The sequence below is a fragment of the Salmo salar genome, chromosome ssa08 (assembly GCF_905237065.1).
Source record: "Salmo salar chromosome ssa08, Ssal_v3.1, whole genome shotgun sequence".
Classification (NCBI taxonomy): Eukaryota; Metazoa; Chordata; class Actinopteri; order Salmoniformes; family Salmonidae; genus Salmo; species Salmo salar.
In genome coordinates, this window is record NC_059449.1 from 14068948 (window position 1) to 14213126 (window position 144179).

General features: G+C 44.4%; 4 protein-coding genes and 1 pseudogene across 13 annotated transcripts in view; 1 reads left to right on the plus strand and 4 right to left on the minus strand.

Annotated features, from left to right (window-relative positions):
• znf827 (zinc finger protein 827) overlaps positions 1 to 16917 on the plus strand; it is a 112726-nt gene extending 95809 nt beyond the window's left edge. For 3 of the 7 annotated variants that reach the window (XM_045722760.1, XM_045722758.1, XM_045722759.1), the window contains exons 9-14: positions 508 to 651; positions 2558 to 2732; positions 3893 to 4059; positions 8694 to 8903; positions 9782 to 9959; positions 12478 to 16917. In XM_045722760.1, coding sequence (XP_045578716.1) covers positions 508 to 651; positions 2558 to 2732; positions 3893 to 4059; positions 8694 to 8903; positions 9782 to 9959; positions 12478 to 13444 — 1841 coding nt within the window. In that variant the 3' untranslated portion in view covers positions 13445 to 16917. Of the gene's footprint in view, positions 1 to 507; positions 652 to 2557; positions 2733 to 3892; positions 4060 to 8693; positions 8904 to 9781; positions 9969 to 12000; positions 12052 to 12477 lie in introns of all 7 variants that reach the window. The other 4 variants (XR_006770779.1, XM_014209404.2, XM_045722761.1 and 1 more) reach the window with 4 other exon arrangements.
• A 16093-nt stretch (positions 16918 to 33010) lies between these two features.
• On the minus strand, positions 33011 to 41325 carry LOC106610197 (methylmalonic aciduria type A homolog, mitochondrial-like; annotated as a pseudogene).
• Positions 41274 to 42697, minus strand: LOC106610198 (methylmalonic aciduria type A protein, mitochondrial). Of its 2 annotated transcripts, none has more exons than XM_045722763.1 (2): positions 42170 to 42697; positions 41274 to 42052 (listed from the first exon to the last, which is right to left on the minus strand). In XM_045722763.1, exon 2 carries the CDS (start codon positions 42012 to 42014, stop codon positions 41598 to 41600), a length of 417 nt encoding a protein of 138 aa, XP_045578719.1. In that variant the 5' UTR covers positions 42015 to 42052; positions 42170 to 42697; the 3' UTR covers positions 41274 to 41597. The 2 variants fall into 2 exon arrangements, with proteins under 2 accessions (XP_045578719.1, XP_045578720.1); XM_045722764.1 differs by having other exon boundaries at positions 42325 to 42696.
• A 2726-nt stretch (positions 42698 to 45423) lies between these two features.
• Positions 45424 to 74820, minus strand: LOC106610220 (mothers against decapentaplegic homolog 1). 3 transcript variants are annotated; one of them, XM_014209431.2, is made up of 7 exons: positions 74718 to 74820; positions 55857 to 56473; positions 52886 to 53167; positions 51644 to 51760; positions 49331 to 49552; positions 48158 to 48414; positions 45424 to 47973 (listed from the first exon to the last, which is right to left on the minus strand). In XM_014209431.2, the coding sequence occupies exons 2-7, from the start codon at positions 56254 to 56256 to the stop codon at positions 47830 to 47832; spliced, it is 1422 nt and encodes a 473-aa protein (XP_014064906.1). In that variant the 5' UTR covers positions 56257 to 56473; positions 74718 to 74820; the 3' UTR covers positions 45424 to 47829. The 3 variants fall into 3 exon arrangements, with proteins under 3 accessions (XP_014064906.1, XP_014064905.1, XP_014064904.1); XM_014209430.2 differs by having other exon boundaries at positions 52874 to 53167; XM_014209429.2 differs by having other exon boundaries at positions 52862 to 53167.
• An 11899-nt stretch (positions 74821 to 86719) lies between these two features.
• On the minus strand, positions 86720 to 97664 carry LOC106610219 (ATP-binding cassette sub-family E member 1). Its single transcript, XM_014209428.2, has 19 exons — positions 97497 to 97664; positions 96469 to 96622; positions 96161 to 96246; positions 95936 to 96033; positions 95696 to 95813; positions 95302 to 95439; positions 95097 to 95166; positions 93120 to 93216; positions 92943 to 93032; positions 92521 to 92642; positions 91880 to 91953; positions 91456 to 91603; positions 91313 to 91372; positions 90850 to 90908; positions 90199 to 90309; positions 88376 to 88518; positions 88043 to 88165; positions 87589 to 87700; positions 86720 to 87400 (listed from the first exon to the last, which is right to left on the minus strand). The coding sequence occupies exons 2-19, from the start codon at positions 96569 to 96571 to the stop codon at positions 87353 to 87355; spliced, it is 1800 nt and encodes a 599-aa protein (XP_014064903.1). The 5' UTR covers positions 96572 to 96622; positions 97497 to 97664; the 3' UTR covers positions 86720 to 87352.
• Between the last annotated feature and the right edge of the window lie 46515 nt (positions 97665 to 144179).

Genomic DNA, 144179 nt, shown 5'->3' on the forward strand with positions numbered 1-144179 from the left:
TTGGAACAAGGTTGAGGGTTGGAGTAACATGAAACAAGGTTGAGGGTTGGAGTAACTTGGAACAAGGTTGAGGGTTGGAGTAATTTGGAACAAGGTTGAGGGTTGGAGTAACATGAAACAAGGCTGAGGAGTAATTTGGAACAAGGTTGAGGGTTGGAGTAACATGAAACAAGGCTGATGAGTAATATGGAACAAGGCTGAGGAGTAATATGGAACAAGGTTGAGGGTTGGAGTAACATGGAACAAGGCTGAGGGTTGGAGTAACATGAAACAAGGCTGAGGGTTGGAGTAACATGAAACAAGGCTGAGGGTTGGAGTAACATGAAACAAGGCTGAGGGTTGGAGTGAAGTTGGAGTAATATGAAACAAAGCTGGACTCCATTCCATTTCAGTTGCTGAATGCTTTCCTACAATATGGACTTTCAGGTTGCCTCCCAGTGCAAATGTTGTGGGGAGGTTATGAGAAAGTTGTGAGTAAAATATGGTAAACTGTCTGTGTGTTTTCAGACCCAGAGAAGGACACTGGAGAGTCGGGGGGGAACGGGATGTCCCAGGGGATACTGAGCAGTCAGCAGCTCTACCCCTGTCCTGTCTGTGGCAAGGTGTTTGGCAGACAGCAGACCCTCTCCAGACACCTGTCTCTACACACAGGTGAGTCCACTAACACACACACACTACACTCCCTTTCCATCTCTACGTACAGTTCCCTGTGTGTTGTGACATGTCTTGTCAACGTTTCCTTGGCGTGTGTGTGACTGTGTGTGTAATACCCTGTAAAAAGTCAATAAGGTTTACTAGACTGGATTACTCTCTCCTTTAAAGAAATTACCACCATTATTAGTCTCAGTGGGAAAACTGCCCGCCTAATTACCAAGCCAGAAGGCTGCTCTGCATCCCAGTACACACACTGGACACAATGGACACACAAACACGGACGGACGCAATCGCGGATGCGCACACACATACATAAATATATGTGTGTGTGTATATAAAAATGTTATATATTTATATTATATATATATATATATTTATTTATTTACATGTATATGTAAATATATAAATACATTTAAAAATATATATATATATTACACACACACACCAAGTGGATGGGTTCATACACACACACACATTTACATAGATGTACATACAGAGTGTAACAGCATTGGGGCCATACCATATCTGATGCAAAACCACATACTACTGTGTCTGTACATGCTTTTATGCATATTAATACATATACATACATATACATATACATACATATAAATGCATATTAATACACATAAATACATACACTGAGTGTACAGAACATTAAGGACACCTTCTTAATATTGAGTTCCACCCCCCCTATTTCCCTCAGAATAGCTACAATTCATCAGGGTATGGACTCTACAAGGTGTTGAAAGAGTTCCACAGGGGTGCTGGCCCATGTTGACTCCAATGCTTCTCACAGTTGTGTCAAGTTGGCTGGATGTCCTTTGGTGGTGGACCTTTCTTTATACAGACGAGAAACTGTTGAGTGTGAAAAACCCAGCAGCGTTGCAGTTCTTGACGAAAACCAGTGCGCCTGGCACCTACTACCATACCCCATTCAAAGGCACTTCAATATTTTGTCTTGCCCATTCACCCTCTGAATGGCACACATACACAATCCATGTCTCAATTGTCTCAAGGCTGAAACATCCCTTATTAACCGGTCTCCTCCCCTTCATCTACACTGATTTGAAGTGGATTTAACAAGTGACATCAATAAGGGATCATAGATTTCACCTGGATTGACCTGGTCAGTCTGTCATGGAAACAGCAGGTGTCCTTAATGTTTTGTACACTCAGTGTATAAATACATGTAAATACATGTGAACACAGCACACACTACCGTCTAAGCGATCCTTTGGATGAGAGATCCAAACAGAGGTCCTGACTCTCAGTGGTTCAGATCAGAGATCTCCACTCCCCTGGCATTACCACAAGTATAAGGGTCATTGCTGGTAAAGATAATGCGTTCTCAATTTACATTTTATTTAAATTAGTCTTTTTAATGCACCCACATTTATGTAAAAACCTACATATTCTTATGCATGAAAGCGCATGGTCCACACACACTAATACAAAACACGCACGCGAGCACACACTCAGACACACACACACACACACTCCCCCTGTGAGTGGGTTGTTTGGCTGAGAACAGCTTGGGCACACCACAGAGAGCAGAAACGGGGGCATATGTCATCATGATGGTTGTTTTTGGTTTACCCGGGCCACAAAGGTTCCCTGGCTTCATGTCCTCGGGCAAAATGTGTGTGTGCGTTAGTTAGTAGCTGACGTAATAGGATTTGCGTGTGTGTTTTGTTTGTGTAGTCCACTAAGCAGACATTCTCATGCAGGGGACGTACTCATTGTATTTGTGTATACGTGATGTGTACGCATGTTGTGTGCCTGCATGCGTTTTGTATATGGTGTGTGTGTTACGCGTAAGTGTGTGTACGAACGTGTGTGTCCCCGTGTGTGTCTGTAGACCCACCTCTCTCTCTGACATTGTGTCCGTCTGTCCTTCCAGAGGAGCGGAAGTATACGTGTCACCTGTGTCCTTATGCAGCCAAGTGCAGAGCCAACCTCAACCAGCACCTGACCATCCACTCTGTCAAGCTGGTCAGCACCGACGCAGAGCAGATGGTCAGCGCCGTCACCACCGCTGAGGGACGAGACGGGAAGACCTTCCCCTATTACTACAGGTGCTGCTACGCTGAATGAATGAAATAGTCCAAAGAAACATTGAACGGGCCAGATGCACCATTTTGGATTTCTACTAGAGTCTGGTCGACGCACATGTTCTCAGAGCAGTAGTCACAAGAACTTTCCCTGTACTAATGTACACAGACCCATAATAAAGGTCTGTCCCTATAGTTCATCCATAGCAGGCGTCAAAGATCTAACGTCTCCCGTCAAACAGCCTAGTTTCTGTGGTTACTGTGTGTACAGAAGATCTAACGTCTCCCGTCAAACAGCCTAGTTTCTGTGGTTACTGTGTACAGAAGATCTAACGTCTCCCGTCAAACAGCCTAGTTTCTGTGGTTACTGTGTGTACAGAAGATCTAACGTCTCCCGTCAAACAGCCTAGTTTCTGTGGTTACTGTGTACAAAGTCTACTCGTCAATATGTACAGAAGATCTAACTCTAGTTTCTGTGGTTATATCCGTCTCCCGCAAACAGCTTTTATGTACAGAAGATCTAACGTCTCCCGTCAAACAGCCTAGTTTCTGTGGTTACTGTGTACAGAAGTCTAACGTCTCCCGTCAAACAGCCTAGTTTCTGTGGTTACTGTGTACAGAAGATCTAACGTCTCCCGTCAAACAGCCTAGTTTCTGTGGTTACTGTGTACAGAAGATCTAACGTCTCCCGTCAAACAGCCTAGTTTCTGTGGTTACTGTGTGTACAGAAGATCTAACGTCTCCCGTCAAACAGCCTAGTTTCTGTGGTTACTGTGTACAGAAGATCTAACGTCTCCCGTCAAACAGCCTAGTTTCTGTGGTTACTGTGTGTACAGAAGATCTAGCTGTATAAACACTGACACATGCAATTTACTGATCCCATAAATTGGGGTCAGTATCAGTAATGTAAACAATGGACTGTACATGACTGACCTATTTCTTTACTGGTCTGAGGTCAGGCTTTGGGGTTTGATTGGGAATTAATGATGTCCTCTCCCCTCTATAACCTGGTCTGAGGTCAGCCTTTAGGGTTTGATTAGGAATTAATTATGTCTTCTCGCCTCTATAACCTGGTCTGAGATCAGCATTTGGTCTATGTTCAATACCTCTCTCCTTTCCCCTCTAGCTGTGACCTGTTCTGAGATCAGTGTTTAACCCATCCCTCCCTCTTCCTGTCCATCCAGCTGCCATGCGTGTGGTTTCCAGACGGGGCTGAACGCCCAGTTCGTCAGCCACATGTCTCTCCACGTGGACAAGGAGCAGTGGATGTTCTCTCTGTGCTGCAGCGCCTGTGACTACGTCTGTGTGGAGGAGAGTGACATGAAGTCCCACGTCAGTCACGGACACACAGGTAGATCATCTGTCGTCTGCTCAGGCATGTATTGTATAGAGAGATGGCTTTGGTCCACCTCTTGTCCCTGGGGGCAGCAATAGGACGAAGTCAGCTTGTACAACCAACTTGATGGCATCTCTTTCCCAGCTGAGCTTGGTTTTGCTGCCGTCGATTTGTTCCAAAGTATATTGATTCCCTTCCTGAAGCGTGTATCCATCTGCTCGCTCGGGCTCATGTGTTTTAAAGCGTTGTTTTGGCGTAAGGGATAGGCTAGAAAGAGGGGGTCTATACCATTTCTTACACCCAGTCTATAACTTTTAATGAGGGGGACTGGAAAAGTCTGCACCTCGGATCGTAGCCAAACAATCCAAACAATGTATTAAAGCTTTCTGAAGAGACGGTACCAACCTTTCAGAATGATTCTCAGATCAGCTGTAAACATGTTGTTGGTAGGGAGCTGTTGGGGGAGTGTTGCAGATTGAGGTGCTACTGCTCAGAGTAGATACAGCTAGTTTAGTTTACAGCCATTTATAGTAGAGGGAACCAACATGTTCAGTCTCAACACACTGAACTGAAGTGACAGTAAAGTAAAGCTTCATAAAACCAGTCCCTTCCCGGGAGAGAGAGGAGACGAACTCTGTAAACTCTCCAAACAGAAACAACTTCCGCTTTGAATAACAAAACAGGTAGATTCTTTTCCCTCCCTCGACCTTCCCTGGACTTTTTAAAGCCACTGGTCCAAAACCCATCAATATATTTTTTTCGGTCCGTAGCGGGTTTGTCCGGTTTATCGTCCGACGCGGTTGCCAGTCTTGCCCTTCCGTGGCAGTGTGTGTGGGATTGTCCGGTAGTGTTGCAGACAGCTGAGGGGTCCTCACGGAGGCCGGGGAGCGACCTTGTTTATCTACGATGGCTGCCCCTTATCGTGCCTGAGGGGAAAAAATCAATAGGCCCTCTGGTCCTTCAGAGGCAGGCCAGGGTTCACACACACACACACACACACACACACACACACACACACACACACACATTCTTACCCTCTCTCACACAGACACAGAGTGGTGAGTCCATATCGAAGCTTGGCATTTAGGCTAGCCTCAACCCACTAGCAAACATGGCTGCTGAAACCACACCACATTGGGGCTGTAGAAAAGACTGCTGGGTGTTATTTGTCAGCTGATAGTGTTTGGACACCACATCTCCCCCAGCCAGGCTCCAGACAGACATGGAAACGGCTGAACTCAGCAGGTGTTACGCCTGAAGCTGGCCCCCGCTAAGATGTGTGTCAGCCACATGGGCAAGGGGTCAGACTGGTGGCCCCACAGCAGGGAGCCTGGCTGCTGCTACGGCTAGGAACAGGACAGAGATACTGTGTGTGGTGGTACAGTAGGAACGGGACAGAGATACTGTGTGTGGTGGTACAGTAGGAACGGGACAGAGATACTGTGTGTGGCGGTACAGTAGGAACGGGACAGAGATACTGTGTGTGGCGGTACAGTAGGAACAGGACAGAGATACTGTGTGTGGTGGTACAGTAGGAACGGGACAGAGATACTGTGTGTGGTGGTACAGTAGGAACGGGACAGAGATACTGTGTGTGGTGGTACAGTAGGAACGGGACAGAGATACTGTGTGGTGGTACAGTAGGAACGGGACAGAGATACTGTGTGTGGTGGTACAGTAGGAACGGGACAGAGATACTGTGTGGTGGTACAGTAGGAACGGGACAGAGATACTGTGTGTGGCGGTACAGTAGGAACGGGACGGAGATACTGTGTGTGGCGGTACAGTAGGAACGGGACAGAGATACTGTGTGGTGGTACAGTAGGAACGGGACAGAGATACTGTGTGTGGTGGTACAGTAGGAACGGGACAGAGATACTGTGTGTGGCGGTACAGTAGGAACGGGACAGAGATACTGTGTGTGGTGGTACAGTAGGAACGGGACAGAGATACTGTGTGTGGTGGTACAGTAGGAACGGGACAGAGATACTGTGTGGTGGTACAGTAGGAACGGGACAGAGATACTGTGTGTGGTGGTACAGTAGGAACGGGACAGAGATACTGTGTGGTGGTACAGTAGGAACGGGACAGAGATACTGTGTGTGGTGGTACAGTAGGAACGGGACAGAGATACTGTGTGTGGTGGTACAGTAGGAACGGGACAGATACTGTGTGTGTGGTACAGTAGGAACGGGACAGAGATACTGTGTGTGGTGGTACAGTAGGAACGGGACAGATACTGTGTGGTGGTACAGTAGGAACGGGACAGAGATACTGTGTGGTGGTACAGTAGGAACGGGACAGAGATACTGTGTGTGGTGGTACAGTAGGAACGGGACAGAGATACTGTGTGGTGGTACAGTAGGAACGGGACAGAGATACTGTGTGTGGTGGTACAGTAGGAACGGGACAGAGATACTGTGTGTGGTGGTACAGTAGGAACGGGACAGATACTGTGTGGTGGTACAGTAGGAACGGGACAGAGATACTGTGTGTGGTGGTACAGTAGGAACGGGACAGATACTGTGTGGTGGTACAGTAGGAACGGGACAGAGATACTGTGTGTGGTGGTACAGTAGGAACGGGACAGAGATACTGTGTGTGGCGGTACAGTAGGAACGGGACGGAGATACTGTGTGTGGCGGTACAGTAGGAACGGGACGGAGATACTGTGTGGTGGTACAGTAGGAACGGGACAGAGATACTGTGTGTGGCGGTACAGTAGGAACGGGACAGAGATACTGTGTGTGGCGGTACAGTAGGAACGGGACAGAGATACTGTGTGTGGCGGTACAGTAGGAACGGGACGGAGATACTGTGTGTGGCGGTACAGTAGGAACGGGACGGAGATACTGTGTGTGGCGGTACAGTAGGAACGGGACGGAGATACTGTGTGTGGCGGTACAGTAGGAACGGGACGGAGATACATTCAATGTCCCATATTCTGGCCCATTAGCAGATATTTATGCATCTGTAACTTTTGTCACTCATTATTATTCATTATTCATTCATGATTATCCGTAATTGTAGCATCCACATTAATGTAGAAGTGTTCAGAAACATATTATTTTCTTATTTACAATAAATCTGACTCTAATGACACAATACATTATTTACCATTCATTTCTATTGGGCAAAACAATTTGAAACACAACCAAAACAACCTGCAAATACATCCAACAGGTTAGTAGAGTCACATGCTTGATGTAGTCATTGCATGCTAGGAATATGGGACCAATTACTACACTTTTAACTACTTTAATACACATAAGTGAATTTGTCCGAATACTTATGACCGCTTCAAATGGGGGGACTAGATACATGAGTTGCTTTCATTTCTGAACGGTGAAACATGTATGGAAATACCCTCAAATAAAAGGTGATGTGCTGTACTGTCTCATCATATAAAACGCTTGAACTCAAATCCAAAATGGTGGAGTATAGAGCCACCTTTAAAGTTTTCGCTTCACTGTCCAATCCGTAGGGGAGTGTAACACTAGTTTACAACGTTGTCCACCCTCATAAAAAGTGAAGTGCGTTTGACTATATACATGCTTCAATAGCATCTTGGACCTTGGAAAAAGAGCTAACAAGGAATATGCCAACCGGGATGATAAATGATGTGGTTTCCCACAAGGGACAAGTACTTTGAATGTTCAGAGCATAATGCACTCTATAGCTCCCTTATATAGTGGAGTGGTGAGTCTCGTTTTGTCTTTAATCTACCTCTAGAGGTCTTCGGCGTTGAGAGAGATGGATACAATGGTATTTCACGCTCTGCTTTCTGCGTTTCTATACCTGCATTCTCTCATTCTCAAGGATGAAAGTGTGTAGGCTATGTACAATATGTGTCTTTGAATGCGTCTGTGTGAATGCCACAGTGTGATTTCTGTGTATGTGCCTGTGTCGTGTGTGCGCACACATACAAATGTGTGTGAGGTAGCTGGCGTCGGCCATTTCACAATCCATGGCAGCCAGCAGCCCTATACTCCTTCACCTCCCCACCTCCCTCTCCTTCTCCCTGACTGAATGCCCTTTGTTGAGCTGTGCCCTGAGTTGCACCCGCCATCTTAGCTCCCTTAGCCGTGACCCTCCTCCCCTCTTCTCTCTCTCTCTCTCCCTCTCTCTCTCTCTCTCTCTCTATCCCAGAGAAGTGCGGTCAAACAGAGAGAGAGAGAGGGAGAGAGAAAAGAGAGAGATCAATAAAAGCATACTGGCTGTTGATTGGACTGGCAGCAGGGCTCCAGTCAGAGGACATGGCCCTGAAGCTGAGCCTGCCTGCCTGCAGTGTGTGTGATTTTCATTTTGTATTCAACATTGTGTGTGTGTGTGTGTGTGTGTGTGTGTGTGTGTGTGTGTGTGTGTGTGTGTGTGTGTGTGTGTGTGTGTGTGTGTGTGGTTTTGACTGTAGTTTAGTGCTTTTCCTCCTTTTATTGGGTTGAGGTACCCTGTCTAATGTTGAGAAAGCAGTTATGATGACTGACGGTGGCAGTGCTGGTAGTGACAGAATTGGGGTATATTACTTAATCATTCAGGAAGTGAAATGTAATTACAATGGTACATTTTCTGAATTCGATGATGATGATTGTCACGATGACAACAATGCTGATGATGATTGACCCTTGACCCTTGACCCCTCTTCTTCCTAGGTCTGAACTCGCGGAGCCCTCTCAGTGAGACTAAGAGCACCTCCTCCTCCCTGTCGGCCCTCAGCGATTCGCTAAACAGCTCAGAGGGTGGAGAACTTACCCATGCCAATGAGGAGCTCAAGAACCTGCTGGCCCCTCCCTCCTCTGCAGGCAGCCAATCCAGCTCCAGCAGCCACTCGGGATCAGGAACTGAAGAGAAGTCTGAGAAAGGCAAGGAGTTCTGGGATGTATAGGCTGGAACATTATGTAGAACTACAGTTAATTTAATCTACTTACAATTCTATATCCTTAAAGGCCCAATGCAGCTGTTTTTTTCTCAATATCAAATCATTTCTGGGTAACAATAAGTACCTTACTGTAATAGATTCCATAAAAAAATAGCAAAAAACTACTTCTCAAGCAAGATTTTTGCTAGGACTGTCTGGGAGGGGTCTGAGTGGAGAGGGGAAAACTGAAAACTAGCTGTTATTGGCAGAGTGGTTTGGAACTCTCTTTGTTATTGGTCTATTAACTCATTTACCGCCTGGTGATGTCACCATGGAAATCTGAAACTCCCGCTCATGCAAACCTGCTGATTAGAAGGTCCTGTGTAGGTTGTATTTTCAACCAGCAGCTATCAGGAAATAACACTGATCACATTTTTTCACACTTTTACAGTGTTAGTTTCATCAGCGGTACAATATAATATTAAACACAGAAAACAGAATTTTGACTGCACTGGGCCTTTAAAGAGATAGTGTGAGCCCACCCCTTTATCTACTTCCCCAGAGTCAGATGAACTCATGGATACCATGTTTACGTCTCTGCGTCCAGTATGCAGGAAGTTAGATGTAGTTTTGCACGCTATTGCTAACTAGCGTTAGAGCAATGACTGAAAGTCTCCTCGAACAGCTAGCATGCAAAAGCACAGACATTTTGCACGTAAATTATGCAGTGATGTAAAGGTGTGTGTGTGTGATGTGTCCAGAATATGTGAGGTAAAATACGAGCAATCATTTGAGCCACACACAAGGATATCACGGGAGTGATGTTTATTAAGAGGACGAGGAGCACTGCAGTCATGCTAACTCCCCCCCCTCCCCCCCCAGGCTTCGAGTGCGTCTTCTGCAACTTTGTGTGCAAGACGCGGACCATGTACGAGCGCCACCTCCAGATCCACCTGATCACGCGCATGTTCGAGTGCGACGTGTGCCACAAGTTCCTGAAAACGCCCGAGCAGCTGCTGGAGCACAAGAAGTGCCACACCGTCCCCACCGGAGGGCTCAAGTAAGGAAAGCAAGTACAGACAGAGGTTCCTACTCCACCACCCTCCCACCCTACCCTACCCCGACTCCTCCCTCACACATGTACAGACGCACAGCCAGACGGTAACCCACTGACCGGCTGACTATAGTATACACGTTAAGTATGCACATTAAGTCGAAAACATGCGTGTAAGACCACATGCATAAACATAATACACACGCAGTCTGAACTGTAAATGTAAAACACACAGACACTGTCCAACATACACATTTACGTGCATAGGACATCTAGCTCACTGAAGCTATTAAGACCTTCACACAGTATATATAAACCCCTATTAGACTCACAGCCCTAGATAGCAAACACTGTCCCCCTCTGACCCAATACTCCTATACCCCTATAGGAGCCTCTGTTGTACTGTGTGATGTACACACACACACACACAAACAGTAAACCATACATAGCCGTTCAGCCAATCTGTTCATGTTAAACCAACGCTGCCAGTACATGAGGCTCCTCCAACACACACGCAACAACATGCTAATGACATTAGCCTAGCCATGACTCTCCTCCAACACACACGCAACAACATGCTAATGACATTAGCCTAGCCATGAAGCTCCTCCAACACACACGCAACAACATGCTAATGACATTAGCCTAGCCATGAAGCTCCTCCAACACACACGCAACAACATGCTAATGACATTAGCCTACCCATGAAGCTCCTCCAACACACACGCAACAACATGCTAATGACATTAGCCTACCCATGAAGCTCCTCCAACACACACGCAACAACATGCTAATGACATTAGCCTAGCCTAGCGCTGTGCTTTTAAAGCCTGCACACACAGATGCATATTTTATACCACATAGATGTTCTATTTTCCCAGATTGCATTTGAAACCATCTGGAATGAAAGTAATACATGCATTCACATGCAATCACTTAACAGGAAATCTGAACAGACATCTAGGAAAATATTGAATCGCCGTAGAAACAGATTGTTAGTTAACACACAAGTCACTGTCATTTTTATGTGTTTCTTTTTTTTGTTTGTATCTATTTGTGGAAGTTGTTTGCCATGAAACGCAGTCAGTCAATGCACGTGTAGAGCCATCGATATCAATCAGACGCCATTGAACTCATCTCGCCATTAACTGATCGGCCTACGCTGTCACCACTATTCACCAGATACTGTCCGTTGTCTAGCCATCGGTAGAGTTAGATCACTAGTTGGTTTGGTGTTTGGAGTGAGAGAGTCAGGGCAGTAGTTTACTGAGGTATCTGTTAGTGTCTCGTCTTGTTACAAGGAGTAGAGGCACGATTAAGGTCTCAATACGCCGCCACCCATTCTCTCCACGTTCGTTGGTCAATACAGGAACACACACACACACACCATCAACACTGCTAACAGTATTAGTCAATTTTAGGTACATGGGAATTTATTATTTCACATTTCAAATGTTCAAGGGTGCAATTAGTTCAGTCATTATAGTAGTTGAGTGTTTTAATGTCTGTTAAAAATCCATCCTCTATCCTGACTTTAAAACCAGACAGACAGTCCACATTAGCTGTGCGGTTAAGGTTTGAGAGGTCAGAATTAAAAGCAGGTAGCCCAAACACAGCTGCCCCCTCCGTCCAGTTCAAGAGGGTATCTCTAGTCTAGACTCTAGAGTAGTGTGTCCAGACAGGATAGTGTACTAAGTAGTGTGTGCTCAGCAGTGGACGGTGGGGGTGACGGAGTGATGGTCATCCACTGCAATGGACAACACTTTCAAATCAAGCCAGCTGAATAAGCTGGGCAAAAGACAGACGAGAAGTTGTAGCCGAGGCTGTAGTTTGTACCAAAGAGGAGAGTGTACTAAAGACTGTGCACTCGGAGTGTGTACTGAGGCGTGTCTAGGACAGAGAAGGACCTCCCTTTACCAGTGCATCCTTAGTGTACTCAGAAGTGTTCATTCAGGAGTGTATGTCCAGGAGTGTATGGGAGAGAGAAGGCGTGTGTAGGGTCTTCACCACGTGGCTGGTTGTATTCTGAGGTGATTCTGTTCTGCAGGGTTTGTGAAGCGCTTTGGGGCCCAGAGCAGATGAATGGTGCTATTTAAATGTAAGTGCCACATTTCCATTTATTTCAGTTATCCTTACATTCCTAATTTCGTCCAATCCTGTTCTCTTTCCACAACCTGTCTGTGCCCAGTTCTACATGCCCCACCCACCTACCACCAACCCACTCCAAACACACTTTCAACCCCAACCCACCCTACACGCTTTCAAATTTCAATAATACACACACACACACACACACACACACACACATACCAATCATTCCTCTAGGGTAAAATATTCAGGACACATCACACACACCTTTCCTCCTTCACCTTTCCACCTCTTCATCCTCCCCTGTGTTGAAGTCTTAAGGTGTGTGTTTTGGTCATCGTGTATTTAAGTCTTCTCTTTGTTAAACCTTCCCTCGCTATTGTGTGTGTATTTCCCATGTCCTGCCCCCTTCCACTTCCTCCTTCCTGTTTCCCAGGTGCCCCGTCTGCATTTATTCCACCAATCGACCGGCGGCCATGGAGTGCCACCTGAAGACCCATTACAAGATGGAGTACAAGTGTCGCATCTGCCAGTCGGTGTGGCGCGACCAGCCCGCGCTGGAGAGGCACGTCCGCGAGCATCGCCTCGGCAACCACTACAAGTGCGAGCAGTGCGGCTACCTGTCCAAGACGGCCAACAAGCTGATCGAGCACGTGCGCGTGCACACGGGCGAGCGGCCCTTCCACTGCGACCGCTGCGGCTACAGCTGCAAGCGCAAGGACAACCTGAACCTGCACAAGAAGCTGAAGCACGCCCCGCGCCAGACCTTCGGCTGCACGGAGTGCCCCTTCACCACCACCCACCCCTTCATCTTCAGCCGCCACCTCAAGAAGCACCAGGGTGGAGGGGAAGGGGAGGAGGCCGGGGAGGAGGAGTTCCAGGCCCAGCTAGGAGGCTCTCTGGTGGGGTCTCTGCGGGGCGGGGAGCCCTTCCTCCTGGGGGTAGGTGGAGGTGGGGATGGGAGTAGCGGGGGGAGCGGCAGCAGCAGCCCCCTCATGATTCTCTCTGCCTCCCAGGCCCTGCAGTCTGTCGCCCTGTCACTCATCACAGGGAAACAACACCACCGTCAACAGGAACTCCCGCCCCCAGCCCAGCGTTACCTGACAGCAACCACAACCAATGGCGGAGGCCCCTCCCTCTTCTTCCCCTCCCCACGCCACGTCTACGAGCAGTTGGGAAACTGCGAGCGGGCGCACCTGATCCCCCTCACAACCCTGTTCACCCACCGCCACCGCTCCACATTCCACTCGCCCCTCTCCAGACTCCAGAGGCCGCCCTCCTCCTCCCCCCTTTTCCTCTCCTCCACCGCCTCCTCTTCCTCTCCTCCCTCGCCCACCTCACTCAAACACTCCTTCCTGGCTTACCTAGGACTGGGACTAACGGAGAGAGCCAAGACTGTGTGACTGTTCTCCTCTCCTCCTTCTCATCCCTATCTCTTCCCCCTCCCTCTCTTTCCCCTTTCTCCCCATCCCTCTCTCCCTGGACAGTGGTCTGAATAATCGTTATCCACTGCGATGGGGAAAACTTTCCAATCAAGCCAGCTGAATAAGCTGGACAGAGACAGACAAGTAGTTATTGTAGACAATAAAAAAATAGAATTTATCAGAGAAAAGGCTGTATGTGCTATAAAATGCATTTATATCAAAAGCTGCTTTTCTTATCTGTTATATCGATTGAAATATTACTCTCTCTCTCTACTTTTTATTTTCTAATGTTTGTTTTCTGGACTTTTGAATGACCAGGACCCAACTGCATTACCTGTAAAACGGATCCTTGTTTTCTTTTTGTATTTGTTAGAAAAGTTGAAGAAGAAACAAAACAAGTGCTCTGACATTTTTAGTGCATTTTAGTCTTCTGGCTACTACGCATCAGAATAGCATGCCTGCCTCTTTGTTTCCGCTAGCTTTGATGCACGTCATTTAATAGGGTATGATGAACCAATCCCCAGGTTGTTCAATTGTGATGCGCCGCGAACAAGAACCAATGAAACTGAACTTTTTCTCAAAAGTCTCGTTTCCAAAGCAACGCCTCAAACCACGCACTTAATGAATTATTTAACTAATGTGTACTGTACATAGTTTTGTAGCCTTCAATCTCCCCCACAACTAAGCTTTGACTTTATCTGTTTGGTTTTGTGTAATGGTGAAACCATATGCATCAAACGCCGACTGAACTCACCTGTCTCGGGTGGCGGTCGTCTTGGCAACCCATACACACAGGTGACATCTTGTACATTGTTTGACGTTGTGCGGTGGGGTGGGCAGAACAAGTGACATTCTCTACTCAAGGCCCTTTGCCAATTCAAACGGTTTTCAAATCAATGTAACACACATTATAGCCTCATGCTATAGCCTTTGCTTTCCCCAACTTAGCCCTTGTGTAACCGTAGCCTAGTCCCAGGTCTATTTGTGCTGACGTGACAATGACCGTAGGAATTGGCAAGATACCACAAACACATCTGGGACCAGATTAGTTTTACCCCACCAGCCCACATCAAAGGTTCCATGAGGACACCTGTAACCCCTGAGACCAGGGTCCTATTCATTAGGCACCAAACGGAAGAAAAAGGACTGAATCACCAGAACTTGTCGTTATGCTACGTTGCGCCCTAATGAATAGGACCCAGGTGTTGTTCGGTCCAGCATCATGTGTAGAACTATGTATGGACTGGCGCACCGTTACGTTAGATAAGCTGTAAGAGATAACTGTTTTGTGGAGGTGACCAGCTAACGGGGTGTTAAAACCCCCCAACAGCTCCGGTCACCACAGGCCGATTCAGTGGTGCTTTTTGGAGCTCTTTTGTAATTTTGTGTAAAAGAAAAAACTGAAAGAAACTGTTCCAAAATGACTTGAATGAATGTATTTTCCTTTGTTGATGTCCGTGATGCGAACGTGATACAGATGTGCGGTGTAGTTGCAGGCAGGGACTGTTGGGTACCGTTGCCTATATGACAGAAAGCAAGGGGTTGGTTTTTGTAGGTCGGTGGCCTTCTGTGTCTTTTTAGGTTGTTCATTCGTTTTTCTCCCTCTCTCTTTCTCTTTTTTACTGAGCCTTTTAAACGTAGGACGATGAGCGTTTTCTACTAACGTGCATCGCTATTATGAAGCCATTTTGAGGAAGGCTCCGATAGGTCCAATGTTGTCGACGAGGAAGCAGCCATTGGTTTGGTTTTGGTGGTGTAGCTTCTATCTCAGTGAGAAGACATGGTACTGCTTTCTATTCCCCCTTCGCTCCATCTCTCAGTTGTAATTGCATTTAGCTTAGTCCCATTTCTAAACCAAAAGCACTTAGCTAGTTCATATTGTTTTAGTGCAAACGTTTGAGCTGTCGGTCCGATAGGATATCACCGGAAACAGACTTATTACCTTTTTAAGATGTTTGCTGTGAACGATCTGAATCAAAACCGTGATTTCCTGATTTTTGTTGTGTAGACATTTTCTGGTTTAGTGCGGAGGGTTTTTACCTCTGTAAAATTGCAGAGCGCAGATGAACACAAATTGCATGAATTAGACAGTGGAGGTTGAACTATATTACGCTGGGAGACCCAAAGGGCCCAGGCTAAATTGTCAAAGCTAATTTTGCACAGTGCTGCACTTTTTGAACATGAAAAATGTATTTATCTGTACAGATGGAGAGTGTACATGAGACCAGGCAGCATAATAAAGGCATTTCGTTTTTTTTTATTCAAAAGCATTACCCATTTAATTGACCGTGCTCGCATTCCCAAGTGGTCTTTAAGCCAAAATGGTTTCTTATTTGTAAAGGGATTTTTTTTTTTTACCTTAATTGTTTTGCTTGTTTCTTGTACTTTACATTTTCTTGTGATTTTAATTTTTTTATATATATTTTTTATTTCTTTGTAATGACGACAAAAAAATTGAGAGAACAATGCATTGTTAAGACCAAATGAAACTTAAAAACGAGGTTGTGATGCTAGGATTAAATCCGTCACTTCCTGGTAACGGAGGGGTGTAACAGTTAAATCTCTCCCCCGTGGTTGGTTTTCTTTTAGTTCCCTTTGACAACATAGCAATGTTCAGCATGCTGTCCGCTGGTCGCTGCTACATTATAGGAGTACAAGGAGCCCCCACCCCTGCCACACACACTCCTAGGTCAGCTCCAGCTCCTTATCTATCCTCTAATATGTAATACTCTAGTGCCACTTGGTGGAAGGGAACCGCCTGAGATCACTGAGAATGAGTCAAACTGATTTTCAGGGTCCAAATCTAAAAACAAAAAATAAGAGGAACAAAAAAAGAATGTGCCCGTCTTTTTACGACTGACTGTATGCCTTTTTTTATATATATATATAGCTACCGCATAATCATTATGTAATCGAGAATGGCTGCAGTTCTTTCTTCTAATAAAACGGCCCCTTGGTCTGGTTGGTGTGTCTAAGGAGAAGAAAAGGCCGACAGGGATCGCTTCTCTGTCCTTTCCAAACCCAGTATTTTTAAGCACTTATCGTTTGCTTATTATTTCTTGCCTAATTGTAAAGAAGCAGCAGAAGGTGATTTTTTTTTTTATATATAATTTTTTTTTATATGTCGGGTGACTACCTTTCTGAGCACTTCGGAGTATGCATGACATCTCTCTCTCTATTTTATGACTCGACAAGACTCAACTATCTTCTTTTTTGTGTGTTTTCGTTCATCTTTTTGGCACTCAGTAAAAATTGGTATGTGCTGTATAAAGCTTTTTGATTAGGTCATTGTTAAGGCTGTACAGGGTTGTTTGTGACAATAACTGGTAAATAGATCATTTGTACTTTTTTGGTTTTTGTATTCGTTTTTTCTTTGTTTTGGCATTATTTTATGTTCAAAAGTTGCCAGATCTAAATGTAACGGGATTTGAAAGTAAAGCTTACAACAGATATTCCACCTCAGGTCTGGTTTTTCATTCGATTCTATAATGTGATTTTCAATGTCATGTTGTTTTGATTGTATATAGTTGAAACTGCCTCTCTCCAGGTATAGCTGCTACACGGGTGGAGACGTTTACACCGGTAAAGAAAAGAGCAGCAATCGATCATCCCAAAAATCTAATTATGGAATACCTCAAAGCAATCTAACCGGCCAACACTCAGGCCTTATGAGAGACGGCGGAGGACTCTTTCTGATGCGACGCAGCTCTCTATACGTTTCATAGGCTGTGTCTGAAATGGCACACTATTCCCCATATAGTGCACTACTTTTGACCCCTGTTCCCTATAAAGTGAACTACTTTTGACCAGGGCCCAACAGGGTTAACTGACGACGACGAAAACGATGCACGCGCTTCAATGGGGCAGAAGGCCGTGAGTTGTTATGATTCTGGATGGCCAGATAGCTAGCTACAGTAACAAGAAGCTGCCATGTAGTGAATCGCAAGTGGCTCATTTCAGCTGTTCTTGATACCATGTTTTTCAGGTGTTTTGACTCATGTCACGTCTATGCTAATATGGCTAAAATTAGCTAGCTAGCTAACCACCAACAGTAACAATGTATTTGAGAGACAAGTGCTCATTGTGAAAATGTATTTATGATTTCAATAAACAGACTAAGTATAGTTTACATGTTGTCAACAATCTAAGCCAACCCCGTCTGTTTTGCCCCATAGTTGCGCACGCCTTGGTTTTGTTGCCAAACAACCAACCTGCCCTGCGGCCCTGGTCAAAAGTAGTGTGCTACATAGGGAATAGGGTGCAATTTGGGGCGTGTCCACAGTGCTGTAATGGAGGCAGCAGACAGCAGCAGCACGTTCTCACCCAGCCAGAGGTTGGGGCCAGCCTAATGAAAACAGATGAAGCAGAGATAAAGTGTTTGCAGAAATTAAGGGACTCATTTATCACCGTTAGGCCCCGAGCTATAGAACACCTTGGTCTAAAGTTCTCCTTTAACAGGCCAACAGTCAGTATCCCAAACACACACTCTCTCCCTCTGTCTATCCCCCTTCTCTCTTTCCCCTCTCTCTCCCCTCTCCCTCTGTCTATCCCCCTTCTCTCTTTCCCCTCTCCCTCTGTCTATCCTCCTTCTCTCTCTCCCCTCTCCCTCTGTCTATCCCCCTTCTCTCTTTCCCCTCTCTCTCCCCTCTCCCTCTGTCTATCCCCCTTCTCTCTTTCCCCTCTCCCTCTGTCTATCCTCCTTCTCTCTCTCCCCTCTCCCTCTGTCTATCCCCCTTCTCTCTTTCCCCTCTCTCTCCCCTCTCCCTCTGTCTATCCCCCTTCTCTCTTTCCCCTCTCCCTCTGTCTATCCTCCTTCTCTCTCTCCCCTCTCCCTCTGTCTATCCCCCTTCTCTCTTTCCCCTCTCTCTCCCCTCTCCCTCTGTCTATCCCCCTTCTCTCTTTCCCCTCTCTCTCCCCTCTCCCTCTGTCTATCCTCCTTCTCTCTCTCCCCTCTCCCTCTGTCTATCCCCCTTCTCTCTCTCCCTCTCTCTCCCCTCTCCCTCTGTCTATCCCCCTTCTCTCTTTCCCCTCTCCCTCTGTCTATCCTCCTCTCTCTCCCCTCTCCCTCTGTCTATCCTCCTTCTCTCTCTCCCCTCTCTCTCCCCTCTCCCTCTGTCTATCCTCCTTCTCTCTTTCCCCTCTCCCTCTGTCTATCCTCCTCTCTCTCCCCTCTCCCTCTGTCTATCCCCCTTCTCTCTCTCCCCTCTCTCTCCCCTCTCTCTCCCTCTGTCTATCCTCCTTCTCTCTCTCCCCTCTCTCTCCCCTCTCCCTCTGTCTATCCTCCTTCTCTCTTTCCCCTCTCCCTCTGTCTATCCCCCTTCTCTCTCTCCCCCCTCAATTCAATGGCTTTATTGGCATGGGAAACATATGTTTACATGAAGTAGATAATAAACAAAAGAGAAATAAACACTTAGACATGTCGATTCAAACTGAAATAGTGCATATCATATAAACAGCCAATACTTTGAAGGGGTGAGAGATCCCCCCCTCTCTCACCCCTTAAGTATTGACAGTTTCATATGGCTGTTTATATGATATGCACTATTTCAGTTGAAAGTCAGTGTGTATTATGCAGTAATGTTATCTGAGCCAATGATCTGTATATACACTACCTCATCCGCAGGATTTCAGTGTTGCTCAGAGTAAAGTATGGAGCTCCAGCGACACTTGATCAAATGGTCATCTCACTGCCCTGGATCTTAACCTTTACAGAGTTCACCCGTGTTCAAGTCTGAAACTCCTCTCTCTTCTCTATGTAATTCAAATGTTGGCGTCTCGATCTGGTCTGGCCGTTTGCCATAGCGTGGTATTAATGAGTCTTCTCTCCAGTGTGTTTAAAGCTGCTTAATTAAGTTCAAAGCAGTGCCAGGGTCACTAGGGGCCTGCTCAGCTGACCTCCCTATGAGTGGAAGTGTTGATTAGGAAGTGAAGATAGAGACACAACTTACATACACACTAGTGGAGACATGCGTGTGTGCGCGCACGGCAGGACATGTATTGATTTGAGGGTATATAGACGTTTAAATATTGACTTCCATTCATATTTAGCTCATGCCTAAAGCACCTTAGTTACTATATAATGCTATTGTCCAAAATTGAGAATTTCTCCTCACACAAAAGGTGTATATATATTTCTAATAATATCCCTCCACCCCTGGGCTCAAGCTGTCTGCACAGCGAAGACCTTTCGACACCACCTTGCGGAAGTTGGCCGGCACCGATCGATAGCGTGTTAGCTTTTTGTTTGTAGGTTCAGGCTGCCTTGGCTTTATTACAGCTGGTTCGAGTCACGGGGGAGTCGCAGCGGCGCAGCTTTGCAGGCAGAGGGAGAGAGAAAGAGCCGGAAAGAGACGGAGAGCGAGAGGAGCTCCCTCTTGTTTGCCAAAAGTGTAATCCCACTGTGACCTGGGCTGACCCCGCCCTGAGAGGAAAGCTGCTTAGACAGAAGTCTGTGTCGGCAGGAGGGAGCTGCCACCCAGCGGCCTGCCTATCTCTGTCTTTCCACTTCTCCCTCTTTTCCTCTTTCTCTGTAGTACGGTGATTCTCTCTATCTACCCTTTCTTTCTCACTGTACCCCTTTCTCTCCCTCCACTCCTTTCTCTCTCTTCTTCCCCTTTATTTCTACCACTCACTTCTCCCCTACCCTCTTCTCTCACTCCTCCCCTACCCTCCTTTTCTCTCCCTCTCTCCATCTCTCTCCACCTCCCTCTTATTCCCCCTTTCTCTCCTCCCTCTACTCTCCATGTCTGCCCTGAAGCATCAATACTTCCCAGGCTCCCTCTCTTCACCCTGTCTGTCCATGGTGGGTTTGAGGTCTTAGCATGTGAAGGAGAAGGAGCTGAGGCAGAGCTAAGTAAAGACAGATCCTCTCTCCCCTCCATAGAGAAAACAAACCGAGGGGGGCAAACAGAGGCTGTGTCCAAAATGGCACCCTATTCCCTATATAGTGCACTACTTTTGACCAGGGTCCATAGGGCTTTGGTCAAAAGTAGTGTGCACTATAAAGGAGATAGGGTTGCCATTTTGTACGTAACCAGAGAGACAAAGAGAAGGCCTGCAACAGAGAGGCTGTGGTACTAGGAGAAGAGAGGATTGTTATTGCAGAGAAACATAAGGGGGAAACTAACTCTGGAATTGATTTAGCATGGGGTATACCAGCACTAATGCAACTTTTCAGAAATGACTAGTTACCAAACTTATTTTATAAAGTTAATGTCATTTCAGATCGAGTTCAATGAAATCCAATGTGCTTCAACCTTATCCATTCGTTGATAATCACGTTGTATTCCGACTGGACAGCTTCCACCTCAGGTGAGAAAAACACATCTTATCCAAGCAAGAGCTGGGATCTAGCCAAATAAAAAAGGGATAGGGGGATGATCTATAGTCTGGGCTAGGTATCAAGTGCACTACTTTTGACCAGAGCTCTATGGATCCTGGTCTAAAGTAGTGCACTTTAATAGAGAATAGGGTTCCATGTGGGAGCCCTGCAGTCTCCTGTGGCGTATCACTCATTTGCCCGTCCAGAATAGGCAACAGAGAGGACATGCATTTACTTGCTTGTCCTTCTGCAGCTAATCCCACCAACCAGGGCCAGACGTCACCATCACTAGCCAACCACCCCATGCGGTGTGAGCTCCTAATCGCAGGGGTGAGACATCGCTCGGCAGGGGGGGTCCGCGACAATCTGATTCAGGAAGCTCCACAGGGGGTACCATCGCCACCGAGGAAGAGGAATTACCAAGAAGCCACCGGGCTCTGGCGTATCCAGACTTGGGGCCGCCCCGGAAAACATTATAGGGGGGATGGATCGTATAGCCACACACACATTGCCTCACTACACAACCCCAAACATAAGCTGGGTGATTTTGATTGGACAAGGAAGGCATGTTTACTGTACTGTATATAAGGGGGAGGGATATACTGTAACTTGGTGAAACAGATGGGGGGGGGGGTCATACCACTTAGCTAGGAAGAGTCATCTGAAATGGAGACCCAGTAAATCTCACGACTGTTGTCAGGGCTAGACTGTTACCATGGCACTACGGGACACTGACCAGCCATAGGTTACTTGGTTTCTATGGATATGAGCTCTTCGGTCATAACACAATGGCATGAATAGGTCTTTTCATGTTCCTATTGGACATCACGCTCAGTGATACTGGCATCATCTTCTGTTTTGCTTTTGTTGACATTTAGAACATGATAGTATGTGCACAGTCTTTTAAAATGTAGTAATTTCCAGCATCTTGCCAGCATCAATCAGTTGCCATCAAATGCAATCTAAAATGTATCTCTTCTAATTATGCCATTCTACTCTATTCTATCTTTAGATCTATTACTGCTTTATATTTATATTCCTCACCATTTCTGTCTATTACAAGACCAGCAATGATTTCAATGATTCAGGTCCGTAGAGATCTGAGGCTGGCAGGTTTTTGTGCGTCTGGCTTCTTTTTAAGATCCAAGGTCAGAGACGAGCTAATCCTGCTCCTCATTCCCCTGGTGAAGTAATGAAGTGTAACACTGACCCCAGTCTCACCCACAACGATCTGCTCCGGCTGGGCAGGTGAAAAACTGATCTGGAGACAGTTGTACTTTATTCTTGGTTTGGAAATACAGTAAAACCAGGTACAGTGGTTGTTTACTGAGGAAACCACACAGAGAAACATAAGGGTATCATTCTTGTTTTCAAATCCACCACAATATCCAATGTGACATTGAACCAGCGGGGTGTATTCATGGATGCCAAGGGAAGCCAGTCTTTCCCAAAACATTTCTAAGTAACAAACGCAAAATAATGTTTCATAATTGTCCTTTGATTCGCAAGAGGCTGAATGTATCTAACCGGAGAAAGCATTCGAGCAAGCGAAACAGCGCCCATCTATCTGATGCTGTCTGGTCCAGAAGAGTATGACATCGTGCCGCCCATAGCGTTGAATGCATGGGAAGCCAGCGAGCATTTGGCCTCCCTTGATTAAAAAAACCATCAAATAATAGCCAATCAGCATTGAGCTAAACTGAGTGAGCTCAACTGTGAATGGTCTTGGCACACCAAAAAAAAAGTGTCATGGGAAACCCGTTTGGATTTGTCGTCTCTCCTGTCAAATCGCATTGAGAGCATACGTCATTGACAGAATGTTGTTTTTCTACTTGCACCAACACGCACAAATCAGAACCACGAACAACCACATTATATTTAGCTTACGTTGATTGGACTAAATAGTTTTTGGTATCTTTTAGTTGTCATTGTATTAGACTAAGTAGAGGTGATTAGATGATGTTGAAGTTGAAGCAAACAACACAATTACCACAACACACAGGTTGTAATGTGGCTTTGTCTTCTGGATTGGCTTCCCCAGTGATTTTACCCACGTACCACTACTGCGTTGAACAGACATGTTTAGAAACAGAAACCACCATCTTTAATAGAATCCTTCCTATTTGTGGTGAGACCTGATCACTGCCTGGTTAGTAGTGTTTTAAATGATTCCATGTACTTGAGCATCTAACGATTTCTACAATGCATTTCAATTAGCCTAATCAAATTGCGGTCTTCAATCAATTACGGGACCGCCCCATACTCGTTTGTCTTCCAATCAAGACATTGGGAATCTTACCATCAATTCTCATTTAAGAGGAGAGCGGTTCAAAGAAATTAACTTGGATCGCATCCATCCAGATGTCTGGTCTAGTAGTTGTACGTGGCTACTACTACACAACAAAACACGTTTTTGGGCAAGTTGGACATCTTGTATTCCCATCTTGGAATAAATTACTTGTATATCATATAAGACTGCTGTGGAGTGTGGAGATATCATCAATTAGTATTTCATGTCCACCATCCAGATCATTATACAGTACCTTACAAGGCAAGTTAGCATTTTTCTGGAGGCAGTTATGCAAAGTGGTCACTAGCTGGCACAGCCACAATATAAACCTAACCTTAACCACACTGCTGACCCTAATGCCAAACTCGAACCTTAACCACACTGCTAACCCTAATGCCAAACCCTAACCTTACATTAAGACAAAAAAGCACTTTTCATGTATTTTTACAATAAACCCAGTTTTGGCTATCTAAGTTCTGCCTACAGGCAAGACTCAGGACAATAACACTGGGTGAATCAACGTTGTTTCCACGTCATTTCAATGGAATTATGTTGAACCAATGTGAAATAGACGTTGAATTGACGTCTGTGCCCAGTTGGAAACGTCAACCTGAATACAAGCTTACTGTACGGAATACATATTAGGAACTTCCTCATACCTCCTCAGTCTCCCCTAGTCAAGTATCAACCCTCCTCCTCCTCAACCCTCCCCTAGTCCAGGGTTTCCCAAACTCGGTCCTGGTGCCCCCCATGGGGGCACGTTTTGGTTTTTGCCCTAGAACTACACAGCTGATTCAAATAACCAACTCATCATCAAGCTTTGATCATTTGAATCAGCTGTGTAGTTTTAGGGCAAAAACCAAAACGTGCCCCCATGGGGGGCACCAGGAGCGAGTTTGGGAAAGCCTGAAGCGTCAACCCTGCATTGGTCAGTTATTACCCCTGCTCTAGTCAAGCATGTTATTACTCCAACCTTGTGAAAGTGACAAACTGACGTGTTCATTTTCATCAAAAACAACTTCATATCTGGGATTTCTATTGGAGAAGCAGTTACTGCCTATCTTCATACTGTACTGTCTTTGCCTCAAAGGTTTACATATCTTGGTTAATAAGATTCTCAATTACACTCACACACACGTCACATATCACCATGACTACAGTAACAGAACATGATTATACCAGCATTTGTTCTGAAAATATCATGTACCAATGTCAGATAACACATCCGTTTCTTTACCAAAACAGACAGATAGGCAGAGAGCTCTACAGTCTTGAGTTCAGCCAGTCCAGATGTAGGTAGGGACTCAGGAGCAGCACAGCGATGGTTGCCAAGGTGCCCAGAGAGTCATTTAACCCTCATTGGTGGAGGGACACACAAGCTGAAGGGCAAAGTCATTTTTTCAAACTGGGCTCTTTCCATTCTCAATATCTCCCCTGTTGTATAACAGATAAATACGGATTTTTAGAGGGATTTCTGTAATCTGCAAATGCCAGCCATGCTCTTTCATTTCAGTAAGAAGCCTGCATTCTGCTTTTGGGTGTGATTTAGGCTAATTGTGAGAAACAACGATAATCACTTCTATTGGAAACATAAAAGAGGTCAATAGCAGGAATGGCTGGACTTCAAAACTCAAATCTCATTCGTTTCTCACTGCAGTCCAACATGAAATCGACATGAACATGAAAGTAGGGCATGTACGATCTGAAAAGGCCATCCTTTCGGGAGACCTTCCTCCACCACACAAGAGCTCTCTCTCAGTCAGTTCTCAGGGCCATAGCATGTTTGGATGTTGATGAGCATGCATTCCATGGCACTGACTTTCAACAGACGCCCTGAGAGTACCCCAGGAATGGTTATCACAACAATTAGACTGACAGCTCTTTTCTAAACCAATTTTGATTTATTTTGTTTCCCTAAGATTAATGTCCTGCCTGTACAGTAAAGTTGGCTTCGGTTTTCAGTATAAAATGGGGCAATCTCTCTCCCTCTCTCATAAACACACACACTGCTAGCATGGATTCATTTAGGTGGTCATGTTAAATGATGCATACTAGCACATTCCTCTCCTTCTCTCTGACACACACACAGCTTGCTGCTGGAGGGAGACACCTGGCCCATATCCTCGTGCCAGAAAAACGCCACGTCCGGCTGTCCAGTCAGTCTGTGTCCAGTTGCCAGACCAGTGGTCCAGTGTGGCTGGCACCGGTTACCCTGCCCATCTGCCACCAGGCGCTAACTCGCCCCGTCGCCCGCTCTACCTGCTCCCACGCAACTTGTCCGGGGAGAGCGGGAAGTGGCGGGAACAATGAGTCACGGCGGTGCCCACTGCCCTGGCACGGCTCCCTGACATGTCAACGTAACGTGATGAAGCCAGCTTCGCCAGCCACGGCCACAGCTTCCTGCCCGCCTCACAGGCCTTTTACTGTGGGCCGTGTCCGCTTTGCCCCCGGAGCAGAGAGAGGAGCCAGGAACATGCCAGGGCAGTAAAACGGCCAGTGATCAACTACCAGGGAGCAGAGCTCAGCTGCCATCTTGTTACCGTAGTGGGCAGAACAGTGTCGTGTTCATTAGGCATCAAACGGAACAAATATGGACTGAAACAGGGATGGACCAGTTGAACCATGTCCAATAGGAAGCACTAGTTTCTATTTTCTGTTGTAAAACGTTTTGATACGGTATACCCTGATGAATACGACCCTGGTAGGCTTAGGGCAGGGTGGAGAACGGGCTGTATCCATTACCGGCCATTAGTGAACCAATTCAAAACACACCCCTTCATATCGCATATTAAAAGGTGCATTTTTAGGAATACAAATATTTTTTTATCATTTCATATAGCCCAATTTTCAGATTATGTTAATCAAAAATCCAGGCAAACAAGCGTGTGCAGTTATTTTAACCAGGTTTGAGTGGTAGCCTAGTCGTTTGGAGGGTCTGGTGCTTGGCTGACCCAGTCCAGCAGCGGGCAGGGTTACCCCAGGGCAGCAGCACTGAGTGGTCATTAACATATGGCCAAGGAGAGGGCAAGGCAGAGTGCAGTCTATCGGTAGTTAATAGCAACTATCCAATATAAACCTCCTCCGCTCTAGAAAGTAAAAACTAGATTGCGTCCCAAATGGCACCATATTCCCTATATAGTGCACTGCTTTTGATCCAGAGCCCCTGGTCAAAAGTAGTACACTATGTAGGGAATAGGGTGCCATTTGGGATGCGGTCTAGAACACTTTTCACTGGTTGCCAAGGCTTTAAGTGCTGTAGCATTAATTCCTCCATCATAAAAGACACTGGGCTCAAAGTACAGTGGAATAAAATACAAGATTGTACCGTTCTTCTTCTGCTTCTCTACATGAATCAATTTAGCGGAGTCTGGGATTGTGGTGTGCAGGGAGCTGTCTGGTAGTTTTCCCTACACAGCAGAGAGAGAGTGTGTGTGTGTGTAGCTGTGGACAGGTGTGACAGGCTGACCTCTGTATGCAGCCAGGGAGGACTGAAGGAGTGTAGTCCAGCACTGCCTGTCAAAACATGGTCTGTCTGGAGCCCAGCCTGGAGAGACCACTGGTTGCCCAGCCTGGAGAGACCACTGGTTGCCCAGCATGGAGAGACCACTGGTTGCCCAGCATGGAGAGACCACTGGTTGCCCAGCCTGGAGAGACCACTGGTTGCCCAGCATGGAGAGACCACTGGTTGCCCAGCATGGAAAGACCACTGGTTGCCCAGCATGGAGAGACCACTGGTTGCCCAGCCTGGAGAGACCACTGGTTGCCCAGCCTGGAGAGACCACTGGTTGCCCAGCCTGGAGAGACCACTGGTTGCCCAGCATGGAGAGACCACTGGTTGCCCAGCATGGAGAGACCACTGGTTGCCCAGCCTGGAGAGACCACTGGTTGCCCAGCCTGGAGAGACCACTGGTTGCCCAGCATGGAGAGACCACTGGTTGCCCAGCATGGAGAGACCACTGGTTGCCCAGCATGGAGAGACCACTGGTTGCCCAGCCTGGAGAGACCACTGGTTGCCCAGCCTGGAGAGATCACTGGTTGCCCAGCATGGAGAGACCACTGGTTGCCCAGCATGGAAAGACCACTGGTTGCCCAGCATGGAGAGACCACTGGTTGCCCAGCCTGGAGAGACCACTGGTTGCCCAGCCTGGAGAGACCACTGGTTGCCCAGCCTGAAAGAGACCACTGGTTGCCCAGCCTGGAGAGACCACTGGTTGCCCAGCCTGAAAGAGACCACTGGAAAGACACTGATAATAGAGACTGGCAAGAGGGCAGCAGGACCAGGAGAGATGGACGGGTGGAGAGAGACAGAGAACAGGGGATATTCACTTTTGTTTATGATCTAACTCACTTGCTTGGAAATGTTAACATATGTTTCCCATGCCAATAAAGCCCCTTGAATTGAATTGAGAGGAGAGAGAAGGGCCAGGAGTGAGAGATAGGAAGAGAGAGGGGGAGTGAGGGATGGGTAGAGATAGAGAGAGGGGTATAGAGAGGAGAGGGGGATGAGGGCTAGTGAGAGACTACAGCCAGAGATAATAAGGGAGAGCTAGTAGCTTAATTTTCACCCTACATATCACTGATCTAGGACACAGTCTCTCAAGGCAGAGAGCTGAGGCAGAGAGAGAAGAGATGGGAGGGGAGAGGCAGAGGGGGGGAGAGAGAAGAAAGGGGAGAGGCACAGGGGAGGGGGAGAGGCAGAGGGGAGGCGGAGAGTTGCCAAGCCAGGACCTCTCTGCCTGGTTTGATGTCTCTGTCTCTGCCAGAGAACACTGAGTGCTAACAGATACACACCAGAGGGAGGAGACTGGGTCCAAGACGTCCATCCACCTTCTGAAAGATGCACTGTGTCTGCCGGGTCTCGTCGGACCTCCTTTTGTTTAAACAAGACATCTCAGTCGCTCAGGTGTTATTCCAGACATTGTCAGAGTAGCAGAGACCGATTATTGGCCCGCAGTAAACGAACAGCTGAATTCACTTAGGCCCAGAGGAGGCACAGCCAGGCCAATTAGACTGTGGATTAAGAGTGATTGCCTTCTGTGTCCTGAGGTGGCGCAGACTGGCACTGGCTGCCATCTTGAGAATCGCTTTCATTAGGTTATATTATCATGGCGGCTGCTGGCTATGCTAAGATAAGCTAACCCGCACGCGCAAACGCTAAGCACCACCGGCTTTTAAAAAATAATGGACCCTCCCTATCATGTATTTTACCTGGAGTCTGGAGTGGATTTTAAGATTTTAACAACGCAATCGAGGTGGGTGATGGGTCAGTAGTTTGGAATTTTGGCTGGAAAGGGGCAGCGTGAGAGGACCCTTTTTCCTGACCAGACTAGCCAGGGTGTTTTTTTTATCAGGCAGTGCGCGCGGGGAGCCTAAGCAGCTGGATTTCATTAATTGAGTGCTGGCAGCAACGTCTCTCTCTCCATCCCTCTCTTTTACAGCAGTGGTGACTTACACAGTGGGATTCATCCTTCTCTCCCGCTCCCTCCGATATCATCTTCCAACCATAACTACAAATAATTATTCACTCAAATCCATTACCAGAGGTCAACCAAGTTCCCCCAATCGGCTTCTAAAGTCCAATTACTGGGCGCCAAGGAAGGCTCCTTCTCTCTCTCCCTCTCCATATGTAGATCATCGTCCACAGGCCCATAGGCAGCAGGCAGGCGGGCGAGCAAATTACACACAGCAAACACAGGTCTGTGTGTGAAAGAGAGGAAGAGAACATTAGTGTGTGGATGAGAAGGAGTTTTCCTCAGGTGCTTTAATAAAGGGGGAGACTCACACTAGCTGACCACCTGAGAGGCCCCGTCATACTATTTACCACCATGATCTGCCTACTAGGTTCTGTAGAATGACTAGACCCCACTCTACCACCATGATCTGCCTACTACGTTCAGTAGAATGACTAGACTCCACTCTACCACCATGATCTGCCTACTAGGTTCAGTAGAATGACTAGACCCCACTCTACCACCATGATCTGCCTACTAAGTTCAGTAGAATGACTAGACCCCATTCTACCACCATGATCTGCCTACTAGGTTCTGTAGAATGACTAGACCCCACTCTACCACCATGATCTGCCTACTAGGTTCTGTAGAATGACTAGACCCCACTCTACCACAATGATCTGCCTACTAGGTTCTGTAGAATGATTAGACCCTACTCTACCACCATGATCTACCTACTAGGTTCTGTAGAATGACTAGACCCCACTCTACCACAATGATCTGCCTACTAGGTTCTGTAGAATGACTAGACCCCATTCTACCACCATGATCTGCCTACTAGGTTCTGTAGAATGACTAGACCCCATTCTACCACCATGATCTGCCTACTAGGTTCAGTAGAATGACTAGACCCCATTCTACCACCATGATCTGCCTACTAGGTTCAGTAGAATGACTAGACCCCATTCTACCACCATGATCTGCCTACTAGGTTCAGTAGAATGACTAGACCCCATTCTACCACCATGATCTGCCTACTAGGTTCAGTAGAATGACTAGACCCCATTCTACCACCATGATCTGCCTACTAGGTTCAGTAGAATGACTAGACCCCACTCTACCACCATGATCTGCCTACTAGGTTCTGTAGAATGACTAGACCCCACTGAAACTGGTAGTGAGACACCATAAAAACTAGCCAATCAGTGCCTCATCGTCCATATGAAGACACCCCATAGATAGATTAACCCTACGCTCCATCCTACACTCCTTATAATATAACATGTCCCCCAGCCACTAGGGTTCTACTGCTAGAGCAGAGAGAGATGCTATGGTGTAATGAGGCGGTTGCTTAGAGGGTGAGCACACAAACAACAAAAAACACACACACACACACACACACACACACACACACACACACACACACACACACACACACACACACACACACACACACACACACACACACACACACACACACACACACACACACACACACACACACACACACACACACACACACACCCTCAATCCTCTCTACTCTCTCCAGTCCACTCCGTCCCTACTAGTGACTGTGGGTCCTTGGATCGTTTTCCAGCAGTCTTGAAACTGAGCTGTGAGCCTGAATGAAATGCTTCACACACACTCATCTGTCATGTGAGAGAGACGGCAGAGCAGCCAGCCGAGTCGGAGCGACCCGGGCGGGAGGAGTGTGTGTGTGTCATGGAAGGAGGAGGGCAGTGTGTGTGAGGGAGGTATGTGTGTGTGGAGGGTTTGTGTGTATGAAAGAGGGAGGTGGGGATGGTGTGTGTGTGTGTGTGTGTGTGTGTGTGTGTGTGTGTGTGTGTGTGTGTGTGTGTGTGTGTGTGTGTGTGTGTGTGTGTGTGTGTGTGTGTGTGTGTGTGTGTGTGTGTGTGTGTGTGTGTGTGTGTGTGTGTGTGTGTGTGTGTGTGTGTGTGTGTGTGTGAGAGAGCAGGGGGGACTGTGGGGAGACAAAGAGAGCCAACACAGCAGGGTGGGAGAGGCTTTGTGGATCGGCAGACCATGACCAGCGGCCACACTATATATATATATATACACACACACACACACACAGAGAGAGAAAGAGCCCAGCGTTAGCGTGGTGGGAGGGCCCAGGTGACATTTCATTCAGTGTCACGCATCCCACTCTCTCTGATCAGAGTAGACAACATGCCCAAATACAACACCAGCAGAACCCACAACAAAACCACCACCACCTAGGGGTTATTTTCAATCCTTATCACTGAAGCATTGCAGATTTCCAGATAGAAATGGAAAGGTAATTTGCGATTGAGCCGACATACGGAGCGTTTACCGTCTCCGCCAACTTGGGAACATTACCTTTCAATTTCAAATTGGGCTTTAGTGCTGAATTTCCGCGATACGGATTGAATAGAGCCCTAGGCCTCTGTCTGGTGCTACACACGACAAGTTACCACGACAATGCTTTATACTAACCATTCATCATTCTAAGACATGGTTCTGTACACCAGCAACACCAACAACAGACTGCATAGGTCTGTCACCACAACAATTCCTACACTACCATTTCTAACAATAAGACTTGGTTGTCTTCATTCATAGAAACAACACACATCGGAATGTGACTGTCATGTCGCTACGACAACGCTCTATACTACTAATAACCATTCATAATGATTACATTGTTATGTAATTAGTCATCATTTGCAGTTGTCTAGTGGAGCTGGGTTTGGACTGCAATTAAACACAATTTCAAATAAAGAGGCGCTTGTGTGTTGGATGAAAATGTGGGGATGGACCGCCGCTCTGACGGACAGAAAAAAACATCAATCGAAGTCTTGAGAAATGGAAAATCCCCCTCCGACCCCATCAAAGACCGTGTCCATGTCCTGTGCTTACATTAAAGAAATGTCTCTAAATGGTAAACACATGTGGACTGGTCTGTGTTTGGGCTAAAATGGCTGAACATGATACGACAGCATTTGAGTTAATCTTTCCACTGAGAAACCGCATCAGGGTGTTTACACTGAAGCCTAGTGTACGCTGTGTGTGTGTGTGTGTGTGTGTGTCCAGAGATGAAGCTAGGACTGTCTGTTCCCTAGAGCGGTATAGTGTGTGTGTGTGTGAGAGACAGACAGCGTGATGAAGGAGAAGGGTGTTACTCAAGCCTAATGAATCCATCTGCATTCAGGGGGCAGTCTTCCTCCAGGCGCAGACAGGAGCAAACGAACAGACAGATGTAAACGATCAAGGAAAGATTGAAGTGGATGGAATAATCAGGGGGGACTGGGACGGATTTGAATAAGAATCTAGGCATTCTTTCCTAACAACAAACATAGGTTTGTGGCTATGGACTGCAGCATAGAAGCAGTTTTCTCCCCGCTATGTACAGACTGTCCTTTACACTGGCGCTGTACAATGAGGGCAATTCCCACAGGTTTAAAAAAAAGTATTATTTACACAGAGGTTGATGCCTAATGCGCCCTGGGCTGGTGTAACAGACGCTTTATGATAATACTATTGTCTCTTTGATCATTCCTCTGCCCAGCGGTAGGTAGGTAGCCTAGTATCTGCTAGAAGCCAGGCTCTGACTGGCATGGAGGATGGATGTGAAGGTGGTGTCCTCAGAGCTCCAGGGAAGAAGGATCTGGTGTCTTGCAGCCTCTCTGTGACCTGTCACCCAGCACATCCTGAGGGGAGGAGCGGTGGAGGCTGGCTCTCAGGCCAGTCATTATGATAATAGTTTAGATGAGGTTGTGAAGTTAGGGGGACATCTGGTGGTCAATTGGCATCATTGCAAAAATGTTTTAATATTGTCTGTATTAAATGTAAAACTTTACCAGGACAACGGGAATGATATGACGCTTGTATTAAAAGTTGTCGTGTTCAGAAGCTTCCTTGGTTCAGTAGCTACGTCCCCACACAAAGCTTCCTAGCCCTGGTTCAGCAGCTACGTCCCCACACAAAGCTTCCTAGCCCTGGTTCAGCAGCTACGTCCCCACACAAAGCTTCCTAGCCCTGGTTCAGCAGCTACGTCCCCACACAAAGCTTCCTAGCCCTGGTTCAGCAGCTACGTCCCCACACAAAGCTTCCTAGCCCTGGTTCAGCAGCTACGTCCCCACACAAAGCTTCCTAGCCCTGGTTCAGCAGCTACGTCCCCACACAAAGCTTCCTAGCCCTGGTTCAGCAGCTACGTCCCCACACAAAGCTTCCTAGCCCTGGTTCAGCAGCTACGTCCCCACACAAAGCTTCCTAGCCCTGGTTCAGCAGCTACGTCCCCACACAAAGCTTCCTAGCCCTGGTTCAGCAGCTACGTCCCCACACAAAGCTTCCTAGCCCTGGTTCAGCAGCTACGTCCCCACACAAAGCTTCCTAGCCCTGGTTCAGCAGCTACGTCCCCACACAAAGCTTCCTAGCCCTGGTTCAGCAGCTACGTCACCACACATACATTTCAGCAACAGAAAACGCCCACAACTATCTAATTAATTTCATAATTTATTCAACTCATTGATTATGATAAAATCTATCAAACTGCATCCATTGATAGTCTTCAAGTATAAACCGATAAACTGCAATGTCAAGTCTCTTGTATGAGTAAGTAGGTCAGTGTTTCAATTTGAAGGCAGTGTGTTGTGTGTGGGATTGGGAGGGGGACCAAGACCTAGAATTCCTTCCCTTCTCATCACCAATCAATCATCCTTACAGAGCAGTGATCTGAGAGACAAGGCGAGAAGAGTAATCAATATTACAGTATATGGATAATGCTGTTGATATTAGATCTCCACTTCAGCTAGGTCACTGTGAGGAGGAGGATGATGAAGAAGAGGTGAAGGCCTTCAGTAACAGATCAGCCGCCAGGCCCGGTGATATAGCTCCCCAGGTGACCCTGTCCTCTAGCTGGGGTAGCTCCCCCCTGACGGCAGGGTGTTCCTGGAAGTGCCTCAGGACATTCTCCTGGATCAGGCTCCACATCCACACCTTGTGCTGGGCCCTATGTCTGTCCTGGAAGTCCCCGCTGGACAGGGTGGCTGAGCGGAACGCCTCCATCTTACCCCACAGCTCTGGTACACCCTCGCCTGTCTGGGATGACACACGCACTACCTGGTGGGGAGAACCACACACACACACACACACACACACACTATATGGTTAAGGACCAGTGAGCACACATACACACAGCATGTTCTACTATCCTTGTGGGGACCTAAAATGTATTTAAATGGAAAATGCAAAATTTCCCTAACCTTAACCCCTAAGCTTAAAATAGCCTTTGTCCAAGTGGGGATGTGGGAAATGGCATTGTGTGGACTTTGGGGGTTTTCAGTACCCACAAGGATAGTAATACAAGCCCCCCCCCCCACACACACACACACATACACACACACACACACACACACACACACACACACAGTGCATACAGACATACATATACCCTCACATACAGTACTAGTCAAAAGTTTGGACACACCTACTCATTCAAGGGTTTAACTTTATTTTTACTATTTTCTACATAATAGAATAATAGTGAAGACATCAAAACTATGAAATAACAGATATGGAATCATGTAGTAACCAAAAAAGTGTTAAATAAATCAAAATATATTTTAGATTCTTCAAAGTAGCCACCCTTTGTGTTTATGACATCTTTGTACTCTTGGCATTCTCTCAACGACCTTCACCTGGAACGCTTTTCTAACAGTCTTGAAGTTGTTCCCACATATGCTGATCACTTGTTGGCTGCTTTTCCTTCACTCTGCGGTCCAACTCATCCCAAACCATCTCAATTGGGTTGAGGTCAGGTGATTGTGGAGGCCAGGTCATCTGATGCAGCACTCCATCACTCTCCTTCTTGGTCAAAAAGCTCTTACACAGCCTGGATGTGTGTTGGATCATTGTCCTTTTGAAAAACAAATGATATTCCCACTAAGCGCAAACCAGATGGGATGGCGTATTGCTGCAGAATGCTGTGGTAGCCATGCTGGTTAAGTGTACCTTGAATTCTAAATAAATCACAGTGTCACCAGCAAAGCACCCCCACACCATCACACCTCCTCCTCCATGCTTCACGGTGGGAACCACACATGTGGAGATCATCCATTCAACTACTCTACGTCTCACAAAGACGCAGTGGTTGGAACCAAACATCTCAAATTTGGTCTCATCAGACCAAAGGACAGATTTCCACCAGTCTAATGTCCATTGCTTGTGTTTCCCACCGGTCTAATGTCCATTGCTAGTGTTTCTTGGCCCAAGCAAGTCTCTTATTATTATTGGTGACCTTTAGTAGTGGTTTCTTTGCAGCAATTCGACCATGAAGGCCTGATTCACACAGTCTCCTCTGAACAGTTGATGTGAGATGTCTGTTACTTGAACTCTGTGAAGCATTTATTTGGGCTGCAATCTGAGGTGCAGTTAACTTTAATGAACTTATCCTCTGCAGCAGAGGTAACTCTGGGACTTCCTTTCCTGTGACCGTCCTCACGAGAGCCAGTTTCATCATAGCCCTTCATGGTTTTTGCGACTGCACTTGAAGAAACTTTCAAAGTTCTAGACATTTTCCGGATTGACTGACCTTCATGTCCTGAAGTAATGATGGACTGTCATTTCTCTTTCCTTATCTGAGCTGTTCTTGCCATAATATGGACTTGGACTTTACCAAATAGGGCTATCTTCCGTATACCCCCCTACCTTGTCACAACACAACTGATGGGCTCAAATGCATTAAGGAAAGAAATTCCACAAATTAACTTTTAACATGGCACACCTGTTAATTGAAATGCATTCCAGGTGACTACCTCATGAAGCTGGTTGAGAGAATGCCAAGCATTTGCAAAGCTGTCATCAAGGGAAAGGGTGGCTACTTTGAAGAATCTCAAATCTGAAATATATTTGTTTTGTTTAACACTTTTTTGGTTACTACATGATTCAATGTGTGTTATTTCATAGTTTTGATGTCTTCACTATTATTCTACAATGTAGAAAATAGTACAAATAAAGAAAATCACTGGAATGAGTAGGTGTGTCCAAACTTTTGACTGGTACTGTATGTGAACACACACGTGTGGACTGCCATGTAGTTGGTCATCAATCCCCCCATATGCCCATGCAGGCACAGTGACACACCACAGATATCACACACCCAGTGGGGTCTCTGGATTCCCATATTCACCTCAGGCCTGTTCAGACAACACCAGTGATTTAAGGACTAAACAACTCAGTATTGACCAGTGCTTGAATGAGAGTGACGGCACTACAAAAAGGGAACTGTGTGAAGTCATATCTCAATGGTACAGTACACTATCAAGCTGTATTCTATCTAGTCATTTCTAAATTGGGCTATTCACAATTCAAGTGTGAAATGTGTTTCTGACATAGGGAAATACTGTAGAAATGTCTTACAAAGCTACAGTCAAAATGATTCATCTGCTAGAAGGGAGCCTTCCTGAACCTAATATTGAGATATGGCAGAGGAGGAATCATGTGGAGACCCATTAAAATCCCTGCGGTGGATATCTCCTGTCCTGAAGTCAGTGTTGCTGCCTCTGGTACTAGTGGAAAGAGGAACAGGGCCAGAGAGCGAGAGAGACAGAAAAATGGAGACAGCAAAACAGAGAGAGATGAGATAGATGGAGATGAAGAGAGAGAGAGGTGGAGAAAAATAGAGACAGAAAAACGGAGAGAGTGAAAGAGAGAGAGAGAGAGAGAGAAAATTGGAGAAAGAAGAGAGCGAGACAGAGAGCGAGACAGGTCTGGGAGTCTTTCATCTGAGTGGGTGGGCTGCTAATCAGGAAAATACATTACACAGCAGCTCTCTATTCAGAGTGGGGAGGAAGAGGGGGATGGAGGGAGAAGGGTGGGTGGGTGGCGGTAGGGGACTTTGGCAGGGTGCCAGGTGGGCAGATGCTGCATCGGGCCGCACGCAGTCGGTCTGAGACAAAGAGACAACGCTCGGCCCAGGGCGGGGAGACATGCAGAGAGCACCCCCTCCCCACCCCGGGAACACTGCGACAGACTAGAGTGCCCTGATGATGACATCACATTATCCCCCTCCCCCGGGTCAGCTGACCTCGCTGTGCAGTGGGACGGCCTGTCGGCTCTGGTGATGTGTGCGTGTGGAGAGTTAAGGGCGGTAAAAAAGGATTTTCAGGGGAGATGTAACACAGCTCTCCAATAGAGGATATGAAGAAGAATATCAGATTCCAACCCCCAGTTACCTGGAGTTTGAGGAAATATGCATTTTTTCATGTTTTGCTATTTTTCTGTCACATGTATTTTTGTAGGTATGCATTTATTTCTCATTTCTCATTATCTGTTCGTATTTCTTAATTCTATGCGTATGAAAGCATGAGCACAAACCCACATAACCCAACACTAACCCCGTTCCAGGTCTTGGACTTCTTCCTGAGCAGCTATTTGAAGCACTTTTATATATATAAGTTTAACCCCTTCGCACTACCACTCAGACAAAATACATTCAACCCAATACAACCCACCTTAGGGTTCCAGGACTTTGATTTCTTCCTGAGCAGTTTCAGAGCGCTGGTATACTCTGCCTGGATTCTCCTGGCTGGAACTAACAGGTTTAGAGACCACCACCAGGTCAGCCTTCTCTAGGATGCCTCGCTTAACGCCCTGGCAATGGAGAAGACACACACAGATTCAGTACGGTGCCCTGAACTTCAGAAAATGTCCCTAGACGGCTACCACCCGGTTACTCAACCCTGCACCTTAGAGGCTGCTTGCCCTATGTACATAGTCATGGAACACTGGTCACTTTAATAATGTTTGCATACCGTTTTACCCATTTCATACGCCTCACAAGTCCTCAACTAGCAGCTTCATTAAATAGTACCTGCAAAACACCAGCCTCAACATCAACAGTGAAGAGGCGACACCGGGATGCTGGCCTTCTAGGCAGAGTTGCAAAGAAAAAGCCATATCTCAGACTGGCCAATAAAAATAAAAGATTAAGATTGGCAAAAGAACACAGACACTGAACAGAGTAACTCTGCCTAGAAGGCCAGCATCCCGGAGTCACCTCTTCACTGTTGACGTTGAGACCGGTGTTTTGTTGTGTACTATTTAATTAAGCTGCCAGTTGAGGACTTGTGAGGCGTCTGTTTCTCAAACTAGACACTAATGTACTTGTCCTCTTGCTCAGTTGTGCACCGGGGCCTCCCACTCCTCTTTCTATTCTGGTTAGGGCCAGTTTGCGCTGTTCTGTAAAGGGAGTAGTACACAGCTTTGTACGAGATCTTCAGTTTCTTGGCAATTTCTCGCATGGAATAGCCTTCATTTCTCAGGACAACAGTTTTCAGCTGTGCTAACATAATTGCAAACGGGTTTTCTAATGATCAATTAGCCTTTTAAAATGATCAACTTGGATTAGCTAACACAACGTGCCATTGGAACACAGGAGTGATGATTGCTGATAATGGGCCTCTATACGCCTATGTAGATATTCCATTAAAAATCTGCAGTTTCCAGCTACAATAGTCATTTACAACATTAACAATGTCTACACTGTATTTCGGATCAATTTGATGTTATTTTAAATGGACAAAAAAAAAAAGATTTTCTTTCAAAAACAAGGACATTTCTAAGTGACCCCTAACTAAGCATGTGAAAAAGGTAATTCAAATAACCAAATTCAACCTATCTAATTTCCGATTTATACGAAATTGTTTGACCACAGAGGCAGCAAAACTGTATTTCAAATCGATGATACTCCCCCACTTAACATACTGCTTGACTAGTTGGACCCAAGCTTGCTATACAACATTAAAACCTATTCAGAAAGCCCAATTGCCATCATCACTGTTACATCCTCAGAAAGCATGAGCTCCTGAGTTGGGAAAATCTTGTGCAATACACCGACGCATGTCTTGTATTCAAGATCCTAAATGCCCTGGCTCCCCCTCCACTCAGTATTTTTGTAAAACAGAAAACCCAAACATATGGCAGCAGATCCACAAGGTCTGCCATGAGAGGTGACTGTATAGTTCCCTTAAGGAAAAGCACCTTTAGTAAATCTGCTTTCTCTGTGAGAGCTTCCCATGTCTGGAATACACTGCCATCAGACACACATAACTGCACCACATATCACACTTTCACAAAATGCATGAAGACATGGCTAAAGGTCAATCAGACTTGTGAACATAATCCCTAGCTGTGTATTGCCGCTTTCCATGTTGTCTGTTGTCTGTAGCTTGTGAGGTGTGGAAACACTTTGTTGTTTTTATGGATTTTGTCTTGTTGCTTTTTGTTCTATGTTGCTCTGTCTGTATGCTACATCTTGCTTGTCCTATGTTGCTCTGTCTGTATGCTATGTCTTGCTTGTCCTATGTTACTCTGCATGTGCTCACTGTTCAATGATTGTCTATATTGTAATTGTTTTTAATAACCTGCCCAGGGACTGCGGTTGAAAATTAGCCGGCTGGCTAAAACCGGCACTTTTACTGAAACGTTGATTAATGTGCACTGTCCCTGTAAAAATAAAATAAACTCAACTCAAACTTTTGTACATGAGATTCTTAAAAGTAGCCACCCTTTGCATTGATGACAGCTTTTCACACTCTTGGCATTCTCTCAACAATCTTCATAAGGTAGTCACCTGGAATGCATTTCAATTAACAGGTGTGCCTTGTTAAAAGTGAATTTGTGGAATTTCTTTCCTTCTTAATGCGTTTGAGCCAATCAGTTGTGTTGTGACAAGGTAGGGGTGGTATGCAGAAGATAGCCCTATTTGGTAAAGACCAAGTCCATATTATGGCAAGAACAGCTCAAATAAGCAAAGAGAAACTCACAGTCCATCATTACTTTAAGACATGAAGGTCAGTCAATCCGGAAAATTTCAAGAACTTTGAACGTTTCTCCAAGTTCAGTCACAAAAACCATCAAGCTCTATGATGAAACTGGCTCTCATGGAGGACCGCCACAGGAAAGGAAGACCCAGAATTACCTCTGCTGCAGAAGATAAGTTCATAAATTTCATCCCAAATAAATGCTTCACAGAGTTCAAGTAACAGACATCTCAACATCAACTTCATGGTTGAATTTCTGCAAAGAAACCACTACTAAAGGACACCAATAAGAAGGGACTTGCTTAAAAGACAGTAACACGAGCAATGGACATTAGAACCAGTGGAAATCTGTCTTTGGTCTGATGAATTCAAATTTGCGATTTTTGGTTCCAAACGCCATGTCTTTGTAAGACGCAGAGTATGAGAAGGGATGATTTCCACATGTATAGTTCCCACCTTGAAGCACAGAGGTGGTGTGATGAAGCTTTGCTGGTGACGCTGTGAGTGATTTATTTAGCATTCAAGGCACACTTAACCAGCATGGCTACCACAGCATTCTGCAGCGATATGCCATCCCACCTGGTTTGTGCAACAGGACAATGACCCAAACACACCTCCTATCTGTGTAAGGGCTATTTGACCAAGAAGGAGAGTGCATCAGATGACCTGGCCTCCACAATCACCTGACCACAACCCAATTGAGATGGTTTGGGATGACTTGGACCGCAAAGTGAAGTAAAAGCAGCCAGCAAGTGCTCAGCATATGTGGGAACTACTTCAAGACTGTTAGAAAAGCATTCCAGGTGAAGCTCGTTGAGAGAATGCCTAGTGTGCAAAGCTGTCATCAAGGCAAAGGGTGGCTACTTTGAAGATCTCAAATATATTTAGATTTGTTTAACACTTTGTTGGTTACTACATGATTACATGTGTTATTTCATTTGTTTTGATGTCTTCACTATTATTCTACAATGTAGAAAATAGTAAAAAATAAAGGAAAAAAAACATTTAAAAATGTAATGAGTAGGTGTGTCCACACTTTGATAGAAATTACATCTGCTAAATATGTGTATGTGACCAACACGATGTGCTTTGAATCAACTTTATTGATCTCCAGAGGGGAAATTGGATGTAAATCTTATGTCTATACGTCTAAGCTGATTGATGGACAGTGTGACATTCTGTGATCCTGTTTGAATACTTAAGTGCATCCTGAGACAGGATATGTGAAGACAACAGGGTGGAAAGAAACCATTTTGTTTCTTTTCCAAATATGAAAGGAGTGAGGAATCAGGGATATACTTTAAAGCCAGTTGAACTAAGCTCACAAGACACTTATATTCATCAAGAATCAATGGATATATTATTCATTTAAATGATCAAAAATGTCTGTAAATATCAGAAGATATTCAATGTCATAAGATTTCCACAGGCTCTTTCATGGCATTGTAACAGGGGAGTGTGATGGTGATGCAGGTGCAGCCTGTCTGACCTGTAGTTCATCGCCCCCTGCTGGTGGGATCAGCAACACAAACATGTCCACCATGTCAGCCACCGCAAACTCTGACTGGCCTACGCCTGAGGACACAACACACAATGAAACCAAGTATTTATGAAACGCTAGCTACCTTAGGAATTTTATTAAGAAACTATGAGCTATGTTCTGTCATTTCATCATTTTATCCTTCATGCCATTTAGACTTTATAATCCATGTAATGTGGAAGATGCAAAGCATGAATCACAATGAGATTAAATCTGGTTCAATAAAAACTGTGCAGGTGGCCTATCCCAGGTGAAGATTTGTCCCTTCTGAGGCTTTTAAAACAGTCAACTCAACCGTTGAGTTCCTCACCTACAGTTTCTACCAGAACGATGTCGTAGCCGCCCCCCTCACACAGTACTATGGCCTCATTGGCTGTCCGGGTGACTCCTCCCAGTGTTCCAGTCCTGTGAGCATCTTCCCCACCACCTCAATGAAGGTGGACTTCCCAGCTCCGGGTGGGCCAGACAGAAGTCACCTCACAGAGATCAAACATGCACGTACACCAAGCCCACACTCTTCTCCATATGGTATTTTAGACTTAGCTACCTCAAGTGTAGGAGGACAAAAATCTTCAATAAAAAGCCCACATTGCAGCCACCAATTCAAGCGGTCCAACTCTAAGGACTCTGCAAGCTACTAGTTCAAATGTTCACATGTTATTTGGTCTGTGTGCGTTCTGTGTACTCGGCATAGACCCACAATGTTGAACATAACAAATCCACATACTATCCCACTCTGAAGGCCAGGGGTTTCCCTCCGTTCTGTTTCTCCTGCTCCTTCCTGTAGGCCAGTACTCTCTGCAGCAGGACCTGGGCCAGCTCTTTCTTCCTGGGGTGCTGGGTCTCCACCAGGGTAATGGACTCAGCCAGACTGGCCCGCTGACCTGAGATCAGTCCTTCATACAGCTTATTCAACAGTCTCTGCTCTGGTGGACTTAGCTCCTTGATGTGGCTGAGGGTGGATTCCACACACATACCGCCGATGTGTTGAGAGTTAAGCCCAGGGAATGATGGGGTACAAGGGGTACGAGTGCAGGATGGTGGGGGTAGCCGGCGGAGGAGGCATCGGCCCCATGTTGGGGTGACAGTTCGTAAGGGGGAGGACAAGCCGTGGAGAAGCGGAAAGAGTACTGGGGGTCCCATGATTGTCTGGCACTGGTCCCTTCTCTAGGGGAGAGAGTCTGATAATGATGTAACGTTAGATAACAGGCATTCAATAGAGGTTTGTGACACATTTCAGTTCATTCAACAAGACAGAACCAAAACAAAGCTGATGCTGATTATTCTATGACACTCACTTTGGGCTATTTGAGGTTGTGACATTCAGGAGCAAATTCTGCCAGTAGAAACGAATGGACATATGCATACATACAGTACATACACCGGTAACTGACTGACAAGCAGCCATATAGCTGATCAGTTACAAAACGTGTACATACAATGGAGAACTCACTTTGATAGCTAGCTATTTGTACATAAACCTGCTTCGTTCGTCTTTGCTGTTGTCCTCTACTATTGCTCCAAACACTTTCATAACTGAGTATAAATTTTTGGAATAAAGAAAATAAGGATAATCCTGTCATTTGATACACCCAAACAACCACTCGTTGAGCTACCAGTGTTTTGGTCGTCACTAGCTACCACAGTCGGAAACTCCGCCCATTTCTACAATTTATCTTCTTAAAATGTGATATTAAACCTAACATTGACCCTAACCTTAACCACACTGCTAACCTTATGCCTAGACATAACCTTAAAGTCAGACCAAAAAGCACATTTTTATTTTCATAAATATTTTCACTTCGTGGCTGTGCTATCTAGTGAAACCCAGTGGGTATTGTTTTTTGTTGTTGTTTCGTTCACTTCCTACTTCCTGTGACTTTGAACACCACCCCTTTCTAGAAAAGTAGTACTACTCAAGGCCACGCGGTGGTAGCAGTTAGTCGTGGTTGAGCTCTTGTCTTCACAATTCACTCAAATTGAAATTCAAAGGAATCATAACTCTTACACAATTTTGCATGTATTTTGCAAGATTTTTCCATTTTCAGCCATTGTGGCCATACAATTTCATGTTAGTGTCTTGAGTTGTAATGTGGGTGCTTATACAGTTCATGTCCTATTTCACACAGGAACACATGTACTAAAATCAAATCAAATCAAAGTTTATTTGTCACGTGCGCCGAATACAACAGGTGTAGACCAATACAGATAGCCCGGTTAGCCAATGTGCGGGAGCACTGGTTGGTCGGCCCAATTATTTATTTATATTTTTTATTTCACCTTTATTTAACCAGGTAGGCAAAGCAAAGCAGTTCGATACAAGATAAAGATAAAGCAAAGCAGTTCGATACAACAACACAGAGTTACACATGGAGTAAAACAAACATACAGTCAATAATACAGTAGAAAAATAAGTCTATATACAATGTGAGCAAATGAGGTGAGATAAGGGAGGTAAAGGCAAAAAAAGTCCATGATGGCGAAGTAAATACAATATAGCAAGTAAAACACTGGAATGGTAGATTTGCAGTGGAAGAAAGTGCAAGTAGAAATAGAAATAATGGGGTGCAAAGGAGCAAAATAAATAAATACAGTAGGGTGAAGAGGTCGTTGTTTGGGCTAAATTATAGATGGGCTATGTACAGGTGCAGTGATCTGTGAGCTGCTCTGACAGCTGGTGCTTAAAGCTAGTGAGGGAGATAAGTGTTTCCAGTTTCAGAGACTTTTGTAGTTCGTTCCAGTCATTGGCAGCAGAGAACTGGAAGGAGAGGCGGCCGAAGGAGGAATTGGCTTTGGAGGTGACCAGAGAGCTATACCTGCTGGAGCGCGTGCTTCAGGTGGGTGCTGCTATGGTGACCAGCGAGCTGAGATAAGGGGGGACTTTACCTAGCAGGGTCTTGTAGATGACCTGGAGCCAGTGGGTTTGGCGACGAGTGTGAAGCGAGGGCCAGCCAACGAGAGCGTACAGGTCACAGTGGTGGGTAGTATATGGGGCTTTGGTGACAAAACGGATGGCACTGTGATAGACTGCATCCAATTTATTGAGTAGGTTATTGGAGGCTATTTTGTAAATGACATCGCCGAAGTCGAGGATCGGTAGGATGGTCAGTTTTACAAGGGTATGTTTGGCAGCATGAGTGAAGGATGCTTTGTTGCGAAATAGGAAGCCGATTCTAGATTTAATTTTTGATTGGAGATGCTTAATGTGAGTCTGGAAGGAGAGTTTACAGTCTAACCAGACACCTAGGTATTTGTAGTTGTCCACATACCGTCCAGAGTAGTGATGCTAGACGGGCGGGTGCAGGCAGCGATCGGTTGAAGAGCATGCATTTAGTTTTACTTGCATTTAAGAGCAGTTGGAGGCCACGGAAGGAGAGTTGTATGGCATTGAAGCTCGTCTGGAGGTTAGTTAACACAGTGTCCAAAGAAGGGCTAGAAGTATACAGAATGGTGTCGTTGAGGTTTTTTGAGGTAGTATGTACATGAATGTATAGTTAGTGACTATGCATATATGATAAACAGAGCGTAGCAGCAGAGTAAAAAGAGGGGGGGGGGGGGGGGGTGGGGGGTCACACAATGAAAATAGTCCAAGTAGCCATTTGATTACCTGTTCAGGAGTCTTATGGCTGTGTCAATTGTGTCAATTGCATGTGTCAATTGAAAATGTGTTGTTTTCATGTCCCAACTCCCCAAGGGTGATCCGAAGGTTTTTACACCTAAGGGCCTTGCAACAGGTGTGCTTCCAATACCAGGACCTCAGTCTATATCACAGGAGGCTGGTGGGAGGAGCTGTTTGATGTGTTTGATTCCGTTCCATTCATTTCGTTCCAGCCAGTACAATTTGAGCCTGTCCTCCTATAGCTCCTCCCATCAGCCTCCACTGTTCTATATCTGGTCAAACCACTCCTCTATCCACACTCATTCTCCTCATGAGAACTCACCCTTCCAAGGAAGAATCATACTTGCAAAATATGCATTCTTGACTAAATATGAATGATTTTGTGATTTATGTTATTTGAGGTTAAATATCATCATGGTTTATTTGTCTGTTTGCTTAAAGGCACTACATGGCCATTAGGACGTCTGCATTGGCCATGCAGCATTTATGGTGATACAGCCTCTGCAGAAATCAGGGCATTCATAGTCAGGGCATTCTTGGGCTTCACCAAGCAGCGCAGAGCAGTTGTGAAGGAAGTTGTCAAGGAAGTGAGTTTGTGTGTATACGGGACCTCTCGCCCCCCACCTACCAATCATCATGTCGATGCGGAGCTATACAGAGCCCTCCGCATTTGTTACAAAATTTGAGAGGCAGTTCAATTTGGCCTCTGCGTGCCTCTAGAGACTCCGCGATTGCGCCACGCCACCATACCGCGCCTCCGATCACATTTCAGATCAAGCATAAATTGGCTCTTATGCAATATTTATACGGAACTTTCTTGAACGTTAACTTGAAACTGTTATGTAGCTTATGATACCAACATTACACGTGTTGACATCCGTGGACATTAACGTTCTTTTATTCTTAAAAATGAAAACAATATAAGGCCACAGGTAATGAAACAACTTTATTTATTGATTCTTCCAGTAGAGACTTGATATTCATGGAATAAAACTGCTTTCTGGGAGTACTACTCAGCAAAAACAGCACAAAGAAAAAACGAAACAAAAAAACAAAGAAAAGAGGCAACAATCCGTAAAAGTGCAGATAAAATGAAACAACAAGATAACATATTCAAAAAAATACAAAAATCAATACAACTTAGCGGATGGGGTTTTCTAAGCCTAAAATAATTGAAAAGACAAAAACAGTCTGCATTTTTATAAAATGATGAAATCATGTATTAGGACCACCAGTAACTTACTCACCAGTGAAACTAATACATTTTTTTTCAGTCAACAAGTTCTGAAGGATTCCATTGTTTTATTAACTGTCTTTTTGTAAGTTTTGCTGAGTCGATGCCATCAGAGAATGTAACAGAAGAGATATCCTGAATAGATTACCACAGAATGTGTTATAATATCCATAAACCCTAGCGGTCCAACTGCGAGATGGTTCCAATCGTTCTCCCACCATTAATTTGTCCCATAAGGGATTTTAGAAACACTTCAAATGAGGGCTGTATTTCATGAAGGCTTACCCTGGCGTGACGTTTTGATAACCGTGTAAATCTCTCTAGGACAAGGTGACTTTTAGTAATATATTCGCCCCCAAAAATGAAACGCTATTTAGCTGCTAATGTGGCTATCATAAAGACCTATAAATGCCATGATGATCTGGACGAGACTGCCGAATTGAGGCAAAGGTAAGAATCTCTGGATTAACGATCAAATGTTAGCTAAATGCAGTAACGAATAAATTGGTTAAATTTCTTTAAATTAACAATTCTGTTAACTGTCTTGAGCAAGTTCTAAATTGACACAATACCCTTTAACAAAGGTGTGAGCTAGCGATGACGTGCAGGAGCTTGAAGGGATTTGTAGTTTTGCATGATGTAAATAGCGTAATATACTGATAAAAGTCACCTTCTCCAAGAGAGATTTACATGGTTATCAAAAACGTCACGCCAAGGTAAGCCTACACAAAACACAGCCCTCATTTGAAGTGTTTCTAAAATCCCCTATGGGAAAAATGATTGGAACCATTTCCCTGTTTGACCTCTAGGTTTTATGGGTATTATGACACCTCCACTGTGGGGCTCTATGTGACTCTTTTTTTGCTGTACCATGCACAGCTAGGGTCAAACTGAACTATCATACGCTTGTGCCCGTCTCTGTCTCTGTTTAGTGTCATTCTTCAGTCACTAGCTAAACAAGCCAAACGTGATTTGCTACACTAAACCAAACTACGCTTTGCAAAACCGACTGCACAGCACTTTGCTCTAATGTTGAGTATGCCTAAAACACGATTAAAATTGTTTAATTCAGTTGTAACACGGGTGTAACACAAGAAGAGCAATATTTATTTATGTACATTTTTTTTAATCTTATGTCCTGTGAGCACAATCCCACAATGCCTACCTCACTCTCCCGCCCCACTCCCACTGATGCCCTCTCCTGATTTCTCATCTAGACAGGGTTTGTAAATAATCTAAAGGGATTTTATGTATGGGTCTTTTTCTTCAACTCTTTTTATTTGCCAAAACCTAAAAAAAAATAACAACATTTTTAGGGTTCTGGGGGAGACATTTGTATTTACTGACCTCAGTATCTTCATACGTTCTAAATATGTTCATAAGAAACATAATATTTCTACATTTTTTTCATCCATATTGGTTGTCTTCCAATCCTTCCAATTCTGTACACATTTATTATCGTTGTAGCAACACATGAAACTGTCTGTATGGGTTTCCAATGTTAACCCAAAGAACTGGGGAAGGGAAAAGAAAGAAGAAAAACTGCCGGAACAAGATCAGGGATCCATATTCCCGTATTAGAGTGCTGATCTATGTTCAGGTCCCACCAGTCCATATACATTTATTCATTATGATCTAAAAGGCCAAAGTGATCCTCGTTCAGACTCTTTCTGAATATGGGCCCCATATGAGGAGGATACTTTGCGTAATGCTGAATTGATGATTAGTTTATAATGATTTGAGTCTGATTGATAATTATTACAGTTGGTCACAAAGATCAAGTATCTTCCAGATGCTTCTATCTCGCCCCCCCCCCGCCCCCCGACACACACACACATCCCAGTCTGCAATGTGCCCAATTTCAGACATAATCCTTCAAGTACAAACCCACCAGGGTTGGGGTCAATTCCATTTCAATTCAATCAATACAGTAAATAAACTGAATTTCCAATTTTAATTTAGATTCTCTTAAAATTCCAGTTTACTTCCTGAATTGACTGATTTCAATTAGAATTGACCCCCACCCTGAAACCCACCCACCCCACCCCTCCACTGGAACCTAAATGCTGGGTTTGGACAGCCCTGGGGCCTGGGGACAGTTTCGTCTAGGACACGGAGGAGATGGGGTTGTGGGGGGAGCCCATCTGGGTGAGCACCTTGTCCAGCCACTGCAGAGGACCGTGCAGGTGGATCTCAATCCAGCAGGGGGTGCTAGTCACATCCTGGCGGTGGTACTCTGCACCCCAGCCCTGGGAGAGCAAGAGGAAGAGAGATATTCTCTTTAGGGACATGTATTATCATCATGGCTCTTTCTCAATCGCATTTCCTTTATTCTTTGAATTTTCTCATCTTCATCTCATGACCCCATCATTCATTCTGAACCATTTAACATTATATTCTCTATATTATGGGATGTATGTCTATGACGGTTACCTTGACGAAGCTCATGCGGATGGTGCACATCTTGGTCAGCTCGTAGACAGCCTCAAACCCGTGGTTGACGGACTGGGCCAGCAGCTCAGCAAACTCCTGGTTGTTAAAGATCTTGAGGCTGCAGCCGCTGGGGATCTTACAGACGGTGGTGGGGTGGAAGCCGTGGTGGTAGTTACAGTTCCGACTCTGGACGAAGATGCTGCTGTCACTCAGACATTCAGCATACACTTCACCACCCACATAGTACAGGTGGACTCCTGGGGAGAGGGGAAGAGAGGGTTACATGGGACTAGAATGGAGTTCAGTAGAGTACAGTAGTACAGGTGGTCTCCTGGGGAGAGGGGAAGAGAGGGTTACATGGGACTAGAATGGAGTTCAGTAGAGTACAGTAGTACAGGTGGTCTCCTGGGGAGAGGGGAAGAGAGGGTTACATGGGACTAGAATGGAGTAGAGTACAGTAGTACAGGTGGTCTCCTGGGGAGAGGGGAAGAGAGGGTTACATGGGACTAGAATGGAGTAGAGTACAGTAGATTAGAATGGAATAGAATATTCTTGCCTTTGGCAACTTGCTTGGATTCTTAATTGATCCATTAAAATGCTGATTGGACAGCACCACTCCTATTTAGCCACAGCCCATAACACACTGTATCTGAGCAGTTTACCGATCGCTGCAGCTGTACATAGCCCATCTGTAAATAGCCCACTCAACTACCTACCTCATCCCCATATTGTTTTTATTTACTTTTTTGCTCTTTTGCACACCAGTATTTCTACTTGCACATCATCATCTGCACATCTATCACTCCAGTGTTAATTTTCTAAATTGTAATTGCTTCGTCACTATGGCCTATTTATTGCCTTACCTCCTTACTCCATTTGCACACACTGTATATAGATTTTTCTGTGTTATTGACTGTACTTTTGTTTATCCTATGGGTAACTGTGTTGTTGTTTTTGTCGCACTGCTTTGCTTTATCTTGGCCAGGTCGCAGCTGTAAATGAGAACTTGTTCTCAACTGGCCTACCTGGTTAAATAAAGGTGAAATAAAAACAATAACAAAAGAAACACTGACACTAACAATTGAACCAGTCCTGTGGACAGTGTGTCCATGGCCTTATATTTGGGATAATATAAGGCAATATAAGAGTGTTCCCATCCATGGCCATTTTTACCTTTGCCAATGTGTCGCCGGGTGTTCTCTATGGTTGAGTTGCGGTTGACGTTGGAGAGGAGGCCCAGGCAGAAACGGTTGCGGTTGTTGGACGGGTCGGTGAAGCCGTCGACCAGGACGCTGGTAGAGTTGGCCTGGAACGCCTCGCCCACCCGGTTGTTCAACTCGTAGTACACTATAGAGCACCAGTGTTTAGGTTCCTCGTAGGCCACCGGCTGAACATCTAGGAGAAAGGGAGGAGACAGGGATGAGAGGAGAGGAGAGAGGGAGGTTGTTCAGCTTGTCGTACACTATGAAGCATCAGTGTTTGTCCTCCTCGTAGGCCACCGGCTGAACATCTGTACAGGATGTCAAACACACACAGAAAGGGTGAGATGTGTGTATGATCAGAGACACACACACACACACACACACACACACACACACACACACACAGACATTTAAGCACGCACGGACGTGCAGAGTGACTGGAGTGGCTCATGAGCATCAAGCCTTCTGTTCTGATAAAGTTAAAGTCTGTCTGTCTAGTCTGACTTTGAGCTGCAGTCTGATATAGCAGATGTTAATCTTTCATCTCCTTCTTCCTTTACTAGGATTAGAGAAAAAAATGGTGATTTGTATGTTGATGACAAAATGTGGGAAAGGTGTATAAAATGTGTGGTATGTGAAGTTAGGTCTGAGTACACACAGAGAGCTATAGGTCACGTTTGCATAAAACGGAAACAGAAAATCAATGCTGACAAATCCATCCAACCCCAGTAGACTGACTGTGGTCAGTCTGGACAGGGCCAGTCTTGATCAAATACTGTCCACTGACTGTGGTCAGTCTGGACAGGGCCAGTCTTGATCAAATACTGTCCACTGACTGTGGGCAGTCTAGTCCGGTCTGGGATCAGTATTTATTGAGTCAAGCAGTCAGTCAATAGACCAAGCCGGTGCCCGCCTGGTGCCGTCTCTCTCTGCCCGGTATCTTGGGTGAGCGTTATGCCAGCTGGCCCCCTCTCTCTAAGGGAGGGAGGGAGAGTTTATCCAAGCAGCATACTCCTCCCTAACTTCCTCTGCTGAGAGTAGCGGCCATCAGGTGTATTTGGTCTATGCTTTTCCTAGATCCATCGGCCCGGCCCACAATGGAAACGGCCCGGACCTCTAGAACACTACACAGGATGCAGCTTGGGAAAGGACAGAAAATTCCCCAATCACCACTTCCAGGGAGTATTTCTCCACACCCACTGCAATATCCATCTGTGTGGGTGGGGATACTACCGTGACTGGATGCATAACAATTATATAGGGAGATTGGTAAGGAGATTGCAATACTGGTTTTAGCTAGCGTAAACAGTTTGTACAATTCTGCCCAATACCTTGGCTGCTGAAAATATCCACAGAATTTGTACTGTAGACACTTCAAAATTGCTTCGACTTCAAAAATCAAACCCCTTTGACACATTATCTTTTGCCATGTAAATAACCTGCATGACTGGTGGCGTACATGGCTTTTGCGTATGCACTGGCTGTTCAAATGTGTGATGTGTAGGAATGCCAGATCTCCACAGCAACTAACGATTGACTGAACCACAGTTGAGGTAGGTGGTAGCAAATAAGGGTTTTCAACAAGGGTTTTTCAGATATAAAAGTTGGATGTAATTAGTGAGGCCAAATCTTAACAAGTTCTTAACGAGCTTTCAGTTAATTACCACCGGCAGAGATGATGTCAGCCAGAAGCTTTTAAAGGCCTCATAAAAACTGCTCTGAGACCAGATTTAATTGGCAGACTCTCTGATCTTTCCTCTGGGTTGCATGTATAGACTGACGCTTTTGTGTTCATCATACTAAAATCTGAAACCTAATGCCTCAAAATGGTGTGAGATAGTCTACTTTTCTGAACATGGATACGCATTCATGTTATTTTCCCATTTACCCTGCATTAATGATCGTATATTCTCTTTTAATTGAATATATGAAGGAAATTGTTTTCTAGCTAATCTTTTCCAACTCATGATGTGCAATTTTGAAGGTCATCACATGAATCACCCCGTATTTTAACAGAGGGATAAAACACCTACATCCGTTTTTCTTACTAGCTTTCCAACATGCATGAGAACTTTAATGAACACTACCACAAACCCCAACAACCACGACTACTTTTCAGGTGTTATTTTCAACTCCATAGCCTATTAAAACTGCGTTTGATTCACCACGACAAATAAAAAGCAGAGTGTCAGGGTTGCGTATTTGTACCCAGAAAACCCCTTGCACCTGTAGTACGAGCTGGTGGCGTGCTGACAGCTAAGTGGGTGATGTCACAGCTGATTACCTGGCCTGTTGCTGATCTCCAGGGGCAACGCTGGGACCATCAGGTTGGTGTCCATGGGCTGGGGGCAGTCCTGAGTCATCCGCTCCTCTGGGGGCAAGTAGGCTGGAGGGGGGGTCTCTGGAGGAGGGCAGGAAGAGGGGTGAGAGGGGGTTTAAACCAGAGAAAGAAGTCTTCCAGCTGTCACTCTATACTGAACATTGACTTACCAGCTTTATCTGTTTTAGAGCCTTTGGTTTAGTCCAACATGCTGACAAAAACACCTTCACCTACACCAGGGTTTCCCAAAGTTCTCGGGACCCCAAGGGGTGCACGTTTAGGGTTTTGCCCTAACACTACACAGCTGATTTCAAATAACCAACAGGCTTTGATCATTTGAATCAGCTGTGTGGTGTTAGGGCAAAAACTAAAACGTGCACTCATTGGGAGTCCCGAGGACCGAGTTTGGGAAACGCTGACCTACACAGTACAGCTACCTGAATATTTCTGTCCTACGTCCTTTACTTACTGTCATCACCTACAGTAAGTCTATTGCTACTTAGCCTATTCCATTGTTTATATTGGATCAGCCATTTGCCTAGCGCACACATATACACTGAGTGTCCAAAACATTATGAACACCTGCTCTTTCCATGACATGGACTGACCAGGTGAATCCAGGTGAAAGCTATGATCCCTTATTGATGTCACTTGTTAAATCCACTTCAACCAGTGTAGATGAAGGGGAGGAGACAAGTTAATAAGGGATGTTTCAGCCTTGAGACAATTGAGAAATGGATTGTGTATGTGTGCCAATCAAGAGGGTGAATGGACAAGACAAAATATTGAAGTGCCTTTGAATGGGGTATGGTAGTAGGTTCCAGGTCGAACCGGGTTTGAGTGTGTCAAGAATTGCAACGCTGCTGGGTTTTTCAAGCTCAACAGTTTCCCGTGTGTATCAAGAATGACCCACCACCCAAAGGACATCCAGCCAACTTGACACAACTGTGGGAAGCATTGGAGTCAACCTGGGCCAGCATCCCTGTGGAACGCTTTTGACACCTTGTAGAGTCCTTGCCCCGACCAATTGAGGCTGTTCTGAGGGCAAAAGGGGGTGCAACTCAAATATTAGGAAGGTGTTCGTAATATTTTGTACACAGTGTAGATACCCAAGAGGGTGATGCCATAATTCAATACATTGTTACCACACTAACCGTTATAAAAGTTATTAGTGAATTGTACCTGGCATCTGACCTGGCGGCTCACCTGGCATCTGAAATGGGCTGCCTGGGTCAGAGCTGGTGGGGGAGTGGGGGAAGGTTGCACTGCTGCCACTACCAGGGGAGCCGGGGTAGCTGTTCCCCCCAGGGGAGTGTGTCTGTGTCTGGGGGAAGTTCATCTGGGTGTTCGCCTGGGAGAAGGACTCTGGGAAGGTGGCGTTCTGGGGCATGTGGGGCTCGTTCTGGTGCAGAGGGTTGCGGAAGCGTGGTAGCATGCTGTGTTTGGCATTGAACTCGCTATTCCGCGGGACCAACACCGGGGGCAGCACTGAGAGAGGGGAAGGAGAAAGGACATCAGGGTCATGTTCAGTTGGCATGAAACCGAAGAAAACAGACAAAAACATGGAGGGACAACCCTGGACTTGCCCAATAAGATTTTTATTTTCTGCTGTTAAATGTTTTCTGTTGTGTACTCTAATGAACACAACCCAAGGTTAGTTACAGGAGCAGTTTCTGTATCTCTATACTGCTTTGAATGGTAAGTTATGGCCCGATTCGGCACAAAATGGCTGCCGGGTCTGTTGCACCATTGCATAGATAAGACACTATATAACACATTCATAATAGGTGAGGCCAGTTTCCGTTTCAAATGAAAGGCACATCCAAATACACTCTGCTCTATAATCAATATTCCAATCATTAAATATTCTAGCCTTTACAACTCTCAGCAGACCTATTATTATTATTCCCCATTTAGTTTCATTGAGATGTACAGAGCCTTTTTAGTTGAATACCTGCTATGATGCAAAGGCTGACCCTGCTAGCAAGGGTATTGTGGGTAGCGAGGGTAGGGGGGTTAGCCCTCTCTTTGTGTCCCTAAGCCCCATGAGTCCAGTTAGCGTGCGCACACACACACACACACACACACACACACACACACAGAGCCAGGATGGACAGAGTTCTTTAATTACAGCATCATAAAATGCCTCTCTGTCTCTCTCTCTCTCTCTCTCTCTCTCTCTTTCCCTCCTCCCTCTCTCTCTATTCGCTGTGCACATTTGCAGATGCCCCTGCATTTTTGGAATTGCAGCTTGCAGCGTGTTGGTTTAGCCAGCAGTATTTGGCCTCTGTACCAGACATCCTGTTCAGAGAAAACATCTCTGAGGTGAGTGAGTCCATTTATGAAGAATCTATCACATGGAGAAAAATATGATAGTGGCTGGATGGGGATGTGAGGACCATTCAGAGGTATGAGATCAGATATAAACCACTAGAGATCTGTTCCACCAATATCCACCAATAGGTAATAAATATATCATTAAATAATAGAGAAACTAAGAGTTTTGTCAATGGAGGCAGGTAGCCCAGCGGTTAAGAGCGTTGGGCTAGTAATCTGAAAAGTCGCCGGTTCAAAGCTCCAAGCTGGCAAGGTGAAAAAACCTGCCGTTCTGCCCTTGAGTAAGGCAGTTAGTTAAACCCCAACAACAACTGCTCCCCAGGCGCCAATTATGTCAATTAAGGCAGCCCCCCACACCTCTCTGGTTGGGTTAAATGCGGAAGACACATTTTGGTTGAATGCATTCAGTTGTGCAACTATGTATCCCCCTTTCCCAATAAAATGCTACAATGAGAAAGATCACTGGTCAAAAGTTGTGTTTTAAATTCTAATTACAGCTGTTGACAAATTTAGTTTGAACGTTAAAAAAATCTCCCATTGAATATTATTGCATAACCAAATCCCAAGGTCAAGTCTGAACCCTGGCTATTGTTCCATATAAAACTAGTGTCAGGGCGTTTCATGTTATCTGTTCTATCCTGGTGTTACTGCTTTGGGACTAGTTCTGTCTGTGTGTCTCTGTGTGTGTGTGTGTGTGTGTGTGTGTGTGTGTGTGTGTGTGTGAGATGGGGGAGGTGTGGATGGACAGGTGCTGCAGCCCAGTTGTTAAAACAAGTGTGTGAGGCGGGCATCCGCTCCTCCCTCCCATTGTGTGTGGCTTCCTGTCCCCTTCTTCCTCAGAGAAACACCACGTGTGTGTGTGTGTGTGTGTGTGTGTTCCCCGGCCCGACCAGCCGCACAGAGCATGCCAAAAACAAAGCCCTCATTCTCCCCGGCTGGAATTTCCTGCTACACACACACACACACACACACACACACACACACACACACACACACACACACACACACACACACACACACACACACACACACACACACACACACACACACACACACACACACACACACACACACACACACACACACACACACCCGCCCCCCGTCCTGTAGCACCCTGTGGACAGCTGTTTCTGTCTAGTCAGCTGGGCCTCACCTTCTGCTTAGCAGACAGACAAAAGAGGACATTTGATGTCCCCTGTCCATTAGGGAAACAAATATCTTTCGGTTTCACATACCCACACATACACACGTACACACACACGTGCATGCGTATAGGCACACGCATACACATGCATAAATACAGTACACGCACGCAAGCACACACAGCTGAGATTTCTGAGGCATATCTATAGTCTGTGGTGGTGTTTTGTTTCTCCTGAATCTCAGTTCAGACAGATTAGAACACCTGGCTGACACGGGGAGGATATGAAAGGGGGAAAGGGAGAAAAAAGGAGAGAACATCTGCAGAGACCATGGGAAGGGGAAAGCCAAGAGCAGAGACGAGATAACATACGTCTGATGATAGGGGAGGAACAGGCTGGTGGGGTGGGTATGTTATGGGTTATGTGTATGGTTCACCATTAATGTTTCATGTTCAAGAGTGATGTGAAGGATCATAGGAAATGTCGGAACTATCAAAACACATTTCGAAAGGTGTCATAAATCAAACATGAAGTAAATGGGGAATTAGGCTGGAAAGATCTAGTGGAGAAACATTTGATATATTTACACAAAACTTAATCAAAAAGCATATCATCCTTGATGATCATTTTACATTGACTTTTCAGCACAACATAAACCCTCTAACGCTATAATACCCCCCCACCCTCACCCCACTCACCTGGACTATCCACTCTCTTGTAGTGGTACGGGTTGATGCAGACATCCTTCTGCTTGGAGCCAAACGGGTACTCACAGCACTCCAGAGCCTTGAGCTCATGATGAGACTGCAGGTCAGGCCACCTCCACACCCTACAGTAGATAACATGGGGTAAGCCCTTCCTGTGGGACACCTGGAGTCTTCCATCCAGGGAGCGAGGGATGGTGACACAGTTACTGGGCTGACCCGGGCAGCTCAGAGCCCTCTCCAACTCCTCCATTGCTCCCTTCTTCTTCTTCAGTTTCTTCACCAGCGCGTCCACGGCTTTCTCCGCCCATTTTTCCTCTTCGTCTCCTTGTTTCCAGCCGAGGAGGCGCTTGACGGCCGGGCTGGTGAAGGAGAACAGGGAGGTGACGTTCATGGTGTCGTTCGTGTCTGTCACCTCTTGCGACCGTGGCGTTGTCGGGACGCTACACGTGAGTGTGCGGGGTTAGGGTTTTACAATGGAGAGATAGTCCACTTGGTGAGGGAAAAAGTTGGAGGTTAAAAGCTGCTGTTGTATTTTTTTAGGTGCCACTGAGATGGCTGGGTAGTCCTCGGTCTTCAAAGCTTCAAGACAGAACTTCTGAACAGGACACCTAGGAGGAAGATGAAGGAGATTAAACCAATGCTAACAAAATCCGTAACACTTCTAACACAGACAGAGTTCAACAGATTCCCTTCAAGTGGACAGTTGAAGGAAGAGATATCAGTTCCCACTAATCTTGCCTGGAAAGCAGCTAGCGACCCTCCAAAGGAAACGGAGTGATTCTCTCTATTGGCAGAACGACATTGGCCGTGCGAGGAGAGAGGTCCAATGATGTCACTGTGTAATGACTTCTGGGAATTGACAGCAGTGGGGTTACAATGAACACCGTCCCACTACAGTCAGCAGCCATTCTCCAGATAACTTCCTGTACACACGGCCCTGTTACCGTCACATAACCACTCTCAAATGTCACTCAGAGAGACCTCTGTTTCAATATCAACATTAGCAAACTAAGTAGAATGAAGTCATGTTTTGGGCATGCATTCTTGGAAGTATGCTAGAAAGGACATTAGATCATAGAACTCTACCATATCAATCGGGGCAGTTACATAGAATTATCTGCATTATCCAATAACATTCATTATCCAAATGATTCAGTTGAATAAGAAAATACACATTAAACATAAATTAAATTAGACCAACAAAGCAGAATTGTTGAGGTAGGATTTGGCCGCACTTGAAAGGAAACAGAACTTTATTGACTACACTGGGTTTTTATATTATCAAAAGAATTTTCTATAAAACACTCAGCAACAAACAGCTTTAAGTGCAGGAATCAGCTAGCGACATCCAGGCCAATAAAAGAGGAAATGCATGGTGAAATTCAGGACAAATGTGCCCCATTCACTGAGGTCCCCCGACACCAATTCACCAGGAGAAACAAGCCCACTATCTCCTTCTGGAGGGGAAATAAGAGACTAGGGACACAATAGTTCATATTCCTTTTGAAGATATCAGCAGTGATGGAAGCAAGTAGCATTTTGGTTGAGGATAGTATAGCCTACCCACTTTTCAGGTACCCACATAAATCTCTGCTTTATTGTGCATCCATTTCATTGTAAACGTTATATACTGTATCTATCCACCACGACAAAAATACACACATACACAAGTACGCACACACACAAGTATCATATTTTTTATACCCACTGAGTCAGGTGCTGCTACTATTCCTACTACTACTACTATTACCACTGCTACTGCTACTGCTACTACTAATACTTATAATGCTACTACTATTACTACTACTACTGCTGCTACTATTACTATTACCACTACTACTACTACCACTGCTGCTGCTGCTACTACTACTACTACTACTACTACTACTGCTACTATTAATGCTAATACTATTACCACTGCTACTGCTATTACTACTACTATTACTAATGCTACTACTACTACTGCTGCTGCTACTATTACTACTACTATTATTACTATTGCTGCTGCTGCTACTATTACTACTACTATTACTACTGCTACTACTACTAATACTACTACTGCTGCTGCTACTATTATTACTACTATTATTACTACTGTTGCTGCTGCTACTATTACTACTACTACTACTATTACCACTACTGCTGCTACTACTACTACTATTACTGCTACTACTACTATTACTTCTGCTACTATGACTACTGCTGCTGCTACTATTATTACTACTACTACTACTACAACTATTACTGCTGCTACTACTACTACTACTACTAATACTACGGCAGCTATTACTACTACTATTACTACTGATACTATTACTACATTACTACTGTTACTATTACTGCTGCTACTATTACTACTGCTACTAACACTACTACTACGATTACTGCTACTACTACTTTTACTGCTATTACTACTACTACTACTACTACTATTATTACTGCTACTACTACTACTATTACTACTGCTGCTACTACTACTACTACTACTACTATTCCTACTGCTACTAATACTACTACTACTACTACTACTGCTACTACTACGATTACTGCTGCTGCTACTACTAATACTATTACTGCTACTATTAATACTACTGCTACTACCACTACTGTTGCTACTTCTACTACTACTGCTGCTACTACTACAACTACTACTGCTACTATTAATAATACTATTACCACTGCTACTACTATTACTACTGCTACTACTAATAATACTACTGCTGCTGCTGCTACTATTATTACTACTGCTGCTGCTACTATTACTACTACTATTACCACTATTACTACTACTACTACTGCTACTACTACTACTATTACTGCTACTACTACTACTACTACGGCTACTGCTACTACTACTACTACTATTCTTACAACTGCTACTACTACTACTACTGCTACTAATACTACTACTACTACCACCATTACTGCTGCTACTACTACTACTACTTCTACTGCTATTACTACTACTGCTACTATTACTACTGCTACTACTATTATTACTACTGCTGCTGCTACTATTACTACTACTATTACCACTATTACTACTACTACTACTGCTACTATTACTACTACTACTATTACTGCTACTACTACTACTACTACTACTACTACGGCTACTGCTACTACTACTACTATTACTACTGATACTATTACTATTCTTACAACTGCTACTACTACTACTACTACTGCTACTACTACTATTACTACTGATACTATTACTATTCTTACAACTGCTACTACTACTACTACTACTACTACTATTATTACTACTGCTACTAATACTACTACTACTACTACTACCACCATTACTGCTGCTACAACTACTACTACTTCTACTGCTATTACTACTACTACTACTACTGCTATTGCTACTATTACTACTGCTACTACTATTATTACTACTGCTGCTGCTACTATTACTACTACTATTACCACTATTACTACTACTACTACTGCTACTATTACTACTACTACTATTACTGCTACTACTACTACTACTACTACTACTACTACGGCTACTGCTACTACTACTACTATTACTACTGATACTATTACTATTCTTACAACTGCTACTACTACTACTACTACTGCTACTACTACTATTACTACTGCTACTAATACTACTACTACTACTACCATTACTGCTGCTACTACTACTACTACTTCTACTGCTATTACTACTACTACTACTACTACTACTGCTACTATTACTACTGCTACTACTACTGCTACTATTACTACTGACGGTTTGGAGCGAGCAGTCGCACTACGCTTCGCTCCACAGGTAATATTACACTTCACTACATTACAACGGCTTGATTTGTTTGATCTGAGCAATTCTTCTTAGCTAGCTACATAGCCGTCTTTGTATCAAAGATAATTGTGTAGTTTAGAGTAATTAGAGTAAATATCGAGGCTAGCTATCTTCGTCCTCCTAACGTAGTCCTCCTAACGTAGTCAACACTGCTAGCTGCTAGCTAGCTAGCCATCACTGCTAGCTAGCCAACTTCTACCGACTAGCAGCACTGTAGAAACGATTACATTACAACGTAACGACTTGATTAGTGTGGTGTTAGTGTTAGTTAGCCAGCTACATAGTTGTCTTTGCTGTCTCTGTATCTAAGATAATTGTGTAGTTTGAGTAATTATCGAGGTGAGCTAGCCAGCCGCGGCGCAAGACTTAGTCAACACACCTAGTCATCATTAACCCACTGCTAGCTAGCCAACCGTTACCAACTAGCAGCGCTGTAGATACTAATACTTTACAACGGAACGATTTGACTAGTGCAGTGTTAGCTAGCTAGCTACTTAGTTGTCTTTGTCATTGCTTGATAATTGTGTAGTTTAGTAATTACCGAGGTCAGCTAGCCAGCCATCGAGGTTAGCTAGCCAGCTATTTCCGTCCCCCGCGACACCATTTTTCCTAACCCAGCCAACTATTACCGACGAGCAGCATTGTAGAAACTAAATACATTACAAAGAACGTCTTGATTAGTGTTATGTTAGCTAGCTAGCTACAAAGTTGCTTTGTTTCATGACAAGGTGTAGTACTGAAACTATCGAGGTTACCTTGCCAGCTACACATTCAAAGTCAACAACGCAGCCACTGCTAGCTAGCCTACTCCACCAGCCAGCAGTACTGTATCATTTTGTCATTTTTAGTCAATAAGATTTTTGCAACGTAAGCTTAACTTTCTGAACATTCGAGACGTGTAGTCCACTTGTCATTCCAATCTCCTTTGCATTAGCGTAGCCTCTTCTGTAGCTTGTCTACTATGTGTCTGTCTATCCCTGTTCTCTCCCCTCTGCACAGGCCCCACAAACGCTCCACACCGCGTGGCCGCTGCCACTCTAACCTGGTGGTCCCAGCGTGCACGACCCACGTGGAGTTCCAGGTCTCCGGCAGCCTCTGGAACTGCCGGTCTGCGGCCAACAAGGCTGAGTTCATCTCAGCCTATGCTACCCTCCAGTCCCTAGACTTCCTGGCGCTGACGGAAACATGGATTACCACAGATAACACTGCTACTCCTACTGCTCTCTCCTCGTCTGCCTACGTGTTCTCGCATACCCCTAGAGCATCGAGCCAGCGGGGTGGTGGCACTGGAATCCTCATCTCTCCCAAGTGGACATTATCTCTTTCTCCCCTGACCCATCTGTCTATCTCCTCATTTGAATTCCATGCTGTCACAGTTACCAGCCCTTTCAAGCTTAACATCCTTATCATTTATCGCCCTCCAGGTTCCCTTGGAGAGTTCATCAATGAGCTTGACGCCTTGATAAGTTCCTTTCCTGAGGATGGCTCACCTCTCACAGTTCTGGGTGACTTTAACCTCCCCTCGTCTACCTTTGACTCATTCCTCTCTGCCTCCTTCTTTCCACTCCTCTCCTCTTTTGACCTCACCCTCTCACCTTCCCCCCCTACTCACAAGGCAGGCAATACGCTTGACCTCATCTTTACTAGATGCTGTTCTTCCACTAATCTCATTGCAACTCCCCTCCAAGTCTCCGACCACTACCTTGTATCCTTTTCCCTCTCGCTCTCATCCAACACTTCTCACTCTGCCCCTACTCGGATGGTATTGCGCCGTCCCAACCTTCGCTCTCTCTCTCCCGCTACTCTCTCCTCTTCCATCCTATCATCTCTTCCCTCTGCTCAAACCTTCTCCAACCTATCTCCTGATTCTGCCTCCTCAACCCTCCTCTCCTCCCTCTCTGCATCCTTTGATTTCCTCTGTCCCCTATCCTCCAGGCCGGCTCGGTCCTTCCCTCCTGCTCCGTGGCTCGACGACTCACTGCGAGCTCACAGAACAGGGCTCCGGGCAGCCGAGCGGAAATGGAGGAAAACTCGCCTCCCCTGCGGACCTGGCATCCTTTCACTCCCTCCTCTCTACATTTTCCTCTTCTGTCTCTGCTGCTAAAGCCACTTTCTACCACTCTAAACTCCAAGCATCTGCCTCTAACCCTAGGAAGCTCTTTGCTACCTTCTCCTCCCTCCTGAATCCTCCTCCCCCTCCCCCCCTCCTCCCTCTCTGCGGATGACTTCGTCAACCATTTTGAAAAGAAGGTTGACGACATCCGATCCTCGTTGCTAAGTCAAACCACACCGCTGGTCCTGCTCACACTGCCCTACCCTGTGCTTTGACCTCTTTCTCCCCTCTCTCTCCAGATGAAATCTCGCGTCTTGTGACGGCCGGCCGCCCAACAACCTGCCCACTTGACCCTATCCCCTCCTCTCTTCTCCAGACCATTTCTGGAGACCTTCTCCCCTACCTCACCTCGCTCATCAACTCATCCTTGACCGCTGGCTACGTCCCTTCCGTCTTCAAGAGAGCGAGAGTTGCACCCCTTCTGAAAAAAACTACACTCGATCCCTCCGATGTCAACAACTACAGACCAGTATCCCTTCTTTCCTTTCTCTCCAAAACTCTTGAACGTGCCGTCCTTGGCCAGCTCTCTTGCTATCTCTCTCAGAATGACCTTCTTGATCCTAATCAGTCAGGTTTCAAGACTGGGCATTCAACTGAGACTGCTCTTCTCTGTGTCACGGAGGCTCTCCGCACTGCTAAAGCTAACTCTCTCTCCTCTGCTCTCATCCTTCTAGACCTATCTGCTGCCTTTGATACTGTGAACCATCAGATCCTCCTCTCCACCCTCTCCGAGCTGGGCATCTCCGGCGCGGCCCACGCTTGGATTGCGTCCTACCTGACAGGTCGCTCCTACCAGGTGGCGTGGCGAGAATCTGTCTCCGCACCACGTGCTCTCACCACTGGTGTCCCCCAGGGCTCTGTTCTAGGCCCTCTCCTATTCTCGCTATACACCAAGTCACTTGGCTCTGTCATATCCTCACATGGTCTCTCATATCATTGCTATGCAGATGACACACAATTAATCTTCTCCTTTCCCCCTTCTGACAACCAGGTGGCGAATCGCATCTCTGCATGTCTGGCAGACATATCAGTGTGGATGACGGATCACCACCTCAAGCTGAACCTCGGCAAGACGGAGCTGCTCTTCCTCCCAGGGAAGGACTGCCCGTTCCATGATCTCGCCATCACGGTTGACAACTCCCTTGTGTCCTCCTCCCAGAGTGCTAAGAGCCTCGGCATGACCCTGGACAACACCCTGTCGTTCTCCACTAACATCAAGGCGGTGACCCGATCCTGTAGGTTCATGCTCTACAACATTCGCAGAGTACGACCCTGCCTCACACAGGAAGCGGCGCAGGTCCTAATCCAGGCACTTGTCATCTCCCGTCTGGATTACTGCAACTCGTTGTTGGCTGGGCTCCCTGCCTGTGCCATTAAACCCCTACAACTCATCCAGAACGCTGCAGCCCGTCTGGTGTTCAACCTTCCCAAGTTCTCTCACGTCACCCCGCTCCTCCGCTCTCTCCACTGGCTTCCAGTCGAAGCTCGCATCCGCTACAAGACCATGGTGCTTGCCTATGGAGCTGTGAGGGGAACGGCACCTCCGTACCTTCAGGCTCTGATCAGGCCCTACACCCAAACAAGGGCACTGCGTTCATCCACCTCTGGCCTGCTCGCCTCCCTACCTCTGAGGAAGCACAGTTCCCGCTCAGCCCAGTCAAAACTGTTCGCTGCTCTGGCACCCCAATGGTGGAACAAGCTCCCTCACGACGCCAGGACAGCGGAGTCAATCACCACCTTCCGGAGTCACCTGAAACCCCACCTCTTTAAGGAATACCTGGGATAGGATAAAGTAATCCTTCTAACCCCCCCTTAAAGATTTAGATGCACTATTGTAAAGTGGTTGTTCCACTGGATATTATAAGGTGAATACACCAATTTGTAAGTCGCTCTGGATAAAAGCGTCTGCTAAATGACTTAAATGTAAATGTCTACTACTACTACTACTAGTACTACTGCTAGTACTACTACTACAGACAAACAGGCAGTGATGGTTCTGTGAGAACAGGTGCTGTTTACAATAGCTGGGTGTGTGTGTGTGTGTGTGTGTCTGGCGGGGTGCCATTGGAGGCCTGCTATTGCTAACCACGCTGACAGGGAAGCTGAAAGCTCCTCCTATAGCCTAGCCGCCAAAACACATTTGCTAATTTAAAACGCGGTGTAAGGGGAGGGGAGAGTGTGTGTGAGTGAGAGTGAGAGAGAGAGAGAGAGAGAGAGAGAGAGAGAAAAGCTACATCAAGGGAAACCTGGGTTTGAGGGCAGACATCCTATGTCTGGCCTGCTGCTGACCAGGGCCATGACACCACATTGGAGCAGCATTGTGTTTCAGCCATGTGGGAGGAAGTAAAGTTGAAGTCAGAAGTTTACATACACCTTAGCCAAATACATTTAAACTCAGTTTTTCACAATTCCTGACATTTAATCCTAGTAAAAATTCCCTGTCTTAGGTCAGTTAGGATCACCACTTTTATTTTAAGAATGTGAAATGTCAGAATAATAGTAGAGAGAATGATTTACTTCAGCTTTTATTTCTTTCATCACATTCCCAGTGGGTCAGAAGTTTACATACACAATTAGTATTCGGTAGCATTGCCTTTACATTTTTTAACTTGGGTCAAACGTTTCAGGTAGCCTTCCACAAGCTTCCCACAATAAGTTGGGTGAATTTTGGCCCATTCCTCCTGACAGAGCTGGTGTAACTGAGTCAGGTTTGTAGGCCTCCTTGCTCACACACGCTTTTTCAGTTCTGCCCACAAATATTCTATAGGATTGAGGTCAGGGCTTTGTGATGGCCACTTCAATACCTTAATTTTGTTGTCCTTAACCTGTTAGGGCTAGGGGGCAGCATTTGCACGTCTGGATAAAAAAAATGTACCCGATTTAATCTGGTTACTAATCCTACCCAGTAACTAGAATATGCATATACTTATTATATATGGATAGAAAACACTCTAAAGTTTCTAAAACTGTTTGAATGGTGTCTGTGAGTATAACAGAACTCATTTGGCAGGCAAAACCCTGAGACATTTTCTGACAGGAAGTGGATACCTGATGTGTTGTATTGACTTTAAACCTATCCCATTGAAAAACACAGGGGCTGAGGAATATTTTGGCACTTCCTATTGCTTCCACTAGATGTCACCAGCCTTTACAAAGTGTTTTGAGTCTTCTGGAGGGAGATCTGACCGAACAAGAGCCATGGAACGATGATGTCCCATTAGACACCTGGCGCGAGTTCATGTTGGGTACCCTCGTTCCAATACGTTATAAAAGAGTATGCATTCGTCCACCTTGAATATTATTAATGTTCTGGTTAAAAAAGGCCCTAATGATTTATGCTATACAACGTTTGACATGTTTGAACGAACGTAAATATATTTTTTCCCCTCGTTCATGACGAGAAGTCCGGCTGGCTTAGATCATGTGCTAACAAGACGGAGATTTTTGGACATAAATGATGAGCTTTTTTGAACAAAACTACATTCGTTATGGACCTGTGATACCTGGAAGTGACATCTGATGAAGAGAATCAAAGGTAATGGATTATTTACATAGTATTTTCGATTTTAGATCTCCCCAACATGACGTCTAGTCTGTATCGCAACGCGTATTTTTCTGGGCGCAGTGCTCAGATTATTGCAAAGTGTGATTTCCCAGTAAGGTTATTTTTAAATCTGGCAAGTTGATTGCGTTCAAGAGATGTAAATCTATAATTCTTTAAATGACAATATAATATTTTACCAATGTTTTCTAATTTTAATTATTTAATTTGTGACGCTGACTTGACTGCCGGTTATTGGAGGGAAACGATTTCCTCAACATCAATGCCATAGTAAAACGCTGTTTTTGGATATAAATATGAACTTGATAGAACTAAAAATGCATGCATTGTCTAACATAATGTCCTAGGAGTGTCATCTGATGGAGATTGTAAAAGGTTAGTGCATCATTTTAGCTGGTTTTATGGTTTTGGTGACCCTGTCTTTGACTTGACAAAACATTACACACAACTCTTGTAAATGTACTGTCCTAACATACTCTAAATTTATGCTTTCGCCGTAAAACCTTTTTGAAATCGTAAAACGTGGTTAGATTAAGGAGATGTTTATCTTTCAAAGGGTGTAAAATAGTTGTATGTTTGAAAAATTTGAATTTTGACATTTATTTGGATTCAAATTTGTCGCTCTTGAAATGCACCTGCTGTTGATGGAGTGCACCACAGGTGGCACGCTAGCGTCCCACCTAGCCCATAGAGGTTAAGCCATTTTGTCACAACTTTGGAAGTATGCTTGGGGTCATTGTCCATTTGGAAGACCCATTTGCGACCAAGCTTTAACTTCCTGACTGATGTCTTGAGATGTTGCTTCAATATATCCACATAATTTTCCTGCCTTATGATGCCATCTATTTTGTGAAGTGCACCAGTCCCACCTGCAGCAAAGCACCCGCACAACATGATGCTGCCACCCCCGTGCTTCACGGTTGGGATGGTGTTCTTTGGCTTGCAAGCATCCCCCTTTTTCCTCCAAACATAACGATGGTCATTATGGCAAAACGTTCTATTTTTGTTTCATCAGACCAGAGGACATTTCTCCAAAAAGTACGATCTTTCTTCCCATGTGCTGTTGCAAACCGTAGTCTGGCTTTTTTTATGGCGGTTTTGGAGGAGTGGCTTCTTCCTTGCTGAACGCCATTTCAGGTTATGTCGATATAGAACTCGTTTTACTGTGGATATAGATACTTTTGTACCTGTTTCCTCCAGCATCTTCACAAGGTCCTTTGCTGTTGTTCTGGGATTGATTTGCACTTTTCGCACCAAAGTACGCTCATCTCTAGGAGACAGAACGCGTCTCCTTCCTGAGCGGTATGACGGCTGCATGGTCCCATGGTGTTTATACTTGCATACTATTGTTTGTACAGATGAATGTGGTACCTTCAGGCATTTGGAAATTTCTCCCAAGGATGAACCAGACTAGTGGAGGTCTACAAATTCTTTTCTGAGGTCTTGGCTGATTTCTTTTGATTTTCCCATGATGTCAAGCAAAGACGCACTGAGTTTGAAGGTAGGCCTTGAAATACATCCACAGGTACACTTCCAATTGACTCAAATGATGTAAATAAGCCTATCAGAAGCTTCTAAAACCATGACATCATTTTCTGGAATTTTCCAAGCTGTTTAAAGGCACAGTCAACTTAGTGTATGTAAACTTCTGACCCACTGGAATTGTGATACAGTGAATTATATGTGAAATAATCTCTAAACAATTGTTGGAAAAATGACTTGTGTCATGCACAAAGTAAATGTCCTAACCGACTTGCCAAAACTATAGTTTGTTAACCTGTTGGGGGTAGGGGGCAGTATTGACACGGCCGGATAAAAAACGTACCCGATTTAATCTGGTTACTACTCCTGCCCAGTAACTAGAATATGCATATAATTATTGGCTTTGGATAGAAAATACCCTAAAGTTTCTAAAACTGTTTGAATGGTGTCTGTGAGTATAACAGAACTCATATGGCAGGCAAAAACCTGAGAAGATTCCTTACAGGAAGTGCCCTCTCTGACAAGTTCTTGTTCTTCTTGTCTCTGTTTATTGAAGACTGAGGATCTTTGCTGTAACGTGACACTTCCTACGGCTCCCATAGGCTCTCAGAGCCCGGGAAAAAGCTGAATGATATCGAGGCAGCCCGAGGCTGAAACACATTTGCGCTTTTGGCAAGTGGCCGATCAGAGGACAATGGGCTTAGGCGCGTGCACGAGTCGACCCCATGCTTTATTTTCTTTCGTCTTTTTACCTAAACGCAGATTCCCGGTCGGAATATTATCGCTTTTTTACGAGAAAAATGGCATAAAAATTGATTTTAAACAGCGGTTGACATGCTTCGAAGTACGGTAATGGAATATTTAGAATTTTTTTGTCACGAAATGCGTCGTGCTCGTCACCCTTCTTTACCCTTTCGGATAGTGTCTTGAACGCACGAACAAAACGCCGCTGTTTGGATATAACTATGGATTATTTGGGACCAAACCAACATTTGTTATTAAAGTAGAAGTCCTGGGAGTGCATTCTGACGAAGAACACGAAAGGTAATAACATTTTCCTTATAGTAAATCTGACTTTGGTGAGTGCTAAACTTGCTGGGTGTCTAAATAGCTAGCCCTGTGATGCCGGGCTATCTACTTAGAATATTGCAAAATGTGCTTTCACCGAAAAGCTATTTTAAAATCGGACATATCGAGTGCATAGAGGAGTTCTGTATCTATAATTCTTAAAATAATTGTTATGCTTTTTGTGAACGTTTATCGTGAGTAATTTAGTAAATGTTTAGTAAATTCACCGGAAGTTTGCGGGGGTATGCTAGTTCTGAACGTCACATGCTAATGTAAAAAGCTGGTTTTTGATATAAATATGAACTTGATTGAACAAAACATGCATGTATTGTATAACATTGAAATCGGACAGTGTGGTTAGATTAATGAGAGTCTTGTCTTTAAAATGGTGTAAAATAGTCATATGTTTGAGAAATTGAAGTAATAGCATTTCTAAGGTATTTGAATAACGCGCCACAGGATTCCACTGGCTGTTACGTAGGTGGGACGAAATATGTATTTTTAAGTTTTAGATTTTATTGTGTATTTATGACTTTTGTAAATTGTGTCAAATAATTCAGCATTAGCTGCCATTGACACTATGTCGCCTTATTGAATTTGAAATAAACCATTCTCTCTCTTACAGGTTTTCCCGACATTCTGGGATGAGATTCCCTTCCATGAATGGAGAAGGAGAGAAAATTAAAAAGCAATGATACACAACTCAAGACCAAAGACAGCTCTTGTCTGTCAATCTCAAACACAACTCTGCTTTGATGGGTCAGTCAGACAGTCAGACAGTCAAACAGACAGTCACTCAGACAGTCACTCAGACAGTCAGTTAGTCAGACAGTTGGTCAGATAGTCAGTCAGATAGTCAGACAGTCAGTCAGATAGTCAGACAGTCAGTCAGTCAGTCACTCAGACAGTCAGTCAGTCAGTCACTCAGTCAGTCAGTCACTCAGTCAGACAGTCAGTCACTCAGTCAGACAGTCAGTCACTCAGACAGTCAGTCAGACAGTCAGATAGTCAGACAGTCAGTCAGTCACTCAGACAGTCAGTCAGTCAGTCGACAGCCCCATCACACCACATGCTCCAGACCAGATGCAAAAAAACTACTCGTAATCCAATTCAGATGGAGGATTCCAGGAAAGTAGAGAGTGATAGACTGTAACAGGAACATCTGGACAGACAGGCCTCTCTACACAATCACCTACTGTCAACAACATCATACACTTGGATTAGATCTTCTGGATTTCTCCAGTCCAGACCTTACTTGGGTATTTCCAAACCTGAGGATCTGAAGGGAATAGGTGTGACTTTCGCTCACAGTTAAAAACGGTACGTTTTATTTAGCTATTTCAGTCCCAAAAAAACAGGACGTTTCTTCTGTCAATTGCCATCATTAGAATCTACTAATCTCCAACATGAGGAGGATCTATAATGTATGACCGAAATATGATCAGAGTTTGACCAGCGTTACTGTATGAAAAAGGTCAAAATGGGATTGTATTCACGCTTGAAACAGACAATGCACATATGGGGTTGTCTGTGGACCAGTCAAAATAGAATGGGGCCGGTGTTGTGCCCTACTCTGGACTGTATAGAATGGGGCCGGTGTTGTGCCCTACTCTGGACTGTATAGAATGGGGCCGGTGTTGTGCCCTACTCTGGACTGTATAGAATGGGGCCGGTGTTGTGCCCTACTCTGGACTGTATAGAATGGGGCCGGTGTTGTGCCCTACTCTGGACTGTATAGAATGGGGGAGGGTTTGGGCTACTCTGATAAACTTACATTAGCTTTATACAGAATGTTCTGAGAGCAGGAGTGGTAAAAATGTAAATGAGAAACCAAAAGTAATGTGATGGGTAAGGTTTCAGTATCACCTTATTAGTCATCAGACACAATAACTACCAAGCCAGATCCCAGATTATCTGATAAATGGTTACTACAAGTCATTGCGATGCCGTAGATCTGTGATAATCTGATATCCGATCCCCCTCCTAAAGGTAAGCCTGACCTACACTTCTCTTTCTTCCCTAAATCACATTAACCTCCCAAACATCTTCCAGCCCTGCCGTCCCCTTCTCTAACCTCTCTTACCCAACACATACTTAAGGTGTGTCCCAAATGGCACCCTATTCCCTACACAGTGCACATAGTGCTATGGGCCCTATAGGTTGTGTAATATATAGAGAATAGGATGCCATTTGGGATGCAGAGTTACGCCTCTCCCTTACACAAGTAGGGCCCAATGAAGCATCACACAAATATCTGTAGCGGACAGGTCCCACTCTTATCCGCCCTCTGCCCATTTAAGCTGAAACACACGCCGCCGTTTACACAAGAGCTCCATAAAAGTGCCCAGGCAGAGCTATCTATCTAATCTCCCTTCCTTGCCTGCCATTCATTCAGCCTGTATTGGGTTAGTGCGCTAACTGCCGCTAACGCTAACCCGTTGGTGAGTAGTTAGCATAGCCAGGCAGAATTAATGGGAGTCAGAGGGATCTAATAGGTTAGCCCATGATCACATGTCATTGACAAGGCCTGGTAGCCTGACCTCTGCCGTTCCAAGCCTGCGCTAGCCTGTTAGGGCTAGGGGGCAGTATTGACACGGCTGGATAAAAAACATACCCGATTTAATCTGGTTACCACTCCTACCCAGTAACTAGAATATGCATATACTTATTACATATGGATAGAAAACACCCTAAAGTTTCTAAAACTGTTTGAATGGTGTCTGTGAGTATAACAGAACTCAAATGGCAGGTCAAAACCTGAGAGATTCCTTTACAGGAAGTGGCCTGTCTGACCATTTCTTGAACTTCTTTTCCATCTCTATCTTTTACTAAGGATCTCTGCTCTAACGTGACACTTCCCACGTCGTCCATAGGCGCTCAGAGCCCGGGAAAAAACAGAATGTCGTCATTCCAGCCCCAGGCTGAAACACATTATCGCCTTTCTCAAGTGGCCGATCAAGGGACTCTGGGCTTATGCGCGTGACCCGACCGCCCCCGCCTTTGAGATTTTTTCCTCTGTTTGCCGAAAAGGAGATTCCCTGTCGGAATATTATCGCTTTTCTACGAGAAAAATGGCGTAAAAATTGATTTTAAACAGCGGTTGACATGCTTCGAAGTACGGTAATGGAATATTTAGAATTTTATTGTCACGAATTACGCCATGCGCACGACACTTCTTTACCATTTCGGATAGTGTCTGGAACGCACGAACAAAACGCCGCTATTCGGATATAACGATGGATTATTTTGGACCAAACCAACATTTGTTATTGAAGTAGCAGTCCTGGGTGTGCATTCTGACGAAGACAACAAAAGGTAATCAAACTTTTATAATAGTAAATATGATTATGGTGAGTGCTAAACTTGCCGGGTGTCTAAATAGCGAGCCCGTGATGCCTGGGCTATGTACTTAGAATATTGCAAAATGTGCTTTCACCAAAAAGCTATTTTAAAATCGGACATATCGAGTGCATAGAGGAGGTCTGTATCTATAATTCTTTAAATAATTGTTATGCTTTTTGTGAACGTCTATCGTGAGTAATTTAGTAAAATGTTAGCGAATTCCCCGGAAGTTTGCGGGGGGTATGCTAGTTCTGAACGTCACATGCTAATGTAAAAAGCTGGTTTTTGATATAAATATGAACTTGATTGAACAAAACATGCATGTATTGTATAACATAATGTCCTAGGGTTGTCATCTGATGAAGATCATCAAAGGTGAGTGCTGCATTTAGCTGTCTTCTGGGTTTTGGTGACATTATATGCTGGCTTGAAAAATGGGTGTCTGATTATTTCTGGCTTGGTACTCTGCTGACATAATCTAATGTTTTGCTTTCGTTGTAAAGCCTTTTTGAAATCGGACAGTGTGGTTAGATTAACGAGTCTTGTCTTTAAATAGCTGTAAAATAGTCATATGTTTGAGAAATTGAAGTAATAGGATTTTTAAGGTTTTGAAAATCGCGCCACAGGCTGCAAGTGGCTGTTACGTAGGTGGGACGCGGCTAGCTGCTAGCCACCAATCCCTACCAACCCCATTGATCATTTTGTGCTAGCTGCTTCAGTCAGTGCTGTTAATCAATTTAGGGGCCGGGGCTGTAGGATGAGGAGCCAGTAATGATGCTCTCTGCTCTCTCCCCAGAGACAGGGCATTATAAAGAAGTTACATTATTTATCAGCAGGGCCTGGACGGGGCTTCCATTAGCCCCCACTCAATTGAGTCGCTGGCTATGAAGGGAGGAGTGGATGGAGAGAGGAATAAAGAGATGCAGAGAGATAAAGAGGAGAGGAGAGAGGGATGAAGAGAGGTAAAGAGGAGAGGAGAGAGGGATAAAGAGATGGAGAGAGATAATGAATAGAGGAGAGAGGGATGGGAGAGGAGGGTGTGTGTGCATGCGTGCGTGCGCTCGTGTGTACGCTCGTGTGTACGCTCGTGTGTACGTGCATGTGCAAGTGTGTCTGAGAGAAAGAAAAAGAGTGAACAGAGAGACCGAGAGAGGAAAGAGGGAGAGAGAGAGGGAAAGAGAGAGGGGGAAAGAGTGAGGAGAGCGAGAGAGAGGAACGTGGGAGGAGAGCGAAGGGGGATGCAAATTCTCGTTAATACACACACTGTCTAGCCTCTCGGCGTAAACCTTCCACTTCACACAAGAGTGTTCCCTCTAACTGTCAGCTCAGCAGCCCAACACAAATAGTGACTGTATGGCCTCGTTGTGCTGTCTCCCTCTCACTCTGTGTGGCCTGAGCCATCGCCATGGAGGAGGTGTATCTATTCCATGTATTATGTGTTCATTAATACACAGATAACAATCATCAAGTGCCAAAACTGGATATCAAAATTCAATGAGTATCGATGAATGATCTCCAAAAAGCAGCCGAGAGAACGTGTTTCGGCAAGCAAGCCCTCACGAACTAGGCCTACCCACAACACCACGACACCACAACACCCAAACAACCATACCTCCCCAGTCTCTACAGTAGACAGAAATAACCAGACAGACAGACAGGAAGACGGAGAGGTGTTGCCCTTGGTGACTAGACACAGCATTGACCCAGGAGGTCTACACAAATCTAGGGTCAGTTATCATACACGCACACATCCACCACACCTCACGTTAGCCACAGACATAACTCACCCACTGTAACCAACACATGGGCTTTCAATCAGCTATCCCAACCATCCAAGGCATTTGGGGTAAGTGTTGTTTGTGGTGGTTGGGATGGTCGGGAGGACACCTCAGGCCATCATGAGGGGTCTGGGATGGGATGGGTCGGACATATAGAGAGGGGCTATTCTGAGGCCTCTGTCTGAACTGAGAATTATGTTATGGCTGGAGACTGGAATGTGGTTAACTTGTTTATTCCTATAAGGGGGAAATGTCTCTCCAAGTCCACCATGTGCTGTACCAGACTGAATACAGGAGATGTCCACCTATAGATGAACAGAAGAGGAACTGAGAAATGTGCCATTCCCTCTGTAAGATCTAGGTTAAATGTCTAAGTTAAGACTGGACTCATTTCTACAGTGTTAACTACACAGAAAAATACCTAATTCTCTGAGATAATATTGCATATGAATTATCAATATCACTATCAACACTAGGATTTAGAGATCCAGTAGACATGTCCCTTTCACTCCTTCTATTATCCTGTCTTTAGCGAACCCAACATCTATCTGTTATCAGACCATTCCAGAAACATCACATCTTTAGAACTATGTAACACAGGCATTGCATCACAATCCTTATATATATTTAAAAGTTTGAATAAAGCCAAACTGTCAGTCTACAGTGTGCCCCGCAAAAAAACAAAACAGAAACAAATTGTTCATTTATAATAAAACACAAACCTGAATTTGACAAGAATGCAGCAGGATTCAACAATTGTACTAAATCATGGACAAGGACAAATTCCAGTCCTTTGAGTAATCTGATATGTCATCTTCAATGATGTCAGGAGATCTGGCCCTGCTGCTCAGGGTCTCACAGACACACAGGCTCGCTCTGCATCCATGAGCCATGGAACGAACACACACACACACACACACACACACACACACACACAAACACACACGTGCACATAATGCACGCGCGCACACGCACACATGCATGTGCACGCGCGCGCAAAACACACGATGGAAAAGATAGATAGCCTATGTTGATTATTTAAAGCAAGTCATTTAGCAATGAGACACAGCTTCCCTCCAAATGGACACTGACGTTGAGATGAAGATCACTGTTAATATCCAATTAAATATCGCAAATCTTGGTTTTGCTGCTACATGCATGATGCATGAAGATAAATCAAATAATCTGCATGACATTTACAGATGGAAAGTAAACATGTGTGTCACAAATCTAATGTTGATACTATTTCTGAGTACAAGAGGCCTGCATCAGTAGTTTATTAGATTTAATCACAACAAATACAGATGGACAGACTGATATCAAACATCCTACCAACACAATGCATCACAAAGGTTAACCATCAAAGCAGACTGACACATTGAAATACACACATTGTGCACACTATTAATATTGTTCAAAAGTACGTGTTCCAACTGTAGAATACACGAAAATACAATGTTACAAATATGAAATGAATCCCACATTCTACTAACGTTAATTGCCCATCAATCTCTGTTGCCAAATATGATAGACAGAAAAGTTTGAAGCCTCAAAATACACTTTCACTGTCTCTATCCCTTTTAAAAAGTTGCAAATACTATTTTCTTACAAGCAATAGATCTAGTCAACCGAACATACACCTTCCCCCAAGGTTGTTTATTTTTTGACGGGTGAAAAATAAAGTTTACAGTACCTTATAAACAGCTATCAAGCTCGCTCTCAACGCGTCCATACTATACAGCTGCCTGTCTTCGGTCTACTCGCGTTGGCGTCAGGGAGTCGCAGGGCCGGCGCACCCTCCGCGGAGCGCCAGTATCATGCCGCGGGACACAGTTTGGGGCGGTCCGTGAATAACAAGACCTACTTTTATACATCTAACATTTTCATGCACTGTGGAATGGATTATGTAACTATAAAACAATGTATTCTTTCGTGGAGTTTTTTAAAAGAGGGCTAGCTCTTTTGCTATTTTGGCAGTGGAGACTCAAGTGGAGCGCCAAATTGATTGCCTGTAGAGGACTATATACTCATCTGAATCCTATATAAGATGTGCTGCATCTTTTATGTGCAAATTGCATGAATGAGAAAAGAAGTACAGTTATCATATTTATTTTACGAAGCTGTGAACATTTTTGAGGGTTTGATTCATTGTGATTAGATAGCAGAACATTCTTGCAGATTGATTGGCACAGCTGTTTTTGATGAACAGTTGTATTTTTTCTAAAGATACATTTATTGCCATTGATGTATTGCTAATTCAACAAAATGGCCACACATTCACACACTGTAAATACAGATTGTGATCATTTCTTGTCGAAGGAATGCATGGAATAAATGATAAATTAATGCATATAACCGACATAAAAACGTAGGTTATTCTGCTGTAATACTATATAATAGTATATGCCATTTAGCAGACGCTTTTATTCAAAGTTACTTACAGTCAAGCATGTATACATATACATTATTATATTATACTAAACAAAAATTTAAACACAACATGCAACAATTTCAAAGATTTTACTGAGTTACAGTTCATATAAGGATATCAGTCAATTGAAATAAATGAATTAGGCCCTAATCTATGGGCTTTACATGACTGGGCAGGGCGCAGCCATGGGTGGGCCTGGGAGGGCATAGGCCCACCCACTTGGGAGCCAGGCCCAGGCAATCAGAATTAGTTTTTCCCCACAAAGGGGCTTTATTATAGACAGAAATATATATGGTGTCAGACGATCCCTCAGGTGATGAAGCCGGATGTGGAGGTCCTGGGCTGGCGTGGTTACACGTGGTCTGAGGTTGTGAGGCCGGTTGGACGTACTGCCAAATTCTCTAAAACGACGTTGGAGGTGACTTATGGTAGAGAAATTAACATTTAATTTTCTGCCAACAGCTCTGGTGGACATTCCTGCAGTCAGCATGCCAATTTCACACTCCCTCAAAACTTGAGACATCTGTGGCATTGTGTTGTGTGACAAAACTGCACATTTTAGTGGCCTTTTATTTTCCCCAGCACAAGCTGCACCTGTGTAATGATCATGCTGTTTAATCAACTTATTCATATGCCACACCTGCCAGGTGGATGAATTATCTTGGCAAATGAGAAATGCTCCCGAACAGGGATGTAAACAAATTTGTGCACAACATTTGAGCGAAATCAGCTTTTTGTGTTTATGGAACATTTCTGGGATCTTTTATTTCAGCTCATGAAACATGGGATCAGCACTTTACATGGTGCGTTTATATTTTTGTTCAGTATATATTCAATAACCAGGTTATGCCAATTTACTGTAGACCTAATATAAACCTATTATCACCGCAAGTTAAAAATACACCTTCTGTCTCAGAACTGGATCAGTAATCTCTAGGCAAATATGAGTGAGAGAGAGCGATAACACTGGTGTGGTTATCTGATGGAACTGATCTGAACTCTTGAACTGATCTGTGCTAAGCTTGTTCTTAGTTCCCCTTCTTTGATTGTGGCGCGATAAGCACTATTTATGTAGTCGGGAGAACTAAAGTGTCTAAGGCAAGTGTCAACACAAAGAGCATGTTCTGTCATGTCCTCATATAGGCTACCATCTCAAATGAACACCTTGCTTTTGGGCCTAGGCCTAATGACAGTGTTTTAAAGTAATGTGGAGAATGACAGCTGTGTTACAACTTAACAACAATGGGCCTGTGTTAAATGTTGGGAAAGACGGCTTAGTTTGTATCAACCCTCATTTTGATAGTTGCACTGTCAGAGAGAACGAAGCTGCAACGATTCACCAAACCATCTCATTAATACTGCATGCTAATGCATGAAAATAGACGTTAGGGTATCAGGCAGGCAGCAGGCAGGCTGGACGACAGGAACATTAAGTTTAATTTCCTCTCTCAGATTTGTGTGAGAGAGATGATACTAGACTGCAGACATGAACCCATTTTATATGTATTGACTGAATTGATAAATAGGCTAATAATAATTACTGAACGTTTACAATTGTGGGATAGCTCACCATAGCCTAGCCTCCATCTAGAAGCCTGTAAGAAAATGAAGCAAAAAAGAATAGAATACACTAGAATATGACATGATAGACTACAATAGAATATAACATACTGGAATAGAACTGAACAGAATAGAATAGAATATAAGAGACCTATGATATGATGACAGTGAACCTGTTATGCAAAAGTAATTATCATAAAATTAGCATTGACATCATTTATGAGAAATAGGCTAAATAGATCTTCCTTTTGAGATGAATGATGTTAAATTGTGTAGAATTTTTACCGGTCAAGTTTGACGTGGCTATTTCGCAAGTTGGAGGGAATAGCCGCCGGGAGCAAAAAGAGACAAGCCGGTGGAACTAGATTCTCCTAGCGGCGGAGGAAAACCGCTGAAAGTGGAAGTTACTAGCGCAGGTTACGTCACGGGGCTGGCGACAGAATGTCTGAGCGAGGCGAGAGCAAGCTGCACGTGAATGTGAAGTGAAATCTGGGAAAACAGTGCGATGCGCGAGCGTGTTGGGAGTAGTTGAGGAGGAAAGACAAGGACTCTCGGAGGAGCCCTGAATTAGAATAAAATTGTCAGCGAATTTGATTACTTTGCTGTTTTAGAGCAGCAACAGTGTCTGTTTGCTCTCTCTTGTTCTGGCTGTACTTTTACAGGCTGCAACTCACTGTCCAAATACTGTAAATGAATTTGTTTGCAAAGCTGGCAGCCACCCTTAGGCAAATATTTGCATTATGGCACCATCATATCTGATAGACACTGAGATAAAACAATGCACAGTTCTGTGCCAGACAGACTATCAGTGTAAGCATAGCATAATTGTAATCAATTTATCAAACCTATTTGAATCAGAACCTTTACAAATGATTTTGATTACTTGATTGCAAAATAATGTGTGCATTTGCTGATATACACTATATACACAAAAGTATGTGGACACCCCTTCAAATTAGTGGATTTGTCTATTTCAGCCAAACCCGTTGCTGACAGATGTATAAAATCAAGCACACAGCCATGCACTCTCCATAGACAAACATTGGCAGTAGAATGGCCTTACTGAAGAGCTCAGTGACTGTCAACGTGGCACCGCCATAGGATGCCACCCGTCCAGCAAGTCAGTTTGTCAAATTTCTGCACTGCTAGAGCTGCCCCGGTCAACCTTTAAGTGCTGTTATTGTGAAGTGGAAACATCTAGGAGCAACACAGACTCAGCACGAAGTGGTAGGCCACACAAGCTCACAGAATGAGACCACCGAGTGCTGAAGCACGTAGCACATAAAAATCATCTGTCCTCAGTTGCAACACTCACTACTGAGTTCCAAACAGCCTCTGGAAGCAACTTCAGCACAATAACGTTTCATCAGGAGCTTCATGAAATGGGTTTCCAAGGCCGAGCAGCCACACACAAGATCCCCACACGCAATGAGTCAGCTGGAGTGGTAAGCTCGCCGCCATTGGACTCTGGAGCAGTGGAAACGTGTTCTCTGGAGTGATGAATCACGCTTCACCATCTGGCAGGCCGACGGACGAATCTGGGTTTGGCAGATGCCAGGAGAACGCTACCTGCCCCAATGCATAGTGCCAACTGTAAAGTTTGGTGGAGGAGGAATAATGGTATGGGGCTGTTTTTCATGGTTCGGGCTAGGCCCCTTAGTTCCAGTGAAGGGAAATCTTAACGCTACAGCATACAATGACATTCTAGACAATTCTGTGCTTCCAACTTTGTGGCAACAGTTTGAAGAAGGCCCTGTTTCAGCATGACAATGCCCCTGTGCACAAAGCAAGGTCCATACAGAAATGGTTTGTTGAGATCGGTGTGGAATAGAATGACTCCTAGATTATGGCGGATCACGGTCGGTATGACACTGGCCTTTCATGGAATGTTTGACTCATCCTAATTTTGATTAAACTAATTTGTCTACTGATGTAGTCAATGGATACCTTATCATATTGTTCTTCAGATAGCTGTTGACACAAGAAAAGGAAAATGCATCTGAACTGTAATATCATCGTAAAAGTCATTAGAGAGTTCATGAAAGCAGGACTATGGGAAGAACTGGGAAATAGAGTCAACCCGCTTATCTTCCATACGCTGTCTCACCACCATTCTTTCTAGTGATGTGTGTGTGTGTGTGTGTGTGTGTGTGTGTGTGTGTCTTTTTCTTCCCTGAGATGTTTTATGACAGGTCCTATTGTTAGGTCATCACACAGCTGGATACCTCGGAGTGACGGAGAAGAGAAAAGATCTATTGGAGAGGTCGTCACCTTCCCTTCTCTCTTTACCACACAAACACAGGCATGCACGCACACACACACACACACACACACACACAAACACACACTGCCTGTGTACTGAATAATGGAAGGCGTTGCATTCTAAGCACAGATCCAGGATCAGCTCTTCACGAGACCAACCCTAACCAAAATAAAAAGGGTTCAGTGTATATCTGACCCAGACCTAAGATAACCTTCTACACCCGACTCAATCTTAAACCTTTCTGTCCACTCCTTAGTGACCACTGATCTAAAATAAGACGATAGGTGGGTAACCAAAGGTGGGAACCAACGGTTAGTAGTGTGAGTCATTGACATCACTGGTATAGTGAGACTTATGATCCTGGTACACCTGTTTTCATCTTAAACCTGTCCGTCCACTCCCTGGTGACCACTGATATAAAATGACTAAAATTAGACGCGATAGGTGGGAACCAATAAGAGGTGGAACCAATGGTTAGTGACTGTGGGCATTTAATATCATACGCTTAATGTTGTGGGCGCATGGCCAGCCACTTTGATTTCACTTAGTTGTTTGAGATCAGAGGTCATGAGGACAGCGTGCCATTGGCCCATTTAAAAGCATTGGAACTCAGCCTGTCTCTAGGCTAGACGGCATGAGGAAGAGCATAACTGGAAGGTTGGATTGCAGCACAGCGTTCCATAGACGTCCATGAATTGGCACGGGCATCGGAATGCTCTACGACGAACGATGACAGACGTGTTTAGATGAGAGTGAGAGAGACCGGGCGGGCGGTGCGAGTGGGGACATTGCTGTCCCCCCCCCCACCGGAGGACTTTGGCAGGCCTGGTAGGTTTTTCGGTAACGACAGGCATTCTGGCAGGCAGTGTATCAGCCAGCTCGCATTTCAAACGGGCGCCTCTCTTGACGCGGCTTTCCACTAGTCCTTCTAGAAATAATGTTGGGAGTGATAATATTAAAACTGTCTCTCTACGGGCTGAGGGATTACTCTCTCCATCCAGTCACTGCACAGCACAATGCCCTAAGCCTTCCTCAGTAGCGCACTGTAACATTCAGGTGTCACTCACTCATGTCAGTGACCACAACAAGCATATTGCTGTGTGTCTATCATTGGCTATTGTCATCATGACTCTCTAAATTGCAAAATAACAAGGCAGACACACACACCCATGCACTAACACGTGCACACACACGGTATGCAACAACAGAATGCATCAGTAGTACCCTACTATGTCACTTCTCCAGTATGACTCAAACCCCAGTGTGTAAGGACACACACACGCCACTCCTCTCTCCTCACCCCTCTGATCTGATCACAGGTCTGCTGGTGATTGCCGTTTGTCTCTGAGGACAATGTGCTATTTGTGAACCCGCCGTATGTAAACTGAGATGGCAGACTGTCGGCCGTGTCTAAAAATCGCAGTTGGGGCTGGTCGCCTGCCCCCCACCCCCACCCAACTACCCCCCAGAAGAGGTCCCCAAGGCAGGGCACCATGGAGGGTGGTCTAGGCTGCCCCTGTCCCCAGGGTTTGGTGGGTGGGTGGGGGGGGACACTTTTGGGGAGAAGCGTCAGCTGCCACGGTCACTTGGTGGATGAATGGAATAGTCAGCATCAGACAGCAGCTCACAGCTGTCAGTCAAGGATCCACCCTGTAGCCATGGGTTGGTAGGCTACAACAGAGAAGGGAAGGATCCACCCTGAAGCCATGGGTTAGTGGGCTACAACAGGGAAGGGAAGGATCCACCCTGAAGCCATGGGTTAGTGGGCTACAACAGAGAAGGGAAGGATCCACCCTGAAGCCATGGGTTAGTAGGCTACAACAGAGAAGGGAAGGATCCACCCTGAAGCCATGGGTTAGTAGGCTACAACAGAGAAGGGAAGGATCCACCCTGAAGCCATGGGTTAGTAGGCTACAACAGAGAAGGGAAGGATCCACCCTGAAGCCATGGGTTAGTAGGCTACAACAGAGAAGGGTTGGTGACACACTGGACCTCTCCTAACTGTGAGATGTTGTTGTATTTTATTAGACACATGCCGTTGAATTCTCAGATAGACCTTCACTTTCAGGCATACATCTCATGACCCATCCACGTTTGGTGTTACGGATGTGATTAGAAGACCACAGAACATCCTTCAAGGCCTTCGAAGAGGACACAACGCGGTAGCACACAACGCTCATTCAGAAACTCCATTAAGGGGAATGAGATAATGGATTTCATTTACGGAGGGTTCAACACAATATTCTTGTGAGGTGATGTCAGGGGTGACAAGATGTACCGCGCAAGGTTCTCCTCAACCAGTTAATGGATCTTTAATAGAGGAAGTGGAGAAAATGGATGACGTAATTATAGCCTGGTGATGACAGAACACCCTAAAGCAAATCATCTCATACTGTACATCCAGCACCATTCTATCTCTGATATAAACACAGAACACAACACTGATATAGTACAGTAGTGTATGTCATACTAAATATGGATCTGCTGTTGTAGTCGGGGTCACAATGAGGCAAAAACCCGAGCTAAAACTGCTAGATTACTTAGATGTTGTTTTAATGGAGTGCAGTGATGAGGTCATCTCTCACGAGACACGCACACACACACACACACACACACACACACACACACACACACACACACACACACACACACACACACACACACACACACACACACACACACACACACACACACACACACACACACACACACACACACACACACACACACACGTGTGAACATCTGGGAGTTGAGAGAGAGCAGTGTAAGCGATAGCATCATGACGTCACCTCTTTTCCTGGATTGGCCTCCAAACACCAGAACGTACTGTAACAGCAGCGGGCAAAAATAGATCACAGTTCCCAAACAAAGCGGTGATGACTGATTAAGATAAATAAACGTAAGAATCACTCCGGCAGTGGTTGGAATTAGATCATTAGGGTACGTTTGGGGTCGACCGTCAAAGAGTACAGAGTATCACAAGGAGCGGGGCAGCTGTGGTCCTCATTAGATATAAGTTACTCATTAAAATGGATCGTGATACAGATTTAGCTCAATGAAGGAAAAATGTATTATTGTTACAACATGACGGTCTTGGAGTAAGGACACCCTGTCCAGTCGAACAGAATATCAGGTGATAACAGCACCATCTCAAAGCAGGTCTGGTAAGACAAACAAATAAAAGGGCCGCTGATCTCCAGAACTTTGAGACGCGGCACGCAATTAAGAGGCATACAACCAAATGGTTCAATGAACATTATAACGTTTCATCCGTCATGAAATGCCTGTTAAAATGTCAGTATGTGTGGGTGTAGCAGGGCTGTTGAATTGAACACTTGTTAAAGAAGCAGAAGCTTGGGGACATCCCTCCCTTGCTTGCTTTGTTGACCTTTAGGGGAGAGAGAGAGAAGCGAGCTGCACCCACCTACCCAGACTGAATGATGATGTCATGCCACCCACCTCCAGACCAGTGGTGGATTGATCTCTGTAGCGCCATACCTTAGCCCCCCTGGGCTGCATGTAGCTGTGTCCTCACTGCCCTGCACCCGAGGGAGGCAGGTGGAGGGACTTTAGGAGGGAGGCGGTAGTGGGGTTACAAGCTCAGTTAACTGCTCCAATCCAATCGTTCTTGATTACGGGTTGTTGCATCATTTTACTCCCTCCAGGGCAGACAGACCACCACTCTTTCCACCCTCGCTACCCCCTCCAATAGTCTAGTTATTCACCCCCTCTCTCCCTCCTGTAGTATCTCCCCCTATCTCCCACTCTCTCTAGTATCTTCCCCCCTTTCTCTCTCTAATATCTTCCCCTCTCTCACTCTTCCTCCATCTTCCCCCTCCCCCTCTCTCTCCCTCTAATATCTTCCCTCCTCTATCTTCCCCTCTCTCTCTCCCTCTAATATCTTCCCTCCTCTATCTTCCCCCTCTCTCCTCTAGTATGTTTCCCCTCTCTCCCACCTTCTCTCTCCTCTAGTATCTCCCCCCTCATATATCTTCTCCCCATCTCTCTCCTCTAGTATCTCCACCCCCCCTCTCTCTCTCCCACCTCCTTCAGTGTGCAGCCTAGGCCTAAGGGGGAGACCCGTCCCATCGATCATGGCCAATTACCACAGCAACCCTCTCAGGACAGCACAGTGACAGTCAGACCTGGGTTCAAATACTATTTGAAATAACTTCAAATTCTTTATTTGAGCGTTATTGAGCTTGCCTGGCGCAATGGAACCAGTAGAATAGTCGCACAGCTGTAAACCCAGTCCATCTAGAACCACAGGCAGGCCAAATCAACAGTTAAGTATTTGAAAGATTTCAAATAATATTTGAACCCAGGTCTGCTGTCTACAGATCTCCAATAACCTCTCGTCTACTATATACTATACTTTATGAGTCCTCTGAGTAGGCTGGAGAGGATGGCTGAGAGATCGGTTGATTAGTCCCCATAGGACAGTGACATGGAGGGGGTCACCTTCTGGAAAATGACAGTGGCTGCATCTGAAATCCCACCCTATTCCCTGCATAGCGTATTACTTTATACCAGGGGCCGGAGGGCCAATCAACTGATCTCTCCACAATCTCACCAATATTTCCATTTCAAATCAAATCAAATTGTATTTGTCACATGCTTTGTAAACAACAGGTGTAGGCTAACAGTGAAATGTTGACTGACGGGCCTTTCCCAACCATGCTGAGAGAACAAAAGAAATAGAAAAGAATTGAGAAAAAAAGCCAAACAATTCAGACGTAGCCAGTGTCACCTTGTCACGTACCAAGCTCAGAGTTTCCAAATGTTTTTCTCCTATTCAAAGGGAGGAATCCCCTAGTCCTCACTCTGCTGTGACAGCCATCATTATTAACGTTGAACATAATGAACATAATGAACATCAACGCAAAACTCTATTTCTTAGAGTTAGTGGCTCTTTATCCCCATCTAGTGGTTAATTGCATGGTTGACTTTTAAACAGTACAATATAGAATTCTAGTTTGGATATTCTGTCATTTGCACCTTTAAAATGAAAGATTCACCCATTTTGATTGTTATATTGTTTTTGTGCATCTCTGAGCGATGTTCTAGCTATGCTGGAAGTTAATAGAAATACAACTTTCTGATCATGAAAACGTATATCATACATGTCCAGGGTTGGGTAGGTTACTTTCTAAATGTAATCCGTTAGTTACTAGTTGTAATCAAATCGTAATCAGTAACGTAATTTTGGATTACCCAAACTCAGTAACATAATCTGATTACATTCTGTTACTTGCAGTTTACTTTCCCTTTAAGAAGCATTAGAAGACGACAAAAATGTATGTTACCAATTGATTTATCCTGCAGTTGATGTCGTTCAATGTTAACGTTTACATAGCTGGCCATATATGGATGTAAAATGTTACTTTATGGGTTGGTTATGTAGACTTCTTCTAACCCATCGCTTTCTACTACATATAATAATATGATTAAATTATATCTTTACATTAAAAACCAAAGTCTATCAGAATTCCAGTCATTCCAATAAATGTTATACCCCTTGATCTTCAAGAATAGGACTTGGAAATATGGAAGTCTAGATTAGACAAATTGTTTTAACTGAGCTACGGATTTATTAGCCAACCCTACTCTGTTTATGATTTTGTTGTCAAGGAGGACTGATTTGGCTCATTGATTCGAGTTGTTGAGCTCATGGAATTGCGTGCTTCGAGCACTACTGAAAAGTGCTATTTACATGTGAAAAATGAATGCCATATGCTGCATTTGCTATAGGCCTATTGTTTACCTTTTTGTTGGTGACACTTTGATATCTTCATAATATGCAGCTGTTTAAAGGGCAAATCCACAGACGAAACAATAAAATGGACACTCAGCCTCTGTTTTGGTAAAAGGCTGAGGGATGGGCCTGGAGAAATGTAACCACTCTCAGATTAATAGACAGAGCTATGGATGCAAGGACTGACCATCCATGATATAAAAATGGTTTTAACCATGTTATGAGGCTATATACAGTGTTTGTTTACATTTACAATGTTCATAAACATTGGAATAAAACAAGCTAATATTTTGGGTTCTAAGCTCATGAGGTATTTATAAATGATATTCTTTAAAAAAAAATCAATGGCTATATAATTCTAATTTACAAATCCAAAAATTGATGTAGCCACTACAGATTGCCCCTTTAAGCCTATCAAAGGTGTACAAGTTCAAGCATGTGTCCATTAGGACTATGGATATTTTTTGAATTATCAACATGAATTACATTGAGCAATAAAAGCCCCACTTTTATTCCAGAGGCTGGGACCCGCACTATGCAGTTGTTGCAAGAGCACATTTTTCATTGGCTGTCCACTGGTTTCAAAAACAATGATTGATAGGCAGCTTACATTTATTGAATTCAACCTTATTGGGTTAAAATATTTAGATTATTGAACAGCCATCCACAACCCGTAAGGCGCAAATCGCTAAATGAGAGTAGCAGTGTGATCAGCATCAATGTGCTATGTAGCTATCAATAATAAGTGATATCCTTATCGCCGTAGACTACACCACTGCGCTCATCCTTACCTCCAAACGTTTATTCAAATTATTGCCGACAGCAGTCGCACAATTGGAAGACAGCTTGGACTGTAGCCCACAAAAGCCTATTCCTACTCTTTTCCCACAATCCAGCAAACACATTTGGTGTGTCATGAAACAAATTTACTCAACCTTTTTTTCGATGCTGATTTGAATGTCACTGAGAAAACAGAAGTGTCAAAGATTTTTCGCAAAAATGATTTCGGAATTTAAAAGTAATCCTCGAAGTAAACATCTAGTTTTTCAAAAGTATCTAATTACAATATTTTTGCTGGTAATGTAACCGATTACAGGTCGGTTTTTTGTAGTCCCTTACATGTAATCCATTACTCTCCAAAACTGCCGATGTCATAACGTGGGAGGTTGTGATATTCCTACACCGAGAAATGTGTAATTTATTTTGTCTGCCTCTTTAGTCCAGGGTGTCGTTGCGAATGCCACGCTGCGAGCCACTGTTGAGATTTTAAGACTCCTACATTGATAGTTGGTTTAGGCGATTTTACAGCTAGCTAGCTACTTCACATGCTAATATTAACTTTGGTATTATTGTATGTAGCTACGTTGACTAACTTGCTACCTAGCTCGCCAGCCAGCCCATAGAGCATTGCATGTTTTGTAGTTGACTTGAGCTGCAACAGATTTCCACATGCTGCTACCAACCTTGCAACGACAAAATAAATACTTGTTCACAAAAAAATATTCTAACAGTGTTATTTAACACTGTAAACAAAAGGAATTGTGGTTTTGGGTGGATTTTTCCTATAAAGCTGTATGGCAACGTAAGAATTGCTTTGTTAAATGCCATAAGCTTGATTCTTGGTCTGGAGGGCAAATTTAATTGTGGAATAACAATAGTCATTAACTATAACACATTGACAAGAACTGTATAGAGACACTTTTAATTGTTGAACCGCAGAATGAAGGTACAATGCCTTTAATTCCAGTAAATAGATTATGTATTACTTCAATGTCCATTTTCTGATGGAGAACCAACGAACCGCAGTAGTCTGCTGCCCTCTTGTGGGCAAAACCCACAATTTCACTTTCAAAAAACACCACCATACTCAGGAAATGGTGTTTATTCATAAGATACTATTTTAAAATTACATGAATTGGATGACTCTTTGATAAAACACTCCTTTGGCTCCCAAAGGTAGGTGTGTGTGGGCAAGTTCGTTTTGCATAGCCTTGTGCACATGGGTGGTTGAAGATTTCACTTTAGGACCAATGGTCTAATATGTAAACCCCGGGGCACCAGGCAATGCAAAACAAACTCGCCCTGTGTGTGCGCGCATACGTATGACTCTGGTGGTCCACCCAGCTTGGGTCTCTAAGCCTTCGGCCCAAGGGGGGGCCAGTAGGGTAGGGCTACGTTCCAAATACCCACACTAACATCACTTAGAACGGAGCAATGTAGCATGGAATGCTAGTGTGGGTATTGGAACAGCCATACAGGTGTCAGGGCTTGAGGAGGATGGATATGGAGGTCTCTCTGATGGAGGGAGGGTTTGGTCCTTTAGTCATCCAGGAAGAAGTAGTTCCCACTCTTTTTCTGTTCACAATCCTAGATATACAAACATATAGATTGGGTTACAGAGGAGACACAATCCTAGATGTACAACAGGTTAGAGAGCAAATGAAATCAAATGGAGTGATGCGGAATGAAATGACTGAAAGTCAATATGTTTACTAAAAGCACAAAAGGGATGTAAATACAAATGTTGGTTTTAAACACTCAGTATTTCCCTGTACCTTTATGGAATTCATCTTGTTGATCCTTGGTCGGAAGTTGTTGGGGTCTCTCCTGAACGTGATCTCCAGCTGTGATAGGAACTTGTTCATCCCAGCGAGTAAGGTCTGTGGCCTGAGAGGTCAAAAGATGACGGGCCCGTGTTACATAGTTGCTTAAGAGCTAAACATGGGTTCCTAACAACCCATATCTTAGCATGATTTCAGTCTGTCTTGTCACGAAAATACCACTTTGTCAGACGAACATGAATTTCAGTCAGGATTTGACAGTTTGCTTAGAAAATCACCCAATAAGCAGTTTGAAGGAGCTAAGAGTTCCATAAAGTGAGAGGAAGAAAACAATAGCTTGAAGAACAGCAGATATTAAAAGCCACCACAGATAAGAACAGCAGACGTCATGCTGCTGGGTAAATCAGTGGATGAGACCGTGTGAAATGGATGGGGAGGGTTAACATACGTGTTGGCAGCGGTGCTTCGCGAGGGAATACCGTCGAACACGATGACGCGGTCAGCCAGGTAGGTGGCCATGATGAAGTCGTGCTCCACCACGAATGCGGTCTTCTTGGCGTGGAGGATGAATCTACAGACAAATAATGAATGTATCAAAATCAATGGCATCTATTTAAGGCCATTAGGGTTTGTGTATTTCCTGTCAAACAACAGATTAACAGACCAGGGTTTGTGAATGGTACTACTGTGAGCCATGTAAAGCACAAGGTGGATCTCTTTGCTGAGGTAGAAGTTCACCCCACCCTAACCACAGATCTAGGATCAGAGTGTGTGTGGTTACCTTTTGATGACCTTGGCGCACACGAGACGCTGCTCAGAGTCCAGGTAGGCAGAGGGCTCGTCTATCAGGTAGACATCAGCTGGTTTCCCCAGACACAGGGCCATGGCCACCCTCTGCAACTCTCCTCCAGACAGGTTCTGGACCTACAGAGACAAGCAGGGGGGTGTTCATTAGACACCAAACGGAGGAAAACGAACCAAAACAGGGAGGGAGTACCTAGACATGTCCAATAAGAAATGATTGTTTTCATTTTCTGGTCCAGTGTGTATGGTCCATTGGGGCACCGTATAGCAAAGTGTTGTGCATCAGAAATGTTTTTATTCTGTTCTTACCTGTTGGGGCTAGGGGGCAGTATTTGCACGGCCGGATAAAAAACTTACCCGATTTAAACTGGTTACTACTCTTGCCCAGAAACGAGAATATGCATATAATTAGTAGATTTGGATAGAAAACACTCTAAAGTTTCTAAAACTGTTTGAATGGTGTCTGTGAGTATAACAGAACTCATATGGCAGGCCAAAACCTGAGAAGGTTCCATACAGGAAGTGACCTGTCTGACAATTTGTTCTCCTGTGGCATCTCTATCGAAAATACAGCATCTCTGCTGTAATGTGACATTTTCTAAGGCTTCCATTGGCTCTCAGAAGGCGCCAGAAAGTGTCTCTGGGCGAAGTACAGGAGCTCTGTTTCTGAGTGGTCAGGCTGGGAACAGTGACACTGGAGATGCGCGTTCATGAGAATTCTCAATTTTTTTCTTTCAGCCTTTGAATGAATACAACGTCGCCCGGTTGGAATATTATCGCTATTTTACGAGAAAAATAGCATAAAAATAGATTTTAAACAGCGTTTGACATGCTTCGAAGTACAGTAATGGAATATTTTGACATTTTTTGTCACGAAATGCACTCGCACGTCACCCTTCGGATACTGACCTGAACGCACGAACAAAACGGAGGTATTTGAATATAACTATGGATTATTTGGAACCAAAACAACATTTGTTGTTGAAGTAGAAGTCCTGGGAGTGCATTCTGACGAAGAACAGCAAAGGTAATCCAATTTTTCTTATAGTAAATCTGAGTTTGGTGAGGGCCAAACTTGGTGGGTGTCAAATTAGCTAGCCGTGATGGCCGGGCTATGTACTCAGAATATTGCAAAATGTGCTTTCGCCAAAAAGCTATTTTAAAATCTGACACCGCGATTGCATAAAGGAGTTCTGTATCTATAATTCTTAAAATAATTATGTATTTTGTGAACGTTAATCATGAGTAATTAAGTAAATTCCCCGGAAGTTTGCGGTGGGTATGCTAGTTCTGAACATCACATGCTAATGTAAAAAGCTGGTTTTTGATATAAATATGAACTTGATTGAACAAAACATGCATGTATTGTATAACATAATGTCCTAGGAGTGTCATCTGATGAAGATCAAAGGTTAATGCTGCATTTAGCTGTGGTTTTGGTTTTTGTGACATATGTTTGCTTTGAAAATGGCTGTGTGATTATTTTTGGCAGGGTACTCTCCTGACATAATCTAATGTTTTGCTTTCGCTGTAAAGCCTTTTTGAAATCGGACAATGTGGTTAGATTAATGAGAGTCTTGTCTTTAAAATGGTGTAAAATAGTCATATGTTTGAGAAATTGAAGTTATAGCATTTGAGGTATTTGTATTTCGCGCCACGCGATTCCACTGGCTGTTGACTAGGTGGGACGCAAATGTCCCACTGGCCCAGAGAGGTTAAATGGACAAGTTCAGGTAGTAGTACCACCCCGTTTCAAAACATTCAATGTGAACTGAACACAACCCAGAAAGCACAACTTACGTCCTGGTCGATGATGCTCTCAATCTGCATAGGCTTCATGACGTCAGTCACAAACTGGGGGTGAGTGTAGGCGTCTCGGATCTTCTCATGGAGCAGAGCCCGCACGCTACCCTACAGAGACAGAGGACATGAAGTTAGTCAGGGGCACACTACCCTACAGAGACAGAGGACATGAAGTTAGTCAGGGGCACGCTACCCTACAGAGACAGAGGAAGTTAGTCAGGGGCTGAGGGGCACGCTATCTTACAGAGACAGAGGACATGAAGTTAGTCAGGGGCACGCTACCCTACAGAGACAGAGGACATGAAGTTAGTCAGGGGCACACTACCCTACAGAGACAGAGGACATGAAGTTAGTCAGGGGCACACTACCCTACAGAGACAGAGGACATGAAGTTAGTCAGGGGCACACTACCCTACAGAGACAGAGGACATGAAGTTAGTCAGGGGCACACTACCCTACAGAGACAGAGGAAGTTAGTCAGGGGCTGAGGGGCACGCTACCTTACAGAGACAGAGGACATGAGGTAATTAGTCAGGGGCTGAGGGGCACGCTACCCTACAGAGACAGAGGAAGTTAGTCACGAGATGAGGCGCAGGTGTCTGTGTTAGAGGTGTGTAGTTGTCGAGGCAGTGACTGGTTGGTACCTACTTTGAATTTGGGGCTGATCTTTTGGGGTTTGTAGCTGACGTTCAGGATAGGCACTTCCCCTTTGGAAGTAATAGAACATGTTTAGGGAAAATGGACTGAGTATACAAAACAATAAGAACACCTACCTAATATTGTGTTGCACCACCCCCTTTAGCCATCAACACAGTCCCACTTCAATCTTTTGTCTTGCCCATTCACCCTCTGAAAGGCACACATACAAAATCCATGTCTCAATTGTCTCAAGGCTTAAACATCCTCAATTAACCTGTCTCCTCCCCTTCATCTACACTGATTGAAGTGGATTTAACAAGTGACATCAATAAGGGATCATAGATTTCACCTGGATTCTAGCTCATGGAAAGAGCAGGTGTTCCTAATGTTTTGTACACTGTATATTAGAGTACATGGTTCCAGCAATTAGACAACGTGAAGAGAAACTAAAAGTTGTCAAAATGTTATTTACCCCCTTCATCTGGTTTCAGACGGCCAGCCAGCATTCTGATGAACGTGGTTTTGCCCGTCCCTGAAAGAGCGAGGATTTAGAAATAAGACTCATTATATGGAACTTGGTTGATAAAGAGACACATTCCTCCCCCGCCTCCTCACCGTTCTCTCCCAGCATGACCATGATCTCAGAGTCGGTGAACTCTCCCTCCAGGATCTCCAGGGCAAAGTCTCCCATGTTCTTCTTCATGTGGGGGTACTGGTAGTGGCACATCCTCTTGATCTCCTCCTCGTTGGCCGTCTCCGCCACCTAGTGTTGTATTATTACATTATTTTAGTTTTTAGACATTATTATGAACTGGATGTTTCGAGACCTGAATGCTGATTGGCTGAAAGATCACCTGCCACGGGTAAGACAAAAAAAAGTACTTTTTACTATTCTAACTACGTTGGTAACCAGTTTATAATAGCAATACGGCACCTCTGGGGTTTGTGGCACTGCGTTGCGGTGTGCATAAGAACAGTCCTTTGCCGTGGTATATTGGCCATATGCCACATATCCTCAGGCTTAATTGTATCACATTACCTTGAACACCAGCGATATCTCCCTGAAGCGCAGATTCTCCGTGGGCACATAGCCATCCAGGAAGATGTTGATGCCTGGAGAAAGGAACGGAGGAGGCCTGGGGTTAGAGGTGAAGTAGTCAAGTGAACAGGACAGCTGTGCATTGGGAAAATATCCATTGGTTGTGGTGATATGCTCCACGGACAGATTGTGAAAAGCTGTGTTACCATTGAGGGTAAGTGACAGAGTGGTGGTCTATGGGCTGCTGCGCTAGGCTAGGGCCTTAAGGCTTTGAAATGTCTGTACCAGTTGGCTCTGCAGCAGACCCATTAGAGTTAGTCCCTAGTGGGGTCAGATTGGGGGTTTACTGTAGCAGAGATCAAGTTGAGACAGATCTTCATTTGTCTTCACAGACTAGAGTGTAGCCTGCCATGTACTGAGGATATACTTTATCCATTGATATCAATGCAAATAATAATAATAATAATAATAAAGTACACATACCAACAGCCACGGCGTCATTGTGAATGAAGTAAGAGGGTGGTAGAGGTAGTTTGGCCTTCCCTGACTCCAAAGGGCATAGTGACTGCTCCGTAAGAGCTGGACACTCCGTACGGACAGCGTAGTGTTTATGGTATAGTATGAAGTGTTTAGGGTCCTACCTTCTCTAACTCCAAAGGGCATAGTGACCACTCCATAGGCGCTGGGCACTCCGTACAGACAGCAGATGAAGTCAGACAGGTAGTCCAGCACACTCAGGTCGTGTTCCACCACTATGATGTATCTGGGAGAGTGGACCAAGTAAGAGTCAAGAGTCTACAAGACAAGAAAAAGCTGATGGAAGAATAGTGGATAATGTTCAAGTAGGCATAAAACCAAAAGTAAACCAAGTGAAATAGGGAGGAACTACCAGGTTGGTGTTTACTAGGAATAAAGCAGAAAAAAACTGCCAGGGCAGTACTACCTGAATTTGTCCAATGAGAAACTATGGTTTTACTTTTTCCGTTGCAAAACGCTTTGCTACAGCATGCCCTTCTGAACAGGACCCAGCCCTCTAGTGAGAGCATCATGTAATGTAACAGACCTGTCTGGGGAGATGAGGGAGCGGATGGTGACAGCAGCTCTTAGACGCTGCTTCACATCCAGGTAACTGGATGGCTCGTCAAACATGAAGCTGGAAGGAACCACAAAGAGCCGCGTTAAGAACCACAACATACTCAGTCTTGGACGGCTTCTGCTGAAGCTGGTGCTGTTGACTTACATGTCTGCTCTCTGGATGCAGACCACAGCGATGGCAAAGCGCTGCAGCTCTCCTCCTGATAGGTCCTCCACATTCCTCTCCCTGAGATGAGTCAGATCTGAGACAGGAGAGAGATCAAATAATCTGCTGGCCAAATTGTATATTTTACTGACAACTTGACTGTAGAAGTGGGTCAAAAGTAGAGGTCGACCTATTAATCGGGATGGCCGATTAATTAGGGCCGATTACAAGTTTTCATAACAATCGGCAATTGGCATTTTTGGGCACCGATTATGGCCGATTACATTGCACTCCACGAGGAGACTGTGTGGCAGGCAGACTACCTGTTACGCGAGAGCAGCAAGGAGCCAGGGTAAGGTGCTAGCTAGCATTAAACTTATCTTATAAAAAAACAATCAATCTTAACATAATCACTAGTTAACTACACATGGTTGATGATATTACTAGTTTATCTAGCTTGTCCTGCGTTGCATATAATCAATGCGGTGCCTGTTGATTCAATGATAAATTACAGCCTACTTCGCCAAACGGGTGATTTAACAAGCGCATTCGCAAAAAAAAGCACTGTCGTTGCACCAATGTGTACCTAACAATAAACATCAATGCCTTTCTTAAAATCAATATACAAGTATATATTTTTAAACCTGCATATTTTGTTAACATTGCCTGCTAACATACATTTATTTTAACTAGGGAAATTGTGTCACTTCTCTTGCATTCTGTGAAAGCAGAGTCAGGGTATCTGCAGCAGTTTGGGCCACCTGGCTCGTTGCGAACTGTGTGAAGACCATTTCTTCCTAACAAAGACCGTAATTAATTTGCCAGAATTGTACATAATTATGACATAACATTGAAGGTTGTGTAATGTAACAGCAATATTTAGACTTAGGGATGCCACCCGTTAGATAAAATACGGAATGGTTCCGTATTTCACTGAAAGAATAAACGTTTTGTTTTTGAAATGATAGTTTCCTGATTTGACCATATTAATGACCTAAGGCTCGTATTTCTGTGTGTTATTATATTATAATTAAGTCTATGATTTGATAGAGCAGTCTGAATGAGCGGGGGTAAGCAGCAGCAGGCTCGTAAGCATTCATTCAAACAGCACTTTCCTGCATTTGCCAGCAGCTCGTCGCTGTGCTTCAAGCATTGCGCTGTTTATGACTTCAAACCTATCAACTCCCGAGATTAGGCTGGCAATATTAAAGTACCTATTAGAACATCCAATAGTCAAAGGTATATTAAATACAAATGGTATAGAGAGAAATAGTCCTATAGTAACAACAACCTAAAACTTCTTACCTGGGAATATTGAAGACTCATGTTAAAAGGAACTTAAACGTTAGCTTTTTTTACATGGCACATATTGCACTTTCACTTTCTTCTCCAACACTTTGTTTTTGCATTATTTAAACCAAATTGAACAGGTTTCATTATTTATTTGAGACTAAATTGATTTTTTAAATGTATTATATTAAGTTAAAATAGTGTTCATTGAGTATTGTTGTAATTTCATTATTACAGATTTATATATATATATACACATATACATATATATACACATACATATATACATACATATACATATACACACACACATACATATATATACATACATACATACACACATACATATACACATACATATACACATACATACATACATACATACATACATACATACATACATACATACATACATACATACATACATACATACATACATACATACATACATACATACATACATACATACATACATACATATAAAAAAAAGAGCAGCCAATTAATCGGGATCGGCCTTTTTTGGTCCTCCAATAATCGGTATTGGCGCTGAAAAAATAATAAATCATAATCGGTCGACCTCTAGTCAAAAGGAACATTTTTTAAAACATAAATGGAAAGAGTTAGGATTACATATACACAAATTATAGACAAGAGAAAAGACAAGGTGAGAAACCAATCTAAACTTACCAAGCTGCTCACAGACGATGGTCTCAGTCTTGGAGTCATCTTTCCTGCTCAGAATGGAGCCCACAGTCCCCTAGTGGCAGAACACAGCACTACTGTTAGCCCGTCAGACAACAATTCTGTACAGATATGTGTATCTGGAACGCACCAATTCTATCCCCTCATTCATTTCTACAGGTCTGAACCCACACCCACAGGCTCGACTGACCTTGACAGTCTTGGGGATCTGGTCGACGTACTGGGGCTTGACAATGGCTTTCAGGTCATCCTCCAGAATCTTGGTAAAGTAGTTCTGGAGCTCAGAGCCACGGAAGTAGGTCAGGATCTCCTGCCAGTCTGGTGGAGCCTGGTGGAGGAACGGGAGAGAATTGAGCTTTTGAAACTATAAGAGATAAGAGTGATGGTAACACAGCACAGTGTTTTAGTAACTAGTTGCATTTCAGTCATTTAGCTGACATTGTAAAGTCATTCTGCTGACATTATAATTATGCAGAGGGACTTAAGTGACCCTCTAAACATTTTAAAGCCAGATAATAACGTATTAGACATCTGGCTACATTCTCTACAAGGCTGTGTCATAAAACTAATAGTTACACACTTACATCGTACTTCCCCAAGTTAGGCTTCTGTTTTCCAGCCAGAATTTTCAGAGCTGTGGATTTCCCGATTCCGTTGGTGCCCACAAGTCCCAGAACCTCTCCAGGTCTGGGAATGGGTAGTCTGGAATGGAATATTGCATAAGTACAGTCCATGGATTCAAGAGAGAAACAAACATTCATTGAGATTAGGCCTACAGGTCTATGAGACAAACACAGCTCTCTTTACCTTGAAAAGTAACCCACCTATGCAACTTGAAGGAGTTGGCACAGTATCTGTGAGTTGTCTCTTTCTCGAGGTTGCTTGGCAAGTTGACAATAGACAAGGCCCCAAATGGACATTTCTGGAATAAAAAAAAGAAGTCAGTGATAAGTGCCATGTAATCATGACTGAAGGAAAATGCATAAAGAAAAAACTACTCGTCCACATCTTCTATCAACAGAGGGTCAGTCATTTTGTTACAATTTTACCTTGATACAGATGCCACATCCGATACAGAGCGATTCGGAAATCCACACAATTTTGCTCTGAGCTGTGACTTCTATGCACAGTTTACCTGCAAGACAAAAAGATTACAAAGATGAATTACAATTGAGTCTTGAAAAAAGTCAACATGGACCATTTTAACTGTTCATAACTTGAGGCATTATCGTTTAGGCTACTGCCTCAAGACCCGTAGGAATTAGTTATCATGTATGTGTCAGAGAATTTTATAATAGGCCTAGATTATCAAGTACGAGGTTCAGCACAGTAGGAAAGGATGCAACACAAGTCGTACCCATCCGAACCACAGGGCAACTCTTCTTGCACTCTTGCCGGCATTTCTTTGGCTTGCATTTGTCATGGTTCACAATAGCGATTCTGGTGTTTTTCTCTGACATTCTGCCTGCCTCTTGTCAATTATTGGCGGAGCAGAATCCCTCCCCAGAGTACTGCGACACAGAGATATGGGAGTTTAGATCAGACAAGGGTTAGGCCTGTAGCATCTGCAGAGACAGTGAGTCAGATTGATAACAGTTTGGATGAATGAATACAGAAATGGCCTGTAAATTACTATTTGTATTTATTATGGATTTTCATTAGCTGCTGCCAAGGCAGTAGCTACTCTTCCTGGGGTCCAGCAAAATTAAAGCAGTTATACAATTTTAAAAACATTACAATACATTCACAACAGATTTCACAACACATTAATAAGTGTGTGCCCCAAATCTGGGGGAGGCAAGAGAGAAGAATGTATCTAGCTATTTCTATCTCGTATCCATCTCCCACTTCGAGACAAGAAAGCAAGATGGATAACGTTATAACGTAGTAGGTACAACTAGATAACGAGTAACACTGAAATATGAAACAATGATAGCTATCAGCAAAGAGACGAAGACTAGCTGAGCAGTGTTGATGCCATTGACAGTTTAGATAGCTACATTAGCAAGTTTGCCAACTAACACGTAGTTTACCCTAGCTAGCTACGTTACCCTAACGGTCACTTCATCCAAATCAGCTGGAAGGCGACACTGTTGACTATACAAACTAGTTAGCCAGCTTACTAGTATCAGTGACCTATAATTAAACACGTGGTAATTTAATTGGCAGTTATAAAATATCAAATGAACGAACAGCTGTCATGTGAAATTAACAGAGGCGGCTATGATACACTAGCTAGCAAGCTAACGTTAGCCAGCTAATTGGCTAACGAACAGTGCTGACGTTGGTGCTAGCTCTGTTAGCTAGCCAGCTGGACAAGCAGCCCATTCAAATGTTATTTGACAAGTTTGTCATTATTATCATTTATATATCAATCCAACTCACCCAGAAACACTCTTCGGGTGTTTCTGTCCTCCAGGTATTATACTTTTGGTTTTAAAGTGTCGTTGTACTACGGTGTTTCAAACAACGTGTTCTCAACGGGGACAGAACGCCGGGAGAAAAATGGCGCTCCCATGCGTAAAGTTTAGCGACGTCCAGCCATGCGTCGCTATGACGTAGTTATCCTACGAGACTAAAAAGTGGGAGTAGGTTATTTGAGGTGATGGCAAAGCAGAACATCTGTTAGACATTCCTAAAAAGAAATTGAAGTGTATGATCAGAAATGTTTAATTGAATTTGTGAGGCCTTCAATGTAAACTCAAGCTGATGTATAATTTTACTTCTGTAAGACACAATGGCTTAATAAAAAAAAGTGTGTCAATGGGTTCACCATGCCATCAAATTAATAAAAGGGAAATATGTTACTTATCGAAAAAAAGTTATTTTAACTATTTTGCCCATTGATGCTAAGATGTTTAGAAATATGAATCATAATGTATTTATCATATAGGAAAATCTATTTTGAAGGCATCTCTGGCTGCAGTGCAACTAGTGTCTTCAATGTCGTGGCACATACTGTATCAAAATTCAGAATGAGACAAAGTGAGTATCCTTAAACCATCATAGGCCTACTCAAATCAGACCAAATCAAATTTAATTGGTCACATACATATATTTAGCAGATGTTATTGCGAGTGTAGCGAAACGTTTGTGTTCTTAGCTCCAACAGTGCAGAATATCTCAAAATAAACAACAATACACACAAATCGAAAACTAAATGAATGGAATTAAGAAATATAGAAAAATTAGGATGAGCAATGTCAGAGTCCAGAGTATATGACCAAAAGTATGTGGACACCTGCTAGCCGAACATCTCATTCCAAAATCATGGAATGACATGGTCCCCCCCTTTGCTGCTATAACAGCCTCCACTCTTCTGGGAAGGAAAGGGGGAACCTAGTGAGTTGTACAACTGAATGCCTTCAACTGAAACGTGTCTACTGTATTTAACCCAACCCCTCTGAATCAGAGAGGTGCGGGGGGCTGCCTTAATCGACATCCATGTCTTCAGCACCCAGGGAACAGGGGCAGAACAACAGATGTTTTACCTTGTCAGCTCAGGGATTCAATTCAGCAACCTTTCGGTTACTGGCCCAATGCTCTAACCCCTAGGCTACCTGCTGCTAGATGTTGGAACATTGCGGCAGGGGACCTGCCTCCATTCAACCACAAGAGCATTAGTGAGGTCGGCACTGATGTTGGACGTTTAGGCCTAGCTCGCAGTAGGCATTCCAATTCATCCCAAAGGTGTTTGATGTGGTTAAGGTCAGGGCTCTGTGCAGGCCAGTCAAATTCTTCCACGCCAATCTTGACAAACCATTTATGTATGGACCTTGCTTCGTGCACAGGGGCATTGTCATGGTGAAACAGGAAAGGGCCTTCTCCAAACTGTTGCCACAAAGTTGGAAGCACAGCATGGTTTAGAATGTCATTGTATGCTGTAGAGTTAAGATTTCCCTTCACTGGAACTAAGAGGCCTAGCCCAAAACATTAAAAACAGCCCCAGACCATTATTCCTCCTCCACCAAACTTTACAGTTGGCACTATGCATTGTGGCAGGTAGCGTTCTCCTGGCATCCGCCAAATACAGATTTGTCCGTCGGACTGCCAGATGGTGAAGCGTATATATTTTTATAACTCTAGAGAACGTGTTTCCACTTCTCCAGAGTCCAATGGCGGCGAGTTTTACACCACTCCAGCCAGCGCTTGGCATTGCGCATGGTGATCTTAGGCTTGTGTGTGGCTGCTCGGCCATGGAAATCCATTTCATGAAGCTCCAGACGAACAGTTCTTGTGCTGATGTTGCTTCCAGAGGCAGTTTGGAACTCGGTAAAGAGTGTTGCAAACGAGGACAGATGATTTGTACGCGCTACGCGGTCCCGTTCTGTGAGCTTGTGTGGGCTACCACTTCGCGGTTGAGCCATTGTTGCTCCTAGACGTTTCCACTTAACAGCACTTACAATAACAGTACTTACAGTTGACCGGGGCAGCTCTAGCAGGGCAGAAATCTGACTAACTGACTTGTTGGAAAGGTGGCATCCTATGACGGTGAAAGTCACTGAGCTCTTCAGTAAGGCCATTTTACTGCCAATTTGTGTCTATGGAGATTGCATGGCTGTGTGCTTGATTTTATACACCTGTCAGCAACGAGTTTGGCTGAAATAGCCGAATCCAGTAACTTGAAGGGGTGTCCACATACTTTTGTATATATAGTGTATATGGGATGTATAGACATTTTGGACAGTATGTGGATAGAATATTTAGTAAATCTGAAGAATACAATATGTAAAGCAATAGTTAAATAGGATGGCCTTGACTAGAATACAGTATATACATATGAAATGGGTAAAACAGTATGCAAACATTATTGAAGTGACCAGTGTGACCATGTCTATGTACATAGGGCAGCAGCCTCTGAGGTGCAGGATTGAGTTACCGGGTGGTAGCCGGTTAGTAACAGTGACTAAGTTCAGGGAAGGGTACTGGAGGCCGGCTAGTGATGGCTATTTAACAGTCTGATGGCCTTGAGATAAAAGCTGTTTTCAGTCTCTCCGTTCCAGCTTTGATGCACCTATACTAACCTCGCCTTCTGGATGCTAGCGGGGTTAACAGTCAGTGGCTCGGGTGGCTGAGGTCACTGATGATCTTCTTGGCCTTCCTGTGACACCGGGTCCTGGAGGGCAGGCAGTGTGCCTCTGGTGATACATTGGGAAGACCGCACCAGCCTTATTCAACTAATAAAAGAATGGACGAGCTGACCAGAGAGGTCCAGGACCTGAAGAACAGCTTGCAGTTCTCCCAGGGTCAGCTTGATGAGTTGAAACAGGAGAAGGGCAAGATGACAGCAATCTGTAATTCATTGAGCGAGGACAGCAGTTCTGTGTGTAAATCCTTGAATCCATGATAACATTGACGGATAAATCTCAAGGGACAATCAATGCGGAATAACATGGTTGTGGACGCAATTGCAGAATCTCCACATGAGACCTGGACGGAGTCTGAGGACAAAGTGAGCGAAATGATTTCTGAGAAATTGAAGATGGACCACCGGAAGATTGAAGTGGAGTGCGCCCACAGGACTGGAAAACCCACGACCAGCCCCGGTGACAGGCCCAGGCCGATAGTTTCCTGAGGTTCAAGGACAAGGTAGCTGTTCTGGAAAGTGCCAAGAACTTGAGCGGAACGTATATCTTTCTCAACGAGGACTATCCTGAAGCTGTGCGCAGAAGAGGAAATAACTTTTCCCAGTCATGAAAGCTGCCAGAGCGCGTGGGGACATTGCTTACATCTGCTATGACAGGCTCATTGTCCACCCTCCCTACCAGAAGTCTGGAAGGGATGAGAGAGCCAAGCCTATGGGTTCGTAGTTTCAACCCCACAACACAGACACACACACCAATTGATTAATAGACTGCTGAATGTATCTTGCTTTGATTGCTCTTTTCCATATTATGTCTATCTCTAATAAGCTACACAGGAAAGTGCTGAAAATAACCCATATTAAAATATATGTGGCCTTAGAAATAAGGTTAATGAAATCAATAACTTGCTAACATCAGATAACATTCATATATGAGCCATTTCTGAGACTCACTTAGATAATTCATTTGATGATACAGCAGTTGCAATACAAGGATATAACATCTATAGAAGAGACAGAAATGATTATGGGGGGGGGGGGGGTGTTGCTGTATCTATTCAGAGCCATATCCCTGCAATGCTTAGAGAAAATCTTATGTCAAGTGTTATTGAAGTGTTGTGGTTGCAGGTTCACCTGGCACATCTAAAGCCTTTTCTTTTGGGGTTTTGCTTTAGGCCACCAAGTGCTAACAGTCAGTATCTAAATAATATGTGTGAAATGCTTGATAGTGTATGTGATGTAAACAGAGAGGTATACTTTTTTGGAGACCTGAATATTGACAGGTTTTCATCAAGCTGTCCGCTCAAGAGGAAGCTTCTCACTGTTACCAGTGCCTGAAATCTGGTTCAGGTTATTAATCAACCTACCAGGGTGTTTACAAACACTACAGAAACAAGATAATGTATCGATCACATTTTTACTAATACTGTAGAACTTGGTTCTAAAGCTGTATCCATACCCATTGGATGCAGGATAAACAATATAGTGGCTATATCCAGGAAAGTCAAAGTTCTGAAAGCTGGGCCTAAAATAGTGTAAAGAGATCATACAAAAGATTTTGCTGTGACTCTTACAGTGAGGCAAAAAAGTATTTGATCCCCTGCTGATTTTGTACGTTTGCCCACTGACAAAGAAATTATCAGTCTATAATTTTAATGGTAGGTTTATTTGAACAGTGAGAGACAGAATAACAACAACAAAAAATCCAGAAAAACGCATGTCAAAAATGTTATAAATTGATTTGCATTTTAATGAGGGAAATAAGTATTTGACCCTCTATAGCGCCTTACGGTCAGATGCCAAGCAGTTGCCATACCAGGCAGTGATGCAACCGGTCAGGATGCTCTCGATGGAGCAGGTGTAGAAATTTTGAGGATCTGGGGACCCATGCCAAATCTTTTCTGTCAATGTAAATAGTCCGGTGGCCATTTCATTAACTGTTCAGCAGCCTTATGATTTGGGGATAGAAGCTGTTAAGGAGCCTTTTGGTCCTAGAATTGGTGCCCCGGTACCGCTTGCCGTGCGGTAGCAGAGAAAACAGTCTATGACTTGGGTGACTGGAGTCTCTGACAATTTTTGGGGCTTTCCTCTGACACAGCCTAGTATATAGGTCCTGGATGGCAGGAAGCTTGGCCCCAGTGATGTACTGGGCCGTACGCATTACCCTCTATAGCGCCTTACGGTCAGATGCCAAGCAGTTGCCATACCAGGCAGTGATGCAACCGGTCAGGATGCTCTCGATGGAGCAGGTGTAGAAATTTTGAGGATCTGGGGACCCATGGCAAATCTTTTCAGTCTCCTGAGGGGGAAAAGGTGTTGTCATGCCCTCTTCACCACTGTCTTGGTGTGTTTGGATCATGATAGTTTGTTAATGCTGTGGATACCAAGGAACTTGAAACTCTTGACCCGCTCCACTACAGCCCCGTCAATGTTAATGGGGGCCTGTTCGGCCCGCCTTTTCCTGTAGTCCACGATCAGCTCCTTTGTCTTGCTCACATTGAGGGAGAGGTTGTTGTCCTGGCACCACACTGCCAGGTCTCTGACCTGTTGTGTCATCAGCAAACTTAATGATGGTGTTGGAGTTGTGTTTGGCAACGCAGTTGTGGGTGAACAGGGAGTATAGTAGAGGACTAAGTACACACCCCTGAGGGGCCCCAGTGTTGAGGATCAGTGTGGCAGACGTGTTGTTGCCTACCCTTACCACCTGGGGGCAGCCCGTCAAGAAGTCCAGGATCCAGTTGCAGAGGGAGGTGTTTAGTCCCAGGGTCCTTAGCTTAGTGATGAGCTTCGTGGGCACTATGGTGTTGAACGCTAAGCTGTAGTCCATGAACAGCATTCTAACATTCCTTTTGTCCAGGTGGGAAGGGCAGTGTGGAGTGCGATTGAGATTGCGTCATATGTGGATCTATTGGGGCGGTATGCGAATTGGAGTGGGTCTAGGGTACCCGGGAGGATGCTGTTGATGTTAGCCATGACCAGCCTTTCAAAGCACTTCATGGCTACCGACATGAGTGCTACGGGGCGGTAATCATTTAGGCAGGTTACCTTTGCTTCCTTGGGCACAGGGACTATGGTGGTCTGCTTAAAAGAGGTTGAAAATGTCAATGAAGACAGTTGCCAGTTGGTCCGCGCATGCTTTGAGTAGACGTCCTGGTAATCCGTCTGGCCCCACGGCTTTGTGAATGTTGATCTGTTTAAAGGTCTTGCTCACATCGGCTACCGAGAGCATTATCACACAGTCGTCCAGAACAGCTGTTGCTCTCGTGCATGGTTCAGTGTTGCTTGCCTCGAAGCGAGCATAAAAGGTATTTAGCTCATCTGGTAGGCTTGTGTCACTGGGCAGCTCACTTCTCGGTTTCCCTTTGTAGTCTGTAATAGTTTTCAAGCCCTGACAGATCCGATGAGCGTCACAGCCGGTGCAGAAGGATTCAATCTTAATCCTGTATTGACGCTTTGTTTGTTTGATGGTTCGTCTGAGAGCATAGCGGGATATCTTATAAGGAGTCCAGATTAGTGTCCCGCTCCTTGAATGCGGCAGCTCTAGCCTTTGGCTCAATGTGGATGTTGCCTGTAATCCATGGCTTCTGGTTGGGATATGTACGTACGGTCACTGTGGGGACGACGTCGTCAATGCACTTATTGATGAAGCCGATGACTGAGGTGGTATACTCCTCAATGCCATTGTACTTCGTGCTTTAGTTTTAGCTTGTAAGCAGGAATCAGGAGGATATAATTATGATCAGATTTGCCAAATGGAGGACGGGCTAGAGCTTTGTATGCATCTCTGTGTGTGGAATAAAGGTGGTCGAGAGTTTTTTTCCTCTGGTTACACATGTGACATGCTGGTAGAAATGAGGTAAAACTGATTTAAGTTTGCCTGCATTAAAATCCCCGGCCACTAGGAGCGCCGCTTCTGGATGAGCATTTTCTTGTTTGCTTATGGCCTTATAGAGTTGGTTGAGTGCAGTCTTAGTGCCAGCATCGGTCTGTGGTGGTAAATAGATGGCTATGAATAACATACTTGAGAACTCTCTTGGTAGAGAGTGTGGTCTAAAGCTTATCACAACTCTACCTCAGTACTCTACCTCAGGCGAGCAATACCTCGATATCTCTTTAATATTAGACATCGCGCACCAGCTGTTATTGACAAATAGACCCACACCACCACCCCTCGTCTTACCAGACGTAGCTTCTCTGTTCTGCTGGTGCATGGAAAATCCCGCCAGCTCTATATTATCCGTGTCGTCGTTCAACCACGACTCGGTGAAACTTAAGATATTACAGTTTTTAATGTCCCGTTGGTAGGATAATCTTAATCGTAGGTCATCGATTTTATTTTCCAATGATTGCACGTTGGCCAATAGAACTTATGATAGTGGGAGTTTACCCGCTCACCTACGAATTCTCAGAAGGCAGCCCGACCCCCCCCCCCCCCATTTTCTCCGTCTTTTCTTCACGCAAATGACTGGGATTTGGGCCTGTTCCCGGGAAAGCGGTATATCCCTACAGTCGGACTCGTTAAATAAATAAACATATAAAGAATGATGGAAAAAAACTTTGGGGTACTTTAAATAAAATTATGGGCAGAAAGACAAATTTAACTCCATCTTTCATCGAATCAGATGGCTTATTGATCACGAAACCATTTGATGTTGCCAATTACTTTAATGATTACTTAATTGTCAAAGTGGGCAAACTTAGGCAGGAAATGCCAACAACGAACAATGAGCCATTGTATTCTTGCATAAAAAAACAATTCATGAAAGAAAAGCATTGCATTTTGGAAAGTTAGTATGGGAAAGGTGGTAAAATCAATAATGACAAATCTCCTGGCATTGACAAATTAGTTGGAAAGCTACTGAGGATGGTAGCTGACTCTATAGCCACTCCTATTTGTCATATCTTTAATCTGAGCCTGGAGGAAAGTGTTTGTCCTCAGGCCTGGAGGGAAGCCAAAGCAATTCCGCTACCCAAGAGTGTCCTTTCTGGTTCTAACAGCAGACCTATAAGCCTGCTGCCAACGCTTAGCAAACTTTTTGAAAAAATTGTGTTTGACCAAATACAATGCTATTTCTCTGTAAACAAATTAACAATAGACTTTCAGCATGCTTATAGAGAAGGGCACTCAACATGTACTGCGCTGACACAAATGACTGTTGATTGGTTGAAAGAAATTGATAATAAGAATATTATGGGAGCTGTACTGTTAAATTTCAGTGCAGCCTTTGATATTATTGACCATAACCTGTTGTTGAAAAAACGTATGTGTTATAGTTTTTCCATATAGTGGATTCAGAGCTATCTATCTAATAGAACTCAAATGGTTTTCTTTAATGGAAGCTTCTCTAACGTCAAACATGTAAAGTGTGGTGTACCGCAGGGTAGCTCTTTAGGCCCTCTACTCTTTTCTATTTTTACCAATGACCTGCCACTGGCATTAAACAAAGCATCTGTGTCCATGTATGCTAATGATTCAACCATATACGCATCAGTAAACACTGCTAATGAAGTCACTGAAACCCTTAACAAACAGTTGCAGTCTGTTTTGGAATGGGTGGCCAGTAATAAACTGGTCCTGAACATCTCTAAAACTAAGAGCATTGTATTTGGTACAAATCATTCCCTAAGTTCTACACCTCAGCTGAATCTGGTAATGAATAGTGTGGCTGTTGAACAAGTTGAGGAGACCAAATTACTTGGCGTTACCTTAGATTGTAAACTGTCATGGTCAAAACATATAGATTCAATGGTGGTAAAGATGAGGAGAGATCTGTCCGTAATAAAGAGATGCTCTGCTTTTTTGGCACCACACTCCAAAAAGCAAGTTCTGCAGGCTCTAGTTTTGTGTTATCTTGATTATTGTCCAGTCGTGGGGTCGAGTGCTGCAAGGAAAGACCTAGTTAAGTTGCAGCTGGCCTAGAACATAGCCGCACGTCTTGCTCTTCATTGTAATAAGAGAGCTGATATAAATACTATTCATGCCAGTCACTCTTGGCTAAGAGTTGAGGAGAGACTGACTGCATCACTTCTTCTTTTTATAAGAAACATTGTGTTGAAAATCCCAAATTGTTTGCATAGTCAACTTACACACAGCTTTGACACACACACTTACCCCACCAGACATGCCACCAGGGGTCTTTTCACAGTCCCCAAATTCAAGACAGCAAACTCTGTTCCATCTCACATTGCTCAAATAAACAGCAAACCTGGTTTAAAAAAACAGATAAAGCAACACCTCACAGGACAACGCCTCTCCCTTATATGACCTAGATAGTTTGTGTGTATGTGTTGATATGTAAGCTACGTGTGCCTTTATAAAAATGTTTTATGTAGTTCTGTTCTTGTCTATTAATGTTCTGTATTACGTCATGTTTCATGTTTTGTGTGGACCCCAGGAAGAGTAGCTGCTGCTTTTGCAACAGCTACTGGGGATCCTAACAAAATACCAAATACCCTCTGGAGAGCCCTGAGGTTGTGACGGTGCAGTTGCCGTACCAGGCGGTGATACAGCCCGACAGGATGCTTTCAATGGTGCATCTGTAAAGATTTGTGAGGGTCTATGGGGCAAGCCAAATTACTTCAGCCTCCTGAGGTTGAAGAGGCTCTGTTGCACCTTCTTCACCACACTGTCTGTGTGGGTTGGATATTTCAGATTGTCAGTGATGTATACGCCAAGGAACTTGAAGCTTTTCACCTCCTCTTGTCCAGATGGGATAGGGCAGTGTGCAGTACGATGGCGATTGCATCATCCGTGGATCTATCTATGGATCTATACTGAGCATAGAGAACTGTGTAGCCTACAGTTTTGAGCTAATATGATTTAGCCCTCAGTCATCCAGATGTGGCACGTGGACATTGAGAGTGACAGCCACTCCATTGTATCCCTGGTGTTTAGAGCAAAGTGCTACACAATAAACACACCAGCACACAGTACTGGGAGCTAGGCAACGGGTCCCCTAGTGGTCCTCTGAACCGAATGCTCTCAGGGCTATGTGTGACATCATTACACTGTCAGCAGTAGAGCTACAAGCTAAACAACAGTAGTTGATTGATTACTTTTTGGACTAACCTTGTAATGATGTTGCATATTAGATGAAACTAGGAATGTTATTAGAGGCTGAGCATTGACAGTTTACTTCCTGTAGGACACCAACTCTAAACTGCCAACATTTGTGCTAGTCATGGACAGTGCAGTACTACTTTCCTCTCACTAGGTGTCACCATTCACTAAGGAAACCAGCCAGCTTGGTACTGGATAAGATGAATAGTCTTTCCTATAAGTTTGACAAAAATGAATTATACATTACAGGTACGCTCTTTATGTTGGTGAAGTTCAATTATTATTCAAAGTACTGCAAATTGTTGTTGAATATCCCATGTCCCTTGTGTGTTCTAGTTGAGAAATTGCAAACTAAGGGTCTCTATATTGTCCATTGAAATGACTCAGTTGCTATATTGTATCTAAAAGTATATCTCAGACTGAGGGGAAATTCCAAACCCAGAGAGTCAAGGTCTGTTTAGCAGATTTCTATGTAAAAACAACTGGCAGAAAAACAGTTGAATGGAAATAAACCATATGTGGTATTGTTAAATTGTAGCGGTGTTTGGGAGGTCTTTGTGGAGTGAGGTTTGTGCTTATTGTGTAAGCTCTTTTTTTAGCTCCATTTTGACAAATATAAGCGAAGAACACTCAACACTGAAATACGATTAATACATCTAGATAAAGAATAATGCATACATTTCTTTTCTAATTTCACAATAATTAGAAATTCTATACTGGAGAAATACTTTTCTGTTTCCACTTTTCTCCCTAGGCCTCTACTACAGTAGGAATGGCTATTCTATTCTCATGGGACAGAGAATGTGTGAGTTTTAGTGTGTGTGTGTGTGCGCGCACATATGCGTGCATTAATGTGTGTGTATGTGTGTGTGTGCGTGCATGCGTGCCTGTGCACACGTGTCTGTGCGTGTGTGTATGTACGTGTGTGTATGTCCCTGCATGTGTGTCAGAAGCAGAGGGGTGAAGGTTAATTTATGACTGTTTATTTCCCCATGCCAGAGGTAAGCAGCAGTCCGGATTAGTGTTAACTGCCACCCAGTCTCCAGCCTGGTTTAGAGAGCCACCGGCGGCCCTCCAGCAGACTATTGGGGCCCGGCCTGCACGGGGGCCGACTGGGGCCTGCTAATCTAGGCCTGAATAGAGACCCCACCATGGCCAGGTCCCCGGGCCACTTATCGTCACATCACAAGCCCAGGCTGTGTGGCTGGGGATCTGGAGCTCTGTAGCTGGTGGGGCTGGCCTGGGCCGAGTGGATGAGCTAATCGCTCTCCTCGGAGGTGTTGGGGAGGGGAGCATAGGAGGAGGGGAGGAGGAGGGAGGGGGAGAGAGCCGGCCGGACCACCCACCTGGAGGATTCAGAGGCACATAGATTCACAGCCCATTCTGTGACCCGCCGCACCGCCCTGCTCTAAGGCAGGGCCCTCCCCAATTGTTTCCCCTGCTAACACGCAGAGGGGCAGAGGGAGGGGGTAGGAGGGAGAGGAGGGGGGACTAGCAGTAAACAGCGGGCCGGGCTGCCCTCCTTAAGCGGCACAATGGGGCTGAATTCCGTCAGGGGCTGGAGCACTTGTTAGAGTGGCCTGCCTGGCTGCCATCAGGCTGAATGAAACATCTGTGGAGGCTATGCTGGAGGGGGGAAATGCTATTTTGTTGTGAGCCACACTGACAACCTGTTGTTCCCTTTTCTCTTCCCCCCTCTCTTCTTTCGTTCCGTTTCTTGCTTGGCAGACGCAAGCGAGCATACAATATGAATAGTTTTACGAGGCAGAGAGAGGGAGGGAGGGACATGATTTTAAATGTTTTGTTGAGGGATGCGGGACTAGTTGGCAGGCGGATACATATTTTTTCCACATGCGTATAAATTCACACATATTAGAAACTCGTGTACGGTTTTACTGGCTTTACAGGAAAGTTTTAATGTATATTTTGGGTGGACATCCCTTTGAGAGAGAAATTCTGGAGACTGAATGCAGCATTCAAAGTAAACATGTTTTAAATGCTTGAAATGCAAATGCCTTACAATAAAACGACCAAGAATACATTGTGTACAGTTTTTCCCCATCATATGCACTGTGTATGCACTGATACTACTCTATATATTCACTCTAGCACCATTCCTGTATGTTGGAGCCTGCTGGTCTCCTTTCAACATGTCTCTCTACAGATGTAGGATCGTCATTTGATGCAAACTGGTAGTGTATTCGAGGTTTAAAAAGGCTTTTAAAGTTTGTAATTTCCACTTTAAAATGTTAATTATATTAGTTATAATCCACATAATAGTTCACATTTCCTGTTGCTGCAGGATTATTTTCCTACTGTAGCAAACTGGCTCAAATTAAGATCCTACATCTGTAGTGTACAGTAGCATAAACTCACATTATCACACTCTGCCTCTCAGGAGAGCTTTTAGTCCAGCAATCAATCATCGTCACATCACCTCTCCAAACCTGACCACCTTCCAAGAAACCACGCACCATTCGCCAACCTCCACCCCACACCACCTCACCTCACCCAACCAAACCCAGTACCTCTACCTCAGCCATACTCCCTGTTCCCCAATGTCCTGCTGGGATATGATGACAGAGTTTCACCCCCATGGATCAGGGCTGAGAAAGAGAGAGAGAAAGAGAGAGAGAGAGAGAGAGAGAGAGGAGAGAAGTAGAGAGAGAGAGGAGAGAAGTAGAGAGAGAGAGAGAGAGAGAGAGAGAGAGAGAGAAGTAGAGAGAGAGAGGGACCACCAAGACATTTGATTTAACTGAAGAGAAAACAAAGACCCCTGTCTACTTCCTGGTCACCCATTTTCTTTAATCAATTTCCTCTCTTGGTCCTTATATCATCTGTAATTACTTTCACCTCACCCACCCCCCTGTCACCTCAGTTCCTCCAGGGGTATAAGCCTCCACACTGTGGACCCTGCTGTGCCCACCAATACCTTCAGCATCAATACTGGCTGGCCCACCGACCCTCCGGCCCCCTTCGGCTCCTCAGCCCTCTAAACAATGGAGAAAGAAAGCCCTACTGGCTCCAGAACCCCACTGGGAAACCCCTGCCCACCGACTCCGCACAAGGAGCAGGACTCCCCCAAACACACACACACATAAGTCACACATAATACGACACAGACACCCGGGATGGGAGGAATGGAGGGGCTGCTGCGAGACCACTTTAAATACCAGCTCAGCTTGTCATCACTGGGGTTTGACCTTACAACACTTCTAATGCTAAGAGGTCAAGAAGCTAGAGCATTCATACCTCCCACCCCTCACCCCGTCTAACCCTCCCCACCCCCCACCCTCACCCAGGCGGGGGACCTGGCTGCCCTACGTAACTCGGTTCTTTCAGGACCTCTCTACTTTCTCTGCTGTTTTCTTGACATGATGGTGTTCCCAACACTAAACAATAAATTACCATGCAAAAATTCCTCCACTTCCTTTTTCTACGAAAGCAAAATAGACATTCTAAGAAACAGAAATTCTGAGAAAGATTCATTAAATTGTTAATAGGAATTAAGAAGATTTATACTGCAGGCAAGAGTTTAGATACAGATGAAAATACTCACATCGCCCAGAAAATGCACTTTCCTTTTTTGGACTTCATGATCTTCAAATATGACCACCCAGAGAAAAGATATGAGCCCTATACCACCCACATACTAGTGAATGGACACACACACACACACACACACACACACACACACACACACACACACACACACACACACACACACACACACACACACACACACACACACACACACACACACACACACACACACAGTCCTGTTGGTGTAGTTGATAAGAGAAACCTGCTGCTTTCAATATTGGCATCGTTGCCTCGTTCAGACAGGGAAGTGAAACATCACAAACACCCACCTAAAAATAATAAACTATTGGAAGAGGAAAGGTGATGTCAACAAGTATTATAATCAGAGTGGCGGTACTGTATTGTACAAACCTGAAAGCAATAAGGAAAGGGAAGTCAATGTGTCACAGAAAGACAAAGTTGAACATAAATTATAAAACAAAATCTATAATAGAATAGAATATGAAACAATAGAATGTGAAACAATAGAATAGAAAATAATAGAATAGGAAACAATATAATATAAAACAATATAATATGAAACAATATATTATGAAACAATTGAATAGAAAATAATAGAACAGGAAACAATAGAATAGAAAACAATAGAACATGAAACAATATATTATGAAACAATAGAATAGAAAATAATAGAACATGAAACAATAGAATATGAAACAATATAATATGAAACAATAGAACATGAAACAATATATTATGAAACAATAGAATAGAAAATAATAGAACATGAAACAATAGAATATGAAACAATATAATATAAAACAATAGAACATGAAACAATATATTATGAAACAATAGAATAGAAAACAATAGAACATGAAACAATATATTATGAAACAATAGAATAGAAAATAATAGAACAGGAAACAATAGAATAGAAAACAATAGAACATGAAACAATATATTATGAAACAATAGAATAGAAAATAATAGAACATGAAACAATAGAATATGAAACAATATAATATAAAACAATAGGATATGAAACAATAGAATATAAAACAATAGAATATGAAACAATATAATATAAAACAATAGAACATACAACAAAAGAATATAAAACAATAGCATAGGAAACAATAGAATATAAAACAATAGAACATAAAACAATAGAATATAAAACAATAGCATAGGAAACGATATAATATAAAACAATAGAACATAAAACAAAAGAATATAAAACAATAGCATAGGAAACGATATAATATAAAACAATAGAATATGAAACAATAGAATATGAAACAGTATAATATAAAACAATATAATTTGAAACAATGGAATATGGAACAATGTAATATAAAACCATATAATATAAAAGAGTAGAATAGGAAAATGTTATTGTTCACTCAATTTGGCAATAATATTATGATACAAATGGCAGTGATCACTATAGCTGCATAGTTTCACTGAGAGCGAGTTCCCTTGGAAAAAACAGTGCTGCCTGGTGATAGTCTCTGTCCCTGGCCTTGGGGACCAGCCACTGTCTGTGTATCCATGTAGATAGTGGACAGCTGTGTTTAAATTCACTTACACTGACGTGATCCACCATCACACACATACAGCCGCCACCAACAGCCATCCCATTCTACCCAGCAGATAACACCTAGCAGTATCTCCACATGGTCGGACAGCCTCACTTCAGGGACCACCATGACATTCATTAGTGATTACTGCTGCGAGGGAAAGTGGATAGAGGAAGGTGTGAGAGAGAGAGAGAGACAGTGAAAGCAAAAGAGAGAGACAGAGAGAGAGAGAGAGCAAGAGAGAGAGATGGGAAGGAGAGAGAGAGGGGATAGAGCAAGGGAGAGAGAGATCTATATATATTTATATAGATAGATAGATAGAGAGAGAGAGAGAGAGAGAGAGAGAGAGAGAGATAGAGAGATCAATAGAGAGAGACAGAGCGAGAGAGAGAGCGAGGGGAAGGAGAGAGAGAGAGTGAGATGGATTGTATGTACATATGGGCATGAGAATGAAGACGATGCAAGACTGTTGAACAAGTTCAGCTGCTCTGAGCTTCTGACGACGGATTGACAAACAGTGCGCTGGGTGGCAGTGCACATAAACACACACAGACAGACATACAGTACCAGTCAAAATGTATGGTTTTTCTTTATTTTTTACTTTTTTCTACATTGTAGAATAATAGTGAAGACATCAAAACTATGAAATAACACATATGTAATCATGTAGTAACCAAAAAAAACCTGGAATGAGTACTGTTTTTTGACTGGTACTTTTGACTGGTACTGTTTAAACACACACACACACATGCACGCAGCACACATCTGCTGCGGTACCATAACTCAACCACTAAGCTTTCTCTGACTAAATCTGAAGAACTTTGGCATTTCAACCAGTGATGTAGTTCATACCCATGCTTCAGCTATTCACACTTGTTTCCTAGGAGACACAGAGAAAGAGAAAGCATATCCAACTGGTGTTGTAGTGTCAATGACATACTCTAGAGATGCAAGGAGCGACACTGTCAGTTCTAATCTCCTGCACATATCTCTGGTTGGAGGAGGCAACTTGCACAGCTTCTTTCCTAGGTCAAATAAAACATTCACTTCCTTCATTGTACTAGTCTACTATAGTCTACTAGTCTCTATACATCACTGTTACAGACAGAGAGTACACATGATGCATTAGGGTGGGATCTCTGCTGCTCTTCTCATACAAAATGGCCATTGGTCCAATAGACTTCAAAGTAGTTCCTCTTCTATGGGTCCTCACTGGCTGCACACTGAGATGTCTGTGATATAGCCGCCTATGAAACGTTCCCATGTGTGTTTATGAACAATACAGAGAGCCTTGGGTGTTCATCACATTATTCTGGGGTCCTGTAGGCCTGGAGGCAGCATGGCTCTATAGGACTACAACTCCATGTGGCCTTTTCCTGTAAGCCCAGAGAAAATACAGACTACCTCCGAGAGACGTGTGTGTGTGTGTGCGTGTGTGACTTGTGTGTGTATATGCGTGTGTGCGTGACGTGCGTGTGTGTCCATGCCCGCGTGCGTGTGTGTCTGGAGAGCTGGAGAGGAGCGTCTGTGTGTGTGGGCCACATAGAGTACTACAGGGGGAACGACTTCATTGCTGTTTACTGTAACATATGACATGACCCATCCAGGTCATTAGGCCCAGCAGCCGTCAGCAGCACTTTAGCTGGTTAGAAGTGGCGCTGAAGGTCTGGCTTACTGCACGTATGACTGTGAGCGACACAGTGGGTGAATGTATTTGTATTTATTATGGATCCCCATTAGCTGCTGCCACCACTACCACATACAGTGCCTTGCAAAAGTTTTCACCCCCTTGGTGTCACGGCTGTCGAAAGGAGCAGACCAAAGTGTCTCCAATTAGAGACAACGAGGACCAGCTGCCTCCAATTGGAGATCAACCCCCCCCCAAAAAACATAGAAATAGAAAAACTAGAACTTAAACATAGAAATACAAAACATAGAAAAACACAAAACACCCCCTGTCACGCCCTGACCTATTCTACCATAGAAAATAACCTCTTACTATGGTCAGGACGTGACACTTGCCGTTTTTCCTATTTTGTTGCATTACAACCTGTAATTTAAATTGATTTTTATTTGGATTTCATGTAATGGACATACACAAAATAGTCCAAATTGGTGAAGTGAGATGAAAAAATCTACTTGTTAAAAAAAAGAAAAAGAAAAGAAAAGAAAAGTGGTGCGTGCATATGTATTCACCGCCTTTGCTATGAAGCCCCTAAATAAGATCTGGTGCAACCAATTACCTCCAGAAGTCACATAATTAGTAAAGTCCACCTGTGTGCAATCTAAGTGTCACATGATCTGTCCCATGATCTCAGTATATATACACCTGTTCTGAAAGACCCCAGAGTCTGCAACACCACTAAGCAAGGGGCACCACCAAGCAAGTGTCCGTAGGAACACTTTAAGCCATACACTCCACTGAGCTGGGCTTTACGGAAGAGTGGCCAGAAAAAAAGCCATTGCTTAAAGAAAAGAATAAGCAAACACATTTGGTGTTCGCCAAAAGGCATGTGAGAGACTCCACAAACATATGGAAGAAGGTACTCTGATCAGATGAGTCTAAAATTTAGCTTTTTGGCCATCAAGGAAAACACTATGTCTGGCACAAACCAACACCTCTCATCACCCCGAGAACACCATCACCCCAGAGAAGCATGGTGGTGGCAGCATCATGCTGTGGGGATATTTTTTATCGTTTGGGACTGGGAAACTGGTCAGCATTGAAGGAATGATGGGTGCGCTAAATACAGGGAAATTCTTCAGGGAAACCTGTTTCAGTCTTCTAGAGATTTGAGACTGGGACGGAGGTTCACCTTCCAGCAGGACAATGACCCTAAGCATACAGGTAAAGCAACACTCGAGTGGTTTAAGAGGAAACATTGAAATGTCTTGGAATGGCCTAGTTAAAGCCCAGACCTCAATCCAATTGAGAACCTGTGGTATGACTTCAAGATTGCTATACACCAGCAGGAACCCATCCAACTTGAAGGAGCTGGAGCAGTTTTGCCTTGAAGAATGGGCAAAAATCCCAGTGGCTAGATGTGCCAAGTTTACAGAGACATATCCCAAGAGACTTGCAGCTGTAATTGCTGCAAAAGGCGGCTCTACAAAGTATTGACTTTGGGGGGTGAATAATTATGCACACTCAAGTTTTCAGATTTTTTTGTCTTATTTCTTGTTTGTTTCACAATAAAAATATATATTTTGCATCTTCTAAGTGGTAGGCATGTTGTGTAAATCAAATGATACAAACCCCCCAAAAATCTATTTTAATTCCAGGTTGTAAGGCAACAAAATAGGAAAATTGCCAAGGGGGTGAATACTTTCGCAAGGCACTGTATATACAGCACAAAATCCATGTGTACGTGTGTGTATAGTGCGTATGCTATCGTGTGTGTGTGTGTGTATGCGCCTATGTTTGTGTTTCTTCACAGTCCCCGCTGTTCCATAAGGTGTTTTTTTATCTGTTTTTTAAATCTAATTTTACTGCTTGCATGAGTTACTTGATGTGGAATAGAGTTCCATGTAGACATGGCTCGATTTAGTACTGTGCGCCTTCCATAGTCTGTTCTGGACTCGGGGACTGTGAAGAGACCTCTTGTGGCATGTCTCGGCATGGGTGTCCGAGCTGCGCACCAGTAGTTCAAACAGACAGCTCGGTGCATTCAACATGTCAATACCTCATAAATACAAGCAGTGATGAAGTCAATCTCTCCTCCACTTTGAGCCAAGAGAGATTGACATGCATATTATTAATATTACCTCTCTGTGTACATCCAAGGGCCAGCCGTGCTTCCCTGTTCTGAACCAATTGCAATTTTCCTAAGTCCCTTTTTGTGGCACCTGACCACACGACTGAACAGTAGTCCAGGTGCGTCAAAACTAGAGCCTGTAGGACCTGCCTTGTTGACAGTGCTGTCAAGAAGGTAGAGCAGCACCTTATCATAGACATACTTCTCCCCATCTTAGTTACTGTTAGCTACTGTATCAACATGTTCTGACTATGACAGTTTATAATCCCGGGTAACTACAAGCAGTTTAGTCACCTCAACTTGCTCAATTTCCACATTATTTATTACAAGATTTAGTTGAGGTTTAGGGTTTAGTGAATGATTTGTCCCAAATGCAATGCTTTTAATTTTCAAAATATTTAGGACTAACTTATTCCTTGCCACCCACTCTAAAACTAACTTCAACTCTTTGTTAAATGTTGCAGTCATTTCAGTCGCTGTAGTAGCTGACATATATAGTGTTGAGTCATCTGCATACATAGGCTTTCCTCAAAGCCAGTGGCAATTCATTAGTAAAGATTGAAAAAAGTAAATGGGCCTAGACAGCTGCCTTGGGGAATTCCTGATTCTACTTGGATTATGTTGGAGAGGCTTCCATTAAAGAACACCCTCTGTGTTCTGTTAGACAGGTAACTCTATATCCACATTTTAGCAGGGGGTGTAAAACCATAACACAAGTTTTGCAGCAGCAGACTATGATTGAGAATGTCAAAGGCCGCACTGAAGTCTAACAAAACAGCCCCCACAATCTTTTTATCATCAATTTCTCTCAGCCAATCATCAGTCATTTGTGTAAGTGCTGTGCTTGTTGAATGTCCTTCTCTATAAGCATGCTGAAAGTTTGTTGTCAATTTGTTTACTGTAAAATAGCATTGTATCTGGTCAAACACCATTTCTTCCAAAAGTTTACTAAGGGTTGGTAACAGGCTGATTGGTTGGCTATTTGAGCCAGTAAAGGGGGCTTTACTATTCTTAGGTAGCAGAATTACTTTTGCTTCCCTCCAAGCCTGAGGGCACACACTTTCTAGTAGGCTTAAATTGAAGATGTGGCAAGTAGGAGTGGCAATATCGTCCGCTATTATCCTCAGTAATTTTCCATCCAAGTTGTCAGACCCCGGTGGCTTGTCATCGTTGATAGACAACAATAATTTGTTCACCTCTTCCACACTAACTTTATGGAATTTAGTAAAGATGTGATCAATACATGTTGATGATTTCATTCCTGTGCTGTTTGTAACAAGGTTGAACAAAGTTGCAGGCACTGGTTACAGTTTCAAGCTTTTTCTTGAGTGGGCAGCTTGATGAAAGCCAGTCAATATTTAAATCACCCAGAAAATATGCCTCTCTGTTGATATCACATACATTATCAAGCATTTCACACATGTTATCCAGATACTGATTGTGGCCTGAAGTGGTCTTGAGTTCATTCATTATGAACAGGAAAAGAGTGTTCTGTTCTGGTGGGGGTGGTATGTGTCACAGGGTGCCACACCAGTGCATGGACACATATACACACACACCAAAATCTGAGGGGGAATAAATTATGTGAGGATGGCTGGGGGGTAGTCCAGAGGGGGGCTAGGCCCCTCGACCGTAAATTGGAGAATTTTGAATTTTTCTTAAACACCTGAAACAGTTTTTTCCCCTGCAATCTAGAGCCATAATCATTCTGCTTAAAATGGAACTGACATTGTTTTAGTAACATTAAATCTGATTATAATCTGTTAATATACACCCCCAGGAATAATATAATTTTAGATCATTAGAACACATTTACCAAAAACCACAAAATACACTTGAATGGATTTCTGCAAATAAGTCCTCTTACATTTGGGAACTTCACAGTCCTACAACCATGAAAAGGTAGACTCTCTCTTCCCTCAGTTGCCTATGCACACCAACTAGCTAATGGTAGCCAGAGCGAGATGAGCTAAAATCTAACGAGGTAACTTTAGATAAACCCTCTCAAACCTTTTCACCTAGTTGGCCATCAAAATTGCACTGATAAACGATGGGCAATCGTAGCCTGCTCGTCCTTCTGCAGCTTGCCTGCTAATGCATGCTTGTACCAACCCATGTTTTGACAACTGAATGGGAACTTGCCTGCCTCCCAGCCAATTTGATAAATGCCAAATACATTTGGTTGACAACTAAGAGATATGCTAACTGTGAATAACAGTCATTCAAGTTCAGCATCGCTAGCTAGCTAGCAAAGCGATTCACATTTCTTGCTAGCTAACCAAATGACACCTGCATATCTACCTGTAGCCACTGAAAAATTATGAGGGGGAAAAGTCGGTAACTCACTCACTTCCTCCAATGACATGACATCCTCCCAGCAACTAACTAGCTAACAAACGTTAGGCTCCGTTTTTTTAGCTTGCTAAATAAATAGGTAGGTATATACATAGATACGCTAGCCCAAGGGTGTCAAACTCAATCAAGCGCACGAGCCATACTGAAAAAACACAACGAATTCACGGGCCAGACATAATGTCCACTTAGGATGCTGTATATAGCATTTTAACATATTAAAACAAAAGAAGAGATAAATAATATTTGATATGCTTGCAGATGTGCAAACATTTAGCACTGCATGGATCAACGGTGCGATTGAATGCAGCATTGCTGTATGGTGCACTCAAAATGTATTGTAGTTGAGTAGCCACCTAGGCTACAGCTCTAATGTTGCTGTAATAGGCCTACATGTTTGTCCTTTGCATGGTGCTTTGTTGCAGGTTATGTTTTTTAGTGATTGTCAAGCTTTAAAAACCGAAGCCAGACTGCAACATTTTAGTAGCCTAGCTAGGACTGTGGCATGTGTCAGCAGCATAATTTAAGTTGAATTCACTGATGCCGCATCAGGCTGTAACTTCATAAAGTAGATGACTCAACTGTTGACTCATTTATACTTGCTTGTGTGTCCTATTCGGCCCATGGGCCTTGTGTTGGATATAAGTGAGCTAGCCTATTAGCCACGTTATGGCTGACTTGTGTGCATTGCCATTGCTAGTTTGATTGTATTGACATTCCCAGCCTTAGTTACAGTCGTCCGTTTTTGTTCAAAATATTGAGTCATTGAAACTGAAACAGTGCATCCCAAATGGGTGGAGGCAGCAAACAACGTACCAGGCCAGCTGTGTTACAACCTGATAGCAATATTTTTGGGACTACCAAGAAATGTATTGGTGAATTATATGAATCATGCATTGAACTGCATCTATCTATTCTGCCAACAATGCCTTACTGTACGTCATGGAATTCTGAGTGAAATAGAACCTATTTTTAAAACCTCTCATAAAGTTGGTTTTGAAGCATAGACTGGGAATTCTATTTTTTTGACTGATATGATTGTCTGTTTGTTTCAAAATAGTTAATAAAACACTGTCAATTCCACTTTAATTATATGTAAAAAATATGTATATTTTTCTGCACATCTAAGCATACCTCTTGAGCTCCTAACTGGTGGTGTTTTTAAAGAAACTAAATATTCTTCTCTGCATCTCTGCTAAAATCTCGGTAAAAGATTGAAATGAATGTGAGTCTTATTCAGTGCATTTAGTAATTGCTTGCTTTTCTAAGACTGAAATTACTTCTTGGTAGCCGCTTTTAGCAACGCGAGTATTAGCTTGCAAAAAAACTGAATAGTCCACCGGACGCCAGAAGTTAAATAAAATAACATTTCAACTAACTCTGTCGATTGTCTGTAGGCTTGGGAAATAAACACCTAATGGAACATATAATTAAACAGAAATTCTAAACGTAGGTCTGTTGCAATTCCTCAGCGAGGTCAGTTTCTCTCTGCTTACCTCATGTCAAAAAAAAGTATAAGTTCTTGCTTTTTTTCTCCATTAGGTATGGCGCACGTGCAGGACTTTTATTTTGACATGAGGTAAGCATAGAGGAAGTGGGTCTACAACAGACCCACGTTTGGAAAGTCTGTTTTTATTTCTGTTCTAAGATGTTTTTTCTTAATTTCCCCACCCCCCTATAAAGACCAGCACCACGGACAATCAGCAGAGTAAGTTGAAATTTAATTGAATTTAAGTTCTGGCTTCTGTGGACTATTCCAAAAAGATTTCAAGCTAATTTCTAGCACCGCTAGTGTGTAAATACTAGCTTTGCTAAAGGCAGCTAGCTTCTTGGTAGCTAGTTATGAGGTTGGAAGATAGGGGAACCTATCTGGACTAGCTAAAGCCAACTTCATAAAATTGCTAGCTGGCTAGTAGTATTAGCCTGCAGAGAAACAACAACAACAGGACAAATCTGAGGAGGGCACGTGACCCTGTGCCCCCTATGGGCATGACGCCTCTGCACACACACACACATACATACACACATACATACATACATACATACATACATACATACATACATACATACATACATACATACATACATACATACATACATACATACAGTGGGGGAAAAAAGTATTTGATCCCCTGCTGATTTTGTACGTTTGCCCACTTACAAAGAAATGATCAGTCTAATTTTAATGGCAGGTTTATTTGAACAGTGAGAGACAGAATAACAACAACAAAAAAACTGAAAAACGCATGTCAAAAATGTTATAAAATGATTTGCATTTTAATGGGGGAAATAAGTATTTAACCCCTCTGCAAAACATGATTTAGTACTTGGTGGCAAAACCCTTGTTGGCAATCACAGAGGTCAGACGTTTCTTGTAGTTGGCCACCAGGTTTGCACACATCTCAGGAGGGATTTTGTCCCACTCCTCTTTGCAGATCTTCTCCAAGTCATTAAGGTTTCGAGGCTGACGTTTGGCAACACGAACCTTCAGCTCCCTCCACAGATTTTCTATGGGATTAAGGTCTGGAGACTGGCTAGGCCACTCCAGGACCTTAATGTGCTTCTTCTTGAGCCACTCCTTTGTTGCCTTGGCCGTGTGTTTTGGGTCATTGTCATGCTGGAATACCCATCCACGACCCATTTTCAATGCCCTGCTGAGGGAAGGAGGATCTCACCCAAGATTTGACAGTACATGGCCCCGTCCATCGTCCCTTTGATGCGGTGAAGTTGTCCTGTCCCCTTAGCAGAAAAACACCCCCAAAGCATAATGTTTCCACCTCCATGTTTGACGGTGGAGATGGTGTTCTTGGGGTCATAGGCAGCATTCCTCCTCCTCCAAACACGGCGAGTTGAGTTGATGCCAAAGAGCTCCATTTTGGTCTCATCTGACCACAACACTTTCACCAGTTGTCCTCTGAATCATTCAGATGTTCATTGGCAAACTTCAGACAGGCATGTATATGTATTCTTGACCAGGGGGACCTTGCGGGCACTGCAGGATTTCAGTCCTTCACGGCGTAGTGTGTTACCAATTGTTTTCTTGGTGACTATGGTCCCAGCTGCCTTGAAATCATTGACAAGATCCTCCCGCGTAGTTCTGGGCTGATTCCTCACCGTTCTCATGATCATTGCAACTCCATGAGGTGAGATCTTGCATGGAGCCCCAGGCCGAGGGACATTGACAGTTCTTTTGTGTTTCTTCCATTTGCGAATAATCGCACCAAATGTTGTCACCTTCTCACCAAGCTGCTTGGCGATGGTCTTGTAGCCCATTCCAGCCTTGTGTAGGTCTACAATCTTGTCCCTGACATCCTTGGAGAGCTCTTTGGTCTTGGCCATGGTGGAGAGTTTGGAATCTGATTGATTGATTGCTTCTGTGGACAGGTGTCTTTTTTTACAGGTAACAAGCTGCGGTTAGGAGCACTCCCTTTAAGAGTGTGCGCCTAATCTCAGCTCGTTACCTGTATAAAAGACACCTGGGAGCCAGAAATCTTTCTGATTGAGAGGGGGTCAAATACTTATTTCCCTCATTAAAATGCAAATCAATTTATAACATTTTTGACATGCGTTTTTCTGGATATTTTTGTTGTTATTCTGTCTCTCACTGTTCAAATAAACCTACTATTAAAATTATAGGCTGATCCTTTCTTTATCAGTGGGCAAATGTACAAAATCAGCAGGGGATCAAATACTTTTTTCCCCCCACTGTACATAGACTGTAAGAGACAAACAACAAAAACAGCAACAACACAGGACAAATATGAGGGGGCACAGACAGACAGACAGACAGACAGACAGACAGACAGACAGACAGACAGACAGACAGACAGACAACACACACACACACACACATACTTACATACATACAGTAGGGGGAAAAAAGTATTTGATCCCCTGCTGATTTTGTACGTTTGCCCACTTACAAAGAAATGATCAGTCTATAATTTTAATGGCAGGTTTATTTGAACAGTGAGAGACAGAATAACAACAACAAAAAAACAGAAAAACGCATGTCAAAAATGTTATAAAATGATTTGCATTTTAATGGGGGAAATAAGTATTTAACCCCTCTGCAAAACATGATTTAGTACTTGGTGGCAAAACCCTTGTTGGCAATCACAGAGGTCAGACGTTTCTTGTAGTTGGCCACCAGGTTTGCACACATCTCAGGAGGGATTTTGTCCCACTCCTCTTTGCAGATCTTCTCCAAGTCATTAAGGTTTCGAGGCTGACGTTTGGCAACTCAAACCTTCAGCTCCCTCCACAGATTTTCTATGGGATTAAGGTCTGGAGACTGGCTAGGCCACTCCAGGACCTTAATGTGCTTCTTCTTGAGCCACTCCTTTGTTGCCTTGGCCGTGTGTTTTGGGTCATTGTCATGCTGGAATACCCATCCACGACCCATTTTCAATGCCCTGCTGAGGGAAGGAGGATCTCACCCAAGATTTGACAGTACATGGCCCCGTCCATCGTCCCTTTGATGCGGTGAAGTTGTCCTGTCCCCTTAGCAGAAAAACACCCCCAAAGCATAATGTTTCCACCTCCATGTTTGACGGTGGAGATGGTGTTCTTGGGGTCATAGGCAGCATTCCTCCTCCTCCAAACACGGCGAGTTGAGTTGATGCCAAAGAGCTCCATTTTGGTCTCATCTGACCACAACACTTTCACCAGTTGTCCTCTGAATCATTCAGATGTTCATTGGCAAACTTCAGACAGGCATGTATATGTATTCTTGACCAGGGGGACCTTGCGGGCACTGCAGGATTTCAGTCCTTCACGGCGTAGTGTGTTACCAATTGTTTTCTTGGTGACTATGGTCCCAGCTGCCTTGAAATCATTGACAAGATCCTCCCGCGTAGTTCTGGGCTGATTCCTCACCGTTCTCATGATCATTGCAACTCCACGAGGTGAGATCTTGCATGGAGCCCCAGGCCGAGGGACATTGACAGTTCTTTTGTGTTTCTTCCATTTGCGAATAATCGCACCAAATGTTGTCACCTTTTCACCAAGCTGCTTGGCGATGGTCTTGTAGCCCATTCCAGCCTTGTGTAGGTCTACAATCTTGTCCCTGACATCCTTGGAGAGCTCTTTGGTCTTGGCCATGGTGGAGAGTTTGGAATCTGATTGATTGATTGCTTCTGTGGACAGGTGTCTTTTTTACAGGTAACAAGCTGCGGTTAGGAGCACTCCCTTTAAGAGTGTGCGCCTAATCTCAGCTCGTTACCTGTATAAAAGACACCTGGGAGCCAGAAATCTTTCTGATTGAGAGGGGGTCAAATACTTATTTCCCTCATTAAAATGCAAATCAATTTATAACATTTTTGACATGCGTTTTCCTGGATATTTTTGTTGTTATTCTGTCTCTCACTGTTCAAATAAACCTACTATTAAAATTATAGGCTGATCCTTTCTTTATCAGTGGGCAAACGTACAAAATCAGCAGGGGATCAAATACTTTTTTCCCCCCACTGTACATAGACAGTAAGAGACAAACAACAAAAACAGCAACAACACAGGACAAATATGAGGGGGGCACAGACAGACAGACAGACAGACAGACAGACAGACAGACAGACAGACAGACAGACAGACAGACAGACAGACAGACAGACAGACAGACAGACACACACACACACACACACACACACACACACACAAACAGAGACTGAGCGGCCCACCACAGAAGGTGCACAGATGTGCCTTAGGCTACAACAGAGGTAGGTCTTGGATTGAAAACGCGATAGTTCTCCTGCTGCATATGGCAGTAATACTGTGAATCTGACATCATTTCCATCCTGAAATATGTGTGGCCGGTCGGGCGGACGGAGAAGGGAGACAGCTTGCAGTGGCGTTCTGTCAGAAAGGACAGAGAGGAATATTCATGATTCGAGTTCTGTTTTTTGCTTTAAGACTTCAAGGCTCTGTGTGTGAGTTGTGATAAGAGAGGCGTGTAATCCAATGTGTTCCACATTCAGGGTGGTTTGCCTCTCATGTGACACTGAGTGATTGATTTTGTTTGCATTGGGAAAAAAAGAAAATCCATATATTGTTTTGATGCTTGCTTCTTAAGGCAGTGCCACAGCCAGACAAAAACCGCCCGCTTGACCAGACTGATCAATCTAAATATGTCTTCACGTTCTGTAATGTATTGCTTTTTCTGTGTTAGTATGTAGCTACTATATGAACATGTGATATGTCTCTGTGTGTATGCATTTGTCATTCAGTGTTCAACCAAAATATTTTATAATTATTTAAACCAAATATCTTGAAAGCGAGTTCAAATGAAAAAATGGACCCCAGCCGCTAATCAAAAAACTTTCCCGGTCCATCGCCAATGGTGGGCCCTGCTCCAATTACCATGAGGCCCAGGAGTCTAGTATAGTCCATCCAGTGGATTGAGCTTGCTTGTTCCAACAGACCAACATACCACCCAAAGTGATCTCATCCATCCATCATGCATCGTATGTCATGCTATCATATGATATTGCCACCAGCTTTTGGGCTCGGTCCATGAGGGTACTATGGCATCATGTCTCTGCCCTGCTGCCCACCAGGCCAGCAAGCTGTTCTCCCTCTCCATCTCCTCTCCACCCCTCTATCCATCTCCTCTCCTCTCCACACCTCTCTTCACCTCCTCTCATCTCCTCTTCTTCTCTGTTATCCTCCACTCCTTTTCTTTCCTCTCTCCTCTCCTCTCCTCTCCTCTCCTCTCCTCTCCTCTCCTCTCCTCTCCTCTCCTCTCCTCTCCTCTCCTCTCCTCTCCTCTCCTCTCCTCTCCATGGCTATAGTCCTTCTATGAGTCCACCACACCACAGCCCTCACAAAACCTTGTAAAACGTGTTTATCTCATGTTATAAGTTTCCTTCTATTAAAATCATGTTTTATAGGATGAGGTCTCCCAGCCTGGTTGAAATTATTTGGTTGTTTATTCCCGACAATCATGATCCCGAAAACGAGGACAACGTGGGAGGGTGTTGTGTCTTACGGTAAGTCAGTTAGGGACCCAGACTTCCCAGTAATGTGACATGGCGTTCCCAGTAATGACCATAGGTGGGGGGTAGTGAGAGGGGGCGTCACCGCTCCCCCAACAGTTCCCTTTAATCTTCAGATAAGTGCCATACCTAATCAGGTTAAAGCGGCGCATGCCCCAGCACGGAGGACGGAAATTCCAGCCAAATGGTAACGTACGGTATCTGTTCCGCTCTCATGGGTCGCATTCCACCGGCTAATTAAGAGTACATATCTGACCCTGGAGAGAACGTCTGTATTAGTCCAGTCACTGTGGTCCATCTGCTCTCTCTCTCTCTCTCTCTCTCTCTCTCTCTCTCTCTCTCTCTCTCTCTCTCTCTCTCTCTCTCTCTCTCTCTCTCTCTCTCTCTCTCTTTTTCCTCCTGCTTAATTAACAGATGTCACAAAACATAAGGAAGCTCTCTGTGGGTTTCTCTTTCTTTCTTTCTTTCCTCCCTCTCTCTCTTTTCTCCTCCAACATTAGCCCCTCATCATTATTGACAGGCTATCAGTTGTTCTCAGTTCAGATTATGTACTGCCAATGACCTCCAGGTCACGACATGCCCCTCCCCACCACTTTCTCTACCGCCACTTTGTCTTTGCTTCCACCGAGCCACTTCAATGGCTTTTTAGGCTTTGCTGACTCGGAACCAAAGATACCATCGGTTACAGGCAGCCGTCCACCCATTCTTTTCAAATTTTGTGTCGCCATTGCAGTTTGGATGCATAGGAATTCCAACTAGCTAAATATGCTAGTTTGGCGGAAATCCCTAAAGCTAGTCATTTAGAAAAGAAAAATATATATACCATAGATCTAGCAACTGGAATAGCTTGTCCTTCATGAAGGGAAAATGAACATTGTTTTTCATGAGCTCCACATGGCCTAGATGGTCATTTCCAATAAGTCCCCGTACCACCGCACAGTGTCCTCAGATTCCTAATGCATCATTAGACAATGTAAAACGATAACTTGGTTTCCAGCCAGAGGTCCCTTCAGGAGGGGAGTTGAGGTGATGTCAAATGAATCATAATTATAGTATTATAGCATCCAGTTGTGTGACGTTAGTGTCGCGGCATCAGATATCACACATAATCCTTCATTGTGACTGAAGGTTTTACTGGTGCAGACAAAGGTACACATTCCAGGTAATTTCCTATTGATTCTGTTATCTCTCTCTCTCTGTGTGTGTGTGTGTGTGTGTGTGTGTGGTTGTGTGAGAAAGAGCAGCCTCTGTTTCTGCCTGGGGATGCTTGAGGCATCAGAGCGTGCCAAACTTCACCGTTATCAGCAGTATTTCACCTTTTCAGATCTGCAACTTATGTCTAAAGGTTCAAGAAAGAGATTAGACTACTGCAACTGAACATGCTTTTTCTAAACGCCAAGCCAAATGTCACCAATATTGTTTTCAACTAGACTTTTCCATTTCACAATCTACCATTTTGAGTGAAAAGCCTCCTTGTTTAGTTAGCAACTTCCATCCCCTGTCTATGTTATTTACAGCGGAGCCAGACAGATTCACTTTATGCCTCATCATCTGACACAGGCAGACTGTCCCACACACAGAGTCTCAGGAAACTACCCAGAGAAATACACTTGCAGTGGTTTACATTGCAACAGAGAGAGGGGGAGAGAGATGAGAGAGATAAAGAGAGAGAGATAAAGGGGGCAGATAGAGGGAGAAAGAGAGAGAGAGAGAAAGAAAGAAAGAGATAGAAAGAGAGAGGGAAAGAGAGAGAAAGAGGGGTAAAGCGAGAGAGAGAGAGGGCGAGAGAGCGAGAGAGAGGCCACCACTCATCCTGGACTCACATCATGATCCTGACCTGTGTGCAAGTGGATGTCAAGCCGCCACATTTTCCAACTGGACTGTGGTCAAGAGCAACACAATTTGGGGTTTGGCAGGCGACTCACAGAGCGCGATTGAGCCCTGGTGGCCAGTGGCTGACGGAGAGAGGGAGAGAAGGAAAAGGGAGAGGTAGAAGAGAGGATGGGAGGAGGATTGAACTGAAGCGCCAGCTACATTATGGAGTTGGGGCTATGTAGCCGCCTACCACAGAACATAATACTACTACCCTGTTTTTATTATGGGGCATTTACAATTTATGAAGCATTATGCAAAGTATAGCCATGCTCTGTGACTGCTAACGTGCTGTGAAATCATCAGTGACACAAAGATCACGAGCCTGAGGAGAGACCAAAGTTGCCTAAAGCATATGGTAGATCAACACCGTGTCTGCCAGCTGTAAGCTAAAGCTCTTGTGTAAATGCTACATAAATCCTATTTCACTTGGTCATGCCGTTGTTCTGCATGTTTAAATAATGCTTTGTTGAGTTGATATTCCATGTGCTTATAGCCAGTGGCTAAGGAGCACTAAAGACCAATGAGGATAAGAGGGGAGGAGGAGGGTCGATACAGTACATGAAACTAGCGTGGTTACGGCAGCGTTTCACGACTAGGAAAGACAACACGCTTATTGTGAGATCTTCTGCGGTCGACACGAGCACTCTTTCTCTCTTTTTGTAGCGTTAGTTAAAGAAAGAACAACTACTTCTAAACGCTTCCAGATACCATGCCAAGGACTTCTTTCAGCCTATACTATTATTAAATGTATATTTTTAAAGTCTGCTGCGCTCATTTTGGAGGATTGGAAATGATGACGCTGTAAATGGAATAATGTACAGTGGATATATACTGTAAAGGCTGGATGGAGAGATGCTGTTACTGTGTGAGGACTTGTGTAGTTCCTCTCCGCTTCCTGTTCTATTCTTTATTACGACTAACTTTTAGCGTGTTTTTGAGGCCATTATTTTAAACATTACTCACTGGGTAACAACCTCAGACATTCTAATTGAGATTTACACCTCTGAAAAGGAATATAAACAAACCAATATGTTGCCACCACTAAAATGATTAGTCATTTGAAATGTTGCATCATATATAGCCTTGTTCTACCGTTGTAATGCAATGTCTAACTACAGTTTAACCATTAGTATCCATCCAGGACAAACAATGCCGACTGACAACATCCCTGAAACTCTACTCTAGGCTATAATGTGTGCCTGTTTGTGTGTGTGTGTGTGTGTGTGTGTGGCTGAACCCCTGGAGGCTGAATCGGCAGCAGTAGTGCGATGAGACAGGCATGTAAAGAATGAGCCTCCCTCCCCAGGGGCCAGGCAGTGATCTGTGACTGCAGACACTAGAGAACCACCACACTGCAGGGTCAAGCGCCCTGTCAGCCCCATCACACCTCAGACGTCCTGGGCCCAGTCGGCCCTCCACGCTGCTGGGGCCTGAGGACCTGTCCTGTCCACACTAGATACGGGTCAGCCGAGACACGAGATAGCACTCTCAACAGAGGGGGAGGTATCCTCTTGAGTGATATGACTGGTGTGTGTGTGTATGTGTATGTGTGTGTGTGTGTCTCAGTGTGTGTCTACTGTCCACAACAGGAAGCCAGGTAGTCCTGAGAGAGAAAGAGGGGGAAATTTGAATGTGCTGGTCACCAGACCCCAATGCTCTGGCCCTGATACTGCAGTACTACTATGTGAAGCCTGCATGGCCATAGGACTGACTCCTGGTCCCATACTCAGAAAGTGTCTCAGAGGAGGAGTGCTGATCTAAGATCAGGTCTTCCCTGTTTATGTAATCTTATTCATTGTGATCTGATAGACTTTGTGAATACGGGCCCTAATCGCCGTTTTCAGGGGGGAAACCTAACCCCTCTTCACTCCCCCTGTCTGCAGCTGCCTCCTCCTCTCCTCCTGTCCTCCTGTCCTCCTCTCCTCCCCCTCTCCTCCTCCTCTCCCACAGGACCGACCCCAGGCTTCTTTTACACACCCCACTGCTTTGTTCCGGGGCCCTACTGAACATTATCGCTACAACAACCTTTTGGACAGAATCCTGAGTCCATGAAATCTTACAGGGTGGGACAGGGTGGGACAGGGTGGGCTCGTACGCATGAGGCCCACTACACATGATTCTGGTGAGTAAAAACAAGAAAGGCCAAACTGCATCGCAGTCCTCATGATGCATTCTTAACCTCCACTGTGGCCCCCCACAGGCTTTATATAGACCACCAGCCCACCAGTCTGGAGGACTATTTTAATTGGAGTTACTTATTTGATACAGACCTGCTACAGTCAAAAGCATCTCCTCTCCTGTCAGTGGCGACTGACGACGCAGGGATGGGGGGGACGAGGGGAGGAGGGGGACCCAGGACAGCGTGTAATAATGGCCTGTCATTTTTCATCAACATTCCGTGGGCTGCATGATCAGGCCCAGAGCCTGAACAGACATGGACCTGACGCACAGTGTAGAAATACATCAGTGGGGTTAAAGAGCCACACAAGACCCTGCACCGTGATTACACACTGAGCTGATGGATCACATTCTCTACAAAGTGTGTGTGTTTGTGAGTGTGTGCGTGTGTGTGTGTGTGTGTGTGTGTGTGTGTGTGTGTGTGTGTGTGTGTGTGTGTGTGTGTGTGTGTGTGTGTGTGTGTGTGTGTGTGTGTGTGTGTGTGTGTGTGTGCTGCTCTGGATCAGGCTACCCTTCTGAAGTTATTAGAATGGAGTTTCAGGCTTATCCCATTCATCTCCATATCCAACAACGACAGGGACTTTGTTCTCCGCGGCGTATGTCTTGTACCATCAGGATACATTTCATGCTGTTTGGGAGAGAAAGTCAAGCACACGAGGCCGCCCCAGAGGGCCTTTGGGAGGCTGGGGAGGCTGGGGACGCCCCCCCCCCCCCCCTCAAATTAGATCACTGGTCTGTCTAATCAGAGACAGCTTTGTGGATGGAAACTAGCCGCAAACCTCATCTTCAAATGCCTGTTGCCTTTTTTCGAGGCCCCGCTGTTGAATAAGAGCAGGATAATGTCTTTACTGTACTCCTCATGGCCACACAACCAACAGAGAACGGACCACACCCACACAACAGAACAGAACGGAATGGAACAGTAAGCGGTTTCTAATACACCAACTGACCGGCTGACTGACTGACCAACTGACCGACTGACCGATCAACCGATCGACCTACCGACCGACTGACTGACCAACTGACTGACCGATCAACTGAGCGACTGACTGACTGACTAACTGACCGACTGACCGATCAACCGATCGACCTACCGACCAACTGACTGACTGACTGATCAACTGACTGACTGACTGACCAACTGACCGACTGACCGATCAACCGATCGACCTACCGACCGACTGACTGACCAACTGACTGACCGATCAACTGAGCGACTGACCGATCAACCGATCGACCTACCGACTGACTGACTGACCAACTGACTGACTGAGCGACTGACTGACTGACCGACTGACCGATCAACCGATCGACCGACCGACCAACTGACTGACTGACTGACTGATCAACTGAGCAACTGACCGACTGGCAGATTGACCGACTGACCAACTGACTAACTGACCAACTGACCAACTGACCGACTGACCGACTAACCGACTGACAGACCGACTGACAGACTGACCGACTGAGCTTCTTTTGAGTGACAGTACACATCTCAGGAGGTGGGCGACCGACATGTCAAAATGTGAGATACCATTGCATGATGAAGTAGGGTGTAATACGATATCTCCCACTACCACCACCACCACTCTCTCTCTCTCTCTCTTTCTCTCTCTCTCTCTCTCTCTCTTTCGGTCAGACACACATGGATTTCTGCCCATGGCAGCAAAAACATGGAGGAGGTGAGAGCTGGAGCCAAGTGGTCGTTGAGAGATGCAGTAATGAGACATAATGAGGGGAGAAGATGGCCACTGGCAGCCCGCGGTGCTGAAACAGATCCAATATGGAGGACAGAGAGCTGATTTAATAACAGATAAGAGTGACCCAGGATGGAGGTGATGAAAGATGGATATGTCGTCCGGGTGTTCGGGGCCACTTACTCCTGTTGAGACAGACAGACAGACTGAAAGAAAGAGGGGTAGAGATAAAGAGATAGAGAGAGAGCGATAGAGAGAGCAAAGAGAAGGAGAGAGAGAAAGCAGAGAGGGGGGAATGAGAGAAAGAGAGAGATAGAGTGAGAGAGCAGAGAGAAAGAGAAAGCAGAGCGATAGGGGGAATGAGAGAGGTAGATAAAGAGAGCGAGAGAGGGAGAAAGCAGAGAGAGGGAGAGAGAAAGAGAGGAGCGAGAGAGAGAAGTGTGGGGTGACACAGAGCCGACCACAACGCATAGCAGACGGCAATCATGGCATGTCACAGCCTGGCCTTCAGCTTGTTTAGATATCATTAGGTAGGCTTTGCTTCGATTGCCTGAATCTCTGCTGCTGACAACACACACAGGCTGGGACAGAGAGGGAGTGTATAAAGTAGCTTTGCATGTGTTTGTTCGGCAGCCCTGAGACACTGGGTGCTGCGCTGTGCTCTACCATAGCCTTTGGTTGCGTCCCAAATTGCACCCTATTCCCTATATAGTGCACACATTTTTGACCGGAGCCTATAGGGAATAGGCTGCCATTTGGGACACATCCTTAATGTCAGTGGGCCTGGAGAAATGTATAAAAAAAGAGATATGATCTGTCCTCTCTACGCTGCCCATACATTATTTTAAATGACTTTACCACTTCAAACCAGAGCTGTCGAGGGGGTCGACTCCTGACTGAGTTTCTTAACAAAAGCAGAACAGACAGAAGACAAAACAACCAGCATGTATAGATTCCTGACACGGTGATAGCATCGTGCCTAAAACCTATATAAGAGCAGCTATTTTCTCCTAAGGTACAAGTCGTGGTCTCTGAGTAGACGACGTCACCGGCAAATTAAACAGTAATCAGCTCACTGATGCCCTTAAACCTCCAGGCTAGGCTATTACTAAACATGGAAAAAGAAATCAGCAGTTCCTTCCTTCTCCTGGCCTCCCCTTGTGATTATCACTCTGTGTGGAAGCATTCCTTTTGTTCTCAATTGTAACTCAGCAATAAGCCGGCCTACTTATTACACTGGTAATGATAGATGGCTGCTCTGACGGAGTACACAGAGGCTACCTACACCGGCAATACCATGCCAGGGCAATTGGGTCCACATTTAAAGCATGTCAAGGGTAAAATTGGGCCGTAGCTACTCATTACAAAGTGGTGTAAAGTCTAATTTGGGTCCAGCCGTGGTGGCTGGGTGGTTAGTCTATAGACTATGGAGTCTGTGCTGCTCTCTCTCTATCTAAGCAGACGTATTACTGTACGAAATGAAACAAATGTGTTTATTTCTGTCAATGGTGGACAATCAGAATTGGAGTGACAGGCGGACAGGCGAAGAGACATTCTCTCCCAGGGTTGTTTTTCTATTGTCCCACCAATAAACAGGCTTGGACGGAGAACGCCCAGTCAGCTGACTTCGAGGGCTGGATGTCTGTGGATATTTTCCTTTACAAGAAATGGATATGAACAGGGCATGAAACAATACACAGACCGTCTGAAAAACCTAGAGACAAAAGTATTCCATCAATCTGAATTGCTTCCTGGAAGGTAGCTACAGATGTAGGATCTTAATTTGATCCCTCTTTTGTTACTGAGAATGTTCCTGCACCGCAGGGAATGCAAACTTGTAGTGTATTTGAGTTTTAAAAAGGCTTCTAAAGTTTGTAATTTCCACTTTGAAATTTCAGACTTGATTTGTCCTAAAGAAAAATGTATCAACCCCTACAAAAATGTTAATTCATTATAATCCAGATTTCCTGTTGCTGTAGGATTATTTTCCTGCTGTAGCAAATTGGCTCAAATTAATATCCTACATCTGCAGCTAGCATCTCTGCCTGCACTCAATCTGTCACGCAGAGAGCTAAATTATGATGTCAAAGACAACCTCTTAAAGTCATCATCGAAAAAAACTAAAACAAAGAGCAGGCCCCACGTCAGCAAAGCAAATATCTAAGAAAACAAGTCTTTCACTTCTCTCTCCATAAAACAGCTGTCTCTCTCTCTCTTTCTCTCTCTCTCTCTCTCTCTCTCTCTCTTTCTCTCTCTCTCTCTCTCTCTCTCTCGCTCTCTCTTTCTCTCTCTCTCTCTCTCTCTCTCGCTCTCTGTTTCTCTCTCTCTCTCTGTCTCTGTTTCTCTCTCTCTCTCTCTGTGTCTGTGTCTGTGTCTCTCTCTCTCTCTGTCTCTCTCTCTCGGCCCAGAGAAGTTATTAATGCTGAGTGTTCATTACAGCTGTTCAAACACCGGCTGGCTAAATGACCCATGGTTTAGGAAAACACGCAGATCTACTCCGGCAGTATGTGCTAAAATAATCTGAAGGGGAGCATAATAACCTTTGTCATAACTCACAAGATGCTGCTAGGGCCCACGGCTGAGAGGGATAGGGGGAGGGAGAGAGGGAGGGATGGAGGGGAGAGAAGGGAAGGGACAAGAGGGGCTGGTGGAGTGAGGGATGGATGGAAGGATGGAGAGAGAGAGTCGACAGGCTCTGAGAGTAGACAGAGACACACCAGGCCCACAAACCCAAACAGGCAGCTGTTCGCACTACGCAGGAGGAGGAGGACAGAATGAAGTCCAGACTACAGCCTTCCTACTCTCTCTCTCTCTCTCTCTCTCTCTCTCTCTCTCTCTCTCTCTCTCTCTCTCTCTCTCTCCAAAGTCCTTGTTGCATCTATTGAGGAGGTCCAGAAGATCAGAGAGAGGGGTCTCTCTTCTGGGGCCGATGAGAAGGGGCCAAAAATAGTGTGGGAGAGCTCTCTCTCTCTCTCTCTCTCTCTCTCTCTCTCTCTCTCTCTCTCTCCGCTCTCTCCCTATGACTCATCTGAGAGTGCATGTGGTAATAAGCATGAGACGGTCCGCCACCATCATGGCTGAAACCACACAGCACAGATGGCTGGCCAAAAACAAACCAGCCCTCAAAGGGACCAGTGGGATGGAAGGGGTGGGGTTGGAAGCTGGGGGGTGCGTGGATGTGTCACACTTGGAACTCTCCTTAGCATTACCAATCCCTTCCAGGGAGAGAGAGAGGGACAGACAGAGCGAGAGACAGGAGCCGCTCGCCTATATTGCAGTTTGAAGAGGGTTGAAAAGGGTCTGCAGTGTCACTGTCCTCTCTCTCTCTATCTCTCTCTCTCTCTCTCTCTCTCTCTCTACTCTCTCTCTCTCTCTCTACTCTCTCTCTCTCTCTCTCTCTCTCTCTCTCTCTCTCTCTCTCTCTGCTGTGTTTTGTCTCTCAGGGTGGTGGTGATGGAGATCCACTCTCCTGCTAATAAGTGAACTGCTGTGGGACGTCCTCAGTCAACTATAACGGGGCCCAATTGGCCCCATGACACTAAGTTATGCTGTCCACACATCAATTAATTCAACTCCATTTTCTCCACAAACAAAACGGCCAATTCATATATCATCACAAACCCTACAAAGCAAATAAATGCCATCACCATTCATGTACACTATGTTTTTGAGTTAATGTTATTTTCCTGAAGAGTGTTTCTCCACACTACAAAGTTCGTCTTTACATTTCATTATAGGGTGATTTATGTGTGTAGAGTGGGGTGTAAGTGAGAGGTCATTTACTGTAGGGCTGTATAGTACTGCTATAAATACCACCCAATGACGAATTGTATACTGTTTAACACTGAAAAACGTAATACCATTTTTTACAATCACTTTGGCACTCATTTCAGAACCCTGATGTCATTTTTCAAAACTCTAGACACAAAACTCACAAACGATGATCAAAATGCACATTTTTCAAAACTCTTAGCACTTTTTCCAATTGGTTGGATACAATACACAAAAAACTAAGATCATTTGTTCATTGAACTAAAATCACCTGTTCAAAATGACTTAACATCAAAGTATTACCATTTCAAAATGCAATTCACACATTATATCTGAGATGACTGTCTATTCATTTCATTACAATGATCTAACTATCAACTGATACAACTGATCAAAATGATAAGTAACTGTTGCATTACTCTTAATGCATAGTTTTATGGAAACTGACAAACAATATTCCATGTTTAGATCATGAAAGTTTCAGGATAACGAGATCCATTGACACCAATTACTGTGGATCATGAACCAATTGGACTACATTATCTATGGATGTAATATTTCATCATCATTCTTTATCAGACACTGTTTCTATGGTCCCATGTACCACTTTTCCAGACCATGTTTTCAGATTTGACATTACTGTACACTCACGCCACTTTATTAGGTACACCTATCTAGTACTGGGTAGGACCCCCTTTTGCCTCCACAACAGCCTGAATTATTCATGGTGTTGTAAGTTAAGAGATGCCATTCTGCACACCACTGTTTTAAACAGCTGTTTTAAACAGCTGTTCTGCCTGCAGCTATGGAAACCTGACCTGTTCACCGGACGTGCTACCTGTCCCAGACCTGCTGTCCCAGACCTGCTGGAACCCTGACCTATTCACCGGACGTGCTACCTGTTCCAGACCTGCTGTTTTCAACTCTCTAGAGACAGCAGGAGCGGTAGAGATACTCTCAAAGATCGGCTATGAAAAAGCCAACTGACACTTACTCTTGTGTTACTGACTGTTGCACCCTCGACAACTACTATGATTATTATTATTTGACCATACTGGTCATTTATGAACATTTGAACATCTAGGCCATGTACTGTTATAATCTCCACCCGGCACAGCCAGAAGAGGACTGGCCACCCCTCATAGCCTGGTTCCTCTCTAGGTTTCTTCCTAGGTTTTGGCCTTTCTAGGGAGTTTTTCCTAGCCACCGTGCTTCTACACCTGCATTGCTTGCTGTTTGGGGTTTTAGGCTGGGTTTCTGTACAGCCCTTTGAGATATCAGCTGATGTAAGAAGGGCTATATAAATACATTTGATTTGATTTGATTTATTTGAGCATTTGTGGCCTTTCTGTTAGCTTGAATGAGTCTGGACATTCTCCCCTGACCTCTCGGATTAACAAGGTGTTTTTGCCCACAGAAATGCCGCTCACTGAATGTGTTTTGTTTATCGCACCATTCTCTGTAAACTCTAGAGACTGTAGTGCGTAAAAATCCCAGGAGGGCAGCTGTTTCTGAGATGCTGGAATCACCATGTGTGGCATCAACAATCATACCACAGTCAAAGTTGCTTAGATTACTCATCTTGCCTGTTGTAATGTTTGGTCGAACAACATCTAAAGCTCTCTACTCTATATACTCTATATATTGAGTTGCAGGTAGCCACATGATTTGCTGTTCGAATGTAACCTTCCTTGATGAGCAAAATCACGTCTGTAGAGCTGATGGCATGACCTATGTCATTGTGTGGGATAATGTCAGTTTCCACCATGTTCAAATGGTGCAAGCATTGTTTCAGGCCCAACCACAATTTACCACCCTGTACTTACCCCCATACTCTCCTTTCCTTAGCCCGATTGAGGAATTTGTCTACACATGGAGGTGGAAGGTATATGATAGGCGCCCTCATGAACAAGCCGCCCTTCTCCAGGCCATGGATGCAATGACATCACGGCAGACCAGTGTCAGGCCTGGATTCGCCATGCCCGAAGATTCTTCCCAAGATGTTTGGCTAATGAAAACATCCATTGTGATGTGGATGAGAACCTGTGGCCAAATCCACAAGACAGGGTTGAGGGAAATATAGAAGTACAGTAATCAATCCTTTGTTTTGCTTTTTACAGTAAGCCAGGTGAGGAACACTGCAGTTGACGTTTTACTGTATTTAAAAAAAAAAAAATGTAGCTAATTATTTTTGCGTTGATTCAAAGAAACCTATGTTGTGATTTAATTGTATTACATCAATAAATTTAATATTTTGTTCAATGATTCCACTGTGTCTGTAGTATTCTCTCTACTAGTCCTTTTACAGTGATGTATTTACGTGTAGTACCATAATGAAACATGTATCACATTTTGAACTACAATATTTAATGATTGTACGAACAACCACACCGTGAAACTATCGGTATCTTGTGTGTGGGTGATCTAAATGAATGTTCCTATGGTATTTCATGATAAATTAGTTATTTGAACCAATGATTCTGCAAGTGCAAAGTTTCTTTAAAGATATGAATGCACAATGCAATGTTTTGAACATTGGACAGCCTGTGTTACAAGTGATGACTGTTTTGAGTTTTGTGTCTAGAGTTTTGAAAAATGACCACAAGGTTCTGAAAATAGTGCCAAAGTGATTGTAAAAAACTGTAATGTTATTTGCCTGAAGAGTGTTTCTTCACCCTACAAAGTTTGTCTTTACATTTCATTATAGGGTGATTTATGTGTGTAGAGTGGGGTGTGAGTGAGTGAGTGAGTGAGTGAGAGGTCATTTACTGTAGGGCTGTATAGTACTGCTATAAACACCACCCAATGACGAACTGTATACTGTTTAACACTGAAAAACATAATAATATGTTTTGTTAGTGTGTGCATGGTGGTGGTGTGTGACTGTGTGAGTGTGTATGTGTGTGTGAGTGAGTGTGTGAGTGAGTGAGCGAGCGAGCGAGTGAGTGAGTGAGTGAGTGAGTGAGTGAGTGAGTGAGTGAGTGAGTGAGTGAGTGTGTGTGTGTGTGTGTTGGGGGGGGGCTAGGCTGGATTGGGGGGCTATTACCACATTGCCAGACATGGTGAGTACCTTGCTGCTGCATGAGACTGCTGGGGTGCTGCTCTGCTGGGCAGACTCATTACACACTGTGTGGGCCCTAATTACATACCAAATGTTATGCTATTCCCTACATAGGGAATAGGGTAACACTCCTTGGGCCACAATACCTATTTTGTCAATTGGCCTGGACCCCTTTTATTGCCGATATGAAGCCCCGCCGATCCATCATGACTGGACTACCGACGTAATCCGCCCGAGGGTTTTTTTCAACAGGCTCCTCCGTCGCGGCGTCCCCTGAATGCCAATCTGCTAGCCTGCTAACCGCGGCCCGTTAGCTGTCTAGAGCATATCGGACTGTTAGCTGAAGTGGTCCATCAGCCAATTTTTTTGGGCTACTATGACTATTTTGCCAATTGGCCTGGACCCTTTTACTACACGGAGCCATGCTGATCCATCACGACTGGTCTGCCGACGTAACCGCACGAGGGGGCAACAGACTTCTTCCGTCACGACATCCCTCTAAAGCCCTTCTGCTAGCCTGCTAGCTCCGGCCCGTTAGCTGTCTGAATTGCCGTGTCTCCAGCCCGCCCAGCTCCTCACTGGACCCAATGATCACTCGGCTACGCTTGCCTCTTCCTAATGCCAATATGCCTTGTCCATTGCTGTTTTGGTTAGTGATTATTGTCTTATTTCACTGTAGAGCCTCCAGCCCTGCTCAATATGCCTTAACCAACCATGTTGTTCCACCTCCTACATATGCGATGACATCACCTGGTTTAATTGATGTCTCCAGAGACAATACCTCTCTCATCGTCACTCAATGCCTAGGTTTACCTCCACTGTACTCACATCCTACCATACTTTTGTCTGTATAGTACATTATGCCTTGAATCTATTCTACCATGCCCAGAAACCTGCTCCTTTTACTCTCTGTTCCGAACGTACTAGACGACCTGTTCTTATAGCCTTTAGCCGTACCCTTATCCTACTCCTCCTCTGCTCCTCTGGTTATGTAGTGGTTAATCCAGGCCCTGCAGTGCCTAGCTCCACTCCCATTCCCCAGGCGCTCTCATTTGTTGACTTCAGTAACCGTAAAAGCCTTTTACATTTTTACATTTTCTGACAAGATAGAACTGCAAAAGAGGGCGGAGTTGCAATCTACTGCAGCGATAGCCTGCAGAGTTCTGTCTTACTATCCAGGTCTGTGTCCAAACCATTTGAGCTTCTACTTTTAAAAATCCACTTTTCCAGAAACAAGTCTCTCACCGTTGCCGCTTGCTATAGACCAACTTCTGCCCCCAGCTATGCCCTGGACACCATATGTGAATTGTTGCCCCCCATCTATCTTCAGAGCTCGTGCTGTTAGGTGACCTAAACTGGGACATGCTTAACACCCCAGCCATCCTACAATCTAAGCTTGATGCCCTCAATTTCACACAAATTATCAATGAACCTACCAGGTACAACCCCAAATCCGTAAACACAGGCACCCTCATAGATATCATCCTAACCAACCTGCCCTCCAAATACACCTCTGCTGTCTTCAACCAGGATCTCAGTGATCACAGCCTCATTGCTTGCGTCCATAATGGGTCTGCGGTCAAACGACCACCCCTCATCACTGTCAAACGCTCCCTAAAACACTTCAGCGAGCAGGCCTTTCTAATCGACCTGGCCCGGGTATCCTGGAAGGATATTGACCTCATTCCGTCAGTAGAAGATGCCTGGTTATTCTTTAAAAGTGCTTTCCTCACAATCTTAAATAAGCATGCTCCATGCAAAAAATGTAGAACCAGGAACAGATATAGCCCATGGTTCACTCCAGACCTGACTACCCCCGACCAGCACAAAAACATCCTGTGGCGTACTGCATTAGCATCGAATAGCCCCCGCGATATGCAACTTTTCAGGGAAGTTAGAAACCAATATACACAGGCAGTTAGGAAAGCAAAGGCTAGCTTTTTCTAACAGAAATTTGCATCCTGCAGCACAAATTCCAAAAAGTTCAGGGACACTGTAAAGTCCATGGAGAATAAGAGCACCTCCTCCCAGCTGCACACTGCACTGAGGCTAGGAAACACTGTCACCACCGATAAATCCACGATAATTGAGAATTTCAATAAGCTGGCCATGCTTTCCACCTGGCCACCCCTACCCTGGTCAACAGCCCTGCACCCCACCACAGCAACTTGCCGAAGCCTCCCCCATTTCTCCTTCACCCAAATCCAGGTAGCTGATGTTCTGAAAGAGCTGCGAAATCTGGACCCCTACAAATCAGCAGGACTAGACAATCTGGACCCTCTCTTTCTAAAATGATCAGCCGAAATTGTTGCAATCCCTATTACTAGCCTGTTCAACCTCTGTTCCGTATCGTCTGAGATCCTCAAAGATTGGAAAGCTGCCGCGGTCATCCCCCTCTTCAAAGGGGGAGACACTCTAGACCCAAACTGCTACAAACCTATATCTATCCTACCCTGCCTTTCTAAAGTCTTCGAAAGCCAAGTTAAACAGATCACCGACCATTTCGAATCCCACTGTACCTTCTCCGCTATGCAATCTGGTTTCCGAGCTGGTCATGGGTGCACCTCAGCCACGCTCAAGGTCCTAAACAATATCATAACCTCCATCGATAAAAAACAATACTGTGCAGCCGTATTCATAGACCTGGCCAAGGCCTTCGACTCTGTCAATCACCACATTCTTATCGGCAGACTCAACAGCCTTGGTTTCTCAAATGACTGCCTCGCCTGATTCACCAACTACTTCTCAGACAGAGTTCAGTGTGTCAAATCGGAGGGCCTATTGTCCGGACCTCTGGCAGTCTCTATGGGGGTGCCACAAGGTTCAATTCTCGGGCAAACTCTCTGGATACATCAATGATGTCGCTCTTGCTGCTGGTGATTCTCTGATCCACCTCTACGCAGACGATACCATTCTGAATACTTCTGGCTCTTCTTTGGACACTGTGTTAACTAACCCTCCAGACGAGCTTCAATGCCATACAACTCTCCTTCCGTGGCCTCCAACTGCTCTTAAATGCAAGTAAAACTAAATGCATGCTCTTCAACCAATCACTGCCCGCACCTGCCTGCCCGCACCTGCCTGCCCGTCCAGCATCACTACTCTGGACGGTTCTGACTTAGAATATGTGGACATCTACAAATACCTATGTGTCTGGTTAGACTGTAAACTCTCCTTCCAGACTCACATTAAGCATCTCCAATCCAAAATTAAATCTAGAATCGGCTTCCTATTTCGCAACAAAGCATCCTTCACACATGCTGCCAAACATGCCCTCGTAAAACTGACTATCCTACCAATCCTTGACTTCGGCAATGTCATTTACAAAATAGCCTCCAACAATCTACTCAGCAAATTGGATGCAGTCTATCACAGTGCCATCCGTTTTGTCACCAAAGCCCCATATACTACCCACCACAATGACCTATATGCTCTCGTTGGCTGGCACTCGCTTCATATTCGTCGCCAAACCCACTGGCTCCAGGTCATCTACAAGTCTTTGCTAGGTAAAGCCCCGCCTTATCTCAGCTCACTGGTCACCATAGCAGCACCCACCCGTAGCACGCGCTCCAGCAGGTATATTTCACTGGTCACCCCCAAAGCCAATTCCTCCTTTGGTCGCCTTTCCTTCCAGTTCTCTGCTCGCAAATGACTGGAATGAATTGCGAAAATCACTGAAGCTGGAGACTCATATCTCCCTCACTAACTTTAAGCACCAGCTGTCAGAGCAGCTCACAGATCACTGCACCTGTACATACCCCATCTGTAAATACCCCATCCAACTACCTCATCCCCATACTGTTATATATCTTTTTTCTCCTTTGCACCCCAGTATCTCTACTTGCACATTCATCTTCTGCACATCTGTCACTCCAGTGTTTAATTGCTAAATTGTAATTATTTCGCCACTATGGCCTATTTATTGCCTTACCTCCCTTATCTTACCTCATTTGCACACACTGTATATAGACTTTTTTTCTATTTTGTTATTGACTGTATGTTTGTTTTTTCCATGTGTAACTCTGTGTTGTTGTTTGTGTCGAACTGCTTTGCTTTATCTTGGTCAGGTCGCAGTTGTAAATGAGAACTTGTTCTCAACTGGCCTACCTGGTTAAATTAAAAAAAATATTAAAAAATTGTTCCCTACATAGGGCCCTACATAGGGCAACATAGGGAATAGGGTGCCATTTGGGACACAGAGCCTGACTCTGAGGCTGTAGGACTGAGGCACTGAGGGCCAGGCGGGGTGGGTAGAGGTAGGGGTAGGGGCGTAAAGGTGAGGTGGAGGAGAACCCTGCGACACGCCCACTACACGCAGCTGACCTGTTGTGTAATGACTTCTGGGGTTGTGGAATGCTGCTCCTAATGATGCTCCTAATGATGACTGAGGTGATAGGGGTTTTACCCGTCTCTCACACACACATACACACAGAGACAGAAACACACACACACACACACACACACACACACACACACACACACACACACACACACACACACACACACACACACACACACACACACACACACACAAACAGACACACATAAACAGACACACACAAACAGACACAGCGAAAACAGAGAGAAACATCCCTACTGTGAGTAATGAGGCCGCACAATGGAGAACATCTATACCCCTGCAGTTGCTCTACTAATACACATTACTGTTTGTCACAATCTGTCATCTCCACCACACGGTACAAGACTATCATATGGTCATCTTATGCAAATTAATTTGTATTGTATTCACTGCATGTCTTTAAACATACCGAATGTCTTTAAACATACCGCATGTCTTTAAACATACCGAATGTCTTTAAACATACCGAATGTCTTTAAACATACCGAATGTCTTTAAACATATCGCATGTCTTTAAACATACCGAATGTCTTTAAACATACCGAATGTCTTTAAACATACCGCATGTCTTTAAACATACCGCATGTCTTTAAACATACCGAATGTCTTTAAACATACCGAATGTCTTTAAACATACCGAATGTCTTTAAACATACCGCATGTCTTTAAACATACCGCATGTCTTTAAACATACTGCATGCTGCACCGGCCTACTGTCATACTGTCAATGACCTCATCTTGTATTAAAAACAGAGAAAAAACACCACCAGTCAGTGCAGCCAGATCCAAGCCCCAGCCAGTCATCCAGCCAGTCATCCAGCCAGTCATCCAGCCAGTCATCCAGCCAGTCATCCAGCCAGTCATCCAGCCAGCCAGCCAGTCATCCAGCCAGTCATCCAGTCAGCCAGCCAGTCAGCCAGCTAGTCAGTCATCCAGCCAGCGAACCAGTCAGTCATCCAGCCAGCCATCCAGAAAGCGAGCCAGTCAGTCAGTTATCCAGCCAGCCAGCTATCCAGCAAGCCAGCCAGTCAGCCACTACTAGAGCCAGATCAGACCTGGACATCTGGGTCTGATCTCTCAAATCTCTCTCTGTTGTTCTCTCCTATTACTTCTGTCCCTCTGTCTATCTGTTCTCCAGAGCCTGGTTACATCATCCACAGGCAGTGTTCTGCACATTTCAATAACACTGCCACTGAAATCTCTCTCCCATTAGCTCCCAGAAAGAAAGAGAGAGAGGGGGAGAGGGGGGACGAGAGATCAATGAGGGAGGGGGGGCAATTAAAACGGGAATATAAATCAAGAAATCAGCGAGTTGGTGAAGGAGGGGGTGTGTGAATGTGAACTGTGAAAAGAGGGGATATTAAACATTTGCAAGGTGCCAATCAGCATCCAACCCATGGATGGAGAGAGCTTTCTGCCCCCTCCGCCCCCGCCCAAACATCCTCTCCTCTGTGTGTGTGTACGGGAGGAAGGTTGGTTGTAATCCTCCTCAGTGGATGTGTAGTGGGTACGGGAGGGAGGTTGGTTGTAATCCTCCTCAGTGAATGTGTAGTGGGTACGGAGGGAGGTTGGTTGTAATCCTCCTCAGTGGATGTGTAGTGGGTACGGAGGGAGGTTGGTTGTAATCCTCCTCAGTGGATGTGTAGTGGGTACGGAGGGAGGTTGGTTGTAATCCTCCTCAGTGGATGTGTAGTGGGTACGGGAGGGAGGTTGGTTGTAATCCTCCTCAGTGGATGTGTAGTGGGTACGGGAGGGAGG

Bases quoted from the DNA above. Each gene is read 5' to 3' on its own strand.
- LOC106610198 (XM_045722763.1), bottom strand. From the start codon at position 42,014: ATGGGACCCCCAGTACTCTTTCCGCTTCTCCACGGCTTGTCCTCCCCC.
- LOC106610220 (XM_014209429.2), bottom strand. From the start codon at position 56,256: ATGAACGTCACCTCCCTGTTCTCCTTCACCAGCCCGGCCGTCAAGCGC. The intron at 53,168-55,856 runs GTGAGTGGGGTG...CCCCTCTCTCAG, and splicing joins CAAGAGAGTGGATAGTCCAG to TGCTGCCCCCGGTGTTGGTC. The intron at 49,553-51,643 runs GTAATCAGCTGT...CCTTTCTCCTAG, and splicing joins GGAGATCAGCAACAGGCCAG to ATGTTCAGCCGGTGGCCTAC.
- LOC106610219 (XM_014209428.2), bottom strand. From the start codon at position 96,571: ATGTCAGAGAAAAACACCAGAATCGCTATTGTGAACCATGACAAATGC. The intron at 96,247-96,468 runs GTACGACTTGTG...TTTGTCTTGCAG, and splicing joins TTGCCCTGTGGTTCGGATGG to GTAAACTGTGCATAGAAGTC. The intron at 95,814-95,935 runs GTGGGTTACTTT...ATTCCATTCCAG, and splicing joins AACTCCTTCAAGTTGCATAG to ACTACCCATTCCCAGACCTG.